Genomic DNA, 144,179 nt, shown 5'->3' on the forward strand with positions numbered 1-144,179 from the left:
TATTATAGTGAGAAATGAAGATCAACCAGAAATGAATGAGTTTTGAAGAATGAGAGACTCATTGAAGAATGAGGACTCATCCCAAATTAAGATTACCTTGTTGTACAATTCCAAGGGCACCATTTACACTGTAATCTGGGCTCTTCTTAGAATAAATTACTTTATCTTCCCAAAGCCAAAATGGGGTATAAAACTCCTCTAGGTACAGCCATAGAGCAATCTCACACATGATTCCTGAGAGAGAACTATTGGAACATTTTTACTATCAAAGACATATTATCACCAATTCATCTCTACTATCAGTTATTATATGGATTTCTGCCTTAGCTAATAGGAACAAAATTATCTGATACAAAAGATAGAGTTAATGATAATTGAGTAAGTGAGACAAAGTCTACACATTCTAAAACACCCCTTCAGACCAATTGCCAGCAATGCAATGGAAAGTAATTTGAGATACAGACCAGTGCCAGTGTAAGAGAAAGAACTCAAAGAAAAGATCCAGATTCAACCCAGAACAAAAGTTCTGCAAAAGAAAGAAAATCGTGAAAGCTTATCAATACCAAAAAATCAACGAAATACAAAGGAAGGCAGTAAGACAGGAAAACAGTGAGAAACAGAAAACAAAACGGCAAGACTAAGTCCTTCCCTATAAATAATTACTTTATATGTAAATGGGTTAAACTCCCCAGTCAAAAGACATAGAGTGATTACATAGTTGTTGTTTTTTTTTTTAATACCACTCTACACTATCTGCAAGAGATTCACTTAAGCTTTAAGAGGACACACTGTCTCAAAGGTAAGTGACAAAAAAAAGATATTCCATGTGAATGGCAACCAAACTATAGCAGAGACTACACTTATGTCAGACAAAATAGACTTTAAAACAAAAACTGTTACAAATAAGAACTTTATATAATAATAAAATGGTCAGTTTACCAGGAATATATAACAATTATAAATATTTAGGCATCCAACATCAGAATACCTAAATATATCAAGCAAATATTAACAAACATAAGGGTAGAAACAGAAAACAACACAATAGTAAGAGACTTCACTACTCCACTTTTGAAGGTGGTGGAAGAGTGGGGAACTCCATTTCAACTGGTCCCCTGAATTTAGGTAGATATCTACCAAGCCACTGTGAACACCCACAAAATCAGCCTGAGATGTAAGATTTTATGTCTGGATTTCTACAGGGGCAGAGGATCATCAGTTGAAAGATACAAAGGACGAAGTTGTGATTGCATGGACAGATGTTGAACAATAAACAGAAGGGGAAGAGAACACCAGAAGCTAGCCATTGGAAATGGCAGTGGTGGGAGGGAAAGGGACAGGTAACAGCACTCAAACAGAATATAGGTTCTTAAGGGGCAAGTGTTGGGACTGGGCAGCTGTAGGCATGGACCCAAGCCCACAGACCCAGAGAAGGGGCTTCCCTCCACCTGCTGCCCACCGTCCACTGCCACTGCCCAGGAGGAACTGGCTTGGGCCTATGCCCTTAGACCTGGGGCCAGTCATTGCCACCACCAGGGCTTGGGCCCACCCTGACATGATCAGTCATGGTTTTGGTGGCATGAGAGGCAAAACAAAAGGATCACTGGAGGCCTGCACCACCTATGGAAGGCTGCAATTTTCAGCAGCACTTATGTAGGGGGAGACTGTGTTCTGGAGAATTCAGAGAGGAGCAGCTGTGACTTCTCTCCTCTGGGGCAGGGGTCTGGGTGTGGACATTTTCCTTTGCTCTGACCCTCCAAAAAGGCACAAAAAAACCACCAGAGAACAAAAGCCAAAAAAAAAAAAAAAAACAGTTTCCATGGAGCCCAGCCCCTTGTTAGAGGGCAGGGCAACTCCGCCCAAGCAGGACTGACTGGAAAACAACATGGCAGCCCCCTCCACAAGAAGACAAGCTGGAAGAATAAGAGGACAACAACCCCGAGGTCCCCATAAAACTGTAAAATGCCAACACCAGGATAAAATAGTATATTAAGCTCCTGGTGTTGCCTCATGGTCTGTGTATTCCTTAGATACAACTTCACTCACTCTCTTTTGGCGGGGGAAGTTTTGGGGGGACCTTTTTGCTGGTTTTCGTTTTGTACTTTATAAATCTTATTCTTGGGTTTCATTTTGGCTGAGGTTCTTTTGGTGGTGACTTCTGATTGCTCCAAACTTTCCAAGGGTTCACCTTGCTTGGACTATGGTTGACATTTTTGGCTATACATCCCCTCAACCACAACTCAACAGAATGACTAGGAGGAGCACTCCCAACAAAGAAAAGACCCAGAGACAATGGTCTCTCCCACAGACCTAATGGATATGTAAATAAGCAAGATGTCAGAAATAGACTTCAGAGTAACAGCTATGGAAACAATAGGTAGACTGGAGAAAACCACTAATGGCAATATAGATTCTCTAAGGGCAGAAATGAGAGCTAATCAGGCCAAGCTTTAAAATGCTATAAATGAGATGCAGTGTAAGCTAGATTCTCTAACAGCTAGGGTAAATGAAGCAGAAGAATGAATTAGTGAACTAGAAGACAAAATTATAAAAAGGAAGGAACAGGAGGAGGCCTTGAACAAAAACCTTAAAATCCATGAAAACAGAATTTGAGAAATAAATGACACCATGAAACATTCCAATGTCAGAGTTACTGGCATCCCTGAGGGGTTAGAAAGAGAAAGAGAGAGAGAGGACTAGAAGATATATTTGAGCAAATCATAGCTGAGAAGCTCCCCAGTCTGGGTAATGAAAAAGGTATTCATGTCCTAGAGGCAGAAAGGACCCCTCCCAAGATCAAGGAGAACAGAACCACTCCCTGGCATGTAATAATAAAACTTGAAAATCTCAGAGACAAGGAAACCATCTAGGTAGGGGAAAGAGATTCCTTACACACAGAGGGAGGAATATCAGAATAACATCAGACCTGTCCACAGAGAGCTGGCAAGCCAGAAAGGATTGGCAAGATATATATATAAAACATTTCATCCAATAACAGTTGAATATACATTTTTCCCAAGTGCATGTGGAACATTTGGCAGGATAGATAATATGTTAGGTCACAAAAAAAAGTCTTGAAAAACTTAAGAAGATAAAATCATACAAAGTATCTTTTCTGACCACAGTGAAGTGAAACTAGAAATCAATAGCAGAAGGAAAAGTGGAAAATTCACAAATACATGGAAATTAAACAACACATGATTGTACAACCTATGGGTCAGAGAAGCAATCAAAGGAGGACATAGAAATATTTCAAAAACAACAAAAATGTAAAACTATACACCAAAACCTGTGGCATGCCACAAAAGTAACACTAAGAGGGAAATTTATAACAATGAACACCTCGTTTAAAAAGAAGATCTCAAATAAATAACCTAACATTATCTCTCGAGAAATGAGAAAAAGAACAACTAAGCCCAAGTTAGCAAAGGAAAGAATAATTAAGATTATATCAGGAATAAATGGAGACTAGAAAAACAGTAGAAAAAATCAATTAAACTGAATTTTCTTTTTTAAGTAAAGCAAAATTGATAAACTAGCTACACTGAGAAAAAATTCAAGTAGAGGCAACTGGGTTGCTCATTTAATAAGCATCTGACTCAAGTTCAGCTCAGGTCATGATCTCAGGGTAATGAGATTAAACCCCACATCTGGCTTCACACTGGGCATGGAGCCTGCTAAAGATTCTCTCCCTCTCTCCCTCTTCATTTGCTCCTTCCTGCCAACATTCCTGTCCTCTCTCTCTAAAAAATAAAAAAAAAAAATCAAATGAGTACAATCAGAAATGAAAGGGAAAACATTAAAATTAATGCCACAGAAATAAAAGGATTATAAGAGATTACTACAAATAATTAAACATTCATAAATTGGATAACCTGGATTAAATACATAAATTCCTAACAACATACAATCAACCAAATCTGAAGCATGAAGAAATAGATAATCTGAACAGACCAAAATGAGCAAGGAAATTAAATCCATAATCAGAAACCTCCCAAGAAAGAAAAGCCCAGAATAAATAGCTTCACTGGTGAAATCTACAAACAATATTTAAAGAACAATAAATGCCAATCCTTCTCAAACACTTCTAAAAATTTGAAAAGGAAAAAACAGTTCTTATCTTATAAGGCCAGAATTACTGTCTTACCAAAGCCAAAGATACCAACATAAAAGAAACCTGCAGGCCAATACCCCTGATTTACATAAATGCAAAAATATTAAAGAAAGTACCAGCAAACTGAATTCAACAGCTAATTAAAGGGATCATATGCTCTAACCAAGTGGGATTTAACCCTGGAATGCAAGATGATTCAACATGCAAGAATCAATCAACAGCATACACCACATTAACAGAATGAAGGATAAAAATCATATGATCATGCTACTACATATGGAAAAAGCACCTGACAAAATTAATCCCCTTTCATTATAGAACTCTCAACAAACCAAGAATAAGAAGAAATTATCTCAACATAATAAAGACAAGATATGACAACCCTACAGGAAATATCATACTCAACAAACAAACAACTTCTTTCTTCAACAAGTGAATAACAAAAAGATTTTCCTCTAACACAGGAATCAAAAAAAGATCCTCTCTCATTATTTTTATTCAACATGGTATTGAAAGTCCTAGCCAGAGCAATTGAGCAAGAAAAAGAAATAAGGCATCCAAATTGCCAAGGAAGAAGTAAACATCTTTCTACTCAGATGAATTGACCTTATATATAGGAAACCCTAAACATTCTATACACAGAGACACACACACAGGCATACTCAAAAACTATTACAACTAATCAACAAACTCAGTAAAATTACAGGATATGAAATCAACATACTAAAATCAGTTGTGTTTCTCTAAACTCAGAATGAATTATCCAAAAAGGAAACTAAGAAAACAATTCCACTTACAATAGAATCAAAAGAATAAAATACTTAGAAATAAACTAAAAACATTACTAAAGATTTGTAAACTGAAATCTATAAAACTTTTATGAAAGAAATTAAAAACAAAAAAAAATCAAGTAAATGGAAAGACATCCTGTGTTCATGGATTTTAAGACTCAGTATCATTAAAAGTCCATACTACCCAACGTGATATAGAGTCAGTGCAATCCCCATCATAATCCTGATAGAATTTTTCACAGAATTAGAAAAAAAAATCCTAAAATTCATATGGAATCACAATCAATCCCAAATAGAGCAAGAAGAAAGAACAAAACTGGATGCATCATGCTCCTGATTTCAAACTATACTACAAAGTTATTATAATTAAAATAGTATGATACTGGCATAATGAGACTTAGAGACCAATACAACAGAATTGAGAATCCACAAACAATCCCATGAATATACAAGTAGTCAAATGATCTTTGACAAGGGTGCAAAAAATACACAAAAATAATAAATGGTGTGAATGGTGCTGGGAAAACTGTACGTCCACATGCAAAAGAATGAAACAGAACCTTCATCTAATATCCTCACAAAAAAAAAACAACTCAAAGTGGACTTAAAACGGAAGGCCGGAAACTGTAAAACTCTTGGAAGAAAACATACTAGAAAAATCTTCATCACATTGGAATGGGCTATAATTTCTTGGATATGACACAAAAAGAACAGACAATGAAAGCAAAAATAGACAAATGGAACTACATCAGACTAAAAATCTTCTGTACAACAAAGGAACAATTAACAGAATGAAAAGACAACCCATAGAATGAGAAAAGAATATTTGCAGACCATGTGTTTAATACGGGGTTAGTATCCAAAATAAACAAAGAACTCATACAACTCAATAGCAAAGATAGCCCAATTTAAAAACAGGCGAAAGACTCGAATAGACATTCCTACAAAGAAAATATACAAATAGCCAACAAGTAAATGAAAAGATGTTCAACATTATTAATCATCAAGGAAATAGAAATGAACACAATGATATATCATTTCACATCTGTTAAAATGGCCAGAATCAAAAAGACAAGACATAACAAGTATTTTTTTTCAGATTTTTTTAATTATTTGACAGAGATCACAAGCAGGCAGAGACGCAGGCAGAGAGAAAGGAGGAAGCAGTCTCCCTGCCAAGCAGAAAGCCCAATGTGGGGCTCGATCCCAGAATCCTGGAATCATGATCTGAGCCAAAGGCAGAGGCCTTAACCCACTGAGCCACCCAGGGGCTCCCAAGACATAACAAGTATTAGTAAAGATGTGGATAAAAGGAACCCTTCCTTGCTCACTGATGTACAAATGTAAATTCGTACAGTCACTATGGAAAACAGGATGGAGGTTCCTCAAATAATTGAAAATAAAATACCATATGATTCAACAATCCCACATCTGAGTATTTATCCAAAAATATTGAAATCAGGATCACAAAGAATTCTATGCACTCTGATGCTCATTTCAGCATTATTCACAATAGCTACAATGGAGAAACAATCTCATCAAGATTGTGTATCTTTCAAGATACATCAAGAGATGTGTATCTTTCAAACAAGAAATGTATATTATGCTGAGTGAAATAAGTCAAGCAGAGAGAGTCAATTATCATATGGTTTCACTTATTTGTGGAGCATAACAAATAACATGGAGGACATGGGGTGATGGAGAGAAGGGAATTGAGGGAAATTGGAAGGGGAGGTGAACCATGACAGACTATGGACTCTGAAAAACAACCTGAGGGTTTTGAAGGGGCGGGGGCTGGAAGGTTGGGGGAGCCAGGTGGTGGGTATTAAGGAAGGCACGTATTGCATGGAGCACTGGGTGTGGTGCAAAAACAATGAATACTCTTACGCTGAAAAGAAATTTTAAAAAAGACATTAAAAAAAAAGAAATGTAGTATATATAGACATGGAGTACTTTTCAGTTTTAAAACAGAAGGAAATCCTGCGTTTGTGACAACATGTATGAAACTTAAGAGCATTAATCTAAGTAAAATAAGCCTATTACAGAAGAAGAAACACTGCTTCTTATAGGAAATATTTAGAATAGTCCAACTCAGAGAACCAGAAAGCAAACAGTGTTTTCCAGAAACTGGGGAAGGAAGAAATGAACAGTGATTGTTTTAGAGATATGGATTTTTAGAATGGGAAGATGAAAAGTTTTAGAGATGGTTGGTGTTGATGTTTGTACAACAATGTAAACATACTTAATGTCACTGAATTGTACTGTTGAAAATAGTTAAAATGACAAATTTTATATTAAGTGTATTTTACCAAGGTTGAAAAAAGAAAGAGATGGGGCACCTGGGTGCCTCAGTCATTTAAGCATCAGACTCTTGATTTCAGCACAGGTCATGATCTCAGGGTCATGAGAACCAGCCCCATGTCAGGCTTCAAACTCACCATCAATTCTGTTTCAGACTTTCTCTCTCCCTCTCTCTCTGCCTCTCCCACTGCTCATGATCTCTAAATAAATAAATAAACAAAATCTTTTTTAAAAATGGGTGTGGGGAGGGACAAACTGTGAGTGAACAAAACTGTTAACTGTACAGGAAGAGAGCTCAAGGCACAGCTTCCCTTTCTGGTTCTAGATTTCTGGAGTGTTCAGTTTGGTTTTAAAGGTAAATGTCGATTTTTTCAAGGTGATCTTGTGCAGGATTTCAGCCAGCCCTTCAATATATCAGAAGCTGGGGAAAATAAGCTTGTAGTGGAGCCTCCTTTCTATAATGTTTCTATCATCCTCCTCTAAATGTCTTTTTTATAATGTTTGGCTCAGTGGGATTTTCTCAACACCTACTATGTGGAAGCACTGTTCTTTACAATTTACAACTGTTCTTGTAAATTTCCCCAATCCCTTGTGTATGTGGCAGAGAGAAAAACTATACTCCCATGAACACATCATGAGGATTGTTCATCTAAATATACATGCCAAAGGAAGTTGATGGATCTATAGCTCATAAATTACCCAATCTTTAGTAGCTGAGAATTCTGACATCTGAGTCTCCTTTGTCAGCCACTAAGAAAAATGTCAGTCTCCCAGAATAAAATGGCACATGACCTTGAAAACTGGCATTTCCATTCTCAGGACAACCATAGTAGTAAGAACAGACACATTTTCAGAGAGAAATCCGTTCTCTGAACTCTGACCTATGCCTAAAACCACCCCCTATCCTGTGCCAAGCTCAATAACATCCAAAGGAGCAACAAACCCTATCAGGGAGCTTTTTTACTTTTCTTACCAAAATTTCATCCTAAACTATAGCCACAGACACATGTTTCACCAAAGCTCAACTGCATTTCTAAAACTGGCCTCTAATGATGTTTGTGGGTGCCAAGGGGGAGTGAGTGAAAGACAGTGGCTGAGGCTTCTAGCAAAGATTCCAACAGGGCCAATTACTAATTCTCTGAGGACTTGAGAGGTCAACGCATTACCAAAATGCAGGCACTCTGTCAAAGTCTATTTAAATATTTTTCTAGAATCAAGAAGAAATAATTACAGGATATTTAAGTAAAGGACAGCAGCAAAGAGTGTACCAACAAGCTTGAGATTTATATGGGAGACATTACACTCAAGCTTAATGGGTTAAAAGGAGGGCTTAAATCAGGCATAACAAGAACTTTCTCAATATTTCTCATGCACTTGTTAGGAAACATAAATTTGGCAGAAAGGATTTGAAAAACAATGTATAATCAAGTGGATCTGATGCACTTTTCATTTTGTAGTCCCCTATACCAGCATTTTCTGAAGAATTTTTCCTTGTTCCCATGGTTTTTAATTGAGACTGAGGATAGTTCTGAGATCGGAAAAGTATCTGTATTTTGAAGATGTGCTTACACTTTCACAGAAGGCCAAGAAAGTGAGTAGAAATTAAATCAGAAAACTACTGAAGTTTCCTAACCAAAATAGCTCATTTTCTGAGTAAGTTCAGCCTAGTAATGGGAACCAAAATAAACTAAAATGACCAAGAAGACTGGGAGAGTTGTCTAGAGAGAGAATTCCAGTTTCCCACTTGTTACTTCATACTGTGTGTGCAGCTGTGGGGCTATGCATTCAGGGGAAGAAACAATCACTGGGATCAATCGAGAAACAGTGGAACCCACAATCAACTAGATCCAGGTCAGTAATAACTAAATCTTTGTCCAAAAATTTTAAGCAGATTTAACTTATTATACTCAAACTGTCTTGACCAAATAGTTTTTACAGCTAGATGCTATGAAGTGAAGGTAATCTTTTCCTCTGCAAATGAATTTGAACAGGACCATATAAAATATCCATAGAAAACGTGATCTGTAATGCTGCCACACACAATACTGTTGAGAACTACTAAGGTCACTTTTATAACATTGTGGTTAACATGTATGTAGAAGTAGACTGCTTTGGTAGGCTTCTATATGGGATTATTTGAGATTGTTTCCCTTTTTCATGATTCCCATGTGCCACACTGAAGTTAGAATTTGTGGATTAAATCGATTAAGGATGACAAATCACATAGTTGCCACCTATAGCAGCCATGAATAGAGAAGAAATAACTAAAGACACAGAGCTTTCTGGAAAACAAAAGACACCTTTCTTCACCTTTATTGAAGCTGGAAGGTCATGATACTGACTTCTGTGTCCAGAAAGTTTGAGAAAAAAATATGTAGTTATGTTTTTGGCAGGGGTGGGAGAAAGGAGAAAAAGAGGAGGAGAAGGAATAAAAAGTCCTAAAGATCATTCAAAAAAGGAATATATTCTTGTATATATTCAATTTTTCCACCAATTAGGACTGAAAACTTCATGTTCCTCTTAATTGATTAAACATAAAGTCAAAGGAAATTTTTTATTATCTTAGTTAACATTTCTTTCTCAACAAGAGGAAATTTAAGGAGTCTTTATGACCTGTTTAATTCCATTTGTAAAGTTTGGCTATGATTATAAATCTATTCCAGAACATTATTCTTTATGTGTTGAAAAACCAATCACACAGAAAATTCATTTGTGAAATACTGAAGAGTTTTCAGGGAACTTTGTGACACTTCCAAATCTGTATCCAAAGATGTTGGAAGAGGGAGTATGTAATAGTCATGCTGAGCCAGACAAAACATCCAGGGCAGTAGAGTGAATGTGGCTCAAACAGCTGTTATAAAGAGAGTTCCTTGGCCTTCTAAGAGGAAACACTCCATCTGGAGCTCTGTGTGTTTGTGCATTCATTTGACAGAAAGGAATCCTAGCTCAAAGAACACTGCTGGTACAGAAACAGTAAGGATGACACTTTCCTATCTGCTCTACAGTTGACTTTCTAGAGAATATTATGTTCCTATACATATACATAATCATGGAATGGGCAAATACACTATAAAATTATTGATATTGATGAAATTTGTCTCAAAAACAGTGACAGCTATCTGAAAGGTTTTAGAGCCAGGGTTTGGAAGTCAATCATAAGCCAACAGGCATAATATTCGAATTATATAAATAAGCTTTATATTCCTTTTTATAACTGTTTCCAAAGTAGTTGAGGTGAGTGGAAGGTGTATCTGTATCAATTCAAGAGGCTAGGACTAAAGAGAGATGTAAGATTTTAGTGTTGAATTTAAAATACTACTAAGAATTTCTGTGATCTCTCCAGATGGACCATGTGCTTATAACCCAAGCTGACTCCATGGGAAGGATGAGCAATGTAACAGAATTCATTCTGCTGGGCCTGACCCAGAATCCAGAAGTGAGGAAATTATTACTTGCTATGTTTTTAATCACCTACTTGATCACACTGGCAGGTAACCTCCTCATCTCCATCACCATCTTCATCAGCCCAGCTCTGGGATCTCCCATGTACTTTTTTCTGTTCTATTTATCCATTATAGATGGTTTCTACTCTTCATCCATAGCACCCAAAATGATCTTTGACTTGATCTCTGACAAGAACACCATATCTTTCAATGGCTGCATGACTCAGCTCTTTGCTGAACATTTCTTTGGGGGAGTTGAGATCATCTTATTAATTGCCATGGCCTATGACCGCTATGTAGCTATCTGTAAGCCCTTGCATTACACGGCCACCATGAGCCGACCTGTCTGTGCTTTCTTGGTGGGAATGGCTGTGCTTTTAGGCTTTATTCATGGAGGGATCCAGGTTCTGTTCATGGTCCAGTTACCATTCTGTGGCCCCAATATTATTGATCATTTTATGTGTGATTTAATACCTCTCCTGGAACTAGCCTGTACAGATACTCACACTTTGGGGCCCCTGATTGCTGCCAACAGTGCGTCACTATGTCTGCTCATTTTTTCTATGCTCATTGCTTCTTACATTGTCATCCTATGCTCTCTGAGAACTAAAAGCTCAGAAGGGCGTCGCAAAGCCCTGTCTACCTGTACTTCTCATATCACTGTTGTCATCTTATTCTTTGTACCTTGTTCATTCCTGTATCTGAGACCCATGACCTCCTTCCCTGCTGACAAAGCTGTGGCTGTGCTTTACACCATAGTAACTCCCATGTTGAACCCTTTAATCTACACCCTCAGAAATGCAGAAGTGAAAAATGTCATGAAGAAACTCTGGGGGCAAATAATGAAAATTGGTGATAATAAAACTTGGGATTAGAGTATTAACATAAAAATATCTAGGGAAAATTTTAGAGAGATTTATTCCCCTTCTTAGTTGATTAAACGTGGGACAGTCAAATATCCTGTCTGGATCACTTTTCTTCAGAAGTGTATATATTGTGGGCAGGAGAAACATACCCATTAAGGCGAAGTAGACATGATTCCTAGAGCCCACAATAATTCTAGAAGACCCTGAAATGGTTAATTTCTTTTAAAATAAGAGGAAAAAATGAATGTAATGCAAATCCAACTTGCAGTCTAGTCATCTTTATACCAATGCTGTCATAAAATGTAATTTTAATATTTGTAATGGAAAAGAAGGACTCATGAGGACTAAATAGCAAAGGGCCACAGAAGTCATAATGTTGCCCCAATTGTGGGTATGAAACATGGAAGCAGCAGTATTCTTGAACAGCCTTTACACCCCACACTACAGCCAGAATGAAATTTTATTTCAAAAGAGTAAAACTATAGATGCAAAAACATACAGAACACCAGGGAGTCTTCAAAAGTACTTTCATCCAAATATACTTTTTCTGATCTTCCTAAATTTTAGAGATCTACTGATGTTCCTGCACCACAGTAATAAAAACTCTTTACTTCCCACAAGCCCAAGAAAAGCACAGTTACACACAAAGATAGTTTTTAAAAATTACATCACCTCCATTTCTTGTAGTATGCAAATGTCTACAGAAATATTAGAGGCAGAATTGACTAATGCAAAAGAAATAGAAGTGATCAAGTCTGTAGAGTTAAGGCAGAAAATATCTGTATGCTAAAGATGTGTTTTAGACATGGACAAGGGCAGAGTCTGAACAGCTGGAAATGACCAGTGATGTAGGAACAAGTCTGTGTCACAAACTGAACAACAATGACCACAAATCTGGATTACAGAAAAGAATTCATAACAAGTACATAATGAAATTCTATGAGAGATTCAGAAACAGTCAGTTGCTTTGAAGTCAGAGATTAAGAGTTTTGGATCAAATAGGCTTAATTTCTCATCTTCTCTCTGGCATCAATTAACCATTTAATGTAAGCATTTTGCTTCATCTCTCTACTGATTTTTTTTAATCTATACAATGGAAATAGCATTGCATAATCTCTTCATCTTTTTAAAGATTTTATTTTTTTATTTGACAGATAGAGATCACAAGTAGACAGGCAGGCAGAGAGTGGGGGTTGGGGGGGAGAGCAGGCTCCCCGCTGAGCACAGAGCCCAATGTGGGGCTCAATCCCAGGACCCTGGGACCATGACCTGAGCTGAAGGCAGAGGCTTTAACCCACTGAGCCACCCAGGTGCCCCAGCACTGCATACTCTCTTAAGTTGTGGGAATTAAATGATTTAGATTGAAAAAAAATGAATCAGCTAAAAATTAGTGAAATCGCTCAGACATGGTTACAGCCTTCAGAGATGTCACCAGCACAGAAAGTAAGCCAGGAACAATGGTTGCTGAAAAGAAGTGCCCAAGAACATCACTACCAACCACCATTCACTAACCATGATCACAGGAGGACCAAACATCTGTGCCAGCCTCACTTCACTTTAAAATAAGTCATAAAAGGCATCTGGATATGAATAGGGACAGCAGAGCAGAGAGGTACTATCTCGGCAAGGAATCTAATGCGATCTATGAGCAGATCTCTGGACACTAAAAGCTAGCCCCCGACCAACTCCCCAGTCTGGGACACAAATGCCCTTAAATATCTCTGCAGTAACAAATGAGAGCTGGCTGGAGCAACTGCAATGTGTCTGAGCAGAACTTATTTCAAAAGCTCTCATATTGGATCCCCTTCTGCTGCTCTCAAGGAGGAAAATGGAGAGCCACTTCAGTGCCAGAGACCAACAGACCTATCTTTGTACAGAGCTTGGGATTCCTGAGGAAGAGCTCAGAAACTTGTCTTCAGAGGGTGATTTCACAATCAGGGATTGAATATCATGTGATGCTGACATATCTCATGTTCTCAGACTTTAGATCAGGTTAGGTCTCACTCTTTATGAAATCCTTTTAAAAATAAATGTTTTGCCAAATAAACAAACAAATAGACTCTTAAGGGAACAAAGTGGTGGTTGCCAGTGGTAGTTGCAAGAGGTGGTTGTGGAGGGAAGGGTGAAAGAGATAAATGAGATTAAAAGGTCAAACTTTAATGAAATAAGTCAAGGGGTTAAAAAGTACAGTATAAGGCATTTAATCAATAACATTATAATATTATGGTGACAAAGGGGTGACTACACTTATCTTGGTAAGTACTGAATAATGTACAGAACTGTCAAATCACTACATTGTACACCTGAAACTATCGTGACATTGTATGTTAAATACACTCCAATATAACCTCTAAAAAATAGATGTTTTGCTATAATTTCCTGAGTGACCATCTTCTAAATATATGCAAGCAACACTATGTCTATAATATCAAACTTATCTTTTAAAGATCTAGCCGTAGTTCCCAAAAAAGATGGGATGAAAAAGGATAAGGTAAAAATAAGGATGACGATGCTCATGATGCTCATGATGACAGCGAATGTTTCTGGAGCACCTACTCTGAACAATGGACTGACCTACCCAATCATTTATATGTTTCAGAGGTGGCAATTTCTGTCCTTATTTCTTTCAATAACTTAAGCTTCAAATTGTGGAACTTACCTCTTTTTAAAATGTCCTTTACAGGACACCTGGGTGGCTCAGTGGGTTAAGGCCTCTGCCTTCATCTCAGGTCATGATCCCAGGGTCCTGGGATCAAGCCCCACATCGGGTTGTCTGCTCAGCAGGGAGCCTGCTTCCTTCTCTCTCTCTCTCTGCCTGCCTCTCTGTCTACTTGTGATCTCTATCTGTCAAATAAATAAATAAAATCATAAAAAATAAAATAAAATGTCTTTTACATACCACTAGAGGAGAAAAGTCAGAAAAACCAGGCCTTGAAAGCAAGCCCAAGTTGACCTCCCTCCACATCTGCTTTCCTTAAACACATTCATTCCACTTCCACATTTCGTATATTCAAAGAAGCAAATGAAAGATCTTCCATATCTGGAAGTAGGCAAGAAGATTCTTGCCTACTTCTCATCTTATCAGTCAGATTAGCAACATATTTTATCCATTCGTGGTCACACAGAAGGTCTATTCTTCCACATTCTTTTTCCTGTACGATTCATTGGAAATGTTTCTCAGATCATTGGGAAAATGACCACATGGTATATATGGCCACAAAAACCCAAGCCAAACTATACCTGTAGTGGTCTAGCCATAAATGGTGGCATCAATGCGTAACCTCACTTCTTTTCTCCAAATTATCCAGCTGGGAGTTGGTTTTTTTTAATATTTTATTTATTCATTAGACACAGAGAGACACAGAGAGAGAGAGCGCACAAGCAGGAGGAGCAGCAAGTAGAGGCAAAGGGAGAAGCAGGCTTCCTGCCAAGCAGGGAACTGGACATGGGGTTCAAACCCAGGACTGGTATCATGACCAAGCCAAGGGCAGATACACTGAGCCACCCAGGCACCCCCAGTTGGGAGATTTTAGGTAGAGCCTGATAATCAGCAAGAGGACAAGTTCCCTACTATGAAGAAAAGTCACCAGGATTTTTCTAGAGTCAGTCTTTCATCAGTGACATATGACACAGGTGGTAAGAGTACTATCTCTTGTTCCAAAGTGCTCTCTTGAAAATAGCATGATTTTCTTCTGCTGTAGAATCATGATCCACTTATAAGGACTTCTACCTGTTTCTCTTTATTACGACTTTTGTCCCACAATCCCTCCCTATCAGATTTCCCAGCTCAACCTTGTGCTATTTTTTCACAGGGCTGATTATAAGAGGAGCTGTGTTAACACATCTTTGGACACACACCCAGGCAGATATCCTGAAATCTGATAAGAAAAGAATCAAAGGACTGACCTTGACACTTGGTAATGGGGCTACATTTGCAGTCCAGAGGACCTTAGGATCCACCCTAAAATATCTTAGGAATACATATTTTCAAATTTAACTCCAAGGATCTTGTGTCTTGGGCATCACTATCACCTTCCCTCAGTACACATAAGTTTAAACTAATAATGATGATTTATGTCAGGCAACATAAAGGAAACATGTTGCAAAATGGTGAAGATATAAAATTGTGGAATTGCATCATTGCTCATCTCATGTTATCCTACTAAACATAAAAATACTTCTAGTGAACAGAGCAACTGCAAAGATTGTGTAAGTTTGCATATTTGAAAGGACTCACAAGAAATCCAAAAGCATAATCACATAATGCTTTTTTTTTTTTTAAGAGCATTGATACTGTGAACTAAGAAACCAAGTACAGGCAAGCATTGAAGGTGGATGATATGTCTGAACCTCTCAGGAGTCTTTGTTGACACAGACAATCAACCTTCATCTCCAGTTGAACCACCAAGAACAGCATGAGATTAAGTCTGGGCTTCAGGAAAGTTCAGGGACCAAGTTTGCAATGAAGTATTCATGTCCCTCTAGTCAAGTCAGTTATGCCAAGTAGAAGACATCAGGCATTTAAATCATTTTATGAAAATGATTCTTGGGGTCATCAGGAGAGTTTGGGACTTTAAAAAACATATCAAAAATTCCACTGGTCTTATCCTAGCCAAGGGTCAAAGCCCTGTATAACCAGAAGTAAGAATTTCCTGTTTAGTAGAAAAATAACACTTTCCTTTTTTTTTTTATTTTCAGTTAGTCAGCATGTAGTACATCATAAGTCTCTGTTGGAGTGTCCAATGCTTCACTAGTTGTGTAAAACTCTTTCTTACACAGTCCATCCTCTGACCCTGGCTCAAGACTAAATCACTCATAATCAATCCTTCTCATGTATATTTTGTGCCACTTATAGAACAGGAAAAAAATAGACCAAGTACAAAGTGCTAATCTCATCTATCATCAAATAAGAGATGGGTTTTGTTTAAAGAAGGATTTCAGCTAACCAAATATTCCACCACAAACTTAATCACAAACAAGCACAAGCTGGATAATTTTATCTTCTCCCACTACTGAAATTAAAATTTTATAAAAAGTATCAATATATTGATTTAGTTTAACAAGTAATTGTTAATCAATTCTAGTTCATCCCCTAAGCAACCATACTTCATTGTATGGACATCATGGGAGATGTTACTTCAATTTCCTAATACATTTGACCATCAATATCAGTATTATAGAATTTGTTGAAATCAAATTAATACCACCAGTTAAACCAGTAAAAAATCACATAACAGTTACATTATTATGGGTTGAGTGGATCCCTTTCTAGCAATTACTTCTTGCTATTGAGTTTTCACTTGACCCTTTATTTCATATAACCCTGGGTTTCACACAACTTCCAGTCATCCATGTTCCCTGTTGCAGACTTCATTGCCAGTACAGTGACTATTGCCCAAACCTAAGAAAAGCCATACTATAGCATTATAGTTATAATCCAGCTCTTCTGTTACCACAAGAAATACCACTCTTAACACACTGAGTGGATTTATCATTTCCTCTTCAATTAATAGGTCTCTATGCAGCTACTTTCCAGACTGAGTGATGGCTCTTCACACGGAAGCTACCATTTATACACCAAACTCCTTATTAGGCATTTCCAAAATTTGTTCATAGGGAAGGACCCATTCAACTGTGAGGGTAGATAAGACCTTAGGAGGATCTAATGTGGGGCTCAAAGGCAAGGCAGACATTTGTTCATGTGTGCAATGGGTTCCCTCTTTCACAAATTCTGTGCTTATATTTATATCTAATATAAAAATATTCTGCTCATTTTCCTCCTTACCAGAATCATTATCTGATATAATCTAGGACTTATGGTTATTTCAAACTCAAAATAATGTTATATCCTTCAGTAAAAATAAAAAGACTTTCAAATAAAGTCCAATAACAAGCTAGCAATCATCTTGTAAACTGGATGCTCTCTTTGGCTTTTGAGATAACCTCCCAGTTCAATACCCCACTAAAGCACCTCTAGGTGGCAAATCCAGCACCCATTACAGAAGTCATTACTCAGTAAACAGACATTTTTCTCATGATTCTCTTTTAGGAACAGAGAAGCATCACCCAGAAGAAAACCCGTAGTTTTTCTTTTGTCCCATTGACCAACATTTTGTCAGATTCCTATCCTTAAATTGGTCCCTGAAAAGAGGAGAGCATTATCATAATTGCTTTAGACTACTCTAAAGTGGAGTCACACTTTCCCCCAAACACCTGGACACCAAAAACCTGAAGAAATACAGCTTCCTTAGAAACAAGGAAGCTGGGAAGTGATCACTCTGTGGGCAACAGTGCCTGCCACACCTATTGTGCCTCCACTGACTGCTCTACCTACATCTGCAATCAATCTCTCTCTCTCTGCCCTTCCCCACACTTCCCCCTTAGCTCGATCCCACTGGAATTTCAACATGATCAAGTTTCTTCCATACCAAAAAATATTCACCCTCAAGCTGATGTCCCACTTAGTGACTAATTTCATTCTTGTAAAAACTCTATGAGATAGTGCTGTCCCTATTTTGCAGAAAATGAAACTGAGACATGGGAAAGGTGAGTAACTTAGACAAGATCACACAGCTTAGCCAAGATTCAATAAATACTAGCCAACAGTATCACAGTAGTAGAAAATGCAAAAATTTCTCTCAATTTTTTCAGGAAAATTCTTTCAGAAAATGCAATAACACAATCATTGCATGATTTCACATGCAGTCTTTCAGTATTCTTTCCAAAACACCAGTTTTTTTTTATTTTACTTTTTTCAGTGTTCCAAGATCATTGTTTATGCACCACACCCAGTGCGTCATGCAATACATGCCCTCTTTTTTAATACCCACGACCAGGCTTACCTAATACTCCCACCTCCCTCCCTCCAAAACCTTCAGTTCTCAGAGTCCACAGTCTCTCGTGCTTCTTCTCCCCCTCTGATTCCCCCAATTCACTTTTCCTTTCCTTTTCCTAATGACCTCCATGTTATTCATTATGTTCCACAAGTAAGTGAAACTGTATGATAATTGACTCTCTCTGCTTGACTTATTTCACTCAGCATAATCTCTTCCAGTCCCATCATGTCGATACAAAAGTTGGGTATTCATCCTTTCTGATGACTCCATTGTATATATGGACCATATCTTCCTTATCCATTCTTCTACTGAAGGACATCTTGGCTCTTTCCACAGTTTGGCAATCGTAGCTATTGCTGCTCTGAACATTGGGGTACAGATGCCACTTCTTTTCACTACATCTGCATCTTTGGGTAAATATCCAATAGTGCAATTGCAGTGTCATACTGTAACTCTATTTTTAATTTCTTAAGAATGTCCACACTGTTTTCCAAAGTGGCTGCAACAACTTGCATTCCCAAAACCAGTGTAAGAGGGTTCCTGTTTCTCCACATCCTCTCAAACACATGTTGTTTTCTGTCTTGTTAATTTTGGCCATACTAACTGGTGTAAAGTGATATCTCAATGTGGTTTTGATTTATCCCTGGGATGCAAGGGTGGTTCAACATTCACAAATCAATCAATGTGATAGAACAAATCAATAAGATAGAGAGAAGAACCACATGGTCCTCTCAATTGATGCAGAAAAAGCATTTGACAAAATACTGCATCCGTTCCTGATTAAAACTCTTCAAAATAGAGGGAAGATTCCTCAACTTCACATCTATCTATGAAAAACCCAGAGTGAATATCATCCTCAATGGGGAAAAGCTGATAGCCTTCCCTTTGAGATCAGGAACAGCACAAGGATGCCCACTCTCAGCAATGTTGTTCAACATAGTACTAGAAGTCCTAGTAACAGCAATCAGACAACAAAATAAATAAAAGGTATTCAAATTGGCAAGGAAGAAGTCAAACTCTATCTTTGCAGATGATGTGGTACTTTATATGGAAAACCCAAAAGACTCCACCCCCAAATGACTAGAATTCATGGAGCAATTCAATAATGTGGCAGGATACAAAATGAATGCACAGAAATCAGTTGCTTTCTTGTACACTAACAATGAAAATACAGAAAGGGAAATTAGAGAATCGATTCCACTTACTATAACACCAAGAACCAGTAACACCAGTTTATTTAGGGTTCTTTTTCAAGCTCTCATAAGTGAACTGGCATACACAGAATCTTGTAAATAGAAGAACTATCAGACCCAGTCTCACGGTTTGATGTATTATTTCTCTGGGAAACCACACAACACCGCATTCACATAGAGATATCCCAGGTCCTCAGTCTGAACATCTGCTTGGTCTTCCTTCTCCTCTGCAGGCATCAGGAAATTTCCAGAAACAAATTCCGAAGATTATGCCTAGGCAGATCTCCCAGACTGGACCCAAAGATAGGAAAGGAAGATAAAACATGTCCTCCTTTCTCTGTGGCTTTCCTCATGGTCACTGCTGCATGTAGGTTCTGTCTGAGGGATGTGTCCTGCCTAACTCTGCTGGGAGAACTAGAGACTCTACAAATTCCCCAGGGTCGTAATCAGCATCCCCTCACCCAGCACATCATTCCTAGTGCATGAGACACATCACAGAATCAGTCTGTTACCACAGCTTAATTGTTAGAGCTCAGGCTTAGAATTAGATCCATTTGTACTTAAATCCAAAGATTTAAATCCAAAGCTACCAAAGATTAGCTCTCTGATCTTGACCAAATGATGCTTGCAGTGAACATCGACTTCTTTACACACAAAATAGAATTAGCAATACCTTCCTCATGGGATTAGATGAGAATTATATGAAATACCATACTTAGCAGGGTGACATAAATTTATTATTTGTCACTTCTCATTGTGTCTACATTTCCTTTATTCCTACAACCTTCTCAGGGACTCCCAACTTCACTTTCAGCTTTTTAGTGATGACAAGATCAAATATTCATAGAAATATTTTTAGAATAATAATGACTTAAGAATCAGTATTTGATAGTTTAAAATGTTCTTCTCTCCTTTCTGTATGTATACAGACCCTAGCAACCAAAAGAGTGAATTTATTGTCTATTTATCTCTATGTATGTATGTAGGTATATATATTACATATATGTATTTATGTATCTGTGTGTGTGTGTGTGTGTGTGTGTGTGTGTGTGTGTGTGTGTGTAGACAGAGAGAGAGTGAGAGGGAGAGAATTCCTGACAGAAACCCAAAATGTTCACACCATGAGCTTTGAGGTTCTGTACAGAAAACGGAAGGCAGAAGTGAGCTAGAGTCCTATGCCAAGCACCATTCCAGCACGTCACACAATTACCTCACAGAACCCCTACACCAGTACCATGATCAGTACCATTATCACTCCCTTTTCATAGATGTGGGAACTCAGGTATGAGGAAGCTGAGGAACTTGCCCAAAGTCACACAGGTAGCAAAGAGAAGAGCCAGCAAAACTCACTCTCTTCAGCATGATTCAGATTTCTATTATCAAGAGCACTTTCTCCAGCCTACATGGAGGGCATCAGCATTATTGGGCACCCACTTTAGAATAGCAGTTTTTCACTGGCTTAGATGTTTTCCTGTGTTATCTTGCTCAATCCCCCCTAGAGCTCTGTGAGACAGGTTATTATAAAGGCTATTTGATAAACTCTGTCTGGCTCTGGCACCCATACCCCCCTGACTAGAACATTCTGTGCCTTACACCTCAGACCCTGAGATCACCTCTTAACACGGTCAATAGAGGGGCTGCTAGCCCAGTCCAGCTGGCTCTCCCCAACCCCCTTGGTCACAGATGCCATGGCCACAAGAGAGAAATGATAAATTGGACTGCCTGATGTTTGGTTGAAGCTGCTAATTCTAATCCTCAGGAGGTGAGAGGTCAGAGCCTCCTTCACTCCTTGGACTTAGAACAAACACCCATTTAAATTCTTCCCTGAAACCACAATGAAAAGATTGGTAAAGACAGACCCAGGAAGAACACATAAAAATAACCAGCCCCACATCACAGAAGCTGTTTGGTTCTAAGTTTCCAACACAACTGGATCCAGATTCCCAAGGACCAAAGGAGGTATCGCTGAGTTGAGCACAGGCTTACTAAGAAAGAGACTTCTAAGAGCTAACTGCAGCTAACTTGCCTGCTACTCCAGGGATCTTTCATTCCTTGCTGAGTGTATGCTGCTTGCGGTCTCTAATGTTTCTGCTTCACACACTCTGCTATTTGCGGGGCTTTAAATCAGTGGAGATCTCAGATCAAGTGGCTTTTATAATATACCTCATCTGGTCACCAAAAATTACTGCCACATGTGTACTAAGGTGCTTTGGACCGAGATGTCCCCCAGTGGTTAAGTTCCCTCCACGCCCTCAATTTCTTAGGAACCCTAACACTGGAAGCTAAGTAAAACAATGTATTATCTGAGCTGGGATGCTCATGCATCACACTCAAAGGAAGGTGTGAGCCTAGGAAGCAAAACTAAGCCCAACCTATGAACTCAGAACTATTTAGGAAGTCTCTCTCAGCAATCATTTTCCAGTCACTAAGTGAGCAAAAGAAAGACAAAAATGGATGAACTTGCAAAGCAGCCACGAGCAATGGGTCAGTGATGGCTACCTCCATGCTAAGTGTGCTCTCAAATAAGATCCCTATTCTGGAATGAATCTGTTATTCTTTCTTAAAGGCATTCAGACAGGTAGGTGCAATATATAATTTTTTTTACTAGCATTTTGTTCTCAGAGTGATACTAGGGCCTCCAATTTCAGGTAAGTTAGATCTAAATATGTGTATTGACTGACACAGAATTTTATGAAGAATGACCATATGTAGTCTATTAAGAAAAGCAGTCCCTCAGGATATTATGAACCCGGACCAGAATAAGAAAATAATATTTATTTTACTAACTTATTCCACTGATTATAAAGGTAATCTATTCTCTTTGTAGAAAACATAGATTAAAAATTTTTTTAAGAAAATAAAAGGTGGCCTTAATTCATACTTCAAGGAAGCACTATTTTAAAAAAAATTATACTGTACTGTATGATAAATGATTTTCTCTGTTAGACTTATTTCAGTCAGCATAATCTCCTCCAGTCCCATCCATGTTGTTCATATTTTTTATCTAGAATAGATCCCAAACCTAAGGAGTTCTGGACATGACTATTTATAAAGCCCTTATTACATGCAGACAAACTTATTTCCAGAAGATTTTATATTAACACACGGCCACCAGCAGTGGGTAACGTAACTGTCATAAATCTGTGCCACCTTGCCACTTAAAATCATTCACTGCGTTTAAATGGTACTTCTCTGATGACTTGTGATATAGAGGACTATTTTAGATCTCTATTGCTTTATCCTTAGAGTTATCTTTTCATTATTTTTGCCTTTATTTTCACAGTGGTATGAGTAGGATCTTTTTTGTAAAAACCATTTCCATAAGAATAGTTACTCGTTATACTCGTTGCAAGTATTTTTCCACAGTGTTCCAGATCTTCATGTAACTAAATCCATTAGTTTTGTCCTGTTTCTCATACCACCACATTTTGAGTAACATGCTCTTCCTCCTCCAGAGATTAGATACATATTTATTTCATTCTTTTTCTGTTCTTGAACAAATCTATATTTTATTTGAAGGCTTTAATACACTCTGTTCTTTTTTTTCTCTCCTCTCTCTCTTTTTTTTTTTTTTTTTGTGATGGCATGAAGACTTACTCTATTTTGAAAAACACCTATCCTGTTGAAAAATATTTTAAGAACTACATGCAATATTCTTTTAAATATTCTTTAAAAATAAACTCCTTGAGGCACCTGGGTGACCCAGTGGATAAGCGTCTGCCTTCTGCCCACATCATGATCCTGGAGTTGTGGGACCGAGACCTGCATCCAGCTCCCTGCTAAGCCCAGAACCTGCTTCCTCCTCTGTCCCTCACACTGACTGTGCTCCCTCTCTCTCTCTCTCTCTCTCTTTGTCTCACACTCTCTCTCATAACTAAAATCTTTTAAAAATATTTTTTAAAAAAAGAAAATAATCTCATTTGTAATCTGACCATATTGTATTTTTTTTGGTGAAACATTTTTTATTGTTTTATTTTTTTATTATGTTATTCACCATACGATACATCATTAATTTTTGATGTAGTATTCCATGATTCATTGTTTGCATATAACACCCAGTGCTCCATGCAATATGTGCCCTCCTTTTACCCATCAATGAAATAACCCATCCCCCCACTCCCCTCCCCTGAAGAAACCCTCAGTTTGTTTCCCAGGGTCCATAGTCTCTCAGACTTTGTCTCCCCCTTTGATTTCCCCCCTTCATATTTCCTTTCTTCTCCTAATGTCCTCCATGCTATTCCTTATTTTCCACAAATAAGTGAAACCATATGATAATTGTCTTTCTCTGCTTGACTTATTTCACTTATTTCTCACTTATTTCTGCTTGATTTTTTCACTTACTTCTCCAGATCCATCCATGTTGATACAAATGTTGGATATTCATCCTTTCTTTTTTTTTTAATTTTTTATTTCTTTTCAGCGTAACAGTATTCATTGTTTTTGCACCACACCCAGTACTCCATGCAATCCATGCCCTCCCTAATATCCACCACCTGGTTCCCCCAACCTCCCACCTGCCCCTTCAAAACCCTCAGGTTGTTTTTCAGAGTCCATAGTCTCTCATGGTTCACCTCCCCTTCCAATTTCCTTCAACTCCCTTCTCCTCCCCATCTCCTCTTGTCCTCCATGTTATTTTTTATGCTCCACAAATAAGTGAAACCATATGATAATTGACTCTCTCTGCTTGACTTATTTCGCTCAGCATAATCTCTTCCAGTCCCGTCCATGTTGTTGCAAAAGTTGGGTATTCATCCTTTCTGATGGAAGCATAATACTCTTTAGTGTATATGGACCACATCTTCCTTATCCATTCATCCGTTGAAGGGCATTTTGGTTCTTTCCACAGTTTGGCGACCATGGCCATTGCTGCTATAAACACTGGGGTACAGATGGTCCTTCTTTTCACTACATCTGTATCTTTGGGGTAAATACCCAGTAGTGCAATTGCAGGGTTGTAGGGTAGCTCTATTTTCAGCTTTTTGAGGAACCTCCATACTGTTTTCCAGAGCAGTTGACCAGCTTGCATTCCCACCAACAGTATAGAAAGATTCCCCTTTCTCCACATCTTCACCAACATCTGTCATTTCCTGACTTGTTAGTTTTAGCCATTCTGACTGGTGTGAGGTGGTATCTCATTGTGGTTTTGATTTGTATTTCCTTGATGCTGAGTGCTGTGGAGCAGTTTTTCATGTGTCTGTTGGCCATCTGCAGGTCTTCTGCACAGAAATGTCTGTTCATGTCGTCTGCCCATTTCTTGATTGGATTATTTGTTCTTTGGGTGTTGAGTTTGATAAGTTCTTTATAAATTTTGAATACTAGTCCTTTACCTAATATGTCGTTTGCAAATATCTTCTCCCATTCTGTTAGTTGTCTTTTGGTTTTGTTAACTGTTTCCTTTGCTGTGCAAAAGCTTTTGATCTTGATGAAATCCCAAGAGTTCATTTTTGCCCTTGCTTCTGTTGCCTTTGGCGATGTTCCTAGAAAGAAGTTGCTGCAGTTGAGGTCAAAGAGGTTGCTGCATATGTTCTCCTCAAGGATTTTGATGGATTCCTCTCTCACATTGAGGTCCTTCATCCATTTTGAGTCTGTTTTCATGTGTGGTGTAAGGAAATGGCCCAGGTTCATTTTTCTGCATGTGGTTGTCCAGATTTCCCAACACCATTTGTTGAAGAGACTGTCTTTTTTCCGTTGGACATTCTTTCCTGCTTTGTCAAAGATTAGTTGACCATAGAGTTGACCGGAGAGTTGAGGGTCTATTTCTGGGCTCTTTATTCTGTTCCACTGATCTATGTGTCTGTTTTTGTGCCACTACCACACTCTCTTGATGATGACAGCTTTGTAATAGAGCTGAAGTCTGGAATTGTGATGCCACCGACTTTGGCTCTCTTTTTCAATATTCCTCTGGCTATTTGAGGTCTTTTCTGGTTCCATATAAATTGTTGGATAACTTGCTCCATTTCTTTAGAAAAATGGATGGGATTTTGATAGGGATTGCATTAAATGTGTAGATTGCTTTAGGTAGCATAGACATTTATTTGTTCTTATTTGTTCTTCCAATCCATGAGCATGGAACATTTTTCCATTTCTTTGTGTCTTCCTCAATTTCTTTAATGAGTACTTTATAGTTTTCTGAGTATATATTCTTTGCCTCTTTGGTTAGGTTTACTCCTAGGTATCTTATGGTTTTGGGTGCAATTGAAAATGGGATTGACTCCTTAATTTCTCTTTCCTCTGTCTTGCTGTTGGAGTAAAGAAATGCATCTGATTTCTGTGCGATTCTATATCCTCACACTTTACTGAATTCCTGTACAAGTTCTACCAGACTTGGAGTGGAGTATTATGGGTTTTCCAAATATAGTATCTTATCTGCAAAGAGTGATAGTTTGACTTCTTCTTTGCCAATTTGGATGCCTTTAATTTCTTTTGGTTGTCTGATTGTTGAGGCTAGGTCTTCTAGTCCTATGTTCAAATCTAGTATTTTCTATTGACATATACTGATCTCTGCATTCAGCCTTTTTTCTAAATACAACTGGTTGGTTTCTAACTTCTTGCATACTTCATTTCTCTTCACGTATGGTCTTTTTTAATATTATAACAATCATCTATTTCAAGGGTAAGAGTTATTATATTCAGGGATTTTTCATTTTTAATTCTTCTTTCACGAATTTGGAATGTGTTGAAAGCTGTATTTTACCATTGGGATAAAACTTTGCTCTCTGAAATAATGATATTCTTCAATTCCACTATAATATTTGTTATATTACTTTTTTTATATGTGAGAAATTTTAGACATAGTAAGACTAAGGTCTGTACATATAATTACCTGGCTGCCAAGAAGTGAGTACAGAATGAAGAAACAGTCTATCTGGTTGTAAAGAACATACTCTGTCTGACAAATAGGGATGCTTTTGCTTCCTCACCATTCAAGAATGTGATTTCTAAATACATCCAGAGAGTTTCTCCTAGTCTTCCTTAAACCGAGTTTTTATATACAAAATACCCTTGGAAACTACACAAAACAAATTGTCAAAAGGGTGAATTCTAAAGTTTCAAATACATCTGGAGAATTTTGCAAAGCATCATGTTCTTTCATCACCTCCAGCATATACTTCCTTTTTCCTGTTGATAATATTCTTCCAATTCTGTTTTAATGGCTTGTAAAATCTCACAAATCTAAGTGCCTGGTATATCTTACTGGAGCCTCAAATATTCACTCATTTTTTTCTGAAGTGGGACAACATCATTCTTAATTTCAGATTGAATTCTGCAGATGTTTTATGGTCATCTGGAAACAAGCTGAAAACACCAAGAATAACAAGTGCAGCTTAGCCTCAGAAGCACAGGTGACTAAAGAAACACCAGGCAGCAGATTCTCATGAATTCAAGTCTCTGCTCCTCCTCCCATTCTGGTTTTCCTAGGGGAGAAAATACTATGGCAGTTCTTTGGAGAATAGTGACCCATGTGCAATTCCAGGAAGGGGACTACATTTTTAAAACTGTGTTTGTGTATTTGGATAAGTGTATTGTGCATGTGTGCACACATATGTCTGTGTGTCAGTCAGAGGTTGAAGAGGCTATGTGTTCATTATACAACCAGTAATACGGGCCAACTCTATGTCTGAGTTTATCTTCTTGGGGTTTCCATCAGCCTCACAAAAATCAACCCTGACAGAAATTATTTGCTTGATCAAAATCATCTGCCATAATTGTCATCCCTGTGCTATTCACAGACAAATCAATTATCCAGATGCCAAAGCGGATTCCCAGAACAAATGAACAACGTGACTGAATTCATCCTGCTTGGCCTGACACAGGACCCAGATGTGCAGAAACTCTTGTGCGCTGTGTTTATAGTCGTCTACTTTCTCACTGTGGCAGGCAACCTGCTCATCGTCATGACAATCAACACCAGCAGAGCCCTGGGCTCCCCCATGTATTTCTTTCTGTCTTTCTTATCCTTTGTAGACAGCTGCTGCTCTTCTACCATGGCTCCCAAAATGATATTTGACTTACTCACAGAAAAGAAAACTATCTCCTTCAGTGGGTGCATGACTCAGCTCTTTGCAGAACACTTCTTTGGAGGAGTGGAGATCATCCTGCTCACAGTGATGGCCTATGACCGCTACCTGGCCATCTGCAAGCCCCTACACTACAGGATCGCCATGAGCAGGCAAATGTGTGGCCACCTGGTGGCCATGGCCTGGGCTGGAGGATTTTTTCATGCTCTGATTCAGATTCTTTTTATAGTCTGGTTGCCCTTCTGTGGCCCCAATGTCATTGACCATTTCATCTGTGACCTTTTCCCTCTACTAAAACTCTCTTGCACTGACACTCACATCTTTGGACTTTTTGTTGCTGCCAACAGTGGGCTGATGTGTCTTCTCATTTTTTCTATTCTTCTCACCTCCTATGTCCTCATCCTTTATTCCCTAAGAACTCACAGTACTGAAGGACAGCGTAAGGCTCTGTCCACCTGCGCCTCCCACGTTACTGTAGTTGTCCTATTCTTTGTACCCTGTATATTCGTGTACCTTCGTCCCATGGTCACCTATCCCATTGACAAAGCAGTGGCTGTGTTTTATACTATGATAACACCCATGTTAAACCCTTTAATCTACACCCTCAGAAACTCAGAGGTGAAAAATGCCATGAGGAAACTCTGGAGCCACAGAGTAATCTTGGGTAATAATTCATGTGCCTAGAAAAGGGGAAAAAAACAACTTTATTCATCTTTTAAGAACAAATAGAACTATAGAAAGGATAATGGTCTTGAAGTCAAAATATGTGAGTTTAACTATATTGTGCTAGCTGTGCTTTTTGTAATCTTTAATGGTCCTCTTTCATACCAATATTGGATTAAATGATGACTAAAGCCTCTTCCAATTAGAAAACTTTCTGCATTTGCAAATTATTGATGAAAGGGACATTGCAATTCAGCATTATTTGTCACAACCTATAGAAAATCTCTGAGTTTATGTATTCAGTAGAAAAACTCTCTGTAAAGCTCTGCGTAGAGATTATATAACCAATTGGACAATAAAATATTGCAAAAAAGGCATAATGTCTAAGTATTTAGGCAAAATCATATTTCAATCCCAACTATGTATTCAAAGTAGATTTATTATGATGAGAAATAAAGATCAATAAGAAATGAATGAGTTTTAAAAAATGAGAGAGGATTCATCCCAAAATTAATGCTGCCTTGTTGCACATTGCCACAGGGACCATTTATAGTGTAATCTCCTCTCTTCCTAGAATAAATTATGTTCTCTGCCTAAAGCCAAAAAGGGATATAAATTCTTCCAGATAGAGCCATAGAGGAATCTTGCACATGATTCACAGTCAAAAGATAACTGGTGGAACATTTTTCCATCAAAAGCATACTATATACACCACTTCAACTCTGAGGTACCTGTTATTATATGGATTTCTGCCTTAGCTAATAGGAAAAGTATCTAGCACAAAAGAGAGAGTTAATTATAACTGAGTAAGCCAGACTGAAAGACTACGCATTCAAATTTGAACGACAACCTTCAGACCAATTGCAAAGCAATGTGGTAGGAAGTAACCTGAGATACAGACACAGTACCATTCTAACAGAAAGAACTCATATAAAACTAGATTCAGGGGGCACCTGGGTGGCTCAGTGGGTTAAAGCCTCTGCCTTCAGCTCAGGTCATGATCCCAGAGTTCTGGAATCAAGCCCCGCATTGGGCTCTCTGCTCAGCGAGGAGCCTGCTTCCTCCTCTCTCTCTGCCTGCCTTTCTGCCTACTTGTGTCTGTCAAGTAAATAAATAAAATCTTTTAAAAAAATAAAAAACAAAAAATAAACCAAGATTCAGATTTGACCTAAGACAAAAGTTCGACATGCAAAACAAAGAGAGAAAATCGTGAAAGCATATCACCACAAAATCAACAAATACAAAGGAAAGCAGTAAGAAAGTAAAGGGGGGACAGAAAAACTATAAAACACACAGGAAACAAAAAGGTAAGCCTAAGTCCTTATTTGTGAATACTTACTGTATATTAATGGGTTAAACTCTCCAGTCAAAACACATGGAGAGACTAAAAGGATTTTTTAAATCCTACTGAATGCTGTCTACAAGAGATTCATTTAAGCTTTAAGAATACACACTGTCTCAAACTGCAGCAATGAATAAAAGATATTCCATGTGAACAGCAACTGAAAGAGGGCAGGACTATACTCACGTCAGACAAAATAGACTCTAAAAACAAAACTGTCACAAATAATAATATATATAATATATATATTATTTTTTATATAATGATAATATATAATGATAAAATGGTTGGTTACCCAGGAAGATATAATAATTGTAAATACTGATGGACCCAACATCAGAGTACCTAAATATACCAAGCAAATATTAACAGATATAAAGGCAGAAAGAAAGAAAACCACAGTAGTACTAAGAGACTTCAACATTCCACTTTCAATGATGGATACAATGTATAGACAGAAAATCAGTAAGAACCCAATGGACATGAACGTTATTAACAAAATGGACCTAACCAGCATATATAGAACAGTCCATCCAATAGCAGTAGAATATACAGTCTTCTCAAGTGCTCATGGCAGATGATGCAGGATAGATTATATGTTCGGTCACAAAACAAGGCTTGAAAAACTTAAGATTCAAATCATACAATGTATATTTTCTGAACACAAGGAAGTGAAACAAAATCAAGAGCAGAAGGAAAACTGGAAAATTCACAAATACACAGAAATTAAGTAACACATTATTAAGCAGCCAACAGGTCAATAAAGAAATCAAAAGGGGAATTAGAAACATGTCAAAACAAACAAAATTTTAAACTGTACAACAAAACCTATGCGATGTAGCAAAAGCCATACTAAGAGGAAATTTTATAGCAATGATCACCTACCTTTAAAAAGATCTCAAGTAAACTTATCTCAAGAAATGAGAAAGACAACTAAGTCCAAAGGAAACAGAGGAAGGAATAATTGAGATTATAGGAGAAAAAGGAAATAGAGATGAGGAAATCAATAGAAAAATATCGATGAAACTAAAAGCTGTTTTTTGAAGTACAACAAAACTGACAAACTTTAGTTAGACTGAGAAAAGATCACACATGAAAGAGGGGACATTAAAACTCATATCACAGAAATAAAAGGATTATAAGAAACTACTACCAATATACATTAATTAATTGGATTACCTGGAAGAAATAGATAAATTCCTAGGAACATACATTCTACCAAATCTGATGCATGAAGAAGTAGATAATCTGAGCAAAGAATGAGCAAGGAATTTAAATCCATAACAAGAAGCCTCCCAAGACAGGAAAGCCCAAGACCAGAGTCACTGGTGAAATCTAAAATACATCATTTAAAGAAGAATAAATGCCAATCCTTCTCAAACTCTTCTAAATATTTGAAAAGGAAAAAACAAACAAACAAAAAAAAAAGAATGAAATACTTAGAAATAAACTGAAATTTTTTAATATTATATTTTAACTTTTATTTTAATCTCCTCATGTCTTTCTTTTTTTATTTTTTATTTTTTTTAAATTTTTTAAATATTTTCAGCATAACAGTATTCATTGTTTTTTCACCACACCCAGTGCTCCATGCAATCCGTGCCCTCCCTAATACCCACCACCTGGTTCCCCCAACCTCCCACCCCCCGCCCCTTCAAAATCCTCAGGTTGTTTTTCAGAGTCCATAGTCTCTCATGGTTCACCTCCCCTTCCAATTTCCCTCAACTCCCTTCTCCTCTCCATCTCTCCTTGTCTTCCATATTATAAAATTAAGGATTTGTAAGTTGGAAAGTACAAAGCATTTATGAAAGAATGTAAAAACGAAAAAAGGCAAATAAATGGAAAGACACCCTGTGTTCATGGATTGCAAGATTCAACGTTGTCAAAATGTTCATACTATCCAAAGTGATCTAGAGTCACTGTAATACCTATCAAAATCCCAATGGAATCTTGCACAGAAATGAAAAACCAATCTTGGGGAACCTGGGTGGCTCAGTCGTTGAGCATCCAACTCTTGGTTTCAGCTCTGGTCATGATCTCAGGGTCATGAGATCAAGCCCCAAGTCAGGCTGCTATATCAGTGGGGAGTTTGCCTGAGATCTCTCCTTCTCACTCTGCTCATCCCCCCACTTGCTCACTCTCACTCTCTCTAAAATAAATAAATCAAGCTTTAAAAAGGAAAGAAAAAAAAGAATCTTAAAATTGATGTGGAATCACAATAGATCCCCATAGCCAAAGCAATCATAAGAAAGGAGGACAAAGCTAGAAGCATCACACTTCCAGATTTCAAATTATATTACAAAACTATAGTAATTAAAATAGTATGGTACTGGCATAAAGACAGATACAGAGACCAATGCAACAGAACAGAGAACCCACAAATGAGCTCACGCATATACATATGCTCACCCTTGATCTTTGACAAGGGTGCCAAGAATACACAATGGGAAAAGAATAACTTCTTCAGTAAGTGCTGGGAAAACTGGCTATCCACAAATGAATGGAATTGAACTGTTATCTTATACCTTCACCAAAACCAACTCAAACTGGGCTTAAAATGGAAGGCTGGAAACTAAAACTCTTAGGAGAAAACACAGCAGAAAATAGTCAATGGAATGAGCTATGATTTCTTGGATATGACACCAAAAGAACAGACAACAAAAGCAAAAATAAACAAAGGGGACTACATCAGGCTAAAAATCTTCTGTATAACAAAGGAACAATTAACAATTTCCCACAGAATGGGAAAAAATGTTCGCAAACAATATGTTTCATATGGGGTTAGTATCCAAAATAGACAAAGAACTCACACAACTCAATAGCAAAGAGAGCCCAATTTTTAAAAAGGCCACAGACTCAAATAGACATTAGCACAAATTATATATATATATATATATATATATATATATATATATGTAAATGGCCAAAAAGCAAATGAAAAGATGCTCAACATTACTAATCATCAGGGAAATACAATTCAAAACCACAATGATGTATCATTTCATATCTGGTAAAATGGCCAGTATCAAAAGACAAAACACAACAAGTATTAGTAAGGATGTGGAGAAAAAGAATCCTTGTTCACCGATGGTAAGAATGTAAATTCCTATAGTCACTATGCAAAACAGGATGGAGGTTCTCCAAAAAATTAAAATAAAATACCATATGATCCAACAATCCCTCACCTGGGTTTTACCAGGAACTACTGAAATCAGGATCTCAAGGAATTCTTTGCACTCCTATTGCTCATTTCAGCATTATTCACAGTAGCTAAGATGAGGAAACAAACTCAGTGTCCATCAACGGATACAAATCTTTGAAACAAGTAATGGAACATATACAGACATGGTATACTTTTCAGCCTTAAAAAGGAAGGAAACCCTGTCATTTGTGATCACAAGGATGAAACTTGAGGGCATTACTCTAAGCAAAATAAGCCAGTCATAGAAGAAACACTGCAATAGTTCACTTATATGAAATATTTAATATAGTCCCACTCAAAAGAACCAGAAAGCAAACAGTGTTTTCTGAAGCTGGGTAAGGAAGAAATGAGCAGTGATTGTTTAAAGGATATGGATTTTTTAAATGAAAAGATGAAAAATTCTGCAGATGGTTGGTGGTGATCTTTGCACACAATGTGAATGTACTTAATGACACTGGACTGTACTGTTGAAAACGGTTACAGGTGCCTGGGAGGCTCAGTGGGTTACGTGTCTGCCTTCAGCTCAGGTCATGATCCTGGGGTCTAGGGATCAAGCCTCTCACCTTGCTCCCGGCTCAGCAGGCAGTCTGCTTCTCCCTCTCCCTCTGCCCCTGGTCATACTCTCTCTCTCACTCTTTCTATCTAAAATAAATATATAAAATCTAAAATATTAAAAAATAAAAATGGTTAAAACAGTAAATTTTATATTATGTGTATTTCCCACAATTCAAAAAAAAAAGGGCAGGGGGGAGAGGGACAGACTGTGAGTGAGCAAAATTATTAACTGCTGAGGACAGTGCTGAAGGCTTTCCATTTGTGCTGTGGGATTTCAGGAGCATATCAGTTTCTTTAAAGATAAACATTGATTTTTTTTCAAGGTGATTTTGTACAAATTTCATCCAGCTCTTCAACATGTCAGAAACTGAGGGAGAATTTTATAGTGGAGGCTCCCTTCTGTACTGTTTCCATCCCCTAGCTCTGAATGTCTTCTATAGAAAATGTTTGCCTTGGTGTGATTTTCTCAATGCCTACCATGTGGAAGCATTGCTCTTTACTGTACATCTCCACAATTCTTTCCTGCAGGATAGAGAGAAAAGCTATATTCCCATGAACACATCATGAGGACTGTCATGGAGATACACACACCCGAAGAAGTTGATGGATCTATGGCTCATAAATTACCCAATCTTCCATAGCTGAGAATTCTGCCATCTGAGTCTCCATTGTTAGCCACTAATAAAAATGTCAGTCTCTCAGAGATACATGGCACATAACCTTGAAAGCTGGCATTTCCATTCTCAGGACAACTATATATTTAGAACAGACACATTTTCAGAGAGAAATCCATTCTCTGAACTCTGACCTCCCTAAAACTGCCCCCTATCCTGTGCCAGGCTCAACAATGTTCAAATGAACAACAAACCCTATCAGGAAGCTTTCCTACTTTTCTTACCAAAATTTCATCCGAAACTATAGCCACAGACACACATTTCACCAAAGCTCAACTGGCCTCTAATGATGTTTGTGGGTACCAAGAAGGAGCAAATGAAAGGCAGGGGTGGAGGTTTCTACCAAAGATTCCAACAGGACCAATTACTAATCCTCTGAGGACTTGGGAGGTCAGTGCATTACCAAAGTGCAGGCACTCAGCCAAAGTCTATTTAAATATTTGTCTAGAGTCTATGAAGAAAGAATTACAGTACATTTAACTAAATGACAGAGGCAGAGTATATATCAACAAGCTTAAGATTCATATGTGAGACACTGCACCCAAGCTTAAGGGGTTAAAAGGAGGAATGAAAAAGAATTCTCTCTACACTGCTCATTTCCTTTTTCCCATTATTTTTACTTTGGATTAAATATACTTCTGAGATCTGAAAAATAAGTGTATTTTAAAGATGTGTCTACATTTTCCTAGGAGGCCATGAAAGTGAGTAGAAATTAAATCCTAGAGTATTGAAGTTTCTTAACTAAAACACCTCATTTCTGGGTAAGTTCAGACTAATAATGGATCAAAAGTAAATTAAAATGACCAGGACAGGGAGAGTTGACTGAGAGAGAATTCCAGTGATGCTCTTGTTAGTTGACAGAGTACATTTGCAGCTGTGGTGCTACGCCCTCAGGAGAAGAAAACATGACTGGGTGCAATCCAAAAACAGTGGAACCCACAGCCAACTAGATCCAGGTCAGTAATAACTCAACCTTTTTCCACAAATTTTAAGCAGATTAACTTAATTTATCCAAATTATTTTCGTAAGTAGTTTTTGTAGCTAGATGCTGTAAACTGAAGGTAATCTTTTTCTCTAAAAATGAATTTGAACACAATGACATTAAAATAGCAGTAGAAATGTGATTTTTAATGCTGCTACACAAGATGTTGTTGAGAACTACTAAGGTCACTTATCTAACACCATGGTTAACATGGTATGTGGAAGTGGATTGCCTCAGTACGTTTCTACGTGTTTATTTGAAATTCTTTCCCCTTTTCACTACTTCCATGTTGCCATGCCAAAGTCAGAATTTGTGGATTAAACCTATGAAGGATGATGAATCACTTAGTTCCCACCTATAGCAGCAGCCATGGATAGAGAAGAAACAAACAAAGAGACATAGCTTTCTGGAAAACAAATGATAGTTTCCTCACCTTTATTGAAGATGAAAGATCATGATGCTGACTTCTGTGTCCGTAAACATTAGAGGAAAAATATGTTGTGATATTCCTTAGCACGGATAGAGAAAGGAGAAAAAGAGGGAGAGAAGGATTAAAATGTCCTATGATAATTTGTAACAATGACTCACTATGGAAAATCCATGCGTAGATCATTCAAACAAAGAATAAATTCTTGTATATATTCAATTGTTCCACTAATTAGCAATGAAGTCTTCAAGTTCATCTTAAATGATTAAACTATGTCAAAGGAAAAACTTGTATTATCTTAGATAACATTTCTCTCTCAACAATAGGAGATTCGAGGAAACTTCATGACTCATTTAATTCCATTTGTAAAATGTGACTAGGGTTATAGATCTATTCCGGAGCAGTATTCTTTTTATTTAAAGACTGACTGATTGATTAGCGAGAGCATGCACAACAGACAGAGGAGCAGAGGCATAAGAAGAGGGAGAAGCAGAGGTAGAAGCAGACTCCCCCTGAGCAGAGAGCCTGAACCTGGACTCAATCCCAGGACCCTGGGATCACGGCCTCATCCAAAGGCAAACATTTCACTGACTGAGCCACCCAAGCACCCTTTTCCGGTGCTTGCAACATACTGTCACTATTCAGTTTATATGAATAAGAGAAATTTAGTGTCTTTCTGTTCTTTTTTACAAATATCTCCAAAGTGGTTGAAAGTGGAAGGTGTGACTTCCTCTTTAGTCACATCTTTTGGGTCATGATGGAAGATTTCAGTGTCAAATGGATGATGATGGAGGTGATGGAAGAGGTGGTGGAAGATTTCAGTGATGAATTCAAAATGCTACTCAGAAATTCTGTGATCTTTCCAGATGGACCATAGGCTCATGACCCAAGCTGAATCCATGGGAAAGACAAGCAATGTAACAGAATTCATTCTGTTGGGCCTGACTCCAAACCCAGAACTGCAGAAATTCTTATTTGCTGTGTTTTTAATCACCTACTTGATCACAATGGCAGGTAACCTCCTCATCTCTGTCACCATCTTCATCAGCCCAGCCCTGGGATCTCCCATGTACTTTTTTCTGTCCTACTTGTCTATTATAGATGCTTTCTACTCTTCTTCCATAGCACCCAAAATGATCTTTGACTTGATCTCTGGCAAGAACACCATATCCTTCAATGGCTGCATGATTCAGCTCTTTGCTGAACATTTCTTTGCTGGAGCAGAGATCATCCTATTAGCTTTCATGGCCTATGACCGCTATGTAGCTATCTGTAAGCCCTTGCATTACATGACCATCATGAGCCGACCTCTCTGTGCTTTCTTGGTGGGAATGGCTGGGATTTTAGGCTTTCTGCATGGAGGGATCCAGGTATGGTTCATGGTCCAGTTGCCATTCTGTGGCCCCAATGCCATTGACCATTTTATGTGTGATTTAATACCTCTCTTGGAACTAGTCTGTACAGACACTCACACTTTGGGGCCCCTGATTGCTGCCAACAGTGCGTCACTATGTCTGCTCATTTTTTCTATGCTGGTTGCTTCTTACATTGTCATCCTGTACTCCCTAAGGACTAAAAGCTCTAAAGGACATCGCAAAGCCCTGTCTACCTGTGCTGCTCATGTCACTGTTGTCATCTTATTCTTTGTACCTTGTTCATTCATGTATCTGAGACCCATGACCTCCTTCCCAGCTGACAAAGCTGTGGCTGTGTTTTACACCATAGTAACTCCCATGTTGAACCCTTTAATCTACACCCTCAGAAATGCAGAAGTGAAAAATGTCATGAAGAAACTCTGGGGGCAAATAATGAAAATTGGTGATAATGAAACTTGGGATTAGAGTATTAACATAAAAATATCTAGGGAAAATTTTAGAGAGATTTATTCCCCTTCTTAGTTGATTAAACGTGGGACAGTCAATTATCCTGTCTGGATCACTTTTCTTCAGAAGTATATGTATTGTGGGCAGGATCAACATACGCATTAAGGCAAAGTAAGCATGGTGTCTAGAGCCCACAATAATTTTAGGAGCCTTGCAAATGGTTAATCTCTTTTAAAATAAGAGGGAAAAATGAATGTAATGCAAATCCAACTTGCAGTCTAGTCATCTTTATACCAATGCTGTCATAAAATGTAATTTTAATATTTTTAATGGAAAAGAAGGACTCATGAGGACAAATAGCAAGGGGCCACAGAAGTCATAATGTTGCCCTGATTGTGGGTATGAAACAAGTAAGCAGTGATATTCCTGAGCACTGTTTACACCCCACACTACAGCTATAATGAAGTTTTATTTCAAAAGAGTAAAACTATATATGCAAAAACATATAGAACACCAGGGAGTCTTCAAGAAGTACTTTCATCCAAATATACTTTTTCTTATCTTCCTAAACTTTAGAGATTTACAGATGTTCCTGCACCACAGTAATAAAAACTCTTTACTTCCCACAAGCCCAAGAAAAGCACAGTTACACACAAAGGTACTTTTTAAAAATTACATCACCTCCATTTCCTGTAGTATGCAAATGTCTACAGAAATATTAGTAGCAGAACTGAATGATGCAAAAGAGATAGAAGTGATTGAGTCCATAGAGTTAAGGCAGAAAATATCTGTATGTTAAAGATGTGTTTTAGACATGGACAAGGGCAGAGTCTGAACAGCTGGGGCAGGAAATGACCAGTGATGTAGGAACAAGTCTGTGTCACAAACTGAACAACGATGACCACAGATCTGGATTACAGAAAAGAATTCATAACAAGTACATAATGAAATTCTAGGGGAGATTCAGAAACAGTCAGATGCTTTGAAGTCAGAGAATAAGAGCTTTGGATCAAATAGGCTTGATTTCTCATCTTCTCTCTGGCATCAATTAACCTTTTAATGTAAGCGTTTTGCTTCATGTATCTACTAATTTTTTTTAATCTGTACAATGGAAATAACATTGCATACCCTCTCAAGTTGTGGGAATTAAATGATTTAGATTGAAAAAATGAATCAGCTAAAAATTAGTGAAATTGCTCAGACATGGTTACAGCCTTCAGAGATGTCACCAGCACAGAAAGTAAACCAGGGACAACAGTTGCTGACAAGAAGAACCCAAGAACACCACTACCAACCACCATTCACTAACCATGATCACAGGAGGACCAAACATCTGTGCCAGCCTCACTTCACTTTAAAATAAGTCATAAAAGACATCTGGATATGAGTAGGAACAGCAGAGCAGAGAGGTACTATCTCGGCAAGGAATCTAATGGGACCTGTGAGCAGATCTCTGGACACTAAAAGCTAGCCCCCGACCAACTCCCCAGTCTGGGACACAAATGCCCTTAAACATCTCTGCAGTAACAAATGAGGGGGAGCTGGCTGGAGAAACTGTGACGTGTCTGAGCAGAATTCATTTCAAAAGTTCCCACTGATGTTGGATCCCTTTCTACTGCTCTCAAAGAGTAAAAGGGAGAGCCACTGCAGTGCCAGAGACCAACAGACCTATCTCTGTACAGAGCTTGGGATTCCTGAGGAAGAGCTCAGAAACTTGTCTTCAGAGGGTGATTTCACAATCAGGGATTGAACATCATGTGATGTTGACATATCTCATGTTCCCAGGACACTAGATCTGGTTAGAGCTTACTCTCTATGAAGGCCTTTTAAAAATAAATGTTTTGCCAAATAAACAAACAAACAGACTCAAGGGAACAAAGTCGTGGTTGCCAGGGGTAATTGCAAGAGGTGGTTGTGGAGGGAATGGTGAAAGAGATAAAGTAGATTAAAAGGTCAAACTTTTTTTCTTATAAACCTATAATGTATTTTTATCCCCAGAGGTACAGGTCTGTAAATCGCTAGGTTTACACACTTCACAGAACTCACCATAGCACATACCCTCCCCAATGTCCATAACCCCACCCCCCTCTCCCAGCCCCCCTCCCCCCAGCAACCCTCAGTTTGTTTTGTGAGATTAAGAGTCACTTATGGTTTGTCTCCATCCCGATCCCATCTTGTTTCATTTATTCTTCTCCTACCCCCCTAACCCCCCATGTTGCATCTCCACTTCCTCATATCAGGGAGATCATATGATAGTTGTCTTTCTCTGACTGACTTATTTCACTAAGCATGATACCCTCTAGTTCCATCCATGTCGTCGCAAATGGCAAGATTTCATTTCTTTTGATGGCTGCATACTATTCCATTGTGTATATATACCACCTCTTCTTTATCCATTCATCTGTTGATGGACATCTAGGTTCTTTCCACAGTTTGGCTATTGTAGACATTGCTGCTATAAACATTCGGGTGCATGTGCCCCTTCGGATCACTATGTTTGTATCTTTAGGGTAAATACCCAGTAGTGCAATTGCTGGGTCTTATGGTAGCTCTATTTTCAACTTTTTGAGGAACCTCCATGCTGTTTTCCAGAGTGGTTGCACCAGCTTGCATTCCCACCAACAGTGTAGGAGGGTTCCCCTTTCTCTGCATCCTCGCCATCATCTGTCATTTCCTGACTTGTTAATTTTAGCCATTCTGACTGGTGTGAGTTGATATCTCATTGTGGTTTTGATTTGTATTTCCCTGATGCCGAGTGATGTGGAGCACTTTTTCATGTGTCTGTTGGCCATCTGGATGTCTTCTTTGCAGAAATGTCTGTTCATGTCTTCTGCCCATTTCTTGATTGGATTATTTGTTCTCTGGGTGTTGAGTTTGCTAAGTTCTTTATAGATTTTGGACACTAGCCCTTTATCTGATATGTCATTTGCAAATATCTTCTCCCATTTTTTCAGTTGTCTTTTGGTTTTGTTAACTGTTTCCTTTGCTGTGCAAAAGCTTTTGATCTTGATGAAATCCCATTAGTTCATTTTTGCCCTTGTAAAACATCAAACTTTAATGAAATAAGTCAAGGGCTTAAAAAGTATAGTATAAGGCATTTATAACATTATAATATTATGGTGACAAAAGGGTGACTACACTTATCTTGGTGAGTACTAAATAATGTACAGAACTGTCGAATCACTACGTTGTACGCCTGAAACTATCTTGACATTGTATATTAAATACACTTCAATATAACCTCTAAAAAATGGATGTTTAACTATAATTTCCTGAGTGACCAACTTCTACATATATGCAAATAAGACTATGTCTATAATATCAAACTTATCTTTTAAAGATCTAGCATAGTTCCCAAGAAAGATGGGATGAAAAGGATAATGTAAAAATAAGGATGACAATGCTCATGATGCTCCTGATGACAGCGAATGTTTCTGGAGCACCTTCTGTAAACAATGTATTGACCTACACACTCATTTATATGTTTTGGAGGTGATAATTTCTGTCCTTATTTCTTTCATTAATTTAAGCTTCAAATTGTGGAACTTACCTCTTTTTAAAACGTTCTTTACATACCACTAGAGGAGAAAAGTCAGAAAAACTGGGCCTTTAAAGCAATCCCAAGTTGACCTCCCTCCACATCTGCTTTCCTTAAACACATTCATAACACTTCCATATTTGGTATATTCAAAGAAGCAAATGAAAGATCTTCCATATCTGGAAGTAGGCAAGAAAATTCTTGCCAACTTCTCATCTTATCAGTCAAATTAGCAACATATTTTATCCATTCGTGGCCACACAGAAGGTCTATTATTCAACATTCTTTTTCCTGTATGATTCATTGGAAGTGTTTCTCAGGTCATTGGGAAAATGACTACATGGTAAATATGCTCACAAAAACCCAAGCCAAACTATACCTGTAGTGGTGACCTGTAGTCATCAATGTGTAACCTCACTTCTTTTGTCCAAATTATCCAGTTGGGAGTTGGGGTTTTTTTTAATATTTTATTTATTCATTAGACACAGAGAGACACAGAGAGAGAGCGCGCACAAGCAGGAGGAGCAGCAAGTAGAGGCAAAGGGAGAAGCAGGCTTCCTGCCAAGCAGGGAACTGGACATGGGGTTCAAACCCAGGACCCTGGTATCATGACCAAGCCAAGGGCAGACACACTGAGCCACCCAGGCACCCCCAGTTGGGAGATTTTAGGTAGAGCCTGATAATCAACAAGAGGACAAGTTCCCTACTATGAAGAAAAGTCACCAGGATTTTTCTAGAGTCAGTCTTTCATCAGTGACATATGACACAGGTGGTAAGAGTACTATCTCTTGTTCCAAAGTGCACTCTTGAAAATAGCATGATTTTCTTCTGCTGTAGAATCATGATCCACTTATAAGGACTTCTACCTGTTTCTCTTTATTAGGACTTTTGTCCCACAACCCCTCCCCATCATCAGATTTCCCAGCTCAACCTTGTGCTATTTTTTCACAGGGCTGATTATAAGAGGAGCTGTGTTAACACATCTTTGGACACACACCCAGGCAGATATCCTGAAATCTGATAAGAAAAGAATCAAAGGACTGACCTTGACACTTGGTAATGGGGCTACATTTGCAGTCCAGAGGACCTTAGGATCCACCCTAAAATATCTTAGGAATACATATTTTCAAATTTAACTCCAAGGATCTTGTGTCTTGGGCATCACTATCACCTTCCCTCAGTATACATAAGTTTAAACAAATAATTATGACCTATGTCAGGCAACACAAAGGAAATGTTGCAAAATGGTGAAGATATAAAATTGTGGAATTGCATCATTGCTCATCTCATGTTATCCTACTAAACATAAAAATACTTCTAGTGGACAGAGCAACTGCAAAGATTGTGTAAGTTTGCATATTTGAAAGGACTCACAAAAATCCAAAAGCATAATCACATAATGTTTTTTTTTTTAAGAGCATTGATACTGTGAACTGAGAAACTGAGTACAGGCAAGCACTGAAGGTGGACGATATGTCCAAACAACCTCTCAGGAGTCTTTGTTGACACAGACAAACAAGCTTCATCTCCAGTTGAACCACCAAGAGCAGCATGAGAATAAGTCTGGGCTTCAGGAAAGTACAGGGACCAAGTTTGCAATGAGGTATTTATGTCCCACTAGTCAAGTCAGTTATGCCAAGTAGAAGCTATCAGGTTTTTAAGTGATTTTAAGAAAATGGTTCTTGGGGTCATCAGGAGAGTTTGGGACTTTTAAAAACAGATCAAACCTTCTACTGGTCTTAAGCTAGCCAAGGGTCAAAGCCCTGTATAACCAGAAACAAGACTTTCCTGTTCAGTAGCAAAATAACACTTTCCTTTTTTTATTATTAATATTTGCAGTTAGGCAGCATACAGTACATCATAAGTATTTGCTGTAGTGTTCAATACTTCATTAGTTGTGTAAAACTCTTTCTTACACAGTCCACCCTCTGACCCTTGCTCAAGACTAAATCACACATAATCACTCCTTCTCATGTATATTTTGCACCACTCACAGGACAGGAAAAAAATAGATCAAGTGCAAAGTATTAATCTCATCCATCATCAAATGAGAGATGGGTTTTGTTTAAAGAAGGATTTCAGCTAACCAAATATTCCACCACAAACTTAATCACAAAAAAAAAAAAAACACAGTGACAAAGTTGGATAACAATTTTATCTACCTCTACTACTGAAATTAAAATTTTATAAAAAGAATCAATATATTGATTCAGTATAACACTTAACTGTTAACGAATTCTAGTTCATCCCCTAAGCAACCATATTTCATTGTATGGACATCATGGGAGATGTTACTTCAATTTCCTAATACATTTGACCATCAATATCAGTATTATAGAATTAGTTGAAGTCAAACTAATACTACCAGTTAAACCAGTAATAAACCAAGTAACAGTTACATTATTATTTATTGAATGGCTCCCTTTCTAGCAGTTACTTCTTCCTATTGAAGTTTCATTCAACCCTTCATTTCATATAACCCTGGGTTTCCCACATCTTCCATTCATCCATTCATCCTGTTGCAGACTTCATTGCCAGTCCATTGACTATTGCCCAAACCTAAGAAAAGCCATACTATAGCATTATAGTTATAATCCAGCTCTTCTGTTACCACAAGAAATACCACTCTTAACACACTGAATGGATTTATAATTTCCTCTTCAATTAATCAGCCTCTATGCAGCTACTTTCCAGACTGAGTAATGTCTCTTCATGCTGAAGCTACCATTTACACACCAAACTGCTTATTGGGCATTTCCAAAACCTGTTCATAGGGAAGGACCCATTCAACTGTAAGAGTAGATAAAAAGATCTCAGGAGGATCTAATGTGTGGCTCAAAGGCAAGGCAGACATTTGTTCATGTGTGCAATGGGTTCCCTCTTTCACAAATTCTGTACTTACATTATATTTAATAAAGAAACATTTTGCTCATTTTCCTTACCAGAATGATTATCTGATATAACCTAGGACTTATGGTTATTTCAAACTCAAAATAATGTTATATCCTTCAGTAAAAATAAAAGGAGTTTCAAATAAAGTCCAATAACAAGCTAGCAATCATCTTGTAAACTGGGTGCTCTCCCTGGCTTTTGAGGTAACTTCCCAGTTCAAAAGCCCACTAAAGCACCTCCAGGTGGCAAATCCAGCATTCATGACAGAAGTCATTATTCAGTAAACAGACATTTTTCTCATGATTCTCTTTTTAGGAACAGAGAAGTATCACACAGAAGAAAACCCACACTTTTTCTCTTGTCCCATTGGCCAACATTATGTCACATTCCTATCCTTAAATTGGTCCCTGAAAAGAGGACAGCATCATCATAATTGCTTTAAACTACTTGAAAATGGAGTCACACTTTCTCCCAAACACCTGGCCACCTAATACCTGAAGAAATGGTTTCCTTAGAAACAAAGAAGCTGGGAAATGATCACTCTGTGGGCAACAGTGTCTACCACACCTATTGTGCCTCCACTGACTGCTCTCCCTACATCTGTAATCAATCTCTCTCTCTGCCCTTCCCCCACACATCCCCCTTAGCTCGATCCCACTGGAATTTCAACATGATCAAGTTTCTTCCATACCAAAAAAATATTCACCCTCAAGCTGATGTCCCACTTAGTGACTAATTTCATTCTTGTAATAACTCTATGAGATAATGTTGTCTCTACTTTGCAGAAAAGGAAACTGAGACATGGGGAAGGTGAGTAACTTAGATGAGATCACACAGTTTAGCCAAGACTTAATAAATACACACACAAAACAGACAATCATATTAAAAAATGGGCAGAAGATATGAACAGACACTTCTCCAATGAAGACATGCAAATGGCTATCAGACACATGAAAAAATGTTCATCATCACTAGCCATCAGGGCGGTTCAAATTAAAACCACATTGAGAAGGGAGTTGAGGGAAATTGGAAGGGGAGGTGAACCATGAGAGACTATGGACTCTGAAAAACAACCTGAGGGTTTTGAAGGGGCGGGGTGGGAGGGTGGGGGAACCAGGTGGTGGGTATTAGGGAGGGCACAGATTGCATGGAGCACTGGGTGTGGTGAAAAAACATGAATACTGTTACGCTGAAAATAAATAAAAAATTTAATTAAAAAAAAAAACCACATTGAGATACCACCTTACACCAGTTAGAATGGCCAAAATTAGCAAGACAGGAAACAATGTGTGTTGGAGAGGATGTGGAGAAAGGGGAACCCTCTTACACTGTTGGTGGGAATGCAAGTTGGTGCAGCCACTTTGGAGAACAGTGTGGAGATTCCTCAAGAAGTTAAAAATAGAGCTTCCCTATGACCCTGCAATTGCACTGCTGGGTATTTACCCCAAAGATACAGATGTAGTGAAAAGAAGGGCCATCTGTACCCCAATGTTTATAGCAGCAATGGCCACGGTCGCCAAACTGGGGAAAGAGCCAAGATGCCCTTCAATGGATGAATGGATAAGGAAGATGTGGTCCATATACACTATGGAGTATTATGCCTCCATCAGAAAGGATGAATACCCAAATTTTGTAGCAACATGGATGGGACTGGAAGACATTATGCTGAGTGAAATAAGTCAAGCAGAGAGGGTCATGTATCATATGGTTTCACTTATTTGTGGAACATAACAAATAATATGGAGGACAACGGTAGATGGATAAGAGAAGGGAGTTGAGGGAAATTGGAAAGGGAGGTGAACCACGAGAGACTATGGACTCTGAAAAACAACCTGAGGGTTTTGAAGGGGCGGGGGGTGGGAGGTTGGGGGAACCAGGTGGTGGGTATTAGGGAGGGCACAGATTGCATGGAACACTGAGTGTGGTGAAAAAAACAATGAATACTGTTACACTGAAAAGAAATAAAACATTTTTAAAAAATTCAATAAATACTACCCAACAGTATCACGGTATTAGAAAATGCAAAAATTTCTCTCAAATATTTCAGGAAAATTCTTTCAAAAAAATGCAATAACACAATCATTGGATGATTTTTTTATTTGTTTTTTATAAAATATTTTTTATTTAATTTCTTTTCAGTGTATTAGAATTCATTGTTTATGTACTACACCCAGTGCTCCATGCAATACCTGCCTTCCATAATACCCACCACCTGGATCCCCCAACCTCCCACCCCTTGCCCCTTCAAAACCTCAGATTGTTTTTCAGAGTCCATAGTCTCTCATGGTTCATCTCCCCCTCCAATTTCCCTCAACTCCCTTCTCCTCTCCATCTCCCCATGTACTCCATGTTATTTCTTATGCTCCACAAATAAGTGAAACCATATATTTGACTCTCTCTGCCTGACTTATTTCACTTAGCATAATCTCTTCCAGTCCTGTCCATGTTGATACAAAAGTTGAGTATTCATCCTTTCTGATGGAGGCATAATACTCCATTGTGTATATGGACCACATCTTCCTTATCCATTTGTCCATTGAAGGGCATCTTGGTTCTTTCCACAGTTTGGTGACCATGGCCATTGCCACTATAAACACTGGGGTACAGATGACCCTTCTTTTCACTACATCTGTATCCTTGGGGTAAATACCCAGTAGTGCAATTGCAGGGTCATAGGGAAGCTCTATTTTTAATTTCTTAAGGCATCTCCACACTGTTCTCCAAAGTGGCTGCACCAACTTGTATTCCCACCAACAGTGTAAAAGGGTTCCCTTTCTCCACATCCTCTCCAACACACGTTGTTTCCTGTCTTGCTGATTTTGGCCATTCTAACTGGTGTAAGGTGGTATCTCAATATGGTTTTGATTTGAATCTCCCTGATGGCTAGTGATGATGAACATTTTTTTTCATGTGTCTGATAGCCATTTGTATGTCTTCATTGGAGAAGTGTCTGTTCATTTCTTCTGCCCATTTTTTGACATGATTATCTGTTTTGTGTGCGTTGAGTTTGAGAAGTTCTTTATAGATCCTGGATATCAGCCTTTTGTCTGTGCTATCATTTGCAAATATCTTCTCCCATTCCATGGATTTCCTCTTTGTTTTGTTGACTATAGCACCAAGAACCATAAGAAACCTGGGAATAAACCTAACCAAAGAGGTAAAGGATCTGTACTCGAGGAACTACAGAACACTCATGAAAGAAATCAAAGAAGACACAGAAAGATGGAAGGCCATTCCATGCTCTTGGATTGGAAGAATAAACATTGTTAAAATGTCTATACTGCCTAGAGCAATCTATACTTTTAGTGCCATTCCAATCAAACTTCCACTGGTATTTTTCAAAGAGCTGGAGCAAATAATCCTAAAATTTGTATGGAATCAGAAGAGACCCCAAATCGCTAAGGAAATGTTGAAAAACAAAAATAAAACTGGCAGCATCATGTTGATTGATTTCAATCTTTACTACAAAGCTGTGATCAACAAGACAGCATGGTACTGGCATAAAAACAGACACATAGACCAGTGGAACAGAGTAGAGAGCCCAGATATGGACCCTCAACTCTATGGTCAAATAATCTTTGACAAAGCAGGAAAAAATATCCAGTGGAAAAAAGACAGTCTCTTCAATAAATGGTGCTGGGAAAATTGGACAGCTATATGTAGAAGAATGAAACTCAACCATTCTCTTACACCATACACAAAGATAACCTCAAAATTGATAAAACACCTCAACATGAGACAGCAATCCATCAGAATCCTAGAGGAGAACATAGGCAGTAACCTCTTTGATATCAGCCACAGCAACTTCTTTCAAGATATGTCTCCAAAGACAAAGGAAACAAAAGTGAAAATGAACTTTTGGGACTTCGTCAAGATCAAAAGCTTCTGCACAGCAAAGGAAACATTGGATAATTTTATATGCAGTTTTTCAGTATTCTTCCCAATAACACCAATGTTTTTTAATTTTATTTCTTTTTCAGTGTTCCAAGATTCATTGTGCACCACACCCAGTGCACCATGCAATATATGCCCTCTTTAATACCCACCACCAGGCTCACCTAACACCCCACCAAAACCTGCAGTTTGTTTCTCAGAGTCCACAGTCTCTCATGCTTCTTCTCCCCCTCTGATTCCCCCAATTCACTTTTCCTTTCCTTCTCCTAATGACCTCTGTTATTCATCATGTTCCACAAGTAAGTGAAACTGTATGATAATTGACTCTCTCTGCTTGACTTATTTCATTCAGCATAATCTCCTCCAGTCCCATCCATGTTGTTACAAAAGTTGGGTATTCATCCTTTCTGATGACTCCATTGTATATATGGACCATCTCTTCCTTATTCATTCTTCTACTGAAGGGCATCTTGGCTCTTTCCACAGTTTGGCAATCGTGGCTATTGCTGCTCTGAACATTGGGGTACAGATGGCCCTTCTTTTCACTACATCTGCATCTTTGGGTAAATACCCAGTAGTGCAATTGCAGGGTCATATGGTAACACTATTTTTAATTTCCTAGGACATATCCACATTATTTTCCATAGTGGCTGCAACAACTTGCATTCCCAACACCAGTGTAAGAGGGCTTCCCTTTCTCCAAATCTGCTCCAGCACTCATTTTCTGTCTTATTAATTTTGGCCATGCTAACTGGTGAAAGGTGGTACCTCAATGTGATTTTGATTTATCCCTGGGATGCAAGGGTGGTTCAACATTCACAAATCAATTGATGTGATAGAACAAATCAATAAGAAAAGAGAGAAGAAGCACAGAAGACTCCACTGCCAAATGATTAGAACTCATATAGCAATTCAGGCGCCTGGGTGGCTCAGTGGGTTAAGCCTCTGCCTTTGGCTCAGGTCATGATCCCAGAGTCCCGGGATTAAGCCCCGCATCAGGCTCTCTATTCAGCGGGGAACCTGCTTCCCCCTCTCTCTCTGCCTGCCTCTCTGTCTACTTGTGATCTCTGTCAAACAAATAAATAAAATCTTAAAAAGAAAAAAAGAACTCATATAGCAATTCAATAATGTGGCAGGATACAAAATCAATGCACAGAAATCAGTTGCTTTCTTATACACTAACAATGAAAATATAGAAAGGGAAATTAGAGAATTGATTCCATTTACTATAGCACCAAGAACCAAGAACGTCAATTTATTTAGCGCTCTGTTTCAAGCTCTCATAAGTGAACTGGCATACACAGAATCTTCTAAATAGAAGAACTCACTATCAGACCCAGTCTCATGGTTTGATGTATTATTTCTCTGGGAAACCACACAACATTCCATTCACATAGAGATACCCCTGGTCCTCAGTCAGAACATCTGCTTGGTCTTCCTTCTCCTCTGCAGGCATCAGGAAATTTCCAGAAACCCAATTCCAAGATTATGCCTAGGCAGATCTCCAAGATTGGAGCCAAAGTTACGAAAGGAAGATAAAACATGTCCTCCTTTCTCTGTGGCTTTCCTCATGGTCACTGCTGCATGTAGGTTCTGTCTGAGGGATGTGTCCTGCCTGCCCCTGCTGGGAGAACTAGAGACTCTACATGATCCCCCAGAGTCAAAATCAGCACCCCTCACCCAGCGCATCATTCCTAGTGCATGAGACACATCACAGAATCAGTCTAACTGCTACCACAGCTTGATTGTTAGAACTCAGGCTTATAAATCCAAAGATTTAAATCCAAAGCTACCAAAGATTAGCTCTCTGATCTTGACCAAATGATGCTCGCAGTGAACAACGACTTCTTTAGACATAAAATAGAATTAGCAATACCTTCCTCATGGGATTAGATGAGAATTATATGAAATACCATACTTAGCAGGGTGACATAAATTTATTATTTGTCACTTCCCATTGTGTCTACATTTCCTTTATTCCTACAACCTTCTCAGGGACTCCCAACTTCACTGTCAGCTTTTTAGTGATGACAAGATCAAATATTCATAGAAAGATTGTTAGAATAATAATGACTTATAAATCAGTATTTGATAGTTTAAAATGTTCTTCTCTCCTTTCTGTATGTATACAGATTCTAGCAACCAGAAGAGTACAATTATTATCTATTTTTTCTATGTATGTATATATATTACATATGTGATGGTGTATGTATGTATATAGATAGATAGAAAGAGAGAGAGAGAGAGAGAGAGAAATCCTGACAGAAACCCAAAATGTTCACACCAGGACCTTTGAGGTTCTGTACAGAAAACGGAAGGCAGAAGGGAGCTTTAGTCCTATGCCAAGCACCATTCCAGCACGTCACATGATTACCTCACAGAACCCCTACACCAGTACCATGATCAGTACCATTATCACTCCCTTTTCATAGATGTGGGAACTCAGGTATGAGGAAGCTGAGGAACTTGCCCAAAGTCACACAGGAAGCAAAGAGAAGAGCCAGCAAAATTCACTCTCTTCAGCATGATTCAGATTTCTATTATCAAGAGCACTTTCTCCAACCTACATGTGTCTATCCTTGGGGCATCCACATTAGAATAGCAGTTTTTCACTGGCTTAGATGTTTTCCTGTGTTATCTTGCTCAATCCCCCCTAGAGCTCTGTGAGACAGGTTATTATAAAGGCTATTTGATAGACTCTGTCTGGCTCTGGCACCCATACCCCCCTGACTAGAACATTCTGTGCCTTACACCTCAGACCCTGAGATGACCACTTTACACGGTCAATAGAGGGGCTGCTAGCCCAGTCCAGCTGGCTCTCCCCAACCCCCTTGGTCACAGATGCCATGGCCACAAGAGAGAAATGATAAATTGGACTGCCTGATGTTTGGTTGAAGCTGCTAATTCTAATCCTCAGGAGGTGAGAGGTCAGAGCCTCCCTCACTCCTTGGACTTAGAACAAACACCCATTTAAATTCTTCTCTGAAACCACAATGAAAAGATTGGTAAAGACGGACCCAGGAAGAACACATAAAAATAACCAGCCCCACATCACAGAAGCTGTTTGGTTCTAAGTTTCCAACACAACTGGATCCAGATTCCCAAGGACCAAAGGAGGTATCACTGGGTTGAGTACAGGCTTACTAAGAAAAAGACTTCTAAGAGCTAACTGCAGCTAACTTGCTTGCTACTCCAGGAATCTTTCATTTCTTGCTGAATGTATGCTGCTTGCGGTCTCTAATGTTTCTGCTTCACACACTCTGCTATTTGCGGGGCTTTATATCAGTGGAGATCTCAGATCAAGTGGCTTTTATAATATACCTCATCTGGTCACCAAAATTTACTGCCAAATGTGTACTAAGGTGCTTTGGACCGAGATGTCCCCCAGTGGTTAAGTTCCCTCCACGCCCTCAATTTCTTAGGAACCCTAACACTGGAAGCTAAGTAAAACAATGTATTATCTGAGCTGGGATGCTCATGCTTCACACTCAAAGGAAGGTGTGAGCCTAGGAAGCAAAACTAAGCCCAACCTATGAACTCAGAACTATTTAGGAAGTCTCTCTCAGCAATCATTTTCCAGTCACTAAGTGAGCAAAAGAAAGACAAAAATGGATGAACTTGCAAAGCAGCCACGAGCAATGGGTCAGTGATGGCTGCCTCCATGCTAAGTGTGCTCTCAAATAAGATGCCTATTCTGGAATGAATCTGTTACTTCTTTCTCAAAGGCATTCAGACTGGTAGGTACAATGTATAATGCTATTTACTAGCATTTTGTTCTCAGAGTGATACTAGGGCCTCTAATTTCAGGTAAGTTAGATCTAATATGTGTATTGACTGACACAGAATTTCATGAAGAATGACCATATGTAGTCTATTAAGAAAAGCAGTCACTCAGGATATTATGAACCCAAACTGGAGTTAAGAAAATATTTACTCTAACTTATTCCACTGATTATAAAGGTAATCTATTCTCTTTGTAGAAGACATAGATTAAAATAAATTTTTAAGAAAGTGAAAGGTGCCCTTAATTCATACTTCAAGGAAGCACTATTTTTTAAAAAGTATTTATACAGTACTTATTTCACATATTTTTCTATGTATGTATGTCATTTTGGACAATTTTGATCATAATATGAACTGTTTTCTATCTTGTGGTTTCTACTCAATATTACATTGGATTATAAGATTATATTATATATTATGTAATAGTATATATATAATAATATATATAATATATTATAATATTATAAAATATTACAAGAATCTTTCACACTATGAACTCCTTGTAAATAACTTCACTGTCTACCAGACATTTTATAATAATAATTCACTTAATTACTCATATTTATGAAGGTATTTGGATTATGTTCATTCATTCATTATAAAAAAAATTATGAAATACAACCTGTATGCATGATCTTTGTCTACATTTTTTTGTCTACATTTTTTTTAATTTTATTTTTTTAATGTTCCAAGATTCACTGTTTATGCACCACACCCAGTGCACCATGCAATACGTGCCCTCCTTAATACCCACCACCAGAGTCACACAACCTCCCGCTCCCTCCAAAACCCTCAGTTTGTTTCTGAGTCCACAGTCTCTCATGTTTTGTCTCCCCCTCCAATTTCCCCCAATTCACTTTTCCTTTCCTTCCCCTAATGTCCTCCATGTTATTCCTTATGCTCCACAAGTAAGTGAAGCCATATGATAATTGACTTTCTATGCTAGATTTTTTTCAGTCAGCATAATCTCATCCAGTCCTGTCCATGTTGTCCATATTTTTTATCTAGAATAGATCCCAAACGTAAGTAGTTCTGGATACGACCATTTATAAAGCCCTTATTACATGGAGACAAACTTCTTTCCAGGAGATTTTATATTAACACACGGCCACCAGCACTGGGAACATAACTGTCATAAATCTGTGCCACCTTGCCAGTTAAAATCATTTCACTGTGTTTAAATGATACTTCTCCGATGACTTGTGAAATACAGGATTATTTTAGATCCCTATTGCTTTATCCCCAGAGTTATCTTTTCACTATTTTTGCCCTTATTTTCACAGTAGTATGAGTAGGACTTTTTTGTTAAAACCATTTCCATAATAATCGTTACTCCTTACACTTGTTGCAAGTACTTTTCCACAGTGTTCCAGATCTTTATGTAACTAAATCCATTAGTTTTGTCCTGTTTCTCATACCACTGCATTTTGTTTAACATGCTCTTCCTCATGCAGAAATTAGATACATATTTATTTCATTGTTTTTTTGTTTTTGAGCAAATCTCTATTTTATTTGAAGGCTTTAATACACTCTGTTCTTTTTTTCTCCTTCTCTCTCTGTGTGTGTGTGTGTGTGTGTGTGTGTGTGTGTGTGTGTGTGTGATGGCATGAAGATTTATTCTAGTTTTAAAAACAACTATCCAGTTATTGAAAAATGTTTTAAGAACTACACACAATATTCTTTTAAATATTCTTTAAAAATAATCTCCTTGAGGCACCTGGGTGGCTGAGTGGATAAGCATCTGCCTTCTGCTCAAATCATGATCCTGGAGTTGTGGGGCTGAGTCCTGCATCCAGCTCCCTGCTGACCCAGAGCCTGCTTCCTCCTCTATCCTTCCACCCTGAGTGTGCACCCTCCCTCTCTTTCTCTCATTCTCTCTCTAATAAATAAAATCTTTAAAAAATATTAAAAATATTAAAGACAAAAAAATGAAAATAATCTCCTTTTGTAATCTGACTATATTGTAATTTTTTTGGTGAAGCATTTTATTTTTTTTTAATTTTTTATTTCTTTCGGCGTAAGAGCATTCATTGTTTTTTCACCACACCCAGTGCTCCATGCAATCCGTGCCCTCCCCAATACCCACCACCTGGTTCCCCCAACCTCCCACCCCCCGCCCCTTCAAAACCCTCAGGTTGTTTTTCAGAGTCCACAGTCTCTCATGGTTCACCTCCCCTTCCAATTGCCCTCAACTCCCTTCTCTCCATCTCCCCATGTCCTCCATGTTATTTGTTATGCTCCACAAATAAGTGAAACCATATGATAATTGACTCTCTCTGCTTGACTTATTTCACTCAGCGTAATGTCTTCCAGTCCCATCCATGTTGCTACAGAAGTTGGGTATTCGTCCTTTCTGATGGAGGCATAATACTCCATAGTGTATATGGACCACATCTTCCTTATCCATTTGTCCATTGAAGGGCATCTTGGTTCTTTCCACAGTTTGGCGACCATGGCCATTGCTGCTATAAACATTGGGGTACAGATGGTCCTTCTTTTCACTACATCTGTACCTTTGGAGTAAATACCCAGTAGTGCAATTGCAGGGTCATAGGGAAGCTCTATTTTTAATTTCTTAAGGAATCTCCATACTGTTCTCCAAAGTGGCTGCACCAACTTGCATTCCCACCAGCAGTATAAGAGGGTTCCCCTTTCTCCACATCCTCTCCAACACACGTTGTTTCCTGTCTTGCTAATTTTGGCCATTCTAACTGGTGTGAGGAGGTATCTCAATGTATTTTTTATTTTTTTATTATGTTATGTTAGTCACCATACAATATATAATTAGTTTTTGATGTAGTGTTCCATGACTCATTGTTTGCATATAACACCCTGTGCTCCATGCAATATGTGCGCTCCTTCATACCCATCACTGGGATAACCCATCCCCCAACTCCCTTCCCCTCAAAAACCCTCAGTTTGTTTCCCAGGGTTCATAATCTGTCATGCTCTGTCTCCCCCTCTGATTTCTCCCCTTCATTTCTTACTTCTTTTTCCTAATGTACTCCATACTATTCCTTATATTCCACAAATAAGTGAAACCATATGATAATTGTCTTTCTCTGCTTGACTTATTTCACTTAGCATAATCTCCAGTTCCATCCAAGTGGATACAAATGTTGGGTATTCATCCTTTCTGATGGCGAGTAATATTCTACTGTATATATGGACCATATCTTTTTTATCCATTCGTCTGTTGAAGGGCATCTCAGCTCCTTCCACAGTTTGGCTATTGTGGATGTTGCTGCTATGAACACTGGGGTGCACGTGGCCCTTCTTTTCACTACATCTCTATCTTTGAGGTAAATACCCAGTAGTGCAATTGCTGGATCATAGGGAAGCTCTATTTTAACTGTTTTCCAAAGCGGCTGCACCGACTTGCATTCCCACCAACAGTGCAAGAAGGTTCCCCTTTCTCCACAACCTATCCAACACTTGTTTTTTCTTGCCTTGTCAATTTTTGCCATTCTAACTTATGTAAGGTGGTATCTCAATGTGGTTTTTATTTGAATTTCCATATTGGCTAACAATGTTGAACTTCTTTCATGTGTCCATTAGCACATTCATATGTCTTCTTTGGAGAAGTGTCTATTCATAACTTCTGCCCATTTTGTGACGGGATCATTTCTTTTGGGGTGTTGAGTTTGAGGAGTTCTTTATAGATCTTGGATATCAGCCCTTTATCTGTAGTGTCACTTGCAAATATCTTCTCCCATTCCATGGGTTGCCTCTTTGTTTTGTTGACTATTTCCTTTGCTGTGCACAAGCTTTTTATATTGATGAAGTAGCAATAGTTCATTTTCACTTTCGTTTCCCTTCCCTTTGGAAATGTGACTTGAAAGAAGTTGCCAGGGGCACATGTTGAAGAGGTGACTGCCTGTGTGCTCCTCCAGGATTTTGATGGATACCTGTCTCACACTGAGATCGTTCATTCATTTAGAGTTTATCTTTGTGTGGTGTCAGAGAATGGTCGAGTTTTGTTCTTCTGTACATAGCTGTCCAATTTTCCCAGAACCACTTACTGAAGAGATTGTCTTTCTTCCATTGCATATTTTTTTCCTGATTTGTCAAGGATTAGTTAACCATAAAGATCAGGGTCCATATTTGGGCTCTCTATTCTGTAACATTGATCAGAGTGTCTGTTCTTGTGCCAGTACCATGCTGTCTTGGTGATCATAGATTTGTAATAGAGCTGGAAATCAGGCAATGTGAAGCCTCCGGCTTTGTTCTTCAACATTCCCTTGGTGATTCAGGGTCTTTCCTGCTTCCATACAAGTTTTAGGATAGTTTGTTCCAGCACTTTGAAAAATGCCATTGGTGTTTTGATCGGGATGGCATTGAAGGTATAGATTGCTCTGGGAAGCACAGATATTTTAATAATGTTTATTCTTAAAATCCATGAGCATGGAATTTTTTTCCACCTTTTTGTGTCTTCTTCAATTTCTATGAGGCCAGCATTACCTTGATCCCAAAACCAGACAAAGATCCCATCGAAAAAGAGAATGAAAAACCAATATCCCTGATGAATATGGATGCAAAAATTCTCAAAAACATCCTAGCTAACAGGATCCAATGGTACATTAAAAGGCTTCTCCAACATGACAACGTGAGATTTATCCCTGGGATGCAAGAGTGGTTCAACATTTGCAAGTCAATCAATGTAATAGAATACATTAATAAGAGGAGAGAAAAGAACCATACCATCCTCTTGATTGATGCAGTAAAAGCTTTCACAAAATACAGCATCCTTTCCTGATTAAAACTCTTCACAGTGTAGGGATAGAGGGAACATTCTTCAATTTCATAAATACCATCAATGAAAAGCCCACAGCAAATATCATTCTCAATGGGGGAAAGTTGAGAGCCTTTCCCTTAAGATCAGGGAACAGGACAATGAAGCCCACTCTCATTGCTATTGCTCAACATAGTACTAGAAGTCCTAGCAACAGCAATCAGACAACAAAAAGAAATAAAACCTATTCAAATGGCAAAGAAAAAGTCAAATTCTCTCTCTTCACAGATGATATGATACTTCACGTAGAAAACCCAGAAATTGGAGTGGGAGACAAACCATAAGAGACCGTGAATTCTGAGAAACAAACTGAGGATCTGGGAGGGGAGGAGAGTGGGGAGTTGGGTGAGCCTAGTGGTGGGTATTTGCAAGGCCATGTATTGCATAGAGCACTAGGTGTGGTGCATAAAATGAATCTTGGAACACTGAAAAAATAAAATAAAAATGTTAAATAATCTTAAAAAAGAAAGGAAACCAAAGACTCCACCCCTAAATTAGTAGAACTCATACAGCAATTCAATAATATGACAGGATACAAAATCAATGTGCAGAAATCAGTTGCTTTCCTATAAACTAAAAATGTAACTCTAGAAAGAGAAATTAAGGTCTCTATTCCATTTACAATAGCACCAAAAACCATAAGATACCTTGGAATAAGCCTAACCAAAGAGGTAAAGAACCTATACTCTGGAAACTACAAAACACTTATGACCATACTGGTATTTTTAAGTTTATCCCATCATCAGTTATATTTGTGCTCAGTTACTTGTATTTTTGAAATATAAAAAACTTTCTAATGTATTTATCAAACCTAGTATTTTTCTATTGACATACACTGATCTCTGCATTCAACATTTTTTCTGAATACAACTGGTTGTTTTCTAACTTCTTGAATACTTCATTTCTCTTCATGTATGGTCTTTCTTAATATTATAACAATCATATATTTCAAGGTAAAGAGTAATACTCAGGGATTTTTTATTTTTAATTCTTCTTTCATGAGTTTGGAGTGTGTAGAAAGCTATATTTTACATTTGGGATAAAACTTTGCTCTCTGGAATAATGATATTCTTCAATTCCACTATGATATTTGTTATATTAGTTTTTTTATATGTGAGAAATTTTAGATGTATAAAGAATAAAGTCTGTACATATAATTACCTGGTCACTAAGAAGTGAGTACAGAATGAAGAAACAGTCTATCTGACTGTAAAAACATACTTTGTCTGACAAATGAGGATGCTTTTCCTTCCTCACCTCTAAAGATTGTATTTTCTAAATACATCCAGAGAGTTTCTCCCAGTCTTCCTTAAACTGAGTTTTTATATGCAAAATACCCTTGTAAATTATACATAACGAAATGTCAAAATGGTGAATTCTAAAGTTTCAAATACATCTGGAGAATTTTGCATAGCATTATGCTCTTTCATCAGCTCCAGGATATACTTCTTTTTTCCTGTTCATAATATTCGTCCAATTCTGTTTTAATGGGTTGTAAAGTCTCACAAATCTAAGTGCCTGGTATATCTTACTGGAGCTTCAAATATTCACTCAATTTTTGAAAAATGTGACAACATCATGCTTAATTTCAGACTGAATTCTGCAGATGTTTTATGGTCACCTGGAAACTAGTGACAAACACCAAGAATAACAAGTGCAGCTTAGCCTCAGAAGCACAGGTGACTAGAGAAGAAACAGCAGGCAGCAGCTTCTCATGAATTCAAGCCTCTGCTCCTGCTTTGCTCCTCCTCTCATTCTAGTTTTCCTAGAGGAGAAAGTACTGTGGCAGTTGATCAGGAATACTGACCTCTGTGCAATTCCAGGAAGGGGTCTACATTTTTAAAACTGTATTTGCGTATTTGGATGAGTGTATTGTGTATGTGTGCACACATATGTCTGTGTGTCAGTCAGAGGGTGAAGAGGCTATATGTTCATTATATAACCAGTAATACAGGCCAACTCACATCTCAGTTTATCTTCTTGGGGTCTCACAGAAATCAATCCTGACAGAAATGATTTGCTTGATCAAAATCATCTGCCATCATTGCAATCCCTGTGCTATTCACAGACAAATCAATAATCCAGACGCCAAAGTGGATTCCCAGAACAAATGAACAACGTGACTGAATTCATCCTGCTTGGCCTGACACAGGACCCAGATGTGCAGACACTCTTGTGCGCTGTGTTTGTAGTCATCTACTTTCTCACTGTGGCAGGCAACCTGCTCATCGTCATGACAATCAACACCAGCAGAGCCCTGGGCTCCCCCATGTATTTCTTTCTGTCTTTCTTGTCCTTTGTAGACAGCTGCTGCTCTTCTACCATGGCTCCCAAAATGATATTTGACTTACTCACAGAAAAGAAAACTATCTCCTTCGGTGGGTGCATGACTCAGCTCTTTGCAGAGCACTTCTTTGGAGGAGTGGAGATCACAGTGATGGCCTATGACCGCTACCTGGCCATCTGCAAGCCCCTACACTACAGGATCGCCATGAGCAGGCAAATGTGTGGCCACCTGGTGGCCATGGCCTGGGCTGGAGGATTTTTTCATGCTCTGATTCAGATTCTTTTTATAGTCTGGTTGCCCTTCTGTGACCCCAATGTCATTGACCATTTCATCTGTGACCTTTTCCCTCTACTAAAACTCTCTTCCACTGACACTCACATCTTTGGACTTTTGTTGCTGCCAACAGTGGGCTGATGTGTCTCCTCATTTTTTCTATTCTTCTCACCTCCTATGACCTCATCCTTTACTCCCTAAAAGCTCACAGTACTGAACGACAGTGTAAGGCTCTGTCCTCCTGTGCCTCCCATGTGACTGTCATTGTCCTATTCTTTGTACCCTGTATATTCGTGTACTTTCGGCCCATGGTCACCTATCCCATTGACAAAGCAGTGGCTGTGTTTTATACTATGATAACACCCATGTTAAACCCTTTAATCTACACCCTCAGAAACTCAGAGGTGAAAAATGCCATGAGGAAACTCTGGACCCACAGAGTAATCTTGGGTAATAATTCATATGCCTAGAGAAGAAAAAGCAAACAAAAGCAAACAAACAAACAAACTTTGTCTTTTAAGAACAAATAGGACTATAGAAAGGATGATGGTCTTGAAGTCAATATATGTGAGTTTAACTATATTGTGCTCCCTATGATTTTTGTAATCTTTAATGGTCCTCTTTCATATCAATATTGGATTAAATAATGACTAAAGCCTCTTCCATTTAAAAAACTTTCTGTATTTGCAAGTTATTGATCAAAGGGACATTACAACTCACCATTATTTGTCACAACCTATAGAAAATCTGAGTTTATGAATTCAATAGAAAAATTCTCTGTAAAGCTCTGTGTAGAGATTATATAACCAATTGGATAATAAAATATTGCAAAGAAAGGCATAATGTCTAAGTATTTAGGCAAAATCATATTTCAATCCCAACTATGTATTCAAAGTAGATTTATAATGATGAGAAATAAAGATCAATAAGAAATGAATGATTTTTAAAAAATGAGAGAGGATTCATCCCAAAATTAATGTTGCCTTGTTGCACATTGCCACGGGGACCATTTATAGTGTAATCTGCTCTCTTCCTAGAATAAATTATGTTCTCTGTCTAAAGGCAAAAAGGGATATAAATTCTTCCAGATACATCCATAGAGCCATCTTGCACATGATTCCCAGGCAAAAGATACCTGGTGGAACATTTTTCCATCAAAAGCATACTATATACACCACTTCAACTCTGAAGTACCTGTTATTATATGGATTTCTGCCTTAGCTAATAGGAAAAGTATCTAGCACAAAAGAGAGAGTTAATTATAACTGAGTAAGCCAGACTGAAAGACTACACATTCAAATTTGAATGACAACCTTCAGACCAATTGCAAAGCAATGTGGTAGGAAGTAACCTGAGACACAGACACGGTGCCATTCTAACAAAAAGTACTCAAAAAAAAAAAAAATCAGATTTGACCCAAGCAAAAGTTTTGCATGCAAAAGAAAGAGAGAAATTCATGAAAGCATATCAATATCATAAAATCAACAAAATACAAAGAAAAGCAGTAAAAAAGGAAAAGGGGGACAGAAAAACTACGAGACACACAGGAAACAAAAAGGTAAGCCTAAGTCCTTACCTGTAAATACTTAATGTATATATTAATGGGTTAAACTCTCCAGTCAAAACACATGGAGTGACTAAATGGATTTTTTTAATCCTACTGAATGCTGTCTACAAGAGACTCACTTAAGCTTTAAGAACACACACTGTCTCAAACTGCAGCAATGAATAAAAGATATTCCATGTGAACAGCAACTGAAAGAGGGCAGGACTATACTCACGTCAGACAAAATAGACTCTAAAAACAAAACTGTCACAAATAAGGACTTTTTTTTTTTTTAAATTTATTTATTTGTTAGAGAGAGAGAGCGAGCGAGCACAGGCAGACAGAGTGGCAGGCAGAGGCAGAGGGAGAAGCAGGCTCCCCGCCGAGCAAGGAGCCCGATGTGGGACTCGATCCCAGGACGCTGGGATCATGACCTGAGCCGAAGGCAGCTGCTTAACCAACTGAGCCACCCAGGCGTCCCACAAATAAGGACTTTATATAATGATAAAAGGGTTGGTTACCCAGGAAGATATAATAATTGTAAATACTGATGGACCCAACATCAGAGTACCTAAATATATCAAGCAAATATTAACAGATATAAAGGCAGAAAGAAAGAAAACCACAGTAGTACTAAGAGACTTCAACATTCCACTTTCAATGATGGATACAACGTATAGACAAAAAATCAGTAAGAACCCAATGGACATGAACGTTATTAACAAAATGGACCTAACCGGCATATATAGAACAGTCCATCCAATAGCAGTAGAATATACAGTCTTCTCAAGTGCTCATGGCAGATGATGCAGGATAGATTATATGTTCGGTCACAAAACAAGGCTTGAAAAACTTAAGATTCAAATCATACAATGTATATTTTCTGAACACAAGGAAGTGAAACAAAATCAAGAGCAGAAGGAAAACTGGAAAATTCACAAATACACGGAAATTAAGTAACACATTATTATGCAACCTACGGGTCAATGAAGAAATCAAAAGGGGAATTAGAAACATGTCAAAACAAACAAAATTTTAAACTGTACAACAAAACCTATGCAATGTAGCAAAAGCCATACTAAGAGGAAAATATATAGCAATGATCACCTACCTTTAAAAAGATCTCAAGTAAACTTATGGAGGACAAGGGTAGATGGAGAGGAGAAGGGAGTTGAGGGAAATTGGAAGGGGAGGTGAACCATGAGAGACTACGGACTCTGAAAAACAACCTGAGGGTTTTGAAGGGGCGGGGGGTGGGAGGTTGGGGGAACCAGGTGGTGGGTATTAGGGAGGGCACAGATTGCATGGAGCACTGGGTGTGGTGAAAAAACAATGAATACTGTTACGCTGAAAATAAATTAAAAATTTAATTTTAAAAAAAAAAAAGAAATGAGAAAGACAACTAAGTCCAAAGGAAACAGAGGAAGGAATAATTGAGATTATAGGAGAAAAAGGAAATAGAGTTGGAGAAAAAGGAAATAGAGTTGAAGAAATCAATAGAACAATATTTATGAAACTAAAAGCTGTTTTTTAAAGTACAACAAAACTGACAAACATTACCTAGACAGAGAAAAGATCACACATGAAAGAGGGGATATTAAAACTCATACCCCAGAAATAAAAGGATTACAAGAAACTACTACCAATATACATTAATTAATTGGATTACCTGGAAGAAATAGATAAATTCCTAGGAACATACATTCTACCAAAACTGATGCATGAAGTAGATAATCTGAACAGACAAATAATGAGCAAGGAAATTAAATCCATAACAAGACGCCTCCCAAGAAAGGAAAGCCCAAGACCAGAGTCACTGGTGAAATCGACAGTACAATATTTAAAGAAGAATAAATACCAATCCTTCTCAAACTCTTCTAAAATTTTGAAAAGGAAAAAACACATCTGAACTTCCTTTAGAAGGCCAGAATTACTGCTACCAAAAAAAAAAAAAAAAAAAGACAGAGAGAGAGAGAGAGAAAGACTGATAAAAAGACTGAATTACTTAGAAATAAACTGAATCTAAAGAATTAAGGATTTGTAAACTGCAAAAGACAAAACATTTATGAAAGAACGTAAAAACGAAAGAAGGCAAATAAATGGAAAGACACCCTGTGTTCATGGATTGCAAGATTCAACGTTGTCAAAATGTTCATACTATCCAAAGTGATCTAGAGTCACCATAATACCTATCAAAATCCCAATGGAATCTTGCACAGAAATGAAAAACCAATCGTGGGGCACCTGGGTGGCTCAGTCGTTGAGCATCCAACTCTTGGTTTCAGCTCTGGTCATGATCTCAGGGTCATGAGATCAAGCCCCAAGTCAGGCTGCTATATCAGTGGGGAGACTGCTTGAGAATTCTCCTTCTCTCTCTGCTCATCCCCCCACTTGCTCACACTCACTGTCTCTAAAAGAAATAAATCAAGCACTTAAAAAAAAGAATCTTCAAATTGATGTGGAATCACAATAGACCCCCATAGCCAAAGCAATCATAAGAAAGAAGGACAAAGCTAGAAGCATCACACTTCCAGATTTCAAACTATATTACAAAACTATACTAATTAAAATAGTGTCGTACTGGCATAAAGACATATATACAGACCAATGCAACAGAACAGAGAACCCACAAAGGAGCCCACACATATACATATGCTCACCCTTGATCTTTGGCAAGGGTGCCAAGAATACACAATATGAAAAGAATAACTTCTTTAGTAAGTTCTGGGAAAACTGGATATCCATAGGCAAATGAATGGAATTGAACCGTTATCTTACACCTTCACCAAAATCAACTCAAACTGGATTGATTGAGAAAATAGAAGGCTGGAAACTAAAACTTTTAGAAGAAAACACAGCAGAAAATCTTCATCATTGGAATGAGTTATGATTTCTTGGGTATGACACCAAAAGCACAGACAACAAAAGCAAAAATAAACAAAGGGGACTACATCAGACTAAAAAATCTTCTGTACAACAAAGGAACAATTAACAATTTCCCACAGAATGGGAAAATGACATTAGCAAACAATATGTTTCATACGGGGTTAGTATCCAAAATAGACAAAGAACTCACACAACTCAATAGCAAAGATAGCCCAATTTAAAAATAGGCCACAGACTCAAATAGACATTCCCACAAAGAAAATATATAAATGGCCAACAAGCAAATGAAAAGATGCTCAACATTACTAATCATCAGGGAAATACAATTCAAAACCACAATGATGTATTATTTCATATGTGGTAAAACGGCCAGTATCAAAAGACAAAACACAACAAGTATTAGTAAGGATGTGGAGAAAAAGAACCCTTGTTCACCGATGGTGAGAACATAAATTCGTATAGTGACTATGGAAAACAAGATGGAGGTTCTTCAAAAAATTAAAATAAAATACCATATGATCCAACAATCCCTCACCTGGGTTTTACCAGGAACTACTGAAATCAGGATCTCAAGGAATTCTTTGCACTCCTATTGCTCATTTCAGCATTATTCACAGTAGCTAAGATGAGGAAACAAACTCAGTGTCCATCAAAAGATACATATCTTTGAAACAAGTAACGGAATATATACAGACATGGCATACTTTTCCGCCTTAAAAAGGAAGGAAACCCTGTCATTTGTGACCACATGGATGAAACTTGACGGCATTACTCTAAGTAAAATAAGCCTGTCATAGAAGAAACACCGCAATAGTCCACTTATATGAAATATTTAATATAGTCCCACTCAAAAGAACCAGAAAGCAAACAGTGTTTTCTGAAGCTGGGTAAGGAAGAAATGAGCAGTGATTGTTTAAAGGATATGGATTTTTTTAAATGAAAAGATGAAAAATTCTGGAGATGATTGGTGGTGATGTTTGCACACAACGTGAATGTACTTAATGACACTGAACTGTACTGTTGAAAATGGTTACAGGTGCCTGGGAGGCTCAGTGGGTTACGTGTCTTCCTTCAGCTCAGGTCATGATCCTGGGGTCCAGGGATCAAGCCTCTCACCTTGCTCCCGGCTCAGCAGGCAGTCTGCTTCTCCCTCTCCCTCTGCCCCTGGTCATACTCTCTCTCTCACTCTTTCTATCCAAAATAAATATATAAAATCTAAAATATTAAAAAATAAAAATGGTTAAAACAGTAAATTTTATATTATGTGTATTTCCCACAATTCAAAAAAAAAGGGCGGGGGGGAGAGGGACAGACTGTGAGTGAGCAAAATTATTAACTGCTGAGGACAGTGCTGAAGGCTTTCCATTTGTGCTGTGGGATTTCAGGAGCATATCAGTTTCTTTAAAGATAAACATTGATTTTTTTTTTCAAGGTGATTTTGTACAAATTTCATCCAGCTCTTCAACATGTCAGAAACTGAGGGAGAATTTTATAGTGGAGGCTCCCTTCTATACTGTTTCCATCCCCTAGCTCTGAATGTCTTCTATAGAAAATGTTTGCCTTGGTGTGATTTCTACCTTGTGGAAGCATTGCTCTTTACTGTACATCTCCACAATTATTTCCTTCAGGATAAAGAGAAAAGCTATATTTCCATGAACACATCATGAGGACCTGTCATCAAGATACACACACCAGAAGAAGTTGATGGAACTATGGCTCATAAATTACCCAATCTTCCATAGCTGAGAATTGTGCCATCTGAGTCTCCTTTGTCAGACACTAATAAAAATGTCAGTCTCCCGGAATAACATGGCACGTAACCTTGAAAACTGGCATTTCCATTCTCAGGACAACCATGTTAGTTAAAACAGACATGTTTTCAGAAAGAAATCCATTCTCTGAACTCTGACCTATGCCTAAAACCACCCCCTAACCTGTGCCAGGCTTAACAACGTCCAAAGGAACAGTAAAGCCCTGTCAGGAAGCTTTCATACTTTTCATACCAAAATTTCATTGGAAACTATAGCCACAGACACATGTTTCACCAAAGCTCAACTGCATTTCTAAAACTGGCCTCTAATGATGTTTCTGGGTGCCAAGGGGGAGTAAGTAAAAGATAGTGGCTGAGGCTTCCAGCAAAGATTCCAACAGGACCAATTACTAATTCTCTGAGGACTTGAGAGGTCAATGCATTACCAAAATGCAGGCACTCTGCCAAAATCTATTTAAATATCTTTCTAGAATAAAGAAGAAATAATTACAGGATATTTAAGTAAAGGACAGCAGCAAAGAGTGTACCAACAAGCTTAAGATTTATATGGGAGACATTGCTCTCAAGCTTAATGGGTTAAAAGGAGGGCTTAAATCAGGCATAACAAGAACTTTCTCAATATTTCCCATGCACTTGTTAGGAAACATAAATTTGGCAGAAAGGATTTAAAAAACAATGTATAATCAAGTGGATCTGATGCACTTTCCATTTTATAGTCCCCTATACCAGCTTTTCCTGAAGAATTTTTCCTTGTTCCCATGGTTTTTAATTGAGACTGAGGATAGTTCTGAGATCGGAAAAGTATCTGTATTTTGAAGATGTGCTTACACTTTCACAGGAGGCCAAGAAAGTGAGTAGAAATTAAATCAGAAAACTACTGAAGTTTCCTAACCAAAATAGCTCATTTTCTGAGTAAGTTCAGCCTAGTAATGGGAACCAAAATGAACTAAAATGACCAAGAAGACTGGGAGAGTTGTCTAGAGAGAGAATTCCAGTTTCCCACTTGTTACTTCATACTGTGTGTGCAGCTGTGGGGCTATGCATTCAGGGGAAGAAACAATCACTGGGATCAATCGAGAAACAGTGGAACCCACAATCAACTAGATCCAGGTCAGTAATAACTAAATCTTTGTCCAAAAATTTTAAGCAGATTTAACTTATTATACTCAAACTGTCTTGACCAAATAGTTTTTACAGCTAGATGCTATGAAGTGAAGGTAATCTTTTCCTCTGCAAATGAATTTGAACAGGACCATATAAAATATCCATAGAAAACGTGATCTGTAATGCTGCCACACACAATACTGTTGAGAACTACTAAGGTCACTTTTATAACATTGTGGTTAACATGTATGTAGAAGTAGACTGCTTTGGTAGGCTTCTATATGGGATTATTTGAGATTGTTTCCCTTTTTCATGATTCCCATGTGCCACACTGAAGTTAGAATTTGTGGATTAAATCGATTAAGGATGACAAATCACATAGTTGCCACCTATAGCAGCCATGAATAGAGAAGAAATAACTAAAGACACAGAGCTTTCTGGAAAACAAAAGACATCTTTCTTCACTTCTATTGAAGCTGGAAGGTCATGATACTGACTTCTGTGTCCAGAAAGTTTGAGAAAAAAATATGTAGTTATGTTTTTGGCAGGGATGGGAGAAAGGAGAAAAAGAGGAGGAGAAGGAATAAAAAGTCCTAAAGATCATTCAAAAAAGGAATATATTCTTGTATATATTCAATTTTTCCACCAATTAGGACTGAAAACTTCATGTTCCTCTTAATTGATTAAACATATAGTCAAAGCAAAATTTTTATTATCTTAGATAATATTTCTTTCTCAATGAGAGGAAATTCAAGGAATCTTTATGACCCATTTAATTCCATTTGTAAAATTTGACTATGATTATAAATCTATTCAAGAGCATTATTCTTTATGTGATGAAAGACCAATCACACAGATAATTCATTTGCGAAATACTGAAGAGTTTTCAGGGAACTTTCTGCCATTTCCAAATCTGTATCCAAAGATGTTGGAAGAGGGAGTATGTAATAGTCATGTTGAGCCAGACAAAACATCCAGGGCAGTTGAGTGAATGTGGCTCAAACAGCTGTTATAAAGAGAGTTCCTTGGCCTTCTAAGAGGAAACACTCCATCTGGAGCTCTGTGTGTTTGTGCATTCATTTGACAGAAAGGAATCCTAGCTCAAAGAACACTGCTGGTACAGAAACAGTAAGGATGACACTTTCCTATCTGCTCTACAGTTGACTTTCTAGAGAATATTATGTTCCTATACATATACATAATCATGGAATGGGCAAATACACTATAAAATTATTGATATTGATGAAATTTGTCCCAAAAACAGTGACAGCTATCTGAAAGGTTTTAGAGCCAGAGTTTGGAAGTCAATCATAAGTCAACAGTCATAATAATATGTTGCTTTAATTCTGGTGTTTGTGACATATTGTCACTATTCAAATTATATAAATAAGAAAATTTTACTTCTTTATATTCCTTTTTATAACTGTTTCCAAAGTAGAGGTGAGTGGAAGGTGTGTCTCCATCAATCCAAGAGGCTAGGACTAAAGAGAGATGGAAGATTTCAGTGTTGAATTTAAAATACTACTCAGAATTATTGTGATCTCTCCAGATGGACCAGGTACTTATAACCGAAGCTGACTCCATGGGAAGGACACACAATGTAACAGAATTCATACTACTGGGCCTGACCCAGAATCCAGGACTGAGGAAACTCTTACTTGCTGTGTTTTTAATCACCTACTTGATCACACTGGCAGGTAACCTCCTGATCTCCATCACCATCTTCATCAGCCCAGCCCTGGGATCTCCCATGTACATTTTCCTGTCCTACTTGTCCATTATAGATGGTTTCTACTCTTCGTCCATAGCACCCATAATGATCTCTGACTTGATTTCTGACAAGAACACCATATCCTTCAATGGCTGCATGACTCAGCTCTTTGCTGAACATTTCTTTGCTGGAGCAGAGATCATCCTTTTAGCTGTCATGGCCTATGACCGCTATGTAGCCATCTGTAAGCCCTTGCATTACATGACCATCATGAGCCGACCTGTCTGTGCTTTCTTGGTGGGAATGGCTTGGATTTTAGGCTTTATTCATGGAGGGATCCAGGTTTTGTTCATGATCCAGTTACCATTCTGTGGCCCCAATATCATTGATCATTTTTTGTGTGATTTGATACCTCTCCTGGAACTAGCCTGTACAGACACTCATACTTTGGGGCCCCTGATTGCTGCCAACAGCGGGTCACTATGTCTGCTCATTTTTTCTATGCTGGTTGCTTCTTACATTGTCATCCTGCACTCCCTAAAGACTAAAAGCTCTGAAGGGCGTCGCAAAGCTTTGTCTACCTGTACTTCTCATGTCATTGTTGTCATCTTATTCTTTGTACCTTGTTCATTCTTGTATCTGAGACCCATGACAACCTTCTCAGCTGACAAAGCTGTGGCTGTGTTTTACACCATAGTGACTCCCATGTTGAACCCTTTAATCTACACCCTCAGAAATGCAGAAGTGAAAAATGTCATGAAGAAACTCTGGGGGCAAATAATGAAAACTGGTGATAATGAAACTTGGGATTAGAGTATTAACATAAAAATATCTAGGGAAAGTTTTAGAGAGATTTATTCCCCTTCTTAGTTGATTAAACGTGGGACAGTCAATTATCCTGTCTGGATTACTTTTCTTCAGAAGTATATGTATTGTGGGCAGGAGAAACATACCCATTAAGGCAAAGCAGGCATGGCACCTAGAGCCCACAATAATTCTAGGAGCCCTGGAAGTGGTTAATTTCTTTTAAAATAAGAGGGAAAAATGAATGTAATGCAAGTCCAACTTGCAGTATAGTCATCTTTATACCAATGCTGTCATAAATGTAATTTTAATATTCTTAATGGAGGAGAAACACTCATGAGGACAAATAGCAAGGGGCCACAAAAGTCATAATGTTCCACTGATTGTGGGTATGAAACAGGGAAGCAGCAATATTCCTAAGTACTATTTACACACCACACTACAGCTATAATGAAGTTTTATTTCAAAAGAGTGAAACTATATATGCAAAAACATATAGAACACCAGGGAGTCTTCAAGAAGTACTTTCATCCAAATATACTTTTTCTTATCTTCCTAAATTTTAGAGATTTACAGATGCTCCTGCACCACAGAAATAAAATCTCTTTACTTCCCACAAGCCCAAGAAAAGAACACTTGTACAGAAAGATATTTTTTTAAAAATTACATTACCTCCATTTCCTGTAGTATACAATTGTCTACAGAAATATTAGAGGCAGAATTGACTAATGCAAAAGAAATAGAAGTGATCAAGTCTGTAGAGTTAAGGCAGAAAATATCTGTATGCTAAAGATGTGTTTTAGACATGGACAAGGGCAGAGTCTGAACAGCTGGAAATGACCAGTGATGTAGGAACAAGTCTGAACAAACTGAACAACAAAGACCACAGATCTGGTTTACAGAAAGGAACTCCTAACAAGTACATAATGAATTTCTAGGAGAGATTCATAAACAGTCAGATGCTTTGAAGTTAGAGATTAAGAGCTTTGGATCAAATAGGCTTGGTTTCTCATCTTCTCTCTGACATCAATTAACCTTTTGATGTAAGCATTTTGCTTCATCTCTCTACTGATTTTTTTAATCTGTACAATGGAAATAACAGTGCATACTCTCTTAAGTTGTGGGAATTAAATGATTTAGATTGAAAAAAATGAATCAGCTAAAAATTAGCGAAATTGCTCTACATGGTTACAGCCTTCAGAGATGTCACCAGCACAGAAAGTAAACCAGGGACAATGGTTGCTGACAAAAAGAGCCCAGGAACACCACTACCAACCACCATTCACTAACCATGATCACAGGAGGACCAAACATCTGTGCCAGCATCACTTCACTTTAAAATAAGTCATAAAAGACATCTGGATATGAGTAGGAACAGCAGAGCAGAGAGGTACTATCTCGGCAAGGAATCTAATGGGACCTGTGAGCAGATCTCTGGACACTAAAAGCTAGTCCCCCACCAACTCCCTAGTCTGGGATACAAATGCCCTTAAACATCTCTGCAGTAACAAATGGGCGAGCTGGCTGGAGCAACTGTGATGTGTCTGAGCAGAACTTATTTCAAAAGTTCTCACTGATGTTGGATTCCCTTCTGCTGCTCTCAAAGGAGGAAAAGGGAGAGCCACTGCAGTGCCAGAGACCAACAGACCTATCTCTGTACAGAGCTTGGGATTCCTGAGGAAGAGCTCAGAAACTTGTCTTCAGAGGGTGATTTCACAACCAGGGATTGAATATCACGTGATGCTGACAAATCTCATGTTCTCAGTACTTGAGATAAGGTTAGGTCTCACTTTTTATGAAATCCTTTTAAAAATAAATGTTTTGCCAAATAAACAAACAAACAGACTCTTAAGGGAACAAAGTAGTGGTCGCCAGTGGTAGTTGCAAGAGGTGGTTGTGGAGGGAAGGGTGAAATAAATGAGATTAAAAGATCAAACTTTGTTATAAAATAAGTAACTCAAGGAGTTAAAAAGTATAGTATAAGGAATATAATCAATAATATTATAATATTGTGTGACAAATGGGTGACTACACTTATCTTGATGAGTACTGAATAATGTTCAGAACTGTCAAATCACTATGCTGTATACCTGAAACTATCGTGACATTGTATGTTAAATACACTCCAATATAACCTGTAAAAAATAGATTTTTTTTATTTCTTTTCAGTGTAACAGTATTCATTGTTTTTGCACCACACCCAGAGCTCGATGCAATACGTGCCCTCCCCTATAACCACCACCTGGTTCCCCAACCTTCCACCCCCCGCCCCTTCAAAACCCTCAGGTTGTTTTTCAGTGTCCATAGTCTCTCATGGTTCTCCTCCCCTTCCAATTTCCCTCAACTCCCTTCTCTTCTCCATCTCCCAATGTCCTCCTAGTTATTTGTTATGCTCCACAAATAGGTAAAACCATATGATAAATGACTCTCTCTGCTTGACTTATTTCACTCAGCATAATCTCTTCCAGTCCCGTCCATGTTGAAACAAATGTTGGGTATTCGTCCTTTCTGGTGGAGGCATAATACTCCATAGTGTATATGGACCACATCCTCCTTATCCATTCGTCTGTTGAAGGGTTTATTGGTTCTTTCCACAGTTTGGTGACCGTGGCCACTGCTGCTATAAACATTGGGGTACAGATGGCCCTTCTTCTCACTACATCTGTACCTTTGGGGTAAATACCCAGTAGTGCAATTGCAGGGTCATAGGGAAGCTCTATTTTTAATTTCTTAAGGAATCTCCACACTGTTTTCCAAAGTGGCCATACCAACTTGAATTCCCAACAACAGTGTAAGAGGGTTCTCCTTTCTCCACATCCTCTCCAACACACATTGTTTCCTGTCTTGCTAATTTTGGCCATTCTGACTGGTGTAAGGTGGTATCTCAATGTGGTTTTGATTTGAATCTCCCTGATGGCTAGTGATGATGAATTTGTTCATGTGTCTATTAGCCATTTATATGTCTTCATTGGAGAAGTGTCTGTTCATGTGTTTTGCCCATTTTTTGACATGATTATCTGTTTTGTGTGTGTTGAGTTTGAGGAGTTCTTTATAGATCCTGGATATCAGCCTTTTGTCTGTTCTGTCATTTGCGAATATCTTCTCCCATTCTGTGGGTTGCCTCAACTCTATGGTCAAATAATCTTCAACAAAGCAGGAAAAAATATACAGTGGAAAAAAGACAGTCATTCAATAAATGGTGCTGGGAAAATTGGACAGCTATATGTAGAAGAATGAAACTCGACCATTCTCTTACACTGTACACAAAGATAAACTCAAAATGGATAAAAGACCTCAACATGAGACAGGAATCCATCAGAATCCTAGAGGAGAACATAGGCAGTAACCTCTTCGATATCAGCCACAGCAACTTCTTTCAAGATATGTCTCCAAAGGCAAAGGAAACAAAAGCTAAAATGAACTTTTGGGACTTCATCAAGATCAAAAGCTTCTGCACAGCAAAGGAAACAGTCAACAACAACAACAACAACAAAAAATAGGTGTTTTGCAATAGTTTCCTGAGTGACCATCTTCTAAATATATGCAAGCAACACTGTATCTAAAATATCAGACTTATTTTTAAAGATCTAGTTGTAGTTCCCAAGAAAGATGGGATGAAAAAGGATAATGTAAAAATAAGGATGACGATGCTCATGATGCTCATGATGACAGCAAATGTTTCTGGAGCACCTACTCTGAACAATGGACTGACCTACCCAATCATTTATATGTTTTGGAGGTGGTAATTTCTGTCCTTATTTCTTTCATTAATTTAAGTTTCAAACTGTGGAACTTACTTCTTTTTAAAATGTCCTTTACATACCACTAGAGGAGAAAAGTCAGAAAACCCGGACCTTTAAAGCAATCCCAAGTTGACTCCCTCCACATCTGCTTTCCTTAAACACATTCATTTCACTTCCACATTTGGTATATTCAAAGAAGCAAATGAAAGATCTTCCATATCTGGAAGTAGGCAAGAAGATTCTTGCCAACCTCTCATCTTATCAGTCAAATTAGCAACATATTTTATCCATTTGTGGCCACACAGAAGGTCTATTATTCAACATTCTTTTTCCTATATGATTCATTGGAAGTGTTTCTCAGGTCATTGGGAAAATGACCACATGGTAAATATGGCCAGAAAAACCCAAGCCAAACTATACCTGTAGTGGTCTAGTCATAAATAGAGTCATCAATGTGTAACCTCACTTCTTTTCTCCAAATTATCCAGTTGGGAGTTTTGTTTTTGTTTTTGTTTTTTTTAAGATTTTATTTATTCATTCGACACAGAGAGACAGAAAGAGAGAGAGCATAAGCAGGAGGAGCAGCAAGTAGAGGCAAAGGGAGAAGCAGGCTTCCTGCAGAGCAGGAAACTGGAAAGGGGATCAATCCCAGGATCCTGGGATAATGACCTGCACCAAAGGCACATCATAACAGACTGAACCACCCAGGGACCCCCAGTTGGGAGTTTTTAGGTAGGGCCTGATAATCAGCAAGAGGTCAAGTTCCCGGGGCACCTGGGTGGCTCAGTGGGCTAAGCCTTTGCCTTTGGCACATGTCATGATCCCAGGGTCCTGGGATTGAGCCACACATTGGGCTCTCTGCTCAGCAGGGAGCCTGCTTCCTCCTCTCTCTGCCAACTTGTGAACTCTGTCTGTCAAATAAATAAATAAAATCTTTTAAAAAAAAAAGAATTTTAAAAAGAGGACAAGTTCCCTACTATGAAGAAAAGTCACCAGGATTTTTCTAGAGTCAGTCTTTCATCAGTGACATATGACACAGGTGGTAAGAGTACTATCTCTTGTTCCAAAGTGCTCTCTTGAAAATAGCATGATTTTCTTCTGCTGTAGAATCATGATCCACTTATAAGGACTTCTACCTGTTTCTCTTTATTACGACTTTTGTCCCACAACCCCTCCCCATCATCAGATTTCCCAGCTCAACCTTGTGCTATTTTTTCACAGGGCTGATTATAAGAGGAGCTGTGTTAACACATCTCTGGACACACACCCAGGCAGATATCCTGAAATCTGATAAGAAAAGAATCAAAGGACTGACCTTGACTCTTGGTAATGGGGCTACATTTGCAGTCCAGAGGACCTTAGGATCCACCCTAAAATATCTTAGGAATACATATTTTCAAATTTAACTCCAAGGATCTTGTGTCTTGGGCATCACTATCACCTTCCCTCAGTACACGTAAGTTTAAACAAATAATGATGATCTATGTCAGGCAACAGAAAGGAAACATGTTGCAAAATGGTGAAGATATAAAATTGTGGAATTGCATCATTGCTCATCTCATGTTATCCTACCAATCCTAAAAATACTTGTAGTGGACAGAGCAACTGCAAAGATTGCACAAGTTTGCATATTTGGAAGGACTCACAAGAAATCCAAAAGCATGATCACATAATGGGTTTTTTTTTTTTTTTAAGAGCATTGATAATATGAACTGAGAAACTGAGTACGGGCAAGCACTGAAGGTGGACAAGATATCTAAACAACCTCTCAGGAGTCTTTATGCCAGTACCATGCTGTCTTGGTGATCACAGCTTTGTAGTAAAGCTTCAAATCAGGTAACGTGATGCCGCCAGTTTTATTTTTGTTTTTCAACATTCCCTTAGCAATTCGGGGTCTCTTCTGATTCCATACAAATTTTAGGATTATTTGCTCCAGCTCTTTGAAAAATACAAACAACCTTCATCTCCAGTTGAATCACCAAGAACAGCATGAGATTAAGTCTGGGCTTCAGGAAAGTTCAGGGACCAAGTTTTCAATGAGATATTCATGTCCCTCTAGTCAAGTCAGTTATGCCAAGTAGAAGTCATCAGGCATTTAACTCATTTTAGGAAAATGACTCTTGGGGTCATCAGGAGAGTTTGGGACTTTTAAAAATACAACAAAAATTCCACTGGTCTTATCCTAGCCAAGTGTCAAAGCCCTGTATAACCAGAAACAAGACTTTCCTGTTCAGTAGCAAAATAACACTTTCCTTTTTTTATTATTATTATTTGCAGTTAGCCAGCATATAGTACAACATAAGTTTTTGTTGTAGTGTTCAATGCTTCATTAGTTGTGTAAAACTCTTTCTTACACAGTCCACCCTCTGACCCTTGCTCAAGACTAAATCACACATAATCACTCCTTCTCGTGTATATTTTGCACCACTCACAGAACAAGAAAAAAATAGATCAAGTGCAAAGTGCTAATCTCATCTATCATCAAATAAGCAATGGGTTTTGTTTAAAGAAGGATTTCAGCTAACCAAATATTCCACCACAAACTTAATCACAAACAAGCACAGTGCCAAAGTTGGATAACAACTTTATTTCCTCCCAATACTGAAATTAAAATTTTATAAAAAGAACCAACATATTGATTCAGTGTAACACTTAATGGTTAACCAATTCTAGTTCATCCCCTAACCAACCACATTTCATTGTATGGACATCATGGGAGATGTTACTTCAATTTCCTAATACGTTTGACCATCAATATCAGTATTATAGAATTTGTTGTAATCAAATTAACACTACCAGTTAAACCAGTAATAAACAAAATAACAGTTACATTATTATGGATTGAATGGCTCCCTTTCTAGCAGTTAATTCTTGCTACTGAGTTTTCACTTGACCCTTTAATTCATATAACCCTGAGTTTCCCATATCCAGTCATCCAAGTCCCCTGTTGCAGACTTCATTGCCAGTCCATTGACTATTGCCCAAACCTAAGAAAAGCCATTCTATAGCATTATAGTTATAATCCAGCTCTTCTGTTACCATAAGAAATACCACTCTTAACACACTGAGTGGATTTATCCTTTCCTCTTCAATTAATAGGCCTTTATGCAGCTACTTTCCAGACTGAGTGATGGTTCTTCACACTGAAGTTACCATTTATACACCAAACTCTTTATTAGGCATTTCCAAAACTTGTTCAGAGGGAAGCACCCATTCAACTGTGAGAGTAGAAAAGAACTCAGGAGGGTCTAATGTGGGGCTCAAAGGCAAGGCAGACATTTGTTCATGTGTGCAATGGGTTCCCTCTTTCACAAATTCTGTACTTACATTTATATTTAATAAAGAAACATTCTGCTCATTTTCCTCCTTACTAGAATGATTATCTGATATAACCTAGGACTTATGGGTATTTCAATCTCAAAATAATGTTATATCCTTCGGTAAAAAAAGGAGTTTCAAATAAAGTCCAATAACAAGCTAGCAATCATCTTGTAAACTGGGTGCACTCTTTTTGGCTTTTGAGGTAACTTCCCAGTTTAAAAGCCCACTAAAGCACCTCTAGGTGGCAAATCCAGCATCCATTACAGAAGTCAATACTCAGTAAACAGAAATTTTTATCATGATTCTCTTTTTAGGAACAGAGAAGCATCACCCAGAAGAAAACCCACACTTTTTCTCTTGTCCCATTGGCCAACATTATGTCACATTCCTATCCTTAAATTGGTCCCTGAAAAGAGGAGAGCATTATCATAATTGCTTTAGACTACTCTAAAGTGGAGTCACACTTTCCCCTAAACACCTGGCCACCTAATACCTAAAGAAATGGTTTCCTTAGAAACAAAGAAGCTGGGAAATGATCACTCTGTGGGCAACAGTGTCTGCCACACCTATTGTGCCTCCACTGACTGCTCTCCCTACATCTGCAATCAATCTCTCTCTCTGCCCTTCTCCCACACATCCCCCTTAGCTCTATCCCACTGGAATTTCAACATGATCAAGTTTCTTCCATACCAAAAAGTATTCACCCTCAAGCTGATGTCCCACTTAGTGACTAATTTCATTCTTATAAAAACTCTATGAGGGCTTGGAGTCAAGATGGCGGAGAAGTAGCAGGCTGAGACGACATCAGCTAGCAAGAGATCAGCTAGATAGCTTATCTAACCATTGTAAACACCTACAAATCCAACGGGAAATCGAAGAGAAGAAGAGCAACAATTCTAGAAACAGAAAATCAACCACTTTCTGAAAGGTAGGAACTGCGGAGAAGTGAATCCAAAGCAACGGAAGGACAGACCACGGGGGGAGGGGCCAGCTCCCGCCAAGCGGCAGAGCAATGGAGCACAAAATTGAGACTTTTAAAAGTCTGCTCCATGGAGGGACATCACACCAGAGGCTAAACCAGGGGGAAGCCCAGGCGAGGTCAGCATAACCCCAGGTCCTGCAGGGTCACAGAATGACCGGGGGTGTCTGAGTGCCGCAGAGCTCACAGGTATTAGAGCGGGGAAGCCGGCTACAGCGACAAAGCCGAGGAGTGAGCTCTCATCCCGGGGTTACCTTGAGCCGGTCGCAGGCTGGGTGGGACCGTGGCCGGAGGCCACGGAGATGGAAGCGCCCGGGTGCTTCTCTCCAAGTGCCAGCAAATGACTGCTTTTCTACCAGCGCGACCGCAGGCCAGGGAGTCGGGGCGGTTGGGCGCTTTTCTCTGAGGCCACACTGAGGAGCAGAACCCCAAGCTCTCGGAACCTCCGGACTGAGAGATTGGGAGGCCGCCATCTTCATTCCCATCCTCCCAACTCTACGGAAAGCTCTCAGGGAACAAAAGCTCCTGAAAGCAAACCCGAGCGGATTACTTAGCCTGGCCCCTGGCAAGGGCGGTGCAATTCCGCCTGCGGCAAAGGCACTTGAGAATCACTACAACAGGCCCCTCCACCAGAAGATCACCAAGAAACCCAGCCAGGACCAACTTTGCTCAAAAAGAACAGCAGAATTCTAGAGGAGGAGAAAGCAAATCTTATCTGGACAAAATGACAAGGTGGAAAAACTCACCACAAAAAAAAGAACAAGAGACAGTACCAAAGGCTGGGGACATAATCAATATGGACATTGGTAATATGACAGATCTAGAGTTCAGAATGATGATTCTCAAGGTTCTGGCCGGGCTCGAAAAAGGCATAGAAGATGTTAGAGAAACCCTCTCCGGAGAGATAAAAGCCCTTTCTGGAGAAATAAAAGAACTAAAATCTAACCAAATTGAAATCAAAAAAGCTATTAATGAGATGCAATCAAAAATGGAAGCTCTCACTGCTAGGATAAATGAGGCAGAAGAAAGAATTAGTGACATAGAAGACCAAATGACAGAGAATAAAGAAGCTGAGCAAAAGAAAGACAAACAAATACTGGACCATGAGGAGAGAATTCGAGAGATAAGCAACACCATAAGACGACACAACATTAGAATAATTGGGATTCCAGAAGAAGAAGAAAGAGAGAGGGGAGCAGAAGGTATATTGGAGACAATTATTGGAGAGAATTTCCCTAATATGGCAAAGGGAACAAACATCAAAATCCAGGAGATGCTAAGAACGCCCCTCAAAATCAAGAAAAATAGGTCCACACCTCGTCACCTGATAGTAAAATTTACAAGTCTTAGCGACAAAGAGAAAATCCTGAAAGCAGCCCGGGAAAAGAAGTCTGTTACATACAAGGGTAAAAACATTAGATTGGCAGTGGACCTATCCACAGAGACCTGGCAGGCCAGAAAGAACTGGCATGATATATTCAGAGCACTAAACGAGAAAAACATACAGCCAAGGATACTATATCCCGCTAGGCTATCATTGAAAATAGAAGGAGAGATCAAGAGCTTCCAGGAGAAACAAAAGCTGAAAGAATTTGCAAACACCAAACCAGCTCTACAGGAAATATTGAAAGGGGTCCTCTAAGCAAAGAGAGACCCTAAAAGTAGTAGATCAGAAAGAAACAGAGACAATATACAGGAACAGTCACCTTACAGGCAATACAATGGCACTAAATTTATATCTCTCAATAGTTACCCTAAATGTTAATGGGCTAAATGCCCCAATCAAAAGACACAGGGTATCAGAATGGATAAAAAAAAAAAAAACCATCAATATGCTGCCTACAAGAAACTCATTTTAGACACGAAGACACCTCCAGATTTAAAGTGAGGGGATGGAAAACAATGTATCATGCTAATGGACATCAGAAGAAAGCTGGGGGTGGCAATCCCTATATCAGATCAATTAGATTTTAAGCCAAAGACTATAATAAGAGATGAGGAAGGACACTATATCATACTCAAAGGGTCTGTCCAACAAGAAGACCTAACAATCTTAAATATCTATGCCCCTAACATGGGAGCAGCCAACTATATAAACCAATTAATAACAAAATCAAAGAAATACATCGACAGTAATACAATAATAGTAGGGGACTTTAACACTCCCCTCACTGAAATGGACAGATCATCTAAGCAAAAGATCAACAAGGAAATAAAGGCCTTAAATGACACACTCGACCAGATGGACATCATAGATCTATTCAGGACATTCCATCCCAAAGCAACATAATATACATTCTTCTCTAGTGCACATGGAACATTCTCCAGAATAGACCACATCCTGGGTCATAAATCAGGTCTCAACCAGTATCAAAAGATTGGGATCATTCCCTGCATATTTACAGACCACAATGCTCTGAAGCTAGAACTCAATCACAAGAGGAAATTTGGAAAGAACCCAAATACATGGAGACTAAACAGCATCCTTCTAAAAAATGAATGGATCAACCAGGAAATTAAAGAAGAATTGAAAAAATTCATGGAAACAAATGATAATGAAAACACAACAGTTCAAAATCTGTGGGACACAACAAAGGCAGTCCTGAGAGGAAAATATATAGCAGTACAAGCCTTTCTCAAGAAACAAGAAAGGTCTCAAATACACAACCTAACCCTACACCTAAAGGAGCTGGAGAAAGAACAACAAAGAAAGCCTAAACCCAGCAGGAGAAGAGAAATCATAAAGATCAGAGCACAAATCAATGAAATAGAAACTAAAAAAACAATAGAACAAATCAACGAAACGAGGAGCTGGTTCTTTGAAAGAATTAATAAGATTGACAAACCCCTGGCCAGACTTATCAAAAAGAAAAGAGAAAGGACGCAAATAAATAAAATCATGAATGAAAGAGGAGAGATACAACCAACACCAAAGAAATACAAACAATTATAAAAACATACTACGAGCAACTCAACGCCAACAAATTTGACAACCTGGAAGAAATGGATGCATTTCTAGAGACATATAAACTACCACGACTGAACCAGGAAGAAACAGAAAATCTGAACAGACCCATAACCAGTAAGGAGATTGAAACAGTCATCAAAAATCTCCAAACAAACAAAAGTCCAGGACCAAATGGCTTCCCAGGGGAATTCTACCAAACATTTAAAGAAGAACTAATTCCTATTCTCCTGAAACAGTTCCAAAAAATAGAAATGGAAGGAAAACTTCCAAACTCGTTTTATGAGGCCAGCATCACCTTGATCCCCAAACCAGTCAAGGATCCCATCAAAAAGGAGAATTACAGACCAATATCCTTGATGAACACAGATGTGAAAATTCTCACCAAAATACTGACCAATAGGATCCAACAGTACATTAAAAGGATTATTCACCATGACCAAGTGGGATTTATTCCAGGGCTGCAAGGTTGGTTCAACATCCACAAATCCATCAATGTGATACAATACATTGATAAAAGAAAGAGTAAGAACCATATGATACTCTCAACAGATGCCGAAAAAGCATTTGACAAAGTGCAGCATCCCTTCCTGATTAAAACTCTTCAAAGTGTAAGGATAGAAGGCACATACCTCAATATTATCAAAGCCATCTATGAAAAACCCACCGCAAATATCATTCTCAATGGAGAAAAACTGAAAGCTTTTCCGCTAAGGTCAGGAACACGGCAAGGATGTCCATTATCACCACTGCTGTTCAACATAGTACTAGAAGTCCTAGCCTCAGCAATCAGACAACATAAAGAAATTAAAGGCATCCAAATTGGCAAAGAAGAAGTCAAACTATCACTCTTTGCAGATGATATGATACTATATGTGGAAAACCCAAAAGGCTCCACTCCAAGACTGCTAGAACTTATACAGGAATTCAGTAAAGTGTCAGGATATAAAGTCAATGCACAGAAATCAGTCGCATTTATTTACACTAACAACAAGACAGAAGAAAGAGAAATTGAGGAGTCATTCCCATTTACAATTGCACCCAAAACCATAAGATACCTAGGAATAAATCTAACCAAAGAGGCAAAGAATCTATACTCAGAAAACTATAAGGAACTCATGAAAGAAATTGAGGAAGACACAAAGAAATGGAAAAATATTCCATGCTCATGGATTGGAAGAACAAATATTGTGAAAATGTCTATGCTACCCAAAGCAATCCACACATTTAATGCAATCCCTATCAAAATCCCATCCATTTTTTTTCAAAGAAATAGAACAAATAATCCTAAAATTTATATGGAACCAGAAAAGACCTCGAATAGCCAAAGGAATATTGAAAAAGAAAGCCAAAGTCAGTGGCATCACAATTCCAGAATTCAAGCTCTATTACAAAGCTGTCATCATCAAGACAGTATGGTTCTGGCACAAAAACAGACACATAGATCAATGGAACAGAATAGAGAGCCCAGAAATAGACCCTCAACTCTATGGTCAACTAATCTTCGACAAAGCAGGAAGGAATGTCCAATGGAAAAAAGACAGCCTCTTCAACAAATGGTGCTGGGAAAATTGGACAGCCACATGCAGAAAAATGAAATTGGACTATTTCCTTATACCACACATGAAAATAGACTCAAAATGGATGAAGGACCTCAATGTGAGAAAGGAATCCATCAAAATCCTTGAGGAGAACGCAGGCAGCAACCTCTTTGACCTCAACCACAGCAACTTCTTCCTAGGAACATCGCCAAAGACAAAAGAAGCAAGGGCAAAAATGAACTATTGGGATTTCATCAAGATCAAAAGCTTTTGCACAGTAAAGGAAACAGTTAACAAAACCAAAAGACAACTGACAGAATGGGAGAAGATATTTGCAAACGACATATCAGATAAAGGGCTAACATCCAAAATCTATAAGAGCTTATCAAACTCAACACCCAAAGAACAAACAATCCAATCAAGAAATGGGCAGAGGACATGAACAGACATTTCTGCAAAGAAGACATCCAGATGGCCAACAGACACAAGAAAAAATGCTCCACATCACTCGGCATCAGGGAAATACAAATCAAAACCACAATGAGATACCACCTCACACCAGTCAAAATGGCTAAAATTAACAAGTCAAGAAATGACAGATGCTGGCGAGGATACGGAGAGAGGGGAACCCTCCTACACTGTTGGTGGGAATGCAAGCTGGTGCAACCACTCTGGAAAACAGTGTGGAGGTTCCTCAAAAAACTGAAAATAGAGCTACCCTATGACCCAGCAATTGCACTACTGGGTATCTATCCTAAAGATACAAACGTGGTGCTCTGAAGGGGCACGTGCACCCAAATGTTTATAGCAGCAATGTCCACAATAGCCAAACTATGGAAAGAACCTAGATGTCCATCAACAGATGAATGGACAAAGAAGCGGTGGTATATATACACAATGGAATACTATGCAGCCATCAAAAGAAATGAAATCTTGCCATTTGTGACCACGTGGATGGAACTAGAGGGTATTATGCTTAGCAAAATAAGTCAATCGGAGAAAGACAACTATCATATGATCTCTTTGATATGAGGAAGTGGAGATGCAGTGTAGGGGGCTTGGGGGCAGGTAGGAAAAGAAAAAATGAAAGAAGATGGGATTGGGAGGGAGACAAACCATAAAAGACTCAATCTCAAAAAACAGACTAAGGGTTGCTGGGGGGAGAGGGAACGGGAGAGGGTGGTGGGGATATGGACATTGGGGAGGGTATGTGCTATGATGAGTGCTGTGAAATGTGTAAACCTGGCCAGTCACAGACCGGTACCCCTGGGGATAAAAATACATTATATGTTTATTAAAAATAAAAAAAAACTCTATGAGATAGTTCTGTCCCTATTTTGCAGGAAAGGAAACTGAGACATGGGGAAGGTGAGTAACTTAGATGAGATCACACAGTTTAGCCAAGATTCAAAAAATACTACCCAACGGTATCACAGTAGTAGAAAATGCAAAAACTTCTCTCAAATTTTTCAGGAAAATTCTTTCCAAAAAAATGCAACAACACAATACTTTGAGATTTTATATGCAGTCTTTCAGTATTCTTCCCAATAACACCAATGTTTTTTAATTTTATTTCTTTTTCAGCGTTCCAAGATTCATTGTTTATGCACCACACCCAGTGCTCCATGCAATACGTGCCCTCTTTAATATCCACCATCAGGCTCACCTAACACCCCACCAAAACCTACAGTTTGTTTCTCAGAGTCCACAGTCTCTCATGCTTCATCTCCCTCCCTGATGCCCCCAATTCACTTTTCATTTCCTTCTCCTAAGGACATCTGTTATTCATCATGTTCCACAAGTAAGTGAAACTGTATGATAATTGACTCTCTCTGTTTGACTTATTTCACAGAGCATAATCTCCTCCAGACCCTTCCATGTTGATACAAAAGTTGGGTATTCATCCTGTCTGATGGATGTATAATATTCCATTGTATATATGGACCATATCTTCTTTACCCATTAAACTATTGAAGGGTATCTTGGCTCTTTCCACAGTTTGGTGATCATGGTTATTGCTGCTCTATACATTGGGGTACACATGGCCCTTCTTTTCACTACATCTGTATCTTTGGGGTAAATACCCAGTAGTGAAATTGCAGGGCTATAGGGAAGCTCTATTTTTAATTTCTTAAGGAAACTCCACGCTGTTCTCCAAAGTGGCTGCACCAATTTGCATTCCCACCAACAGTGTAAGAGGGTTCCCCTTTCTCCACATCCTCTCCAACACTTGTTGTTTTCTGTCTTGTTAATTTTGGCCATTCGAACTGCTGTAAGGTGGTATCTCAATGTGGTTTTGATTTATCCCTGGGATGCAAAGGTGGTTCAACATTCACAAATCAATCAACGTGGTAGAACAAATCAATAAGAGAGAGAGAACTACATGGTCCTCTCAATTGATGCAGAAAAAGCATTCGACAAAATACAGCATCCGTTCCTGATTAAAACACTTCAAAGTATAGGAATAGAGGGAACATTCTTCAACTTCATAAAAATCTGTCTATGAAACACCCACAGAGAATATCATCCTCAATGGGGAAAACCGACAGCCTTCCCTTTGAGATCAGGAACATGACAAGGATGTCCACTCTCACCATTGTGGTTCAACATACTGCTAGAAGTCCTAGCAACAGCAATCAGACAACAAAAAGAAATAAAAGGTATTCAAATTGGCAAGGAAGAAATCAAACTCTCTCTTCCAGATGATGTGATACTTTATATGGAAAACCCAAAAGAATCCACCCCCAAAATACTAGAACTCATACAGCAATTCAATAAAGTAGCAGGATAAAAAATCAATGCACAGAAATTAGTTGTTTTCTTGTACCCTAACAATAAAAATATAGAAAGGGAAATTAGAGAATCGATTCCACTTACTATAACACCAAGAACCAATAACACCAATTTATTTAGGGCTCTTTTTCAAGCTCTCATAAGTGAACTGGCATACACAGAATCTTCTAAATAGAAGAACTCACTATCAGACCCAGTCTCATGGTTTGATGTATTATTTCTCTGGGAAACCACACAACACCCCATTCACATAGAGATATCCCTGGTCCTCAGTCTGAACATCTGCTTGGTCTTCCTTCTCCTCTGCAGGCATAAGGAAATTTCCAGAAACCAAACTTCCAAGATTATGCCTAGGCATATCTCCCAGATTGGACCCAAAGGTAGGAAAGGAAGATAAAACCTGTTCTCTTTTTTCTGTGGCTTTCCTCATGGTCACTGCTGCACATAGGTTCAGTCTGAGGAATGTGTCCTGCTTGCTCTGCTGGGAGAAATAGAGACTCTACAAATTCCCCAGGGTCAGAATCAGCATCCCCTCACCCAGCACATCATTCCTAGTGCATGAGACACATCACAGAATCAGAGTCTAACTGCTACCACAGCTTAATTGTTAGAGCTCAGGCTTGGAATTAGATCCATTTGTACTTAAATCCAAAGATTTAAATCCAAAGCTACCAAAGACTAACTTCTCTGATCTTGACCAAATGATGCTTGCAGTGAACATCGACTTCTTTACACACAAAATAGAATTAACAATACCTTCCTCATGGGATTAGATGAGAATTATATGAAATACCATACTTAGCAGGGTGACAAATTTATTATATGTCACTTCCCATTGTGTCTACATTTCCTTTATTCCCACAACCTTTTCAGGGACGCCCAACTTCACTGTCAGCTTTTTAGTGATGAGAAGATCAAATATTCATAGAAAGGTTGTTAGAATAATAATGATTATGAATTAGTATTTGATAGTTCACAATGTTCTTCTCTCCTTTCTGTAGGTATACAGATTGTAGCAATGAAAAGAGTACATTTATTATCTATTTATTTGATGTATGTATGTATATATATTACATATACGTATGTATGTGTGTGTGTTTATATATATATATATATATATATAGAGAGAGAGAGAGAGAGAGAGAGAGAGAAATTCCTGACAGACATCCAAAATGTTCACACCATGAGCTTTGAGGTTCTGTACAAAAAACGGAAGGCAGAAGTGAGCTAGAGTCCTATGCCAAGCACCATTCCAGCACGTCACACAATTACCTCACAGAACCCCTACACCAGCACCATGATCAGTACCATTATCACTCCCTTTTCATAGATGTGGGAACTCAGGTTTAAGGAAGCTGAGGAACTTGCCCAAAGTCACACAGGTAGCAAAGAGAAGAGCCAGCAAAACTCACTCTCTTCAGCATGATTCAGATTTCTATTATCAAGAGCACTTTCTCCAACCTACATGTGTCTATCCTTGGGGCATCCACATTAGAATAGCAGTTTTTCACCAGCTTAGATGTTTTCCTGTGTTATCTTGCTCAATCCCCCCTAGAGCTCTGTGAGACAGGTTATTATAAAGGCTATTTGATAAACTCTGTCTGGCTCTGGCACCCATACCCCCCTGACTAGAACATTCTGTGCCTTACACCTCAGACCCTGAGATCACCTCTTAACACGGTCAATAGAGGGGCTGCTAGCCCAGTCCAGCTGGCTCTCCCCAACCCCCTTGGTCACAGATGCCATGGCCACAAGAGAGAAATGATAAATTGGACTGCCTGATGTTTGGTTGAAGCTGCTAATTCTAATCCTCAGGAGGTGAGAGGTCAGAGCCTCCTTCACTCCTTGGACTTAGAACAAACACCCATTTAAATTCTTCCCTGAAACCACAATGAAAAGATTGGTAAAGACAGACCCAGGAAGAACACATAAAAATAACCAGCCCCACATCACAGAAGCTGTTTGGTTCTAAGTTTCCAACACAACTGGATCCAGATTCCCAAGGACCAAAGGAGGTATCGCTGAGTTGAGCACAGGCTTACTAAGAAAAAGACTTCTAAGAGCTAACTGCAGCTAACTTGCCTGCTACTCCAGGGATCTTTCATTCCTTGCTGAGTGTATGCTGCTTGCGGTCTCTAATGTTTCTGCTTCACACACTCTGCTATTTGCGGGGCTTTAAATCAGTGGAGATCTCAGATCAAGTGGCTTTTATAATATACCTCATCTGGTCACCAAAAATTACTGCCACATGTGTACTAAGGTGCTTTGGACCGAGATGTCCCCCAGTGGTTAAGTTCCCTCCACGCCCTCAATTTCTTAGGAACCCTAACACTGGAAGCTAAGTAAAACAATGTATTATCTGAGCTGGGATGCTCATGCATCACACTCAAAGGAAGGTGTGAGCCTAGGAAGCAAAACTAAGCCCAACCTATGAACTCAGAACTATTTAGGAAGTCTCTCTCAGCAATCATTTTCCAGTCACTAAGTGAGCAAAAGAAAGACAAAAATGGATGAACTTGCAAAGCAGCCACGAGCAATGGGTCAGTGATGGCTACCTCCATGCTAAGTGTGCTCTCAAATAAGATCCCTATTCTGGAATGAATCTGTTATTCTTTCTTAAAGGCATTCAGACAGGTAGGTGCAATATATAATTTTTTTTACTAGCATTTTGTTCTCAGAGTGATACTAGGGCTTCTAATTTCAGGTAAGTTAGATCTAAATATGTGTATCGACTGACAGAATTTCATGAAGAATGACCATATGTAGGCTATTAAGAAAAGCAGTCACTCAGGATATTATGAATCCAGACTGGAGATAAGAAAATGATATTTATTCTACTGAATTATTCCACTGATTATAAAGGTAATCAATTCTCCTTGTAGAAAACATAAATCAAAAATTTGTTTAATAAAATAAAAGGTGCCCTTAATTCATACTTCAAGGAAGCACTATTTTTTAAGTATTTATACTGTACTTATTTCACATACTTTTCTATGTATGTATGTCATTTTGGACAACTTTGATCATAATACAGACTGTTTTATATCTTGTGGTTTCTACTCAATATTACATTGGAAGAATCTTTCACACTATGAACTCCTTGTAAATAACTTCACTGTTCACCTGACATTTTGTAATGATAATTCACTTAATCACTCATATTTATGAAGGTATTTGGATTATGTTCACTTATTCATTATAAAAAACATTATGAAATACAACCTATATGCGTAATCTTTGTCCATATATTTTTTTAATTAAATTTTTTATTTATTTTCAGCCTAACAGTATTCATTGTTTTTTCACCACACCCAGTGCTCCATGCAATCTGTGCCCTCCCTAATACCCACCACCTGGTTCCCCCACCCTCCCACCCCGCCCCTTCAAAACCCTCAGGTTGTTTTTCAGAGTCCACAGTCTCTCATGGTTCACCTCCCCTTCCAATTGCCCTCAACTCCCTTCTCCTCTCCATCTACCCTTGTCCTCTATATTATTTGTTATGCTCCACCAATAAGTGAAACCATATGATACTTGACTTTCTCTGTTTGACTTATTTCACTCAGCATAATCTCTTCCAGTCCTGTCCATGTTGCTACAAAAGTTGGGTATTCGTCCTTTCTGATGGAGGCATAATACTCCATAGTGTATATGGACCACATCTTCCTTATCCATTCATCCGTTGAAGGGCATCTTGGTTCTTTCCACAGTTTGGCGACCGTGGCCATTGCTGCTATAAACATTGGGGTACAGATGGCCCTTCTTTTCACTACATCTGTATCTTTGGGGTAAATACCCAGCAGTGCAATTGCAGGGTCATAGGGAAGCTCTATTTTTAATTTCCTGAGGAATCTCCACACTGTTCTCCAAAGTGGCTGCACCAGCTTGCATTCCCACCAACACTGTAAGAGGGTTCCCCTTTCTCCACATCCTCTCCAACACACGTTGTTTCCTGTCTTGCTAATTTTGGCCATTCTAACTGGTGTAAGGTGGTATCTCAATGTGGTTTTGATTTGAATCTCCCTGATGGCTAGTGATAATGAACATTTTTTCATGTGTCTGGTAGCCATTTGTATGTCTTCATTGGAGAAGTGTCTGTTCATATCTTCTGCCCATTTTTTAATATGATTATCTGTTTTGTGTGTGTTGAGTTTGAGGAGTTCTTTATAGATCTTGGATATCAACCTTTTATCTGTACTGTCATTTGCAAATATCTTCTCCCATTCCGTGGGTTGCCTCTTTGTTTTGATGACTGTTTCTTTTGCTATGCAGAAGCTTTTGATCTTGATGTAGTCCCAAAAGTTCATCTTTGCCTTTGTTTCCTTTGCCTGTCCATATATTTTTAATTTTATTTTTTAAGTGTTCCAAGATTCATTGTTTATGCACCAAACCCAGTGCTTCATGCAATACATGCCCTCCTTAATACCCACCACCAGGGTCACCCAGTGTCAACCCTCCTCCCCTCCAAAGCCCTCAGTTTGTTTCTCAGAGTCCACGGTTTCTCATGCTTTGTCTCCCCCTCTGATTTCCCCCAATTCACTTTTCCTTTCCTTTTCCTAATGTCCTCCATGTTATTCCTTATGCTCCACAAGTCAGTGAAACCGTATGATAAATGACTTTCCCTGCTAGACTTATTTCAGTCAGCATAATCTCCTCCAGTCCAGTCCATGTTGTTCATATTTTTTATCTAGAATAGATCCCAAACCTAAGGAGTTCTGGACACGACTATTTATAAAGCCCTTATTACATGCAAACTTCTTTCCAGAAGATTTTATACTAACACATGGCCACCAGCACTGGGTAACATAACTGTCATAAATCTGTGCCACCCTGCCAGTTAAAATCATTTCACTGCATTTAAATGGTACTTCTCTGATGACTTGTGAAATAGAGGACTATTTTAGATCTCTATTGCTTTATCCTCAGAGTTATCTTTTCATTAGTTTTGCCCTTATTTTCACAGTGGTATGAGTAGGACCATTTTTATAAAACCATTTACATAATAATCGTTACTTGTTATACTCGTTGCAAGTACTTTTCCACAGTGTTCCAGATCTTCATGTAACTAAATCCATTAGTTTTGTCCTGTTTCTCATACCACTGCATTTCGTTTAACATGCTCTTCCTCCTCTAGAGATTAGATACATATTTATTTCATTCTTTTTCTGTTTTTGAGCAAATCTCTATTTTATTTGAAGGCTTTAATACACTCTGTCTTTTTTTCTCTTTTCTCTCTTTTTGTGTGTGTGTGTGTGTGTGTGTGTGTGTTGGCATGAAGACTTATTCTATTTTGACAACACCTATCCAGTTGTTGAAAAATGTTTTAAGAACTACACACAATATTCTTTTAAATATTCTTTAAAAATAAACTCCTTGAGGCACCTGGGTGACCCAGTGGATAAGCGTCTGCCTCTGTCCACATCATGATCCTGGAGTTGTGGGACTGAGACCTGCATCCAGCTCTCTGCTAAGCCCAGAGCCTGCTTCCTCCTCTGTCCCTCACCCTGCCTGTGCTCTCTCTCTCTCTGTCTCGCTTTCTCTCTAATAAATAAAATCTTTAAAATATATATTTTTTAAAAAGAAAGAAAATAATCTCCTTTTGTAATCTGACCATATTGTATTTTTTGGTGAAACATTTTTTTCATTTTTTTATTTTTTTATTATGTTATGTTATTCACCATATGATACATCATTAGTTTTTGATGTAGTATTCCATGATTCATTGTTTGCATATAACACCCAGTGCTCCATGCAATATGTGCCCTACTTTTACCCATCACTGGAATAACCCATCCCCCCACTCCCCTCCCCTCAAAAACCCTCGGTTTGTTTCCCAGGTCCATAGTCTCTCATGCTTTGTCTCCCCTTCTGATTTCCCCCCTTCATTTTTTCCTTCCCTCTTCTATTGTCCTTGATGCTATTCCTTATTTTCCACAAAGAAGTGAAACCATATGATAATTGTCTTTCTCTGCTTGACTTATTCACTTATTTCTCCAGATCCATCCATGTTGATACAAATGTTGCATATTCATCCTTTCTGATGGCGAGTAATATTCCATTGTATATATGCAAAACATCTTTTTTATCCATTCGTCTGTTGAAGGGCATCTCAGCTCCTTCCACAATTTGGCTATTGTGGATGTTGCTGCTATGAACACTGGGGTGCATGTCGTCCTTCTTTTCACTACCTCTATATCTTGAGGTAAATACCCAGTAGTGCAATTGCTGGATCATAGGGAAGCTCTATTTTTAACTGTTTTCCAAAGCGGCTGCACCGACTTGCATTCCCACCAACAGTGCAAGAAGGTTCCCCTTTCTCCACAACCTCTCCAATATATGTTTATTCTTGCCTTGTCAATTTTTGCCATTCTGACTCATGTAAGGTGGTATCTCAATGTGGTTTTTATTTGAATTTCCATATTAGCTAATGATGTTGAACATTTTTTCATGTGTCCATTAGCACATTTATATATCTTCTTTGCAGAAGTGTCTATTCATAACTTCTGCCCGTTTTGTGACTGTATCATTTCTTTTGGGGTGTTGAGTTTGAGTTCTTTATAGATCTTGGATATCAGCCCTTTATCTGTAGTGTCACTTGCAAATATCTTCTCCCATTCCATGGGTTGCCTCTTTGTTTTGTTGACTATTTCCTTTGCTGTGCACAAGCTTTTTATATTGATGAAGTAGCAATAGTTCATTTTCACTTTCGTTTCCCTTGCCTTTGGAAATGTGTCTTGAAAGAAGTTGCCAGGGCCGATGATGAAGAGGTGACTGCCGGTGTGCTCCTCTAGGATTTTGATGGATTCCTGTCTCATACTGAGATCGTTCATCCATTTAGAGTTTACGTCATGTGCGGTGTCAGAGAATGGTCGAGTTTCCTTCTCCTGTATATGGCTGTCCAATTATCCCAGCACCAGTTACTGAAGAGACTGCCTTTTTTCCATTGCATATTTTGTTCCTGATTTGTCAAATATCAGTTAACCATAAAGATCAGGGTCCATATCTGGTCTCTCTATCCTATAACATTGATCGGAATGTCTGTTCTTGTGCCAGTACCATGCTGTCTTGGTGATAATAGCTTTATAATAGAGCTTGAAATCAGGCAATGTGAGGCCTCCAGCTTTGTTCATTAACATTCCGTTGGTGATTCAGAGTCTTTCCTGCTTTCTTACAATTTTAGGATTGTTTGTTCCAGCACTTTGAAAAATGTCATTGATGTTTTGATCGGGGTGGCATTGAAGGTATAGATTGCTCTGGGCAGCACAGATATTTTAATATTTATTCTTCCAATCCTTAAGCATGGAATGTTTTTCCACCTTTTTTGTGTATTCTTTAATTTTCATGAAGCCAGCATTACCTTGATCCCAAAACCAGGCAAGACCCCATCAAAAAAGAGAATGAAAAACCAATATCCCTGATGAATATGGATGCCAAAATTCTCAAAAACATCCTAGCTAATAGGATCCAATGGTACATTAAAAGGCTTCTCCATCATGACAAGGTGGGATTTATCCCTGGGATGCAAGAGTGGTTCAACATTCACAAGTCAATCAATGTAATATAACACATTAATAAGAGTAGAGAAAAGAATCATATGGTCCTCTCAATTGATGCAGAAAAAGCATTTGACAAAATACAGCATCCTTTCTTGATTGAAACTCTTCAGAGTGTAGGGATAGAGGGAACATTCTTCAATTTCATAAATACCATCTATGAAAAGCCCACAGCAAGTATCATTCCCAATGGGGGAAAGTTGAGAGCCTTTCCCTTATGACCAGGAAACACGAACACTGTTATTGTTCAACTTAGTACTAGAAGTCCTAGCAACAGCTAGCAGACAACAAAAAGAAATAAAACCTATTCAAAAGGCAAAGAAGAAGTCAAACTCTCTCTCTTCATAGATGACATGATACTTTATGTAGAGAACACAGAAACTGGAGTGGGAGACAAACCATGAGATACTGTGAACTCTGAGAAACAAACTGAGGGTTTGGGAGGAGAGGGGGGTCGGGGTTTGGGTGAGCTTAGTGGTGGGTATTAAGAAGAGCACGTATTGCACGGAGCACTGGGTGTGGCACATAAACAATGAATCTTGGAACACTGAAAAAATAAAATAAATTTTTTTAAAAATCTAAAAAAAAGAAAAGGAAATCCAAAGACTCCACCCCTAACTTACTAGAACTCATACAGTACTTCAATACTATGACAGGATACAAAATCAACGCACAGAAATCAGTTGCTTACCTATACACTAATAATGAAACTCCAGAAAGAGAAATTAGGGACTCAATTCCATTTCAATAGCACCAAAAATCATAAGATACCTTGGAATAAGCCTAACCAAAGAGGAAAAGAATCTATACTCTGGAAACTACAAAACGCTTATGACTATATTGGTACTTTTAAGTTTATCTCATCATCATTTATATTTGTGCTCAGTTACTTGTATTTTTGAAATATAAAAAAACTTTTGAATGTATTTATCAAATCTAGTATTATTCTTTTTTAAATTTTTTATTAATATATAATGTATTATTAGCCCCACGGTACAGGTCTATGAATCTCCAGGTTTACACCCTTCATAGCACATACCTACCCCAATGTTCATAACCCCACCAACCTCTCCCTACCTCTCTCCCCACCCCAGGAACCCTCAGTTTGTTTTGTGAGATTCAGAGTCTCTTATGGTTTGTCTCCCTCCCGATCCCATCTTGTTTCATTTATTCTTTTCCTATCCCACAAACCCCCCACATTGCCTCTCAACTTCCTCATATCAGGGAGATCATATGATAATTGTCTTTCTCTGATTGACTTATTTTACTAAGCATAATAACTTCTAGTTCCATCCATGTGGTCGCAAATGGCAAGATTTCATTTCTTTTGATGGCTGCATAGTATTCCATTGTATATATATACCACCTCTTCTTTATCCATTCATCTGTTGATGGACATCTAGGTTCTTTCCACAGTTTGGCTATTGTGGACATTGCTGCTATAAACATTAGGGTGCACGTGCCCCTTCGGATCACTACATTTGTATCTTTAGGGTAAATACCCAGTAGTGCAATTGCTGGGTTGTAGGGTAGGTCTATTTTCAACTTTTTGAGGAACCTCCATGCTGTTTTCCAGAGTGGTTGCACCAGCTTGCATTCCCACCAACAGTGTAGGAGGGTTCCCCTTTCTCCACATCCTCGCCACCATCTCTCATTTCCTGACTTATTAGTTTTAGCCATTCTGACTGGCATGAGGTGGTATCTCATTGTGGTTTTGATTTGTATTTCCCTGATGCCGACAATGTGCAGCACTTTTTCATGTATCTGTTGGCCATCTGGATGTGTTCTTTGCAGAAATGTCTATTCATGTCCTCTGCCCATTTCTTGATTGGATTATTTGTTCTTTGGGTGTTCAGTTTGATAAGTTCTTTATAGATTTTGAATACTAGTCCTTTATCTGATATGTCATTTGCAAATATCTTCTCCCATTCTGTCAGTTGTCTTTTGGTTTTGTTAACTGTTTCCTTTGCTGTGCAAAAGCTTTTGAACTTGATGAAGTCCCAAGAGTTCATTTTTGCCCTTGCTTCCCTTGCCTTTGGTGATGTTCTTAGGGAAAAGTTGCTGTGGATGAGGTTGAAGAGGTTGCTGCCTGTGTTCTCCTCAAGGATTTTGATGGGTTCCTTTCTCACATTGAGGTCCTTCATCCATTTTGAGTCTATTTTCATGTGTGGTATAAGGAAATGGTTCAGGTTCATTTTTCTGCATGTGGCTGTCCAATTTTCCCAACACCATTTGTTGAAGAGACTGTCTTTATTCCATTGGACATTCTTTCCTGCTTTGTTGAAGGTTAGTTGACCATAGAGTTGAGGGTCTATTTCTGGGCTCTCTATTCTGTTCCATTGATCTATGTGTCTGTTTTTGTGCCAGTACCATACTGTCCTGATGATGACAGCTTTGTAATAGAGCTTGAAGTCTGGAATTCTGATGCCACTTTTTTTTTTTTTTTTTTTTTTTTTTTTTTTTTTTTTTTTTTGTTAGAGAGAGAGCGAGCGAGCACAGGCAGACAGAGTGGTAGGCAGAGGCAGAGGGAGAAGCAGGCTCCCCGCGGAGCAAGGAGCCCGATGTGGGACTCGATCCCAGGACGCTGGGATCATGACCTGAGCCGAAGGCAGCTGCTTAACCAACTGAGCCACCCAGGCGTCCCCTGATGCCACTTTTGCTGAAGCAACTTTGGCTTTCTTTTTCAATATTCCTCTGGCTATTTGAGGTCTCTTCTGGTTCCATATAAATTTTGGGATTATTTTTTCATTTCTTTGAAAAAAATGGAAGGGATTTTGATAGGGATTGCATTAAATGATAGATTGCTTTAGGTAGCATAGACATTTTCACAATATTTGTTCTTCCAATCCATGAGCATGGAACATTTTTCCATTTCTTTGTGTCTTCCTCAATTTCTTTCATGAGTACTTTATAGTTTTCTGAGTATACATTCTTTGCCTCTTTGGTTAGGTTTACTCCTAGGTATCTTATGGTTTTGGGTGCAATTGTAAATGGGATTGACTCCTTAATTTCTCTTTCCTCTTGCCTTGTTGTTGGTGTAAAAAAAAGTGCAACTGATTTCTGTGCATTGTCTTTATATCCTGACATTTTACTGAATTCCTGTACAAGTTCTAGCAGATTTGGAGTGGAGTCTTATGGGTTTTCCAAATACAGTATCATATCATCTGCGAAGAGTGATAGTTTGACTTCTTCTTTGCTGATTTGGATGCTTTAATTTCTTTTGGTTGTCTGATTGCTGAGGCTAAGACTTCTAATACTATGTTCAAATCTAGTATTTTTCTACTGACATATATTGATCTCGGCATTCAGCCTTTTTTTCTGAATACAACTGGTTGTTTTCTAACTTCTTGAATACTTCATTTCTCTTCACTTGTGGTCTTTCTTAATATTATAACAATCATATACTTCAAGTGTAAGAGTGATTATATTCAGGGATCTTTCATTTTTAATTCTTCTTTCATGAATTTGGAGTGTGTAGAAAGCTGTATTTTACCATTGGGATAAAACTTTGCTTTCTGGAATAATGATATTTTTCAATTCCACTATAATATTTATTATATTTTTTATATGTGAGAAATTTTAGACATAGTAAGACTAAGGTCTGTGCATATAATTACCTGACTACCAAGAATGCATACACAGTGAAGAAACAGGCTATCTGACTGTAAAGAGCATACTCTGTCTGACAAATATGGATGCTTTTGCTTCCTCACCATTAAAGAATGTGATTTCTAAATACATCCAGAGAGTTTCTCCTAGTCTTCCTTAACCGAGTTTTTATATGCAAAATACCCTTGTAAATTATACATAACAAATTGTCAAAAGGGTGAATTCTAGAGTTTCAAATACATCTGGAGAATTTTGCATAGCATCATGCTCTTTCATCATCTCCAGCATATACTTCCTTTTTCCTGTTCATAATATTCTTCCAATTCTGTTTAGTGGGTTATAAAATCTCACAAATCTAAGTGCCTGGTATATATTACTAGAGCTTCAAATATTCATTCAATTTTTTCTGAAATGTGATGACATCATTCCTAATTTCAGATTGAATTCTGCAGATGTTTTATGGTCACCTGGAAACTAGCGACAAACACCAAGAATAACAAGTGCAGCTTAGCCTCAGAAGCACAGGTGACTAGAGAAGAAACACCAGGCAGCAGCCTCTCATGAATTCAAGCCTCTGCTCCTTCTCTGCTCCTCCTCCCATTCTGGTTTTCCTAGGGGAGAAAATACTATGGGAGTTCTTCGGAGAATACTGACCCATGTGCAATTCCAGGAAGGGGTCTACATTTTTAAAACTGTGTTTGTGTATATGGACGAGTGTATTGTGTATGTGTGCACACATATGTCTGTGTGTCAGTCAGAGGGTGAAGAGGCTATATGTTCATTATATAACCAGTAATACAGGCCAACTCACATCTGAGTTTATCTTCTTGCGGTCTCACAGAAATTAATCCTGACAGAAATGATTTGCTTGATCAAAATCATCTGCCATCATTGCAATCCCTGTGCTATTCACAGACAAATCAATAATCCAGACGCCAAAGTGGATTCCCAGAACAAATGAACAATGTGACTGAATTCATCCTGCTTGGCCTGACACAGGACCCAGATGTGCAGAAACTCTTGTGTGCTGTGTTTGTAGTCATCTACTTTCTCACTGTGGCAGGCAACCTGCTCATCGTCATGACAATCAACACCAGCAGAGCCCTGGGCTCCCCCATGTATTTCTGTCTTTCTTGTCCTTTGTAGACAGCTGCTGCTCTTCTACCATGGCTCCCAAGATGATATTTGACTTACTCACAGAAAAGAAAACTATCTCCTTCAGTGGGTACATGACTCAGCTCTTTGCAGAGCACTTCTTTGGAGGAGTGGAGATCATCCTGCTCACAGTGATGGCCTATGACCGCTATCTGGCCATCTGCAAGCCCCTACACTACAGGATTGCAAAGAACAGGAAAATGTGTGGCCACCTGGTAGCCATGGCCTGGGCTGGAGGATTTTTTCATGCTCTGATTCAGATTCTTTTTATAGTCTGGTTGCCCTTCTGTGGCCCCAATGTCATTGACCATTTCATCTGTGACCTTTTCCCTCTACTAAAACTCTCTTCCACTGACACTCACATCTTTGGACTTTTTGTTGCTGCCAACAGTGGGCTGATGTGTCTCCTCATTTTTTCTGTTCTTCTCACCTCCTATGTCCTCATCCTTTACTCCCTAAGAGCTCACAGTACTGAAGGACAGCATAAGGCTCTGTCCTCCTGTGCCTCCCACATTACTGTAGTTGTCCTATTCTTTGTACCCTGAGAAAAATTCTCTGTAAAGCTCTGCATAGAGATTATATAACCAATTGGACAATAAAATATTGCAAAGAAAGGCATAATGTCTAACTTTTTAGGCAAAATCATATTCCAATCCCAACTATGTATTCAAAGTAGATTTATTATGATGAGAAATAAAGATCAATAAGAAATGAATGAGTTTTAAAAAATGAGAGGGGATTCATCCCAAAATTAATGCTGCCTTGTTGCACATTGCCACGGAGACCATTTATAGTGTAATCTGCTCTCTTCCTAGAATAAATTATGTTCTCTGCCTAAAGCCAAGAAGGAATATAAATTCTTCCAGATAGAGCTATAGAGCAATCTTGCACATGATTCCCAGGCAAAAGATACCTGGTGGAACATTTTTCTGTCAAAAGCATACTATATACACCACTTCAACTCTGAAGTACCTGTTATTATATGGATTTCTGCCTTAGCTAGTAGGAAAAGTATCTAGCACAAAAAAGAGAGTTGATGATAACTGAGTAAGCCAGACTGAAAGACTACGCATTCAAATTTGAATGACAAACTACAGACCAATTGCAAAGCAATGCTGAGGGAAGTAACCTGAGATACAGAAACAGTGCCATTCTAACAGAAAGAATTCAAATAAAACAAGATTCAGATTTGACCTAAGACAAAAGTTCGACATGCAAAACAAAGAGAGAAAATCATGAAAGCATATCAATACCATAAAATCAACAAAATACAAAGGAAAGAAGTAAGAAAGGAAAAGGGGGACGGAAAAACTACGAGACACACAGGAAACAAAAAGGTAAGCCTAAGTCCTTATTTGTGAATACTTACTGTATATATTAATAGGTTAAACTCTCCAGTCAAAACACATGGAGTGACTAAGTGGATTTTTTAAATCCTACTAAATGCTGTCTACAAGAGACTCACTTAAGCTTTAAGAACACACACTGTCTCAAACTGTAGTGCTGAATAAAAGATATTCCATGTGAACAGCAACTGAAAGAGGGCAGGACTATACTCACGTCAGACAAAATAGACTCTAAAAACAAAACTGTCGCAAATAAGGACTTTATATAATGATAAAAGGGTTGGTTTACCAGGAAGATATAATAATTTGTAAATATTGATGGATCCAACATTAGATTACTATCAAGCAAGTAGTAAGAGATATAAAGGCAGAAAGAAACAAAACCACAGTAGTACTAAGAGACTTCAATGTTCCATTTTCAATGATGGATACAATATATAGACAGAAAATCAGTAAGAACCCAATAGACATAAACGTTATTAACGAAATGGACCTAACCGGCATATGTAGAACAGTCCATCCAATAGCAGTAGAATATACAGTCTTCTCAAGTGCTCATGGCAGATGATGCAGGATAGATTATATGTTTGGTCACAAAACAAGGCTTGAAAAACTTAAGATTCAAATCATACAATGTATATTTTCTAAACACAAGGAAGTGAAACAAAATCAAGAGCAGAAGGAAAACTGGAAAATTCACAAATACAAGGAAATTAAATAACTCATTATTCTGCAACCTACGGGTCAACAAAGAAATCAAAAGGGGAATTAGAAACAAGTCAAAACAAACAAAATTTTAAACTGTACAACAAAACCTATGCGATGTAGCAAAAGCCATACTAAGAGGAAAATTTACATCAATGATCACCAACCTTTGAAAAGATCTCAAGTAAACTAACTTCAAGAAATGAGAAAGACAACTAAGTCCAAAGGTAACAGAGGAAAGGATAATTGAGATTACAGGGAAAAAGGAAATAGAGATGAGGAAATCAATAGAAAAATATCGATGAAACTAAAAGCTGTTTCTAAAGTACAAAAAAACTGACAAACTTTAGTTAGACTGAGAAAAGGTCACACATGAAAGAGGGGACATTAAAACTCATACCACAGAAATAAAAGGATTACAAAAAACTACTAACAATGTATGTTAATTAATTGGATTACCTGGAAGAAACAGATAAATTCCTAGGAACATACATTCTACCAAATCTGATACATGAAGTAGATAATCTGAACAGACAAATAATGAGCAAGGAAATTAAATCCATAACAAGAAGCCTCCCAAGAGAGGAAAGCCCAACACCAGAGTCACTGGTGAAATCGACAGTACAATATTTAAAGAAGAATAAATACCAATCCTTCTCAAACTCTTCTAAAATTTTGAAAAGGAAAAAACACATCTGAACTTCCTTTAGAAGGCCAGAATTACTGCTACCAAAAAAAAAAAAAAAAAAGACAGAGAGAGAGAGAGAGAAAGACTGATAAAAAGACTGAATTACTTAGAAATAAACTGAATCTAAAGAATTAAGGATTTGTAAACTGCAAAAGACAAAACATTTATGAAAGAACGTAAAAACGAAAAAAGGCAAATAAATGGAAAGACACCCTGTGTTCATGGATTGCAAGATTCAACGTTGTCAAAATGTTCATACTATCCAAAGTGATCTAGAGTCACCATAATACCTATCAAAATCCCAATGGAATCTTGCACAGAAATGAAAAACCAATCGTGGGGCACCTGGGTGGCTCAGTCGTTGAGCATCCAACTCTTGGTTTCAGCTCTGGTCATGATCTCAGGGTCATGAGATCAAGCCCCAAGTCAGGCTGCTATATCAGTGGGGAGACTGCTTGAGATCTCTCCTTCTCGCTCTGCTCCTCCCCCCACTTGCTCACTCTCACTCTCTCTAAAAGAAATAAATCAAGGTTCACCTCCCCTTCCAATTTCCCTCAACTCCCTTCTCCTCTCCATCTACCCTTGTCCTCTATATTAGTTTGTTATGCTCCACAAATAAGTGAAACCATATGATACTTGACTCTCTCTGTTTGACTTATTTCACTCAGCATAATCTCTTCCAGTCCTGTCCATGTTGCTACAAAAGTTGGGTATTCGTCCTTTCTGATGGAGGCATAATACTCCATAGTGTATATGGACCACATCTTCCTTATCCATTCATCCGTTGAAGGGCATCTTGGTTCTTTCCACAGTTTGGCGACCGTGGCCATTGCTGCTATAAACATTGGGGTACAGATGGCCCTTCTTTTCACTACATCTGTATCTTTGGGGTAAATACCCAGCAGTGCAATTGCAGGGTCATAGGGAAGCTCTATTTTTAATTTCCTGAGGAATCTCCACACTGTTCTCCAAAGTGGCTGCACCAGTTTGCATTCCCACCAACAGTGTAAGAGGGTTCCCCTTTCTCCACATCCTCTCCAACACACGTTGTTTCCTGTCTTGCTAATTTTGGCCATTCTAACTGGTGTAAGGTGGTATCTCAATGTGGTTTTAATTTGAATCTCTCTGATGGCTAGTGATGATGAACATTTTTTCATGTGTCTGGTAGCCATTTGTATGTCTTCATTGGAGTGTCTGTTCAAATCTTCTGCCCATTTTTTAATATGATTGTCTGTTTTGTGTGTGTTGAGTTTGAGGAGGGCGGGAGGTTGGGGGAACCAGGTGGTGGGTATTAGGGAGGGCACAGATTGCATGGAGCACTGGGTGTGGTGAAAAAACAATGAATACTGTCACACTGAAAATAAATTTAAAATTTAATAAAAAAATAATAAATAAAAAAAGAAAGAAATCAAGCATAAAAAAGAAAAAGAAAAAAGAATCTTAAAATTGATGTGGAATCACAATACACCCCCATAGCCAAAGCAATCATAAGAAAGGAGGACAAAGCTAGAAGCATCACACTTCCAGATTTCAAACTATATTACAAAACTATACTAATTAAAATAGTATGGTACTGGCATAAAGACAGATATACAGACCAATGCAACAGAACAGAGAACCCACAAACAAGCCCACGCATATACATATGCTCACTCTTGATCTTTGACAAGGGTGCCAAGAATACACAATGGGAAAAGAATAACTTCTTCAGTAAGTGCTGGGAAAACTGGATATCCACAGGCAAATGAATGAAATTGAACCATTATCTTATAACTTCAGCAAAATCAACTCAAACTGGATTTAAAATGGAAGGCTGGAAACTAAACCTTTTAGAAGAAAACACAGCAGAAAATCTTCATCATTGGAATGAGCTATGATTTCTTGGATATGACACCAAAAGAACAGACAACAAAAGCAAAAATAAACAAGGGGGACTACATCAGACTAAAAAATCTTCTGTACAACAAAGGAACAATTAACAATTTAACAGAATGGGAAAATGACACTTGCAAACAATATGTTTTATACGGGGTTAGTATCCAAAATAGACAGAGACCTCATACAACTCAATAGCAAAGAAAGCCCAATTTAAAAGTAGGCCACAGATTCAAATAGACATTCCCACAAAATATATATATATATATATATATATATATATAAATGGCCAACAAGTAAATGAAAAGATGCTCAACATTACTAATCATCAGGGAAATACAATTCAAAATACATCAAAATGAAAGATGTATCATTTCATATCTGGTAAAATGGCCAGTATCAGAAAGGCAAAACAGAACAAGTATTAGTAAGGATGTGGAGAAAAAGAACCCTTGTTCACCGATGGTAAGAATGTAAATCCGTATAGTCACCATGCAAAACAAGATGGAGGTTCTTCAAAAAATTAAAATAAAATACCATATGATCCAACAATCCCTCACCTGGGTTTTACCAGGAACTACTGAAATCAGGATCTCAAGGAATTCTTTGCACTCCTATTGCTCATTTCAGCATTATTCACAGTAGCCAAGATGGGGAAACAAACTCAATGTCCATCAACGGATACAAATCTTTGAAACAAGTAACGGAATATATACAGACATGGTATACTTTTCAGCCTTAAAAAGGAAGGAAGCGCTGTCATTTGTGATCACAAGGATGAAACTTGAGGGCATTACTCTAAGCAAAATAAGCCAGTCATAGAAGAAACACTGCAATAGTCCACTTATATGACATATTTAATATAGTCCCACTCAAAAGAACCAGAAAGCTGTGTCTTCTGAAGCTGGGTAAGGAAGAAATGAGCAGTGATTGTTTAAAGGATATAGATTTTTTAAATGAAAAGATGAAAAATTCTGCAGATGGTTGGTGGTGATGTTTGCACACAATGTGAATGTACTTAATGACACTGGACTGTACTGTTGAAAACGGTTACAGGTGCCTGGGAGGCTCAGTGGGTTACGTGTCTGCCTTCAGCTCAGGTCATGATCCTGGGGTCCAGGGATCAAGCCCCTCATCTTGCTCCCTGCTCAGCCGGCAGTCTACTTCTCCCTCTCCCTCTGCCCCTGGTCATGCTCTCTCTCTCACTCTTTCTATCTAAAGTAAATATATAAAATCTTAAAAATGAAAATAGTTAAAATAGTAAGTTTTATATTATGTGTATCTCCCACAAAAAAAAAAAAAAAAACAAGGGAGAGGGACAGACTGCAAGCAAGCAAAATTATTAACTGCTGAGGACAGGGCTGAAGGCACTCTTTCCATTTGTGGTGCAGGATGGGATTTCAGGAGTATATCAGTTTCTTTAAAGATAAACATTGATTTTTTTTTCAAGGTGATTTTGTACAAATTTCATCCAGCTCTTCAACATGTCAGAAACTTAGGGAGAACTTAGAGTGGAGCGTCCCTTCTATACTGTTTCCATCCTCTACCTCTGAATGTCTTTATAGAAAATGTTTGCCTTGCCGTGATTTTCTCAATGCCTACCATGTAGAAGCATTACTCTTTACTGTACATCTCCACAATTCTTTCCTGCAGGATAGAGAGAAAAGCTATATTCCCATGAACACATCATGACGACCTGTCATCGAGATACACACACCAGAAGTTGATGGATCTATGGCTCATAAATTACCCAATCTTCCATAGATGAGAATTCTGCCATCTGAGTCTCCTTTGTCAGCCACTAATAAAAATGTCAGTCTCCCGGAATAACATGGCACGTAACCTTGAAAACTGGCATTTCCATTCTCAGGACAACTGTATACTTAGACATGTTTTCAGAGAGAAATCCATTCTCTGAACACTGACCTATGCCTAAAACTGCCTCCTATCCTGTGCCAGGCTCAACAACGTCCAAATGAACAGCAAAGCCCTATCAGGAAGCTTTCCTACTTTTCTTACCAAAATTTCATCTGAAACTATAGCCACAGACACGTTTCACCAAAGCTCAATTGGCCTCTAATGATGTTTGTGGGTGCCAAGGGGGAGTAAGTGAAAAGCAGAGGCTGAGGCTTCTAGCAAAGATTCCGACAGGACCAATTACTAATCCTCTGAGGACTTGGGAGGTCAGTGCATTACCAAAGTGCAGGCACTCTGCCAAAGTCTATTTAAATATTTGTCTAGAATCAGTGAAGAAAGAATTAAAGGATATTAACTAAACGACAGAGGCAGAGTATATACCTACAAGCTTAAGATTCATATGTGAGACACTACACCCAAGCTTAAGGGGTTAAAAGGAGGAATGAAAAAGAATTCTCTCTACACTGCTCACGGACTTTGGGAAACGTAAATTTGGCAGGATTTAAAAATCTATATCTACCCGATCAAGTGGATCTGATGCACTTACATATTTTATGGTTCCATATGCTAGCTGTTTCTGACGTAAAGTTTTTTCCTTTTTCCCATTATTTTTACTTCGGATTAAATATACTTCTGAGATCCGAAAAATAAGTGTATTTTAAAGATGTGTCTACATTTTCATAGGAGGCCATGAAAGTGAGTCGAAATTAAATCCTAGAGTATTGAAGTTTCCTAAATAAAACAGCTCATTTCTGGGTAAGTTCAGAATGATAATGGAACCAAAGTAAACTAAATGACCAGGACTCAGAGAGTTCTCTGAGAGAGAATTGCGGTGATGCTCTTGTTAGTTGACAGAGTACATTTGCAGCTGTGGTGCTACGCCCTCAGGAGAAGAAAACATGACTGGGTGCAATCCAAAAACAGTGGAACCCACAACCAACTAGATCCAGGTCAGTAGTAACTCAATCTTTTTCCACAAATTTTAAGCAGATTAACTTAATTTATCCAAATTATTTTCATAAGTAGTTTTTATAGCTAGATGCTGTGAACTGAAGGTAATCTTTTTCTCTAAAAATGAACTTGAACACAATGACATTAAAATAGCAGTAGAAAATGTGATCTGTAATGCTGCCACACAAGATGTTGTTGAGAACTACTAAGGTCACTCATCTAACACCGTGGTTAACATGTATGTAGAAGTGGATTGCCTCTGTAAGTTTCTACGTGTTTATTTGAAATTGTTTCCCCTTTTCACGACTTCCATGTTGCCACGCTGAAGTCAGAATTTGTGGACTAAACCTATGAAGGATGATGAATCACTTAGTTCCCACCTATAGCCGCAGCCATGGATAGAGAAGAAACAAAGAAACATAGCTTTCTGGAAAACAAAAGATAGTTTCCTCACCTTTATTGAAGATGAAAGGTCCTGATGCTGACTTCTGTGTCTGTAAACCCTTGAGGAAAAATATGTTGTTATATTCCTTAGCAGGGATAGGGAAAGGAGAAAAAGAGGGGGAGAAGGAATAAAATGTCCTATGATCATTTGTAACAAGGACTCACTATGGAAAATCCATGCGTAGATCATTCAAACAAAGAATAAATTCTTGTATATATTCAATTGTTCCACTAATTAGCAATGAAGACTTCAAGTTCATCTTAATTGATTAAACTATATCAAAGGAAAAACTTGTATTATCTTAGATAACATTTCTGTCTCAACAATAGGAGATTTGAAGAAACTTCATGACTCATTTAATTCCATTTGTAAAATGTGACTAGGATTATAGATCTATTCCAGAGCAGTATTCTTTTTATTTAAAGACTGACTGATTGATTAGCGAGAGCATGCACAACAGACAGAGGAGCAGAAGCATAAACAGAGCGAGAAGCAGAGGTAGAAGCAGACTCCCCCTGAGCAGAGAGCCTGAACCTGGACTCAATCTCAGGACCCCGGGATCAGGGCCTCATCCAAAGGCAAACACTTCACTGACTGAGCCACCCAGGCACCCTTTTCTGGTGCTTGTAACATACTGTCACTATTCAATTTATATGAATAAGAGAAATTTAATATCTTTCTGTCCTTTTTTACAAATATCTCCAAAGCAGTTATGAGTGGAAGGTGTGGCCTCCTCTTTAGTCACACCTCTTGGGTCATGATGGAAGATTTCACAGTTGAATGGATGGTGATGGAGGTGATGGAGGTGATGGAGATGATGGAAGATTTCAGTGATGAATTCAAAATGCTAGTCAGAAATTCTGTGATCTTTCCAGATGGACCATAGACTTATAACCCAAGCTGATTCCATGGGAAGGATGAGCAATGTAACAGAATTCATTCTGCTGGGCCTGTCCCAGAATCCAGAACTGAGGAAATTCCTATTTGCTGTGTTTTTAATCACCTACTTGATCACAATGGCAGGTAACCTCCTCATCTCTGTCACCATCTTCATCAGCCCAGCCCTGGGATCTCCCATGTACTTTTTTCTGTCCTACTTGTCCATTTTAGATGCTTTCTACTCTTCTTCCATAGCACCCAAAATGATCTCTGACTTGATCTCTGACAAGAACACCATATCCTTCAACGACTGCATGACTCAGCTCTTTGCTGAACATTTCTTTGCTGGAGCAGAGATCATCCTATTAGCTGTCATGGCCTATGACCGCTATGTAGCCATCTGTAAGCCCTTGCATTACATGACCATCATGAGCCGACCTGTCTGTGCTTTCTTGGTGGGAATGGCTGTGATTTTAGGCTTTCTTCATGGAGGGATCCAGGTATTGTTCATGGTCCAGTTGCCATTCTGTGGTCCCAATGCCATTGACCATTTTATGTGTGATTTAATACCTCTCCTGGATTTAGCCTGTACAGACACTCATGCTCTGGGGCCCATGATTGCTGCAAACAGTGGGTCACAATGTCTGCTCATTTTTTCTATGCTGGTTGCTTCTTACATTGTCATCCTACGCTCCCTGAGGACTAAAAGCTCTGAAGGGCGTCGCAAAGCCCTGTCTACCTGTGCTTCTCATATCACTGTTGTCATCTTATTCTTTGTGCCTTGTTTATTCATGTATCTGAGACCCATGACCTCCTTCCCTGCTGACAAAGCTGTGGCTGTGTTCTTTACCATAGTAACTCCCATGTTGAACCCTTTAATCTACACCCTCAGAAATGCAGAAGTGAAAAATGTCATGAAGAAACTCTGGGGGCAAATAATGAAAATTGGTGATAATGAAACTTGAGATTAGAGTATTTACATAAAAACATCTAGTGAAAATTTAGAGATTTATTATCCTTCCTAGTTGATTAGACATGGGACAGTCAATTATCCTGTCTGAATCACTTTTCTTCAGAAGCATATATTTTGTAGGCAGGATCAACACACCCATTAAGACAAAGTAGGCATGGTGCCTAGAGCCCTCAATAATTCTAGGAGCCGTGGAAATGGTTAATTTCTTTTAAAGTAGGAGAAAAAAATGAATGTAATCCAAATCCAACTTGCAGTATAATCATCTTTACACCAATGCTTTCATAAAATGTAATTTTAATATTTTTAATGGAGGAGAAGGATTCATGAGGACGAAATAGTAAGGGGCCACAAAAGTCATAATGTTCCACTGATTGTGGGTATGAAACAGGGAAGCAGCAATATTCCTGAGCACTCTTTACACACCATACTACAGCTAGTACGAAGTTTTATTTCAAAAGAATAAAACTATATATGCAAAAACATACAGAACACCAGGGAGTCTTCAAGAAGTACTTTCATCCAAATATACCTTTTCTTACCTTCCTAAATTTCAGAGATTTACAAATGTTCCTGCACCACAATAATAAAAACTCTTTACTTCCCACAAGCCCAAGAAAAGAACACTTGTACAGAAAGATACTTTTTAAAAACTACATCACCTCCATTTCCTGTAGTATGCAATTGTCTACAGAAATATTAGGGGCAGGGGGCACCTGGGTGGCTCAATGGGTTAAGCCTCTGCCTTCAGCTCAGGTCATGATCTCAGGGTCCTGGGATCAAGTCCCGCATCGGGCTCTCTGCTTAGCAGGGAGCCTGCTTCCTCCTCTCTCTCTCTCTCTCTCTCTCTCTCTCTCTCTCTCTCTCTGCTTGCCTCTCTGCCTACTTGTGATCTATGTCTGTCAAACAAATAAATAGTATCTTAAAAAAAAGAAAGAAAACATCACCTTAAAAAAAAAAAAGAAATGTTAGAGGCAGAACTGCTGATGCAAAAGAAATAGAAGTGATCAAGTCCGTAGAGTTAAGACAGAAAATATCTGTATGTTAAAGTAGTGTTTTAGACATGGACAAGGCATAGTCTGAACAGCTGGGGCAGGAAATGACCAGTGATGTAGGAACAAGTCTGTGTCACAAACTGAACAACAATGACCACAGATCTGGATTACAGAAAAGAAACATAACAGGTACATAATGAAGTTCTAGGAGATATTCAGAAACAGATGCTTTGAAGTCAGAGATTAAGAGCTTTGGATCAAATAGGCTTGATTTCTCATCTTGTCTCCGGCATCAATTAACCTTTTGATGTAAACATTTTGCTTCATCTCTCTACTGATTGTTTTAATCTGTACAATGGAAATAGCATTGCATATGCTCTTAAGCTACGGGAATTCAATGATTTAGATTGAAAAAAATGAATCAGCTAAAAATTAGTGAAATTGCTCAGACATGGTTACAGCCTTCAGAGATGTCACCAGCACAGAAAGTAAACCAGGGACAACAGTTGCTGACAAGAAGAACCCAAGAACACCACTACCAACCACCATTCACTAACCATGATCACAGGAGGACCAAACATCTGTGCCAGCCTCACTTCACTTTAAAATAAGTCATAAAAGACATCTGGATATGAGTAGGAACAGCAGAGCAGAGAGGTACTATCTCGGCAAGGAATCTAATGGGACCTGTGAGCAGATCTCTGGACACTAAAAGCTAGCCCCCGACCAACTCCCCAGTCTGGGACACAAATGCCCTTAAACATCTCTGCAGTAACAAATGGGGGAGCTGGCTGGAGAAACCATGATGTGTCTGAGCAGAACTTATTTCAAAAGTTCTCACTGATGTTGGATTCCCTTCTGCTGCTCTCAAAGGAGGAAAAGGGAGAGCCACTGCAGTGCCAGAGACCAACAGACCCACCTCTGTACAGAGCTTGGGATTCCTGAGGAAGAGCTCAGAAACTTGTCTTCAGCGGGTGATTTCACAACCAGGAATTGAATATCATGTGATGCTGACAGTTCTCATGTTCTCAGGATTTTAGATCTGGTTGGAGCTTACTCTCTATGAAGGCCTTTTAAAACCAAATGTTTTGCCAAACAAAAAAACAAACAGTCTTAAGAGAACAAAGTAGTGGTTGCCAGTGGTAATTGCAAGAGGTGGTTGTGGAGGGAAGTGTGAAATAAATGAGACTAAAAGGTCAAACTTTGTTATAAAATAAGTAACTCAAGGGGTTAAAAAGTATAGTATAAGGAATATAATCAATAATATTATAATATTGTGTGACAAATGGGTGACTACACTTATCTTGGTGAGTACTGAATAATGTACAGAACTGTCAAATCACTATGCTGTATACCTGAAACTATCATGACATTGTATGTTAAATACACTCCAGTACAACCTCTAAAAAATAGATGTTTTGCGATAATTTCCTGAGTGACCACCTTCTAAATAAATGCAAGCAACACTATACCTAAAATATCAAACTTATTTTTAAAGATCTAGCTGTAGTTCCCAAGAAAGATGGGATGAAAAGGATAATGTAAAAATACGGATGACGATGCTCATCATGCTCATGATGACAGGGAATGTTTCTGAAGCACCTTCTCTGAACAATGTACTGACCTACACACTCATTTATATGTTTTGGAGGTGGTAATTTCTTTCATTAATTTAAGTTTCAAACTGTGGAACGTACCTCTTTTTTAAAATGTCCCTTACATACCACTAGAGGAGAAAAGTCAGAAAAACTGGGCTTTTAAAGCAATCCCAAGTTGACCTCCCTCCACATCTGCTTTCCTTAAACACATTCATAACACTTCCACATTTGATATATTCAAAGAAGCAAATGAAAGATCTTCCAATCTGGAAGTAGGCAGGAAGATTCTTGCCAACCTCTCATCTTATCAGTCAGATTAGCAACATATTTTATCCATTTGTGGCCACACAGAAGGTCTATTATTCAACATTCTTTTTCCTGTATGATTCATTGGAAGTGTTTCTCAGATCATTGGGAAAATGACCACATGTTAAATACGGTCACAAAAACGCAAGGCAAACTATACCTGTAGTGGTCTAGTCATAAATGGAGGCATCAATGTGTAACCTCACTTCTTTTCTCCAAATTATCCAGCTGGGAGTGGTTTTTATTTTAAGATTTTATTTATCCATTCAACAAAGAGAGACAGAGAGAGAGAGAGAGCACAATCAGGAGGAACAGCAAGTAGAGGCAAAGGGAGAAGCAGGCTTCCTGCTGAGCAGGGAACTGGACATGGGGCTCAATCCCAGGATCCTGGGATCATGACCTGAGCGAAAGTCACATCATAACAGACTGAACCACCCAGGCACCCCCAGTTGGGAGATTTTAGGTAGAGCCTGATTTTAGGTAGAGCAAGAGGACAAGTTCCCTACTATGAAGAAAAGTCACCAGGATTTTTCTAGAGTCAGTCTTTCATCAGTGACATATGACACAGGTGGTAAGAGTACTATCTCTTGTTCCAAAGTGCTCTCTTGAAAATAGCATGATTTTCTTCTGCTGTAGAATCATGATCCACTTATAAGGACTTCTACCTGTTTCTCTTTATTACGACTTTTGTCCCACAACCCCTCCCCATCATCAGATTTCCCAGCTCAACCTTGTGCTATTTTTTCACAGGGCTGATTATAAGAGGAGCTGTGTTAACACATCTTTGGACACACACCCAGGCAGATATCCTGAAATCTGATAAGAAAAGAATCAAAGGACTGACCTTGACACTTGGTAATGGGGCTACATTTGCAGTCCAGAGGACCTTAGGATCCACCCTAAAATATTAGGAATACATATTTTCAAATTTAACTCCAAGGATCTTGTGTCTTGGGCATCACTATCACCTTCCCTCAGTACACATAAGTTTAAACTAATAATGATGATCTATGTCAGGCAACAGAAAGGAAACATGTTGTGAAATGGTGAAGATACAAAATTGTGGAATTGCATCATTGCTCATCTCATGTTATCCTACTAATCTTAAAAATACTTCTAGTGGACAGAGCAACTGCAAAGATTGTACAAGTTTGCATATTTGAAAGGACTCACAAGAAATCCGAAAGCATAATCACATAATGTTCTGTTTTGTTTTTTTTAAGAGCATTGATACTGTGAACTAAGAAACCAAGTACAGGCAAGCACTGAAGGTGCATGAGATGTCCAAACAACTTCTCGGGAGTCTTTGTTCACACAGACAAACAAGTTTCATCTCCAGATGAACCTCCAAGAACAGCATGAGATTAAGTCTGAGCTTCAGGAAAGTTCAGGGACCAAGTTTGCAATGAGGTATTTATGTCCTGCTAGTCAAGTCAGTTATGCCAAGTAGAAATCATCAGGAATTTAATTCATTTTAAGAAAATGATTCTTGGGGTCATCAGGAGAGTTTGGAACTTTAAAATACACATCAGAAATTCCACAGATCTTATCCTAGCCAACGGTCAAAGCCCTGTATAACCAGAAATAAGACTTTCCTGTTCAGTAGCAAAATAACACTTTCCCTTTTTTATTATTATTATTTGCAGTTAGCCAGCATATAGTATAACAGATTTTGTTGTAGTGTTCAATGCTTCGTTAGTTGTGTAAACCTCTTTCTTACACAGTCCACCCTCTGACCCTTGCTCAAGACTAAATCACACATAATCACTCCTTTTCGTGTATATTTTGCACCACTTATAGAACAGGAAAAAAAATAGATCAAGTGCAAAGTGCTAATCTCATCTATCATCAAATAAGCAATGGGTTTTGTTTAAAGAAGGATTTCAGCTAACCAAATATTCCACCACAAACTTAATCTCAAAAAAGCACAGTACCAAAGTTGGATAACAACTTTATCTCCTCCCAATACTGAAATTAAAATTTTATAAAAAGAATCAATATATTGATTCAGTGTAACACTTAATGGTTAACCAATTCTAGTTCATTCCCTAGCCAACCATATTTCATTGTATGGACATCATGGGAGATGTTACTTCAATTTCCTAATACATTTGGCCATCAATATCAGTATTATAGAATTTGTTGAAATCAAATTAACAGTACCAGTTAAACCAGTAATAAGCCAAATAACAGTCACATTATTATGGATTGAATGGCTCCCTTTCTAGCAGTTACTTCTTCCTATTGAATTTTCACTTCACCCTTTATTTCATATAACCCTGGGTTTCACACATCTTCTTGTCATCCAAGTCCCCTGTTGCAGACTTCATTGCCAGTACAGTGACTATTGCCCAAACCTAATAAAAGCTATACTATAGCATTATAGTTATAATCCAGCTCTTCTGTTACCACAAGAAATACCACTCTTAACACACTGAGTGGATTTATCCTTTCCTCTTCAATTAATAGGTCTCTATGCAGCTACTTTCCAGACTGAGTGATGGCTCTTCACACTGAAGCTACCATTTATACACCAAACTCCTTATTAGGCATTTCCAAAACTTGTTCATAGGGAAGCACCCATTCAACTGTGAGGGTAGAAAAGAACTCAGGAGGATCTAATGTGGGGCTCAAAGGCAAGGCAGACATTTGTTCATGTGTGCAATGAGTTCCCTCTTTCACAAATTCTATACTTACATTTATATTTAATAAAGAAACGTTCTGCTCATTTTCCTCCTTATCAGAATGATTATCTGATATGACCTAGGACTTATTTCAATCTCAAAATAATGTTATATCCTTCAGTAAAAATAAAAGGGGTTTCAAATAAAGTCTAATAATAAACTAGCAATCATCTCACAAACTGGGTGCACTCTTTGGCTTTTGAGGTAACTTCCCAGTTCAAAAGCCCACTAAAGCACCTCTAGGTGGCAAATCCAGCATCCATTACAGAAGTCATTACTCAGTAAACAGACATTTTTCTCATGATTCTCCTTTTAGGAACAGAGAAGCATCACCCAGAAGAAAACCCACACTTTTTCTCTTGTCCCATTGGCCAACATTATGTCACATTCCTATCCTTAAATTGGTCCCTGAAAAGAGGAGAGCATCATCATAATTGCTTTAAACTGCTTGAAAATGGATTCACACTTTCTCCCAAACACCTGGCCACCTAATACCTGAAGAAATGCAGCTTCCTTAGAAACAAAAAACCTGGGAAATAATCACTCTGTGGGCAACAGTGTCTGCCACCACACCTATTGTGTCTCCACTGACTGCTCTCCCTACATCTGCAATCAATGTCTCTCTCTCTGCCCTTCCCCACACTTCCCTCTTAGCTCTATCCCTCCAGAATTTCAACATGATCAAGTTTCTTCCATCCCGAAAAATATTCACCCTCAAGCTGATGTCCCACTTAGTGACTAATTTCATTCTTGTAACAACTCTATGAGATAATGTTGTCTCTATTTTGCAGAAAAGGAAACAGAGACATGGGGAAGGTATGTAACTTAGACGAGATCACACAGTTTAGCCAAGATTCAATAAATACTACCCAACGGTATCACAGTAGTAGAAATTGCAAAAATTTCTTTCAAAATTTTAGGAAAATTCTTTCCAAAAAAATGCAATAACACAATCATTGGATGATTTTATATGCAGTCTTTCAGTATTCTTCCCAATAACGCCAATTTTTTTAAAATTTTTTATTTAAATTCAGCGTAACAGTATTCATTGTTTTTTCACCACACCCAGTGCTCCATGCAATCTGTGCCCTCCCTAATACCCACGACCTGGTTCCCCCAACCTCCCACCCCCCGCCCCTTCAAAACCCTCAGGTTACCAATGTTTTTTAATTTTATTTCCTTTTCAGTGTTCCAAGATTCATTGTTTATGCACCACACCCAGTGCTCCATGCAATACGTGCCCTCTTTAATACCCACCAACAGGCTCACCTAACACCCCACCAAAACCTACAGTTTGTTTCTCAGAGTCCACAGTCTCTCATGCTTCTTCTCCCCCTCTGAGGCCCCCAATCACTTTTCCTTTCCTTCTTCTAATGATCTCTGTTATTCATCATATTCCACAACTAAGTGACACTGTATGATAATTGACTCTCTCTGCTTGACTTATTCACTCAGCATAATCTCCTCTGGTCCCATCCATGTTGATACAAAAGTTGGGTATTCATCCTGTCTGATGGAGGCATAATATTCCATTGTATATATGGACCATATCTTCTTTACCCATTCAACTATTGAAGGGCATCTTGGCTCTTTCCACAGTTTGGTGATCGTGGTTATTGCTGATCTGAACTTTGGGGTAGAGGTGGCACTTCATTTCACTACATCTGTATATTTGGGGTAAATACCCAGTAGTGCAATTGCAGGGTCACATGGTAACTCTATTTTTAATTTCTTAAGACATGTCCACACTGTTTTCCAAAGTGGCTGCACCAACTTGCATTCCCAACACCAGTGTAAGAGGGTTCCCCCTTCTCCACATCCTCTCCAACACTTGTTGTTTTCTGTCTTGTTAATTTTGGCCATGCTAACAGGTGTAAGGTGGTATCTCAATGTGGTTTTGATTTATCCCTGGGATGCAAGGGTGGTTCAACATTTGCAAATCAATCGGTGTGATAGAACAAATCAATAAGAGAAGAGAGAAGAACCACAAAAGAGTCCACCCCCAAACGACTAGAACTCATATAGCAATTCGATAATGTGGCAGGATACAAAATCAATGCACAGAAATCAGTTGCTTTCTTGTACACTAAAAATGAAAATATAGAAAGGGAAATTAAAGAATTGATTCTATTTACTATAGCACCAAGAACCAATAACACCAACTTATTTAGGGCTCTTTTTCAAGCTCTCATACATGAACTGGCATACACAGAATCTTGTAAATAGAAGAACTCACTATCAGACCCAGTCTCATGGTTTGATGTATTATTTCTCTGGGAACCCATGCAACATCCCATTCACATACAGATATCCCAGGTCCTCAGTCTGAACATCTGCTTGGTCTTCCTTCTCCTCTGCAGGCATCAGGAAATTTCCAGAAACCCAATTCCAAGATTATGCCTAGGCAGATCTCCCAGATTGGACCCAAAGGTAGGAAAGGAAGATAAAACATGTCCTCCTTTCTCTGTGGCTTTCCTCATGGTCACTGCTGCATGTAGATTCTGTCTGAGGGATGTGTCCTGCCTGCCCCTGCTGAGAGAACTAGAGACTCTACATGATCCCCAGGGTCGGAATCAGCATCCGCTCACCCAGCACATCATTCCTAGTGCATGAGACACATCACAGAATCAGTCTAACTGCTACCACAGCTTAATTGTTAGAGCTCAGGCTTATAAATCCAAAGATTTAAATCCAAAACTACCAATATTAGCTTCTCTGATCTTGACCAAATGATGCTCGCAGTGAACATCGACTTCTTTAGACATAAAATAGAATTAGCAATACCTTCCTCATGGGATTAGATGAGAATTATATGAAATACCATACTTAGCAGGGTGACAAATTTATTATTTGTCACTTCCCATTGTGTCTACATTTCCTTTATTCCTACAACCTTCTCAGGGACTCCTAACTTCACTGTCAGCTTTTTAGTGATGAGAAGATCAAATATTCATAGAAAGGTTGTTAGAATAATAATGACTACGAATTAGTATTTGATAGTTCACAATGTTCTTCTCTCCTTTCTGTATGTATACAGATTGTAGCAATGAAAAGAGTACATTTATTATCTATTTATTTGAATGTATATATATTACAAGTGTGATGGTGTGTGTATATATATATATATATATAGAGAGAGAGAGAGAGAGAGAATTCCTGACAGAAACCCAAAATGTTCACACCATGAGCTTTGAGGTTCTGTACAAAAAACGGAAGGCAGCAGTGAGCTTTAGTCCTATGCCAAGCACCATTCCAGCACGTCACATGATTACCTCACAGAACCCCTACACCAGCACCATGATCAGTACCATTATCACTCCCTTTTCATAGATGTGGGAACTCAGGTTTAAGGAAGCTGAGGAACTTGCCCAAAGTCACACAGGCAGCAAAGAGAAAAGCAAACAAAACTCACTCATTTCAGCATGATTCAGATTTCTATTATCAAGAGCACTTTCTCCAGCCTACATGTGTCTAACCTTGGGGCATCTGCTTTAGAATAGCAGTTTTTCACTGGCTTAGATGTTTTCCTGTGTTATCTTGCTCAATCCCCCCTAGAGCTCTGTGAGACAGGTTATTATAAAGGCTATTTGATAGACTCTGTCTGGCTCTGGCACCCATACCCCCCTGACTAGAACATTCTGTGCCTTACACCTCAGACCCTGAGATCACCTCTTAACACGGTCAATAGAGGGGCTGCTAGCCCAGTCCAGCTGGCTCTCCCCAACCCCCTTGGTCACAGATGCCATGGCCACAAGAGAGAAATGATAAATTGGACTGCCTGATGTTTGGTTGAAGCTGCTAATTCTAATCCTCAGGAGGTGAGAGGTCAGAGCCTCCTTCACTCCTTGGACTTAGAACAAACACCCATTTAAATTCTTCCCTGAAACCACAATGAAAAGATTGGTAAAGACAGACCCAGGAAGAACACATAAAAATAACCAGCCCCACATCACAGAAGCTGTTTGGTTCTAAGTTTCCAACACAACTGGATCCAGATTCCCAAGGACCAAAGGAGGTATCGCTGAGTTGAGCACAGGCTTACTAAGAAAGAGACTTCTAAGAGCTAACTGCAGCTAACTTGCCTGCTACTCCAGGGATCTTTCATTCCTTGCTGAGTGTATGCTGCTTGCGGTCTCTAATGTTTCTGCTTCACACACTCTGCTATTTGCGGGGCTTTAAATCAGTGGAGATCTCAGATCAAGTGGCTTTTATAATATACCTCATCTGGTCACCAAAAATTACTGCCAAATGTGTACTATGGTGCTTTGGACCGAGATGTCCCCCAGTGGTTAAGTTCCCTCCACCCTCTCAATTTCTTAGGAACCCTAACACTTTGGAAGATAAGTAAAATTATATATATATATATACACACATATATATATATGTGTGTATATATATATATATATAAAATCTTAGCTAGAATGCTCATGCATCACTTATTGGTGGAGCATAACAAATAATATAGAGGACAAGGGTAGATGGAGAGGAGAAGGGAGTTGAGGGAAATTGGAAGGGGAGGTGAACCATGAGAGACTATGGACTCTGAAAAACAACCTGAGGGTTTTGAAAGGGCAGGGGGTGGGAGGGTGGGGGAACCAGGTGGTGGGTATTAGGGAGGGCACAGATTGCATGGAGCACTGGGTGTGGTGAAAAAACAATGAATACTGTTACGCTGAAAATAAATAAAAAATTTAATTAAAAAAAAAAAGAAAAAAAGAAAAGCAGTCACTCAGGATATTATGAACCCAGACTGGAGATAAGAAAATGATATTTATTCTACTGAATTATTCCACTGATTATAAAGGTAATCAATTCTCTTTGTAGAAAACATAAATTTTAAAAATGTTTTTAAGAAAATAAAAGGTGCCCTTAATTCATACTTCAAGGAAGCACTATTTTTTTAAGTATTTATACTGTACTTATTTCACATACTTTTCTATGTATGTATGTCATTTTGGACAACTTTGATCATAATACAGACTGTTTTATATCTTGTGGTTTCTACTCAATATTACATTGAAAGAATCTTTCACACTATGAACTCCTTGTAAATAACTTCACTGTCCACCTGACATTTTGTAATGACAATTCACTTAATCACTCATATTTATGAAGGTATTTGGATTATGTTCACTTACTCATTATAAAAAACATTATGAAATACAACCTATATGCGTAATCTTTGTCCATATATTTTTAATTTTATTTTTTTAAGTGTTCCAAGATTCATTGGTTATGCACCATACCCAGTGCTTCATGCAATACATGCCCTCCTTAATACCCACCACCAGGGTCACCCAGTGTCCCCCCTCCTCCCCTCCAAAGCCCTCAGTTTGTTTCTCAGAGTCCATGGTCTCTCATGCTTTGTCTCCCCCTCTGATTTCCCCCAATCCACTTTTCCTTTCCTTCTCCTAATGTCTTCCATGTTATTCCTTGTGCTCCACAAGTCAGTGAAACCATATGATAAATGACTTTCTCTGCTAGACTTCTTTCTGTCAGCATAATCTCCTCCAGTCCAGTCCATGTTGTCCATTTTTTTTTTTATCTAGAATAGATCCCAAACCTAAGGAGTTCTGGACACAACTATTTATAAAGCCCTTATTACATGCAGACAAACTTCTTTCCAGAAGATTTTATACTAACACACAGCCACCAGCACTGGGCAATATAACTGTCATAAATCTGTGCCACCTTGCCAGTTAAAATCATTTCACTGCATTTAAATGGTACTTCTCTGATGACTTGTGAAATAGAGGACTATTTTAGATCTCTATTGCTTTACCCTTAGAGTTATCTTTTCATTAGTTTTGCCCTTATTTTCACAGTGGTATGAGTAGGGCCTTTTTTGTAAAAACCATTTCCATAATAATCATTACTCATTGTAATTATTCTTCCACAGTGTTCCACATCTTTACGTAACTAAATCCATTAGTTTTGTCCTGTTTCTCACACCACTGCATTTTGTATAACATGCTCTTCCACCTCCATAGACCAGGTACATATTTATTTCATTGTTTTTCTGTTTTTGAGCGAATCTATATTTTATTTGAAGTTTCTAATACACTCTATTCTTTTTTTCTCTTCTTTTTTTGTGATGGCATGAAGACTTATTCTATTTTGAAAAACACCTACCCAGTTGTTGAAAAATGTTTTAAGAACTACACACAATATTCTTTTAAATATTCTCTAGAAATAATCTCCTTGAGGCACCTGGGTGGCCCCGTGGATAAACGTCTGCCTTCTGCCCACATCATGATCCCAGAGTTGTGGGGGCTGAGTCCCGCATCCAGCTCCCTGCTAAGCCCAGAGCCTGCTTCCTCCTCTGTCCCTCACCCTGACTGTGCTCTCTCTCTCTCTTTGTCTTGCTCTCTAATAAATAAAATATTTTTAAAATATTTTTTAAAAAGAGAAAATAATCTCCTTTTGTAATCGGACCATATTGTATTTTTTGGGTGAAACTTTTTTATTATTTTATATTTTTTATTATGTTATGTTATTCACCATATGATACATCATTAGTTTTTGATGTAGTGTTCCATGATTCATTGTTTGCATATTACACCCAGTGCTCCATGCAATATGTGCCCTCCTTAATACCCATCACTGAGATAACCCATCTCCCCACTCCCCTACCCTCAAAAACCCTCAGTTTGTTTCCCAGGGTCCAGGCATTGTCTCCCCCTCGGATTTCCCCCCTTCATTTTTTCCTTCCGTCTCCTAATGTCCTTCATGTTATTCCTTATTTTCCACAAAGAAATGAAACCATGTGATAATTGTCTTTCTCTGCTTGACTTATTTCACTTATTTCTCCGGTTCCATCCATGTTGATACAAATGTTGCATATTCATCCTTTCTGAGGGCTGAGTAATACTCCATTGTATATATGCACCACATCTTTTTTATCCATTCGCCTGTTGAAGGGCATCTCAGCTCCTTCCACAGTTTGGCTATTGTGGACGTTGCTGCTATGAACATTGGGGTGCACGTGGCCCTTCTTTTCACTGCATCTCTATCTTTGAGGTAAATACCCAGTAGTGCAATTGCTGGATCATAGGGAAGCTCTTTTTTTTTTTTTTTACTTCTGATTTTCTAAGAGTTTTTTTTTTTTTAGTTAAATTTTTTATTTATTTTCAGCGTAACAGTATTCATTGTTTTTTCACCACACCCAGTGTTCCATGCAATCTGTGCCCTCCCTAATACCCACCACCTGGTTCCCCCACCCTCCCACCCCGCCCCTTCAAAACCCTCAGGTTGTTTTTCAGAGTCCATAGTCTCTCATGGTTCACCTCCCCTTCCACTTTCCCTCAACTCCCTTCTCCTCTCCATCTACCCTTGTCCTCTATTGGGAAGCTCTATTTTTAACTGTTTTCCAAAGCAGCTGCACCAACTTGCATTCCCACCAGCAGTGTAAGAAGGTTCCCCTTTCTCCACAACCTATCCAACACTTGTTTTTTCTTGCCTTGTCAATTTTGGCCATTCTAACTCATGTAAGTTGGTATCTCAATGTGGTTTTTATTTGAATTTCCATATTGGCTAATGATGTTGAACATTTTTTCATGTGTCCATTAGCACATTCATATGTCTTCTTTGGAGAAGTGTCTATTCATAACTTCTGTCCATTTTGTGACTGGATCATTTCTTTTGGGGATGTTCAGTTTGAGGAATTCTTTATAGATCTTGGATATCAGCCCTTTATCTGTAGTGTCACTTGCAAATATCTTCTCCCATTCCATGGGTTGCCTCTTTGTTTCGTGGACTATTTCCTTTGCTGTGCACAAGCTTTTTATATTGATGAAGTAGCAATAGTTCATTTTCACTTTCGTTTCCCTTGCCTTTGGAAATGTGTCTTGAAAGAAGTTGCCAGGGCCAGTGTTGAAGAGATGACTGCCTGTGTGCTCCTCTAGGATTTTGATGGATACCTGTCTCACACTGAGATCGTTCATTCATTTAGAGTTTATCTTTGTGTGTGGTGTGAGAGAATGGTTGAGTTTCCTTCTTCCATATATAGCTGTCCAATTTTCCCAGAACCACTTACTGAAGAGACTGTCTTTCTTCCATTGCATATTTTTTTCCTGATTTGTCAAGGATTAGTTAACCATAAAGACCAGGGTCCATATCTGGGCTCTCTATTCTGTAACATTGATCAGAGTGTCTGTTCTTGTGCCAGTACCATGCTGTCTTGGTGATCATAGCTTTGTAATAGAGCTGGAGATCAGGCAACGTGAGGCCTCCAGCTTTGTCCTTCAACATTCCCTTGGTGATTCAGGGTCTTTCCTGTTTCCGTACAAGTTTTAGTATTGTTTGTTCTAGCACTTTGAAAAATGCCATTGGTGTTTTAGCAGGGATGGCATTGAAGGTGCAGATTGCTTTGGGCAGCACAGATATTTTAATAATGTTTATTCTTCCAATCCATGAGCATGGAATGTTTTTTCATCTTTTTGTGTCTTCTTCAATTTCTATGAGGCCAGCATTACCTTGATCCCAACACCAGGCAGAGACCCCATCAAAAAAGAAAATTACATGGAAATTAAATAACACATTCTTCTGCAACCTACAGGACAACTAAGAAATCAAAAGGGGAATTAGAAACAAGTCAAAACAAACAAAATTTTAAACTGTACAACAAAACCTATGCGATGTAGCAAAAGCCATACTAAGAGGAAAATTTATAGCAATGATCACCTACCTTTAAAACAATCTCAAGTAAACTTACCTCAAGAAATGAGAAAGACAACTAAGTCCAAAGGTAACAGAAGAAGGGATAATTGAGATTATAGGAGAAAAAGGATAGAGATGAGGAAATCAATAGAAAAATATCGATGAAACTAAAAGCTGTTTCTAAAGTACAAAAAAACTGACAAACTTTAGTTAGACTGAGAAAAGGTCACACATGAAAGAGGGGACATTAAAACTCATACCACAGAAATAAAAGGATTACAAAAAACTACTAACAATGTACGTTAATTAATTGAATTACCTGGAAGAAACAGATAAATTCCTAGGAACATACATTCTACCAAATCTGATACATGAAGTAGATAATCTGAACAGACAAATAATGAGCAAGGAAATTAAATCCATAACAAGAAGCCTCCCAAGAGAGGAAAGCCCAACACCAGAGTCACTGGTGAAATCTAAAATACAACATTTAAAGAAGAAGAAATGCCAATCCGTCTCAAAATCTTCTAAAATTTTGAAAAGGAAAAAACACATCTGAACTTCCTTTAGAAGGCCAGAATTACTGCTACCAAAAAAAAAAAAAAAGAGAGAGAGAGAGAGAAAAGACTGATAAAAAGACTGAATTACTTAGAAATAAACTGAATCTAAAGAATTAAGGATTAGTAAGCTGCAAAAGACAAAACATTTATGAAAGAACGTAAAAATGAAAAAAGGCAAATAAATGGAAAGACACCCTGTGTTCATGGATTGCAAGATTCAACGTTGTCAAAATGTTCATACTATCCAAAGTGATCTAGAGTCACCATAATACCTATCAAAATCCCAATGGAATCTTGCACAGAAATGAAAAACCAATCGTGGGGCACCTGGGTGGCTCAGTCATTGAGCATCCAACTCTTGGTTTCAGCTCTGGTCATGATCTCAGGGTCATGAGATCAAGCCCCAAGTCAGGCTGCTATATCAGTGGGGAGACTGCTTGAGATCTCTCCTTCTCGCTCTGCTCCTCCCCCCACTTGCTCACACTCACTGTCTCTAAAAGAAATAAATCAAGCATAAAAAAGAAAAAGAAAAAAGAATCTTAAAATTGATGTGGAATCACAATACACCCCCATAGCCAAAGCAATCATAAGAAAGGAGGACAAAGCTAGAAGCATCACACTTCCAGATTTCAAACTATATTACAAAACTATACTAATTAAAATAGTGTGGTACTGGCATAAAGACAGATATACAGACCAACGCAACAGAACAGAGAACCCACAAACAAGCCCACGCATATACATATGCTCACCCTTGATCTTTGACAAGGGTGCCAAGAATACACAATGGGAAAAGAATAACTTCTTCAGTAAGTGCTGGGAAAACTGGATATCCACAGGCAAATGAATGAAATTGAACCATTATCTTATAACTTCAGCAAAATCAACTCAAACTGGATTTAAAATGGAAGGCTGGAAACTAAACCTTTTAGAAGAAAACACAGCAGAAAATCTTCATCATTGGAATGAGCTATGATTTCTTGGATATGACACCAAAAGAACAGACAACAAAAGCAAAAATAAACAAGGGGGACTACATCAGACTAAAAAAATCTTCTGTACAACAAAGGAACAATTAACAATTTAACAGAATGGGAAAATGACACTTGCAAACAATATGTTTTATACGGGGTTAGTATCCAAAATAGACAGAGAACTCATACAACTCAATAGCAAAGAAAGCCCAATTTAAAAGTAGGCCACAGACTCAAATAGACATTCCCACAAAATATATATATATATATATATAAATGGCCAACAAGTAAATGAAAAGATGCTCTACATTACTAATCATCAGGGAAATACAATTCAAAATACATCAAAATGAAAGATGTATCATTTCATATCTGGTAAAATGGCCAGTATCAAAAAGACAAAACACAACAAGTATTAGTAAGGATGTGGAGAAAAAGAACCCTTATTCACTGATGGTAAGAATGTAAATTCGTATAGTCACTATGCAAAACAGGATGGAGGTTCTCCAAAAAATTAAAATAAAATACCATATGATCAAAAAATCCCTCACCTGGGTTTTACCAGGAACTACTGAAATCAGGATCTCAAGGAATTCTTTGCACTCCTATTGCTCATTTCAGCATTATTCACAGTAGCCAAGATGGGGAAACAACCTCAGTGTCCATCAACGGATACAAATCTTTGAAACAAGTAACGGGATGTATACAGACATGGTATACTTTTCAGCCTTAAAAAGGAAGGAAGCGCTGTCATTTGTGATCACAAGGATGAAACTTGAGGGCATTACACTAAGCAAAATAAGTCAGTCATAGAAGAAACACTGCAATAGTCCACTTATATGACATATTTAATATAGTCCCACTCAAAAGAACCAGAAAGCAAACAGTGTTTTCTGAAGCTAGGTAAGGAAGGAATGAGCAGTGATTGTTTAAAGGATATGGATTTTTTTAATGAAAAGATGAAAAATTCTGCAGATGGTTGGTGGTGATGTTTGCACACAACGCGAATGTACTTAATGACACTGAACTGTACTGTTGAAAACGGTTACAGGTGCCTGGGAGGCTCAGTGGGTTACGTGTCTGCCTTCAGCTCAGGTCATGATCCTGGGGTCCAGGGATCAAGCCCCTCATCTTCCTCCCTGCTCAGCCGGCAGTCTGCTTCTCCCTCTCCCTCTGCCCCTGGTCATGCTCTCTCTCTCACGCTTTCTATCTAAAGTAAATATATAAAATCTTAAAAATGAAAATGGTTAAAATAGTAAGTTTTATATTATGTGTATCTCCTACAAAAAAAAAAAAAAAACAAGGGAGAGGGACAGACTGCGAGCAAGCAAAATTATTAACTGCTGAGGACAGGGCTGAAGGCACTCTTTCCATTTGTGGTGCAGGATGGGATTTCAGGAGTATATCAGTTTCTTTAAAGATAAACATTGATTTTTTTTTCAAGGTGATTTTGTACAAATTTCATCCAGCTCTTCAACATGTCAGAAACTTAGGGAGAACTTAGAGTGGAGCGTCCCTTCTATACTGTTTCCATCCTCTACCTCTGAATGTCTTTATAGAAAATGTTTGCCTTGCTGTGATTTTCTCAATGCCTACCATGTAGAAGCATTACTCTTTACTGTACATCTCCACAATTCTTTCCTGCAGGATAGAGAGAAAAGCTATATTCCCTTGAACACATCATGACGACCTGTCATCGAGATACACACACCAGAAGTTGATGGATCTATGGCTCATAAATTACCCAATCTTCCATAGATGAGAATTCTGCCATCTGAGTCTCCTTTGTCAGCCACTAATAAAAATGTCAGTCTCCCGGAATAACATGGCACGTAACCTTGAAAACTGGCATTTCCATTCTCAGGACAACTGTATACTTAGACATGTTTTCAGAGAGAAATCCATTCTCTGAACACTGACCTATGCCTAAAACTGCCTCCTATCCTGTGCCAGGCTCAACAACGTCCAAATGAACAGCAAAGCCCTATCAGGAAGCTTTCCTACTTTTCTTACCAAAACTTCATCTGAAACTATAGCCACAGACACGTTTCACCAAAGCTCAATTGGCCTCTAATGATGTTTGTGGGTGCCAAGGGGGAGTAAGTGAAAAGCAGAGGCTGAGGCTTCTAGCAAAGATTCCGACAGGACCAATTACTAATCCTCTGAGGACTTGGGAGGTCAGTGCATTACCAAAGTGCAGGCACTCTGCCAAAGTCTATTTAAATATTTGTCTAGAATCAGTGAAGAAAGAATTAAAGGATATTAACTAAACGACAGAGGCAGAGTATATACCTACAAGCTTAAGATTCATATGTGAGACACTACACCCAAGCTTAAGGGGTTAAAAGGAGGAATGAAAAAGAATTCTCTCTACACTGCTCACGGACTTTGGGAAACGTAAATTTGGCAGGATTTAAAAATCTATATCTACCCGATCAAGTGGATCTGATGCACTTACATATTTTATGGTTCCATATGCTAGCTGTTTCTGATGTAAAGTTTTTTCCTTTTTCCCATTATTTTTACTTCGGATTAAATATACTTCTGAGATCCGAAAAATAAGTGTATTTTAAAGATGTGTCTACATTTTCATAGGAGGCCATGAAAGTGAGTCGAAATTAAATCCTAGAGTATTGAAGTTTCCTAAATAAAACAGCTCATTTCTGGGTAAGTTCAGAATGATAATGGAACCAAAGTAAACTAAATGACCAGGACTCAGAGAGTTCTCTGAGAGAGAATTGCGGTGATGCTCTTGTTAGTTGACAGAGTACATTTGCAGCTGTGGTGCTACGCCCTCAGGAGAAGAAAACATGACTGGGTGCAATCCAAAAACAGTGGAACCCATAGCCAACTAGATCCAGGTCAGTAGTAACTCAATCTTTTTCCACAAATTTTAAGCAGATTAACTTAATTTATCCAAATTATTTTCATAAGTAGTTTTTATAGCTAGATGCTGTGAACTGAAGGTAATCTTTTTCTCTAAAAATGAACTTGAACACAATGACATTAAAATAGCAGTAGAAAATGTGATCTGTAATGCTGCCACACAAGATGTTGTTGAGAACTACTAAGGTCACTCATCTAACACCGTGGTTAACATGTATGTAGAAGTGGATTGCCTCTGTAAGTTTCTACGTGTTTATTTGAAATTGTTTCCCCTTTTCACGACTTCCATGTTGCCACGCTGAAGTCAGAATTTGTGGACTAAACCTATGAAGGATGATGAATCACTTAGTTCCCACCTATAGCCGCAGCCATGGATAGAGAAGAAACAAAGAAACATAGCTTTCTGGAAAACAAAAGATAGTTTCCTCACCTTTATTGAAGATGAAAGGTCCTGATGCTGACTTCTGTGTCTGTAAACCCTTGAGGAAAAATATGTTGTTATATTCCTTAGCAGGGATAGGGAAAGGAGAAAAAGAGGGGGAGAAGGAATAAAATGTCCTATGATCATTTGTAACAAGGACTCACTATGGAAAATCCATGCGTAGATCATTCAAACAAAGAATAAATTCTTGTATATATTCAATTGTTCCACTAATTAGCAATGAAGACTTCAAGTTCATCTTAATTGATTAAACTATATCAAAGGAAAAACTTGTATTATCTTAGATAACATTTCTGTCTCAACAATAGGAGATTTGAAGAAACTTCATGACTCATTTAATTCCATTTGTAAAATGTGACTAGGATTATAGATCTATTCCAGAGCAGTATTCTTTTTATTTAAAGACTGACTGATTGATTAGCGAGAGCATGCACAACAGACAGAGGAGCAGAAGCATAAACAGAGCGAGAAGCAGAGGTAGAAGCAGACTCCCCCTGAGCAGAGAGCCTGAACCTGGACTCAATCTCAGGACCCCGGGATCAGGGCCTCATCCAAAGGCAAACACTTCACTGACTGAGCCACCCAGGCACCCTTTTCTGGTGCTTGTAACATACTGTCACTATTCAATTTATATGAATAAGAGAAATTTAATATCTTTCTGTCCTTTTTTACAAATATCTCCAAAGCAGTTATGAGTGGAAGGTGTGGCCTCCTCTTTAGTCACACCTCTTGGGTCATGATGGAAGATTTCACAGTTGAATGGATGGTGATGGAGGTGATGGAGGTGATGGAGATGATGGAAGATTTCAGTGATGAATTCAAAATGCTAGTCAGAAATTCTGTGATCTTTCCAGATGGACCATAGACTTATAACCCAAGCTGATTCCATGGGAAGGATGAGCAATGTAACAGAATTCATTCTGCTGGGCCTGTCCCAGAATCCAGAACTGAGGAAATTCCTATTTGCTGTGTTTTTAATCACCTACTTGATCACAATGGCAGGTAACCTCCTCATCTCTGTCACCATCTTCATCAGCCCAGCCCTGGGATCTCCCATGTACTTTTTTCTGTCCTACTTGTCTATTATAGATGCTTTCTACTCTTCTTCCATAGCACCCAAAATGATCTTTGACTTGATCTCTGACAAGAACACCATATCCTTCAACGGCTGCATGACTCAGCTCTTTGCTGAACATTTCTTTGCTGGAGCAGAGATCATCCTATTAGCTGTCATGGCCTATGACCGCTATGTAGCTATCTGTAAGCCCTTGCATTACATGACCATCATGAGCCAACCTGTCTGTGCTTTCTTGGTGGGAATGGCTGTGATTTTAGGCTTTCTTCATGGAGGGATCCAGGTATTGTTCATGGTCCAGTTGCCATTCTGTGGTCCCAATGCCATCGACCATTTTATGTGTGATTTAATACCCCTCTTGGAACTAGTCTGTACAGACACTCACACATTGGGGCCTCTGATTGCTGCCAACAGCGGGTCACTATGTCTGCTCATTTTTTCTATGCTGGTTGCTTCTTACATTGTTATCCTGCGCTCCCTGAGGACTAAAAGCTCTGAAGGGCGTCGCAAAGCCCTGTCTACCTGTGCTTCTCATATCACTGTTGTCATCTTATTCTTTGTACCTTCTTCATTCCTATATTTGAGACCCATGACCTCCTTCCCTGCTGACAAAGCTGTGGCTGTGTTTTACACCATAGTAACTCCAATGTTGAACCCTTTAATCTACACCCTCAGAAATGCAGAAGTGAAAAGTGTCATGAAGAACCTCTGGAGGCAAATAACGAAAATTGGTGATAATGAAACTTGGGATTAGAGTATTTACATAAAAATATCTAGTGAAAATTTAGAGAGATTTGTTACCCTTCTTAGTTAATTAAACGTGGGACAGTCAATTACCCTGTCTGGATCACTTTTCTTCAGAAGTATATGTATTGTGGGCAGGATCAACATACCCATTAAGGCAAAGCATGGTGCCTAGAGCCAACAGTAATTCTAGAAGCCCTAGAAATGGTTAATTTCTTTTAAAGTAGGAGAAAAAAAATGAATGTAATGCAAATCCAACTTGTAGTAGAGTCATCTTTATACCAATGCTGTCATAAAATGTAATTTTAATATTTTTAATGGAGGAGAACTCATGAGGACAAATAGCAAGGGACCACAGAAGTCATAATGTTGCCCTGACTGTGGGTATGATACAGGGAAGCAGCAATATTCCTGAGCACTCTTTACACACCACACTACAGCTAGAATGAAGTTTTATTTGAAACAAGTGAAACCATATATGCAAAAACGTATAGAACACCAGGGAGTCTTCAAAAGTACTTTCATCCAAATATACTTTTTCTTATCTTCCTAAACTTTAGAGATTTACAGATGTTCCTGCACCACAGTAATAAAAACTCTTTACTTTCCACAAGCCCATGAAAAGAACACTCGTACACAAAGGTACTTTTTAAAAATTACATCACCTCCATTTCTTGTAGTATGCAATTGTCTACAGAAATATTAGAGGCAGAATGGGCTAATGCAACAGAAATAGAAGTGATCAAGTCCGTAGAGTTAAGGCAGAAAATATCTGTATGTTAAAGTTGTGTTTTAGACATGGACAAGGCAGAGTCTGAACAGCTGGGGCAGGAAATTACCAGTGATGTAGGAACAAGTCTGTGTCACAAACTGAACAACAATGACCACAGATCTGGATTACAGAAAAGAATTCATAACAGGTACATAATGAAATTCTAGGAGAGATTCAGAAACAGTCAGATGCTTTGAAGTCAGAGATTAAGAGCTTTGGATCAAATGGGCTTGATTTCTCATCTTGTCTCCAGCATCAATTAACCTTTTGATGTAAGCATTTTGCTTCATCTCTCTACTGATTGTTTTAATCTGTACAATGGAAATAACAGTGCATACTCTCTTAAATTGTGGGAATTAAATAATTTAGATTGAAAAAATGAATCAGCTAAAAATTAGTGAAATTGCTCAGACATGGTTACAGCCTTCAGAGATGTCACCAGCACAGAAAGTAAGCCAGAGACAACAGTTGTTGACAAGAAGAACCCAAGAACACCACTACCAACCACCATTCACTAACCATGATCACAGGAGAACCAAACAGCTGTGCCAGCCTCACTTCACTTTAAAATAAGTCATAAAAGGCATCTGGATATGAGTAGGGACAGCAGAGCAGAGATTTACTATCTCGGCAAGGAATCTAATGGGACCTGTGAGCAGATCTCTGGACACTAAAAGCTAGCCCCCCACCAACTCCCTAGTCTGGGATGCAAATGTCCTTAAATATCCCTGCAGTATCAAATGGGGGAGCTGGCTGGAGAAACTGTGACGTGTCTGAGCGGAACATATTTCAAAAGCTCTCACTGATGTTGGATCCCCTTCTGCTGCTCTCAAAGCAGAAAAGGGGAGAGCCACTGCAGTGCCAGAGACTGACAGACCTATCTATGTACAGAGCTTGGGATTCCTGAGGAAGAGCTCAGAAACTTGTCTTCAGCGGGTGATTTCATAACCAGGGATTAAATATCATGTGATGCTGACAGTTCTCATGTTCTCAGGATTTCAGATCTGGTTGGAGCTTACTCTCTATGAAGGCCTTTTAAAAATAAATATTTTGCCAAAACAAACTAACAGACAATTATGTAAGGACAAAGTGGTGGTTGCCAGTGGTGGGTGTGGGGGGAAGGGTGAAATAGGTAAAGAGGAATAAAAGGTACTAACTTTGTTATAAAATAAATACATCAAGTGGGTGAAAAGGACAGCATAAGGAATATAATCAATAATATAATACTGTTGTATGGTGACAGATGGGTGACTACACTTATCTTGGTGAGCACTGAATAATGTACAGAACTGTTGAATCACTATTTTGAACACCTGAAACTAATGTAACATTGTATATCAATTTATCAATTACAGTTCAATATAAATTCTAAAATTTAGATGTTTGACATAATTTCCTGTGAGTGGACATCTTATAAATATATGCAACAGTATGGTTAAAATATCAAACTTGTGAAGATCTCTGTAGTTTCTAAGAAAGATGTGATGAAATAGGAAAATGTAAAAATAAGGATGACAATCAAAGAAAGAATATTACCATATGGTTTCACGCATATGTGGAATTTAAGAAACAAAACAGAGGATCATAGAGGAAGGGAGGGAAAAATAAAATAAGACAAAATCAGAGTGGGAGACAGACCTTAAGAGACTCCTTTATATTTATTTATAAGTCAGAAAGAGCAAAAAAACAGAGCATAAGCAGAGGGAGGGGCAGGCAGAGGGAGAAGGATGCTCTCCACTGAGCAAGGAGCCCAATGCAGGACTCAATCCAGGACCCCAAGATCATGACCCAAGCCAAAGGCAGATGCTTAACCGACTGCGGCACCAAGGCATCCCCGTTGGAGACTCTTAACTATAGGAAAGAAACTGAGGGCTGCTGTAGGAGAGGTGGGTAGGGGATGGAGTCACTGGGTGATGGGAATTATGTGATGTAATGTGTGACATAATGAGCACTGGGTGCTATATGCAACTGATGAGTAACTGAACTCTACACCTGAAACTGATGATACACTATATGTTAATTAATTGAATTTAAATAAGATTTTAAAAATAAGGATGATGATGATCATGATGCTGATGAAGACAGCTAATGTTTCTGGAGCACATTCTATGAACAATGTCCTGAGCTACCCATTCATTTATATGTTCTGGAGGAAGTAATTTCTGTCCATACTTTTTTCATTAATGTAAGTCTCAAACTGAGGAACCTACCTCTGTTTAAAACATTTCCTTTTTTGAACATAATGGTGAACATGCCCACAGGATCCTGTGAACATCAATAAAACAATGCTAGTATCAGTAATTGTGACAGGTTGTTCTGAGTATTTGCTAGGTGCAAAGTACTTTGTAGTCACATTTTTTTATTATTCAATTCTTACCAAAGCCCAATAACTCCAAGGATACTGATTTCCCCATTTCACGAATTAGAAAACAGTGGGCTGGAGTAGTTGATTATATAGCTCAAGGTCAATATGCAAAAATTTGCCTGAACCAGAATTCATATCTAAGCCTGTTTCACTCAAAGGCTTTATGAATTATCAAAACCATGTTCTAGCTGCTTACTATAAGGAAACAACAAAATAAAATTTTTACATTTATCTCTAATCTTTGGAATTTTCTTCTTGAAACCCTTTCACCTTCATTGTTTTGTTTGTTTTTTGTTTTTTATTTTACTTATTTTCAATGTTCCAAAATTCATTGCTTATGCACCACACCCAGTGCTCCATGCAATACGTGCTCCCCTTAATACCCACCACCTGGCTCACCCATCCCCCAACCTCTCCTCCCCTCCAAAACCTTTAGTTTGTTTCTCAGAGTCCACAGTCTCTTGTGCTTCATCTCCCCCTCCAATATCCCCCAACTCCCTTCTCCACTCCTTCTCCCAATGTCCTCCGTGTTATTCCTTATGTTCCACAAGTAAGTGAAACCATATGATAATTGATTCTCTCTGCTTGACTTATTTCACTCAGCATAACCTTCTCCAGTCCTGTCCATGTTGATACAAAAGTTGGGTATTCATCCTTTCTGATGGAGGCATAATACTCCATCATATATATGAACCACATCTTCTTTATCCATTCATCTGTTGAAGGGTTTCTTGGCTCTTTCCACAGTTTGGCAACTGTGGCCATTGCTGCTATGAGCATTGGGGTACACGTGGCCCTTCTTTTCACTACATCTGTATCTTTGGGGCAAATACCCAGTAGTGCAATTGCAAGGTCATAGGGAAGCTCTATTTTTAATTTCTTAAGGCATCTCCATACTGTTCTCCAAAGTGGCTGCACCAACTTGCATTCCCACCAACAGTGTCAGAGGGTTCCCCTTTCTCCACATTCTCTCCAACACACATTTTTTCCTGTCTTGCTAATTTTGGCCATTCTAACTGGTGTAAGGTGGTATCTCAATGTGGTTTTGATTTGAATCTCCCTGATGGCTAATGATAATGAACATTTTTTCATGTGTCTGTTAGCACATTCATATGTCTTCATTGGAGAAGTGTCTGTTCATGTCTTCTGCCCATTTTTTGACGTGATTATATGTCTTGTGTGTTGAGTTTGAGGAGTTCTTTATAGATCTTAGATATCAACCCTTGTCTGTAGTGTCATTTCCAAACATCTTCTCCCATTCCATGGGTTGCCTCTTTGTTTTGTGACTGTATCCTTTGCTACGCAGAAGCTTTTGATCTTGATGAAGTCCCAAAAGTTCATTTTGCTTCTGTTTCCTTTGCCTTTGGAAACATATCTTGAAAGAAGTTTCTGGGACAGATGTCGAAGAGGTCACTGCCTGTATTCTCCTCTAGGATTGTGGTAGATTTCTGCCTCACATTGAAGTCTTTTATCCATTTTGAGTTTATCTTTGTGTATGGTGTAAGAGAATGGTCGAGTTTCATTCTTCTACATATAGCTGTCCAATTTTCCCAGCACCATTTATTGGAGAGACTGTCTTTTTTCCACTGGATATTTTTTCCTGCTTTGTTGAGGATTATTTGACCATAGAGTTGAGAGTCCATATCTCAGCTCTCTACTCTGTTCCACTGGTCTATGTGTCGTTCTTGTGCCAGTACCACACTGTCTTGGTGACCATAGCTTTGTAGTAAAGCTTGAAATCAGGCAACGTGATGGCCCCAGTTTTGTTTTTCTTTTTCAATATTTCCTTAGCTATTTGGGGTTTCTTCTGGTTCCATACAAATTTTAAGATTGTTTGTTCCAGCTCTTTGAAAAATGCTGGTGGAATTTTGATTGGGATGGCATTGAAAATATAGGTGGCTCCTCACACCAAAGGAAACAGTCAAGAAAACAAAGAGGCAACCCATGGAATGGGAGAAGATATTCACAAATGACAGTACAGACAAAAGGTTGAAATCCAGGATCTATAAAGAACTTCTCAAACTCAACACACACAAAACAGATAATCATGTCAAAAAACGGGCAGAAGACATGAACAGACACTTCTCCAACGAAGACATACAAATAGCTATCAGACACATGAAAAAGTGTTCATCATCACTAGCCATCAGGGAGATTCAAATCAAAACCACATTAAGATACCACCTTACACCAGTTAGAATGGCCAAAATTAGCAAGACAGGAAACAACGTGTGTTGGAGAGGATGTGGAGAAAGGGGAACCCTCTGACACTGTTGGTGGGAATGCATGTTGGTGCAGCCACTTTGGAGAACAGTATGGAGATTCCTTAAGAAATTAAAAACAGAGCTTCCCTATGACCCTGCAATTGCACTACTGGGTATTTGCCCCAAAGATACAGATGTAGTGAAAAGAAGGGCCACGTGTACCCCAATGCTCATAGCAGCAATGGCCACAGTCGCCAAACTGTGGAAAGAACCAATATGCCCTTCAATGGACAAACAGATAAGGAAGATGTGGTTCATATATACGATGGAGTATTATGCCTCCATCAGAAAGGATGAATACCCAACTTTTGTATCAACATGGATGAGACTGGAAGAGATTATGCTGAGTGAAATAAGTCAAGCAGAGAGACTCAAACATATAGTTTCATTTATTTGTGGAGCATAGGAAATAACGTGGAGAACATGGGGAGATGGAGAGGAGAAGGGAGTTGAGGGAAATTGGAAGGGGAGGTGAACCACGAGAGACTATGGACTCTGAAAAACAACCTGAGGGTTTTGAAGGGGCGGGGGGTGGGAGGTTGGGTGAGCCTGGTGGTGGATATTATGGAGGGCACATATTGCATGGAGCACTGGGTGTGGTACATAAACAATGAATTCTGGTACACTGAAAAGAAATTTAAAAAAATAAAAATTTAAAAAAAAGAATATCTAACAATTTTAAATATCTATGCCCCTAATGTGGGAGGAGCCAACTATATAAACCAATTAATAACAAAATCAAAGAAACACATCGACAATAATACAGTAATAGTAGAGGACTTTAACACCCCCCCTCACTGAAAAAAAAAAAGAAAAAGAAAAGAAAGTATAGGTGGCTCTAGGCAGTATAGACATTTTAACAATGTTTATCCTTCCGATTCATGAGCATGGAATGCTCTTCCATCTTTTTGTGTCTTCTTCAATTTCTTTCATGACTGTTCTGTAATTCCTTGAGTATAGATCCTTTACCTCTTTGTTAGCTTTATTCCCAGATATCTTATGGTTCTTGGTGCTATAGTAAATGGAATTGATTCTCTAATTTCCCTTTCTATATTTTTATTGTTAGTGTATAAGAAAGCAACTGATTTCTGTACAATTGACTTTGTATCCTGCCACATTACTGAATTGCTGTATGAGTTCTAGTAGTTTGGGGGTGGAGTCTTTTGGGTTTTCCATATAAAGTATCATGTCTTCTGTGAAGAGAGAGAGTTTGACTTCTTCATTGCCAATATGAATAGATTTTATTTCTTTTTGTTGTCTGATTGCTGTTTCTAGGACTTCTAGTACTATGTTGAACAACAGTGATGAGAGTGGACATCCTTGTCCTGTTCCTGATCTCAAAGGGAAGGCTCTCAACCTTTCCCCATTGAGGATGATATTCACTGTGGGTTTTTCATAGATACATCTTATGAAGTTGAGGAATGTTCCCTCTATCCCTATACTTTGAAGAGTTTTAATCAGGAACGGATGCTGGATTTTGTCAAATGCTTTTTCTGCATCAATTGAGAGGACCATGTGGTTCTTCTCTCTTCTCTTATTGATTGTTCTATCACATTAATTGATTTGTGAATGTTGAACCACACTTGCATCCCATGGATAAATCCCACCTGGTCATGGTGGATAAACTTTTCAATGTACTGTTGGATCCTATTAGCTAGGATCTTGTTGAGAATCTTGCCATCCATATTCATCAGGGATATTGGTCTGAAATTCACCTTCATTGTTTGAACCAACCTATAGATAGACTTGCCTTAATAGATAGGCCAAGCTGAAAATGTGCAAGTCTGCAAAGAACCAGCTTATGACTAGTCAGTAAAGTGTAACTCCATGAATGTTTTGATGCCCTGTAACAAGAAATTTCTTTGAAATTATTTTCTCCTCCATCAGCAATAATTTATACATAAGGAATGACCTTTGGCTTATATGGTAGTATTTTCCCCTGATAAGTAAGTAACAAGTATTTTTGATATGAATATGTACTCATCCTGCTGTATCCATTAAAAAAGAAAGAAAAATACTTCACTAAGGGAAAAAAATTCAAGACAGGTGAAAACTATGTTTCTAAGTACCTTGCTGGTAGCCCCATAACAATAAGTTGTGGAATAAAATTCTCCAATGCAGCTCATCTGTTTTTCCTCCACAAGCATATTCTCAACAGCACTTAAAGTTTGGAAGCTTGTACTATTTCCAGGCTTTCTTATTCTGTTGCCCACTGATAGGAAAGGGCACCAACCTAGAGGTTGATGCTCTTAGAGGAGGCTGTGCTCTTAGAGCACATATGCCTTTCATAAGAGCATGCACTAAGGATTAAAAATGCCCATTTTTAGACATGGAAACCAAGGATCAGAAAAGTTTATTTAAGCTGCCTAGTAAGCTGAACAAAGAAATCATTTAGCCCCAAAGCTACCCTTTTAGGATGGCACAGGCCTATTCATATTCATAGAAGAAATGGAAGGAGCAGTGGAGGGATGAGAAGAGAGAGGAGGTGTGGAAGGAGGAGAGGAGAGGAGGAAAAGATAACCAGGGTATCTACCAAAACACTGATGGTGACCATCTCTGGGTAACGTCTTATAGGTGGATTTACACATGCACAAGTGTGTGTGTGATGTGTATTGCCCACCTTTGTTTTCCTAGGTTCAGAATTTTAAAATAAATATGTATTTGGGGAGAAAGGTGTTTTACCATATACTTCAAAATGGAGACACCGCTACTTTTGTAAAAAAAAAAAAAAAATAGTAACAATTTTTAAATCATATGGAAAACTTCTGGTCATATTTTCTTATGTGTTTATTCTAACAAGTTGAAGTTTTTCAAAAATAAAGAGTATTCATAAATTAGTTGGGCTCTTAATGATGACTCGGGCAACAAAAACAAGCAAGCACTACAATCACTCTATTATGCTGGTTGATATCTTAACTGGACTAGAAAGTGCCTGTCAAATTTCAACTAAAGTTAAGTACGCTTTTCTAGAGCGCCTCCTGAGATAAAATTGTGGCACATTAGGGGGAAGATAGGCTATTTTTTAGTAAGCCTCACCACGACTTCATATTTATTAGCTGATTGGAAAATTGGCTCAATCATACTTTTATTATCTAATAACAGAAATGAAAGTTCTCCTATTCAGATTCAAGGTCTCAGAATTCAAGATCTCCATTATACCTAGTTTTATTAACTAGACTATCAGAATGTGACAAAATAAAAGACAATGTTTATTTTTCCTAGCAACTTTGAAACTGTTGTTTTTGTTAGACATAGAAATTTAGGGGTACAACAATAACTACTTCCTGATGAGCTCCTGAATTTTTTGGTTCTTGGAGACTAATTGTGAATACTTATTGTTGTCAAACTGTTTTTCATATTAATTTCTAGTTTGTTTTCTCTTAGTGCAAAAAGTGGATATGTTGCAACATCATGAGTTACAGATTTTTTGGGAAACAAAAGAGAAGTTTATTATAAATTATGGCAGCTTTCACTCAAATGAAACCTGATAAGGGATGGGGTCAGAGTTCATAAAACCAGGAAAAGAATGGAGCACATATGGGCTTATGTTTCAGATTCCAGAACACTGTCATCCCTTGAAATCTGAAATAGAGGGAGTTAGAAAAAAAAAAAGGAAATGCTACTTTGCATCACGGACCAAAAACTAAGCCATTCTACTCTACACACAGCATATATTTCACACCTAGCAGAGATAAAAAAGTGAAAGAATGCAATCTCTGTATGGAAGGTTAGGAAAAGGTTGAGGAACCTATCAAATAAATCATGTTGTGTGTATATGTCCCAGAACTTGGATTCCGAATTTTACATAGATTTTCTAATTTAATTCTCACAGTAACACCTTAGATATATATTATCTTCACTTTTCATTTAAAGACAGGCACCAGAGGCTGACAGAAGTTTGGTCACTTAGGGGTTCCTTGGTGGCACAGTCAGTTAGGCATCTGACTTCTGGTTTCAGCTCAGGTCATGATCTCAGGGTTGTGTGATCGAGCCTTGCATAGGGCTCCACACCCAGCATGGAGCCTACATGAGAGTCTCTCCCTCTCCATCTGCCTACCTCCCTGGCTCACACACTCTAAAAAATCACTCTTGTGCTCTCTCTCTCAAATAAATGAAATCTTTTTTTAAAAGAGGAAGTTTGGTCACTTATTCGAGATCATGTCACAAGTAAGCATGGGAAATAAGAAACTCAGGTTCATCTGTCTCCCAAGCTAAGGTCTTATAAAATAGCACCTATGCCAAGGATGTCATACAGGGTGATGAGAAGAAATAGAAGCCTTGCCCAGATGGACACAGGCTGCTGTACAAGGCTAAGTATGAAATGATTTACCTTAAGTTGTATTTTGTCTCACATTTCTACAGCTCAATTACCACACAGACTGGAATGATATAACATGGTTGCTTTTGAAAGATCTGGATGATGGATTAAAAATAACTGATTTGGGGGCACCTGGGTGGCTCAGTGGGTTAAGCCTCTGCCTTCGGCTCAGGTCACGATCTCCAGGTCCTGGGATCAAGCCCCGCATCGGGCTCTCCGCTCAGCGGGAAGCCTGCTTCCTCTCCTCTCTCTCTCTCTCTCTGCCTGCCTCTCTGCCTACTTGTGATCGCTCTGTCAAATAAATTTTTTAAAAAACTGATTTTGAGTTCTAGCTTAGGTACTTTAAAGCCAGATAACCTTAACTAATCAATTAATCACATCAGGAGACAAAGTTTCATTTCTAAAACAGAGAAAATAATCATTCCTGCCATATATGTCTCAAAATTATGCAATTATAGTAAAAAGACTAAACCATAGAAGTCTACGAAGATGAAAAAATAACATGGAATAAGGTGATTTTCCATAATAAAAACAAGTTCAGGTTTGTTCCACTTACAGAAATAAAGTCATTTCTGTTTCCTGCTTTACCACTCATCACACACCTTCGCCTTCTTACTGAGTGAAGAGCTTTCTCACGGCATTTTTTACGTCTTCATTTCTCAGGGTATAAATGACTGGATTCAACATGGGTGTCAGAAGACCATAAAATACTGCTATGTTTTTGTCTATGGACAAAGTAAATGATGGTCGCATATAAGTAAATATACAAGGCACAAAGAACAAGGCAACAACAGTGAAGTGGGCCCCACAGGTAGACAGGGCTTTGCGTCTCCCCTCTGCACCATGGCACCTCAAGGAATGCAGGATGACAATGTAGGAGGCAGCCAGCATGAGGAAGTTCAACAGGCAGATCACACCACTGTTGGCGACCACCAGCACACCAATGACATAAGTGTCAGTACAGGCGAGTTCTAGCAACGGGTACAAGTCACAGACAAAGTGATCGATCACGTTAGGGCCACAGAAGGGCAGTTGAAGGACCAAGAGGAGCTGAACCAGTGAATGCAGGAAGCCTCCCAGCCAAGCCACGCCCACCAGCAGGGCACAGAGATGCCTGGTCATGATGGTCATGTAGTGCAGGGGCTTGCAGATGGCCACGTAGCGGTCATAGGCCATGACTGTGAGCAGGATGATCTCAACACCTCCCAAAAAATGGGCTCCAAAGAGCTGAGCCAGGCAGCCCTCAAAAGAGATGGCACGCCCCTCACACAACGAGTCAGCAATGAGTTTAGGGGCCATAGAGGAAGAATAACAGGTGTCAATAAAGGATAGGTTGGCCAGGAAAAAATACATAGGGGAAGCCAGTGTGGGACTGAAGGTAACAGTGACCACAATGAGCATGTTGCCACACACCGTGACCACATAGATGATCAAAAAAACCACAAAGAGGACCCTCTGTATCTGTGCATTCTGTGAGAGTCCCAGCATGAAAAATTCTGTGATATTGTGCGGCATTTCCACAGAGTCCAAAGAGGAGAATGCACGTATGCTCCTGCCTATAAAGTCAAGAGAGAAACACAATTTTAACAGAATTACAAGGGGGAAGAGTTGTTGCAAGGTTTTCTTGGGAAGCCCCCACTTCCCTTTGTCTCTCCTAACACTTTCTGTTCCAAAACTCTTGTACCAATTCACTTTGTTAATCTCTAAATGTGAGCATGTCTCTTGTTAACTTTAGCATCAATGGGCAGTAGGTACCTAGTTATTACATGAAAATAATAATTGAATTATCTAAATTTTAAATTAGTTTTGTTACTACAGAAACTGAACTTTTGGCAGAACTTGATTTTCTAATTCAGCTAGCAATTTTCTAATTCATCTGACAATTTACAGGAAGTTTCCACATAGATACAACAGCACTTGAGAAAACCAAGTATATTAGGATCTCCTGAAATCTCTGCACGTAGAGTCCACACCCTTCGAATTAAATCTTTCTTCTTGAACTTTTCAAGGAGGTTTGTTATGCTTTCCGTCAGTGTTTCTGATGGCAGCACAAACTGATGTAAAAGAAACTGAAGCAAAACTTTCACAGTCTTGCTTCAGAACTCACAGAACTGACAGAACTAAAAAGCTGACTGGCGGCAAATAGAGACCTCTCCAACTTCCATTTCTCTCCCTGCCCATCTACTCCCACTCTGAACCCATGGTGGGAGCAAAATAATGTCCAGGACATTATAGCAATCATTCTAGCTAAAAGCTACAAGTCATTCTGCATTTATGGGAAGGACTCAAAGTACAAGTTCAGTGATCACCAATGAAAGATCCTATTAAGTAATGAGTACCTGCCTATTCATTAAAGCAAGCTACCAGGCAAGGTAGGGAGAGCAGATACCCCATCATAACCAGCTATAAATTCACCTGGCAGAATATTCCTACTCACCTTTTATTCTCCGAATGATAGTAAGGAAATTCTTGTGCCTATCTTAGTTTTAAACAAAAAACTGACACTAACCCCACCCACCACCAACCTATGATTTTCCTGGAAATACAGGTCTCTTTAAAGTAGCTGAATCTTTCCAAACTGCTGAAGATCTGATGCTCTGTATAATAAGAATTAAGGTAGAATCATTACGTGTCAGAGGAAGAGACACTCAGATATAAGAAACACTGGGGAGGGATGCTTGGGTGGCTCAGTCAGGCTCAGGTCATGATTCCAGGGTCCTGGGATCGAGTCCCGCATCAGGCTCCTTGCTCATCGGGGAGTCTGCTTGTCCCTCTCCTTCTGCCTCTACCCTCTGCTCGCGAGCTCTCTCTCTTTTTCTCTCTCTCTCACTCTGTGCATCTCAAATAAATAAAATCTTAAAAAAAAAAAAAGAAAAAGAAACACTGGGGAGAGGATTCCTGTGTTCATCAAGAAGCTGCCTGCTTTTTCTCTCTCTCAGTTTTAGTTCAAGAAGGCAAATGTAGCTTCTGCTAGTGGCATGTCTGATGGGAGCCCTTTCAGAGCAGAACATTATGGCCAAGAGGACAGACAGTGGTGATAAGTGCAAACACCTGGGTAGCATGCAGTTTTTGCCAAGCACTAACCTAGCTGCTTTATGTATATCAGCTCATTTAAGCCTCTCGTTATCCCCATGAGGTAGATCGCTGTTTTCAACCTCCCTTTGCAGAGCAAGAAAGAGAGACACACATTAGCAACTCACAGAAGCACACTCAGCTAGTAAGTGCCAGAGCTGGGGCTTGCAGCCAGGGAGTCTTGCTACAGATTCTGTGGGCTTCCTGGCACTACACTGTCACTTAAACTTAACCGGGTTTGACTCCTTCCTCTGCCATTTGTTGGCCATTTAACTGAGAACAACTCCTCAAAGCTTCAATGTTCTTATCTATAAAAAAGGAAAATGAAAGAACCGCTACACCCTGTGGTTGCAGAGAGCAGTAGATGAAAACAGGGCATGCTGAGTGTTTGTACGGAGCCTGGACGGGATAAAAATCCAATAAATGGCTTCTCTGAAATCATCATCATCAATCAACTCTGTGAGCAACAAACTCTTCATGTAACTTAAGGACTCAAGGACCTAAGTGGATGAATTCAAAACTAACTTAGTTATATTGAGCATAACTAATTATATTCAAAACTGTAATATTACAAATACAAAAAATGCCCTAATACTGATCCTCATAAAGAACACAGAGAAAATGCAAACAGATATGAATAGCACAGAATTGATCCAAATAATGAATTTATATGCCCCAAAATTAAAATGTTAAGCTGATTCATCTCTGCAATCTATTAAGTAAATTATTTGTTAAAAGCTAGTCAGAAGAAAAAGAAGTCATCATCTCCTCCTCGAGTTACCCATGAGAAAATTATTTTGTTGTGGAAAGTAATGAGAATTTTAGTAAAATTATTCTACTGAAGTTTTGAGTTGCATTTTTCTTTTTTTTTTTTTTTAAGATAGATTTATTTATTTATTTATTTGACACAAAGAGAGCACAAGTAGGCAGAGCGCAGGCAGAGGGAGAGGAAGAAGCAGGCTCCCCGGAGCAGGGAGCCCAAAGCAGGCTCGATGCCAGGACCCTGGGATCATGACCTGAGTCAAAGACAGCCACTTAAAAAAAAAAAAAAAGACAGCCACTTAACTGACTGAGCCACCCAGGCACCCCTTCTTTTATCTAATTTTAAAAACAGATTATTAAAAACTTACATTGACTGGATCTGAGGACAACAACAAGTCTCCAGGTTTTGTGTTGTGCTTTGTTTTTACACCCTAACACCATGGAAAGGTGGATGTGGAAGAGTCCTTAGAGGATCATCAGACCAGCTCCAAGCATATCATCCCAAATTTCACTGTTCACATGATTAAACTTCTGGATGAGAGTAGAATTGTTTTATCCATTGAGATAAAGCACAGACTGGGCAGTTGCTATTGATTACCAAAACTCATCTGAGCTGAAGGTTTCTTAGACTATTACAAAGTGAAAACCCAAAAGATGGTCATTCATTTACAAGCAGCTGGGAATTTGTTCTGTTACCCATTTCCCCTTTATCTGCTTAAGAACCTGATGGCATTTACAATCATTTATTTTCAATTGTCAATCCTAAAGATGGGGGATTTCAGACTAAGAGAGACTAGATGCACTGATTCAAGGTCACATGAGTGACCCATGGCAGAGGGGCAGCTGGAACCCAGATTGGTACCCCAACCTGAGCCCTTTCCAATGCAACTACCACCTTCTATTACCTGCCTTCTCTAGAAGGAGGAGCAGGATCATTAGCTCTGCTTTCTGCTAAGGATATTCACCAGCACAGTCTTGGGGAAAAGCTTTCTCCTTCCACTGGACAGGGAGTTATAAGGGAGTTGGGAGCGATAGCTCAGGGACTGTCCGTGCCATATGGCTTCTGCCTTTCCAAGGGAGAATAATTCTCCCTCACAGGATCACTCACAGAAGCAGTGCTAGAGCTTGTGCTTCCTTCATGTATCAGAACAATGTTAGCGCCATCATTTAATTAGTCCCCTGAATAGAATTTTGGTCTCAAAAGGAAGTGACTTCTCCTGTACCTCTTAGAAGTGCCCAATGTCCTTCTGGCGTCTTGAGAGAAAAAGTATAAATCATCAAGAGATAAGGATAATTAGGATATTTAAAGAACTCATACTGGAGGGTCAGTGTCCTTAGAAAAATTGCTGACTGAAGAACATCGGGAAGAATCAAGAGCATTTACTGAACATCTTCTATGTTTTAGGCACAGGTCTTTCATCTTCCCTCTTAAAGCTGAGAGAAGAGGATCACTGTCCTTCAAGCAGGAGGGGCAGAGGGCGAGAATCTCATGCAGGTCCCACACTGAGGACCCAGCTTGATGCAGAGCTCAATCTCAGGACCCCAAGACCGTGACTCAAGCTGAAATCAAGAGTCAGACACTTAAACTACTGAGCCACCAGGTACCCCACTATTCTTCATTTTAGTTCAAGAACTCCCTAAGTCTTGTTTCTTAGAACTGCAATGCAGCTCACAAGCTTCTTTCTTCCTTTTCTCATCTCTCCATTACAGAGTGGGATCTGTGCCATTCTGGATGGTTCCTCCCACCTTCCCTCACCAGTGTTTCCCCAGTAAATCTCTTGCACATCTACTCTGTCTTACCTTCTGCTTCTCAGAACTAGGACTGATCTAGAAAATACAAAGAACTCTTAACAAATCTCAGGGCACCTGGGTGCTCAGTCAGCTAAGCGGCTGCCTTCAGCTCAGGTCATGATCCCAGGGTCCTGGGATTGAGCCCGTCAGGCTCCCTGCTCAGTGGAAAGCCTACTTCTCTCTCTTCCTTCTTTTGCCTGCACTCATCCTACTTGTGTTCTCTCTCTCTCTCTCTCTCTCTGTCAAATAAATAAAGTCATTAAAAAAAGAACTCTTTGGGGCACCTGGGTGGCTCAGTTGGGTTAAAGCCTCTGCTTTCAGCTCAGGTCATGGTCTCAGGGTCCTGGGATCGAGTCCCGAGTCAGGCTCTCTGCTCAGCAAGGAGCCTGCTTCCCTTCCTCTCTCTTTCTACCTGCCTCTCTGCCTACATGTGATCTCTGCCTGTCAAATAAATAAATAAAATCTTAAAAAAAAAAAAGAACTCTTACAAATCAATAAGATAAAACAACCACATGAGATTAGAACAGCACTTCAGCAAAGAAGATAACCAATGGCCAGTAAACATCTAAGGGGGTAGGACTCATCTGAAAATAAGATATAGGACCACAACAAAATACCACTGCAATGTTTCCCCTACGTGCCTAAAACTAAAAGGATGGTCAATACCAAGTATTTATTGTCAATATAGAGGAATGGTATCTCTCCATGCTGCTTGTACAGATGTATAAATGTTTTCTAAGTATACACGGGATATATATAAATATACATATAACCAATGACCCAGAAACACTATACCTAGGTATAAACCTAGAGAAAGATATGCAGCTCACATGGAAAGATACATCACCAAGACTCTTAACAGAGCTATTTGTAATTTGTAAGCTATTTGTATTTGTAATTAACAGAATGGGTAAAAAGTGTTGGTATATTTATACAACTGACCAACAGAATGAAAACAAGTGAATGACAGATATCACAACATGAATGAATCTCACAAACACAATATGAGCCAAAGAATCCAGAGTTAGTGAATGATTGCATATATGATTGTATTATTTAAAATGTAAAATAAGCCAACCTAGGGATATGTACATAGGTGGTAAATATAAAAGTATTAAGAAAAGCAAAAAAGTTTTATCACAAAAGTCACCTTAGTGTTGACCTTTAAGGGAAGAGAAAGATGTATGAATGGAAAGATATAAGGGATCCTGGGAGGGCTAGAAATCTACTTTTTGAACTCCTTTGTGGTTTTATGGGTGTCCCACTTTATGAATCAAAGATTTTTGTCTTGATTTTTTAATTGTCTGATTATGTTGTGTCTTGGGTGGATTTCTTTAAGTTCATCCAGTTTGAGATTTACTGAGCTTCCCAAACCTCTGAGTTTATATATTTCACCAAATTTGGGAAGTATTCAGCCATTATTTTTTTAACATTTTTTTCTGAGCCACATTATTTCTCCTCCTTTTTCTGAGACTCTAATGACATAAATATTAGACATTTTGGTATTGTCCCACAAGTCTTAATATCCTGTCCAGTATTTGTAAATTTTTCCTCTCTGTGGATAATTTCTACTGATAGAGCTATTGATCTGACTGGATAATTTCTGTTGATCTATCTTCAAGTTCACCTTTCTTTTATGTTCTTACTATGCCACTGAGCCGAGCCAGTGAATTCTTTATTTTGGCCATTGAATCTTTCAGTTCTCAATTTTCAATTTCATTCTTTTTTATAATCTCTATTGCTTTGCTGACACTTTCTACCTTTCCGTTTGTTTCAAATATGTTCACCCTTACTATAGGATCATGATTATAATGGTTGCTTTAAAGTCTTTGAAAATTCCACTGTCTTTGTCACTGAGTCTGCTGGGGGTTTTTTTCCACTTGTTGAGATTTCCTCCTTGGCTGTATGTCGAGTAATGTCGGATTGTATCTTGGATATTTTGAATATTATGTAATGATACCTGATCTTTT

General features: G+C 38.5%; 6 protein-coding genes across 6 annotated transcripts; 5 read left to right on the forward strand and 1 right to left on the reverse strand.

Annotated features, from left to right (window-relative positions):
- Nucleotides 1-10,582: 10,582 nt before the first annotated feature.
- On the forward strand, nucleotides 10,583-36,284 carry LOC308350787 (olfactory receptor 4C5-like; the record flags this gene model as incomplete). Its single annotated transcript, XM_080816277.1, has 3 exons — nucleotides 10,583-10,787; nucleotides 27,510-28,226; nucleotides 36,112-36,284. 3 exons carry the CDS (start codon nucleotides 10,583-10,585, stop codon nucleotides 36,282-36,284), a joined length of 1,095 nt encoding a protein of 364 aa, XP_080672403.1.
- Nucleotides 36,285-36,288: 4 nt separating this feature from the next.
- LOC308350788 (olfactory receptor 4C45-like) lies at nucleotides 36,289-68,520 on the forward strand (the record flags this gene model as incomplete). Its single annotated transcript, XM_080816278.1, has 2 exons — nucleotides 36,289-36,421; nucleotides 67,694-68,520. The coding sequence occupies 2 exons, from the start codon at nucleotides 36,289-36,291 to the stop codon at nucleotides 68,518-68,520; spliced, it is 960 nt and encodes a 319-aa protein (XP_080672404.1).
- Nucleotides 58,181-59,159, forward strand: LOC308351881 (olfactory receptor 4C5-like; the record flags this gene model as incomplete). The annotated part of the gene is given in 2 exon segments (XM_080817849.1): nucleotides 58,181-58,801; nucleotides 58,804-59,159. Coding segments are annotated over 2 exon segments (918 nt in total). The 5' UTR covers nucleotides 58,181-58,239.
- A 27,449-nt stretch (nucleotides 68,521-95,969) lies between the features above and the next one.
- On the forward strand, nucleotides 95,970-105,938 carry LOC308350789 (olfactory receptor 4C5-like; the record flags this gene model as incomplete). The annotated part of the gene is given in 3 exon segments (XM_080816279.1): nucleotides 95,970-96,135; nucleotides 96,138-96,685; nucleotides 105,732-105,938. Coding segments are annotated over 3 exon segments (921 nt in total).
- A 19,962-nt stretch (nucleotides 105,939-125,900) lies between these two features.
- On the forward strand, nucleotides 125,901-126,875 carry LOC308350790 (olfactory receptor 4C45-like; the record flags this gene model as incomplete). The annotated part of the gene is made up of 1 exon (XM_080816280.1): nucleotides 125,901-126,875. One exon carries the CDS (start codon nucleotides 125,901-125,903, stop codon nucleotides 126,873-126,875), a length of 975 nt encoding a protein of 324 aa, XP_080672406.1.
- A 10,321-nt stretch (nucleotides 126,876-137,196) lies between these two features.
- Nucleotides 137,197-138,099, reverse strand: LOC308350296 (olfactory receptor 4C3; the record flags this gene model as incomplete). The annotated part of the gene is made up of 1 exon (XM_080815433.1): nucleotides 137,197-138,099. One exon carries the CDS (start codon nucleotides 138,097-138,099, stop codon nucleotides 137,197-137,199), a length of 903 nt encoding a protein of 300 aa, XP_080671559.1.
- Nucleotides 138,100-144,179: the final 6,080 nt, after the last annotated feature.

The sequence above is a fragment of the Martes martes genome, assembly GCF_963455335.1.
Source record: "Martes martes genome assembly, chromosome: 10".
NCBI classification, from domain to species: Eukaryota; Metazoa; Chordata; class Mammalia; order Carnivora; family Mustelidae; genus Martes; species Martes martes.